General features: G+C 44.8%; 1 protein-coding gene across 1 annotated transcript; it reads right to left on the minus strand.

Annotated features, from left to right (window-relative positions):
* Positions 1-41059: 41059 nt before the first annotated feature.
* On the minus strand, positions 41060-41621 carry LOC127303879 (uncharacterized). The gene is made up of 2 exons (XM_051334592.2): positions 41308-41621; positions 41060-41221 (listed from the first exon to the last, which is right to left on the minus strand). The coding sequence occupies exons 1-2, from the start codon at positions 41572-41574 to the stop codon at positions 41075-41077; spliced, it is 414 nt and encodes a 137-aa protein (XP_051190552.2). The 5' UTR covers positions 41575-41621; the 3' UTR covers positions 41060-41074.
* Positions 41622-144179: the final 102558 nt, after the last annotated feature.

Below are 144179 nucleotides of genomic sequence, written 5' to 3' on the forward strand. Positions count from 1 at the left end.
TGTACATGCCACATAAAATGTTGTTTCTTCATGAAAACTTGTGCACTAACATAGAATGTCACGATGTACAACAAAAAAATTATGTCAAATTTTTTTGACATTTTTAAAATTGTTTTTTAATTATTTTGTATAATAGGAGCATTTGCTCCTATGAGCCAAAACGCCACCTCCACTTGGAAGGGCCTATTGATAAGTAGTTGGACCACCCTAAATAGATATTGGAAATTATGACTATATAGGCCCAATCCCAAACTATAATAACATTTAATAAACCAGGGGGTGTCATTATACATATATAATATTTTTACGATCTTATATGAAGTTAAATTAGTATCCTTATAAACTCCCAAAAAGGATCCACACATTCAAAATACTGCAAAACAGAATTGAATTAAAACAGAATTCAAAATAGAAAATTAAAACAGAAAAAGGAAAATAGAAAGAAGAAGAGATGGACTTACCTGGACCTCACCTGGATGTAACAGCCCAGCAAATAGCCCGGCAGCAGCCCAAACCGAAGCCCAACAACTCCAGTCCAGCCCGACCCACGTAACCATTCGTATAAAAAAGAAGAAAAACACCTTCTTCTTCTTCCCTGGGAACGACACGGCGGAGGAGCGCCCCGGCCACGTCCTGGACGCCGATAAGGACGATCTGGACGCCAAAATCATGTCCAGAGATCGATTCAAGTTGCTCCGCGTCCGTGGCTATCTCTAACGCGCCAAGATATGTGCCGAGACGTGCTCATCGACGTCGTCGCATCCCGGCCGTCTCCGACGACGTGCCTCCGTTGCCGACCGCCTCAAAGCCTATAAATACTTCCCAAGCATCACCAAAGAACCCTAATGTCGCTCCGCTCACGCAATTGCTCTCCAACCCTCCCCATTTGTCGCCACCACCTCACAGAGGTCGCCGGCGTCGAGGACGAACTCGACGATACAGGCCACCCCAGGGACCCTGAGGTAGTCCACAAGAAGCGCATGAACATGAGGATTGTTCTGGTAGAAGGAATCAAGAAATGGCATTCTCAATCAGATGAATTCGATCGATCCCTTTCGCTCGGGTTCGCCGGAAATCGCGACGCCGTGCTCAACTCCGTCCATCCCCGTCTTCCTCGTGCATCCTAACAACTTTGCGGTGAGTCTGCGCATCTTTTGCATTCCCTATTGCCCTAAATAGACGTCCCTAGCGTCCGATTGGAGTCCGTCGGACTCGCGCCGCCGTAGTAATGCTCGCCGGAGCTTTTTCCGGTGACCTTCTCGCGGGGAAGCCACCACCTTTAGGTTCAGAATCGTGTGGCGGTTCGTTTAGTACCATCTGTGCATCTGCGGGAGGGCCAGAACGTCGCCGCCGTAGCTCGCCGGCGTATCCTCCGGCGAGATAGCGTGGCTGGTCAACCCCAGAGACAACTTGACCAGTCTTTGTCCGCGTGGCGTTCCACGTGGACCTTAGCCCCACCAGTCAGCGAGTAGATCTAGAAACGAATCGGTACAAATAGTATTTCCATTTAATTTAAATTACAGAAAATTACTGCAACTTCAAATAATTATAGCAAATTCATTTTAACTCGGAAAAATATAAATAAGATATCAAAATTCTTAGAAAACTAAACTCTATCCAATAAAAATATAATATGAAATTTTTATTTTTAATAAAAATTCAATTATTAATATTTGTTAATTAAGTCTTTAATTTTAATTCCAAATTTAATTAAAATTCAATAATTAAGAAAAACTTCTAAAATTAATAAAAACCAGTAAGCAAATCAGGAAAATATTAAAACTAATTTTCCTTTGCTTATAATTTATTAAATCCTTAATAGGAGGATTTAAACCCTAATTAATAATTGTCTTAATTATTAAATTCTTTAAAAATAGGAAAATGTCAAATCCAAGATTATTTTCATTTCAAAGTTATTAATAACTTTAACTTTACTAATGAAGTTATTAATTCCAGAATTATAGGGTAACTAGTAAACCCTAGTTCCATATGGTTGAAAAACAGGAATTCATCATTTCATGTGACTCCTAAAACCCTAAATTAACTAGGAACCTAGTTCCATTATTAAATGTGAACTCTAATTTGTTTCTAACCTAAAACCAATGTTAGAACAGGTGATCATGGTACTTTAATTCAAATCATAGAGCCACCATTAGCAACTAAAAGACATACCTATGTCCACATAAAATGTAGAACCCTATCACTAGCAAATTAGTATTCCATGTATGCATATCACTAAACCTAGTTGATCAAGTAGGATCAACCAAATTTAAACCCTAGCTTCTACTGTCAAAACCATCATCCTTATCCATCCATGTTTAGCATCACACCATTGCGATGAACCCAAATAGCATCTAGGCCCAATATTTATCATTACATAACCATAGTCCACTGAACCCTACAAATACTTCATAATTATGAACCATCCTATTCAGGAGTCAATTACTCCTTACTTAATAGAACCAACAGTAAAACCTAGATCACTTCAACCCTAATTGATATACTTCTTATTATTTAAGAAGTATGTTCTTCAAAAGTTATTCTTATGAAGAAAATAGGGAATCATCACCAACCCTGCTTATAAGGACCTATAAACCCTAGCCAGCTATCACTAGCAAGCTAAACTAACCTTGACAACAACCATGTATAATGAATTGCTTAGGATACCTAGGCTCATCTCAACCTTACAAGCCCTTGGTGTTGATGAATCCAACTAGGTTGTGATCCATCCCATACTTACTCCAGAAACTAGATGAAACCATAGTCAACCATAGAACCCCACCAATCTAATTATCATGCTTGTTCTTTATTCAAGAACATGTTCTTCAAAAGTTATTCTTTTAAAAATATATAATAAGTAATCATCAACCATGCAATATTAGACTTAAAATTGACAACTGTTCTTTACATGTTACATTATGCCAATTACCATTCTTTGTGTGCTCAATTAGTTATTGTACTTTATAATCTAACTGTTCATGATACCATGTAACCACACCTGAATAAGAACCTTGTATATGAACCACTCTAAAAGTGCAAACACCCTAAACCAATCCTTACCATTCACTAATCTTAAATCATCGGGGTTACGTCACGCTTAGAGCGATTGCATCTCATTCTTATGCATTATTGCATCCTTGCCAATCTTTTAAACATCGTCCTTACCGGACGATGATGCTATTTCAGAATTTGGAGTTATTACGCATTGAAGACCTTGTCTGCATAATCTTGCAGCCAAGAAAGGCAAGTTCATCACTTGCTCATGTCATTTGAGTATTTCTATCAAATTACTTGCAAAGTATTATGGTTATCACTATTGCATAAAAATCAAAACCACTACTTTCATAACTATGAATATGACTATGTGGTGGGCAATGGAACCATGGATTGTGTTGATATGGTGGAGGTTCCATTGCACGGGCTTATATCCATCTAGGATTAAACAACAAATGTCGCCAGTGATTCTTGTGCCGTAATATCCGTGTTAACCATAAGATCCGGAGTGGGACGGAGTAGTCAAAAGTGTTTCCACCTCTCGTTCATCAACGGATGTGCTTTACCGTAGACACTTGTATCTGTCAGGGCAAGCGGTGGGCTGGGGAAGCCTAAAGTCCCCACGGCATAGTCCGTAGACACTTGTCGCTCGAAGTGCAAGCGGTGGGCTGGGGAAGCCTAAAGTCCCCACGGTATTGCGGTCTATGATGGGTTGCAGCTACCGGCGAAGGAGTTTGGTTCGATCCCAAACTGTCGTCGTGGTCGGGGTCCACCCCTGAGTGGGAATAATGGGACCGGCGAGGACCCAGGGTCGGGGCATGCAACAAAGGGTGGGTGTTCGAGGTAGCGGAGGAACATGATTGGCTAGACCTTATACCGGGCCTCACACCATAGGAAGTGTGGACGGGGAAATTGCCCGGTTGGCACCAAGGTTAAGATCTCTTATGGGTAAAGCAACACACCTCTGCAGAGTGTAAAGAACCGTGACCTGTCACTCCCTGTTCCGGGATATGGAACTGCGAACGCGGCCGGAAAGGAGCTCCATGAAGTTCTAGTAAACCGGTGAAGGCTGACGGACATAGTTCTTCTGAATAAAAGCAACCTTTTGAAGAAAAGATTATGAAAACCTGCATTGGTATTAGACTTTCTGGTCTAATGCCGTAGCTAGTGCATTAAACACCTCTTTCCTATAATGAACTTGTTGAGTACGCTCGTACTCATCCCACTCTTAAATCCCCTGCTTAGATATGGAAGCATCAAAGGAGGATCTACAGTGCAACTCGAAGAACGAGGAGTCAACAACTACTTCAAGATACAGGACCCTGTCAGAGGAGTCAGATACCACATCCATCAAGGAGAAACCCTAGTTTAACCATAGAAGGGAACTAGCTTCCTAAACCTAGCTCCTAATTAGCTAGAATCTATTCTTAGCCTCTGTAGCTAGTTAAATACTCTACAAATAGAGTTCGTGATAAGATTAGACTACGAGTCGTTCTTCTGGAGTTTATTTGCAGTTTTACCTCATTGTAAAGTAGGAGGCTGTGATGATCTTATGTAACAGAGTCGATGTTGTAATTCTATAGACATACCTTGGACCCGCATATGTTTCTGTTGTACCACTCTGAGCGATATAATACTAGTGGAACGGTGTTTCATTGGTGTTATATCAGACTTGCATACTACACCATGCAGTGGTATGCCGGGTCACCGCAGTTGGTATCAGAGCAAATGCTTTGACCTTAGGATTAAAACCCTTTAAAGGAGACCTATAGGATTGGTAGTGTCTATAGGGAGTTGTCCTAGGTAAACCAAATACTTGTTATGACTTGAGATGGATATTCACTTGAGAATAACCCTGACACACTTGAGTCAACATTTCTTACCTATCTTTACTAAGTAAAGTTAGCTAATCCAAAATATGTAGTATACCATTAAGTCCTTAGAACAATAGATGAGTAGATCACAGTTGGTATACAATACATGGTAGTCCAAAGAGAGGATACAACCATAAGGAAGATATCCTATTGGAAGATGTGTACCAACACATGTTATATTTAAATAAGAATTACTCAGACCTGCACTGGAAGTAATATCAAGTGCTAAAGATAAGTATAGTAGGAAGATAGCCTACTAGAAGGTGTAAACTGATACAAGTAATGGGTAAGTAAATTATCCAAGCTTGTATAACAACTGATAGTAAGGGATGAATATAAGTTATATGAGGTAGTAGAGACCATGATGAGTCAATCATGGGAGGTAAGAAAGAGAGATAGGAATAATATATGTCTACTTACAAGGTAGAGTTGTTACTCATATATGATTCACCTGGGAATCATTATGTGATGGAATAGGACATCTTAAGTATAGAAGAGGAGTACATTAAAAAGCCAGATGTGAAACAATAATGTAAGAATTGTGTTCCAAAACCATGGGAAGTGTGCCAGGCACATCAGAACCATAGCGTTATGGTACAATAACTTGGAAGTATAGTAGCTATAATCCAATAGTTATGTGTCTAGAATAATGATGTTAGAAACAGAAATATCATGTGAGGTAGTCCTCAACAAAATGGAAGTTAAGTAGTACTTCCAGAGAAAATTAGGTTAACTTTAAATATCCTAGACCACTATGTTTCAAGTTTATCTCATTGCAATTGTGCAATTAAGGTAAAGGGTGAGACAAATAGTAGAATCCCATAAACTCGTGTTAAGTATCACGAAATAAACCTATCTTATGTGGTGTTATATACTACACATCAGAGCCTGATGTTTAGAGATGTCTTACTCAAATACTATATTCAGGCTTATGATGATGTGTATTATAAGCACAAAGCTGAATCTTCTTGGATTTTCTTGGATTTTCATTGTTTGACTAGATCCATACATGAAGTTTGACTTTGATATGCAAATGCATGTTGCAGTATCAAGTCATTACTTGATGCTATCGATCTAGAGGGTAATGGTATTCGTGTGAGGAAGCGATGAATTCTGGAAGATTCCGAAGATAATATGAAGGTTCGTCAGAGAAAGGAAGTAAAATTGTGGGAAGCAACCACAATACACCGAAGGAAGTGACAATCAACATTCATGCTTTACCTCCACAGAGGAGTACTTTAGTACATAAGAAGCATGAAGGTGAGAAATCTGGTGATTATGGTGAAGCTCTAGCGGATCCATAGTCAACATAGAAGAGGGAATACATGGGAAATCACTGAGGATACTATAATCATAGTGTCAGTTAGTGGTTTTCTTGCAACAATAAACCCTGACAGAAGGAAGATGACCTATGAAACCATAGCAGATATAAAAAGACCATAGTTGATATCAGAAGATCACAATGGGTATAGGATCAATACTGCGAGATAAAGTAGAGGATGTCTCGTCCAGTTGATCAGAACCTATAACAGAATCCATTTTTAGATATCAAATAACCACAGTTGGTATAATAACCACAGCTGGTATCAGTTGGTATTACAAATAGTCCACGATTTAATTAGTTGTAACAAAGGTTTGTGAACAAATAAAAAATCCTGTCAGCCAAATAGCTAGATCTATAAACATTTAGTCAAAGGATTCACATTGGATGTCCACAATTGAGTGGATACACCACAAAGTTTCTTCGCAAAACCTTAGAGGAATATAAATCATAAACTAGACCTAGACCAACTATTCTAATCATAAGTTCAATAGTTGGAAGAAAAGGAGTTAAAGACCATAAGAAAACTCTAAGGGGTAGAGTAAAGATTGAGTTGGATGTACAATAACTCAATACTTTAAGCAAGATAGAAGAAGAAGGTCTAAACTGAGAGGAAGTTCGATCTTATTTTCATAAGATTATCAAACACTACTGTCAGAAGGATGTCAGACCAGAAGCCGAGGTTTATACCTCGAGGAAGTAAGAAGTGGACTATAACTTGAGAAAGTGAGTAGTATTTACTCAGAAGTACGAAAGCTCAAGTCAGCTAATGTTAAAGAAGTTGGACGAAGAAAATACCATAGACCAAATACAGCTCAAGAAGACCAAAGACCAAAGGAAATTGACTATACCAGAACCACAGACTAATAGAATAATTCCTTTCATGGAACCTAAATACCCCAAAACAGTTATAGGTATCAATTATAAACCATGATTGGATGGACTAAATTAGTCTAATCCATTCTTAGGAATAAACCATCACGACCATTTCCATGGTAAGTACCTTACTAAGTCCCATTATTGAAGTTTTGGTGGTAAGGGAAAAAAAACAAAGACCTATTTTATCAAATAGGAGAATGTTATCCAATTAGTCCTGAATAAAGACTGCCAGGACAAGAAGAAGTCCCAATCATTGAATCTTCAATGAGATAGGAAACAAGATTATAATAGTTGGAAGAAATCAATGAATCAAAGTAAGAGCCATGGTTCAGAGACAAGTATTATTAGATTCTAGAGAAAAATCATAGCACTGGAGTAAGAAACTAATGTTCAGAGACAGATACTATTGGATTCCAGGAAGAATCTGGACAAGGGATGTATTCAATTATATCCAAAAGGATCACCAGGGAGTTCGAGAAAAGTTGTAGTCTATATAAGTCAGATCCACACTCCGAAACGTGAGAGAGTTCAAACTTCGAGGACGAAGTTTAGTTTAAGGGGTAGAGACTGTAATATCCCAGGTAATGGGGTTACAAAAATAGAGGAAACAGATGTGTGCATTGCATTCATGCATAGAAAATCTGGGAAATTTTCGCGCTTTAAAGAAAAAAAGTCACAGTAACTGAAGTTTCACTGGATCTTGGTGGAATTGAAGTAGCTCATCAAGTCAAGTGCTATAAACCTCAAAGTGACTTTGCTAAAATCTTGTTTTTGGTAGAGATAAGTTGATCTAAGGGGTTATATCAAATGAAATTAAAACCAACACAAGAACATATGAATCAAGGATCAACTACTTGATCTTATTAAAGATCACAATATGGTATTCCTTGCCATAACATATGAACATCCATTTAAATGGAAATTAAGTAACAATAAATGAAGAAACCATTCTTCACTTATCTTCTCCATGTCTTAAACAAATCCATGATCCTACCATGAACCTCATGGTATTCATATTATTTCATTCTTGGAAACATAACAAGGAGATCCACTCTAGAAATATATATCTTTCTCTATTCCATATTATTGTACATCAAACCTAGAGAGGTGAGAGTTCTATTATAATTATTAGAGAAGCAATAACAAACCTTGAGCTAAACCTTGGATATACATCCAAGTATTCAAATTATCATCTTCAAGAGGAACCCTAGAGTATTATTCTAGTCCTTCCCAAATAAGAGAGACCATTCATATTAATCTTAGCTTTACCTACTTAAGAATAAGTGACAACCATTGAACTAAAGTATTAGATTTGTAAACCATTTTATCTTGGAAGTGGTGAGATAACCAAATATCAATAAGACTATACACATGAATTAATGAAATAAGGATAAGACTAATCCAACTAAGTTAGACAATTGAATCTTTAGCTTAGCTACCTAAATTAATATTAGGAGTACACCATAAACCCTAGAATAACTATTCCTATGAAAGAGAGCTCAAGCTATGGTGCTACACTCAAGTTAATTGAGGTAACACTTGGATTGGAGGGAAAGACCTATCCATATACCCAGATGATTATATCATCATTCCCTGGAAAGAACCCTAAGTAATATCTCAGGCATTCTCCTGGGATATAAGCTATTGTGACAACCATAGCCATGTCCACCCAAGAAACTATAAGAGAGAGATTTTACCCTAGTTGATCAAGACAATACTTGATCTTAGAAGTAAGAAAACTAGTTTATGAGAGATACTTTAGGAAGCCAAATCTTTGATCCTTATAAATTGGGTAATGATCATAAACCCTAAGGACTTGGGGTAGAAGACATTAATAACAAGTTGATCATGTCCAATCCATGATCATACCTTGACCATAAATAATTATAAGTTAAACCCTAGTGGGTTAAACAAATTATATCCAACACATAAAATCACAGGGGAACTATTGGAAACCTAAACCATTTCTCATATGATAATTAGAGAGACAATAGAATAGAAACAAACCTTGTATGGTTCAGCCCTATATCAATCCAAATGATCTTGGATTGAATCATCCTATGTGTGGTGAATAAGAGCAACCCTAGATAATTCAACAAGATGCCCACTTACAATTGGAACCAACGACCTATCCAAAACCTAACTTGTGTATCACATGGGGATCACCAGTATAATTCTAAAACCATGCCTAAGCTCAAATATGAATAAGGGGATTGTTTAAGCCAACCCTGAAATGAATCAAGATATCAACTTAAACTATTTTTCAATCTATGCCTATATAGGTGCAACAAACTATTGTTTCCAAATAAATAGAAGTCTCATGAGAGAAATAATATCCACCTTAACCATTTTAAAATAAAAGGTTTAGAAGATGAGATTAATACTGCAAAATAGCTCAAACAATTATCCAAATCCATAACCACCATGAGCACATGAAATGATGTCATGAGAGCATATGCTCAAATAAGAAACTAAATAATAAACCATGCATTGTAAAATCATTTCCTGCAAGGTAACAAAAACTTAACTATCAATAGGTACTTGGAAGGGCCTATTGATAAATAGTTGGACCACCCTAAATAGATATTGGAAATTATGACTATATAGGCCCAATCCCAAACTACAATAACATTTAATAAACCAGGGGGTGTCATTATACATATATAATATTTTTAAGATCTTATATGAAGTTAAATTAGTATCCTTATAAACTCCCAAAAAGGATCCACACATTCAAAATACTGCAAAACAGAATTGAATTAAAACAGAATTCAAAATAGAAAATTAAAACAGAAAAAGGAAAATAGAAAGAAGAAGAGATGGACTTACCTGGACCTCACCTGGATGTAACAGCCCAGCAAATAGCCCGGCAGCAGCCCAAACCGAAGCCCAACAACTCCAGTCCAGCCCGACCCACGTAACCATTCGTATAAAAAAGAAGAAAAACACCTTCTTCTTCTTCCCTGGGAACGACACGGCGGAGGAGCGCCCCGGCCACGTCCTGGACGCCGATAAGGACGATCTGGACGCCAAAATCATGTCCAGAGATCGATTCAAGTTGCTCCGCGTCCGTGGCTATCTCTAACGCGCCAAGATATGTGCCGAGACGTGCTCATCGACGTCGTCGCATCCCGGCCGTCTCCGACGACGTGCCGCCGTTGCCGACCGCCTCAAAGCCTATAAATACTTCCCAAGCATCACCAAAGAACCCTAATGTCGCTCCGCTCACGCAATTGCTCTCCAACCCTCCCCATTTGTCGCCACCACCTCACAGAGGTCGCCGGCGTCGAGGACGAACTCAACGATACAGGCCACCCCAGGGACCCTGAGGTAGTCCACAAGAAGCGCATGAACATGAGGATTGTTCTGGTAGAAGGAATCAAGAAATGGCATTCTCAATCAGATGAATTCGATCGATCCCTTTCGCTCGGGTTCGCCGGAAATCGCGACGCCGTGCTCAACTCCGTCCATCCCCGTCTTCCTCGTGCATCCTAACAACTTTGCGGTGAGTCTGCGCATCTTTTGCATTCCCTATTGCCCTAAATAGACGTCCCTAGCGTCCGATTGGAGTCCGTCGGACTCGCGCCGCCGTAGTAATGCTCGCCGGAGCTTTTTCCGGTGACCTTCTCGCGGGGAAGCCACCACCTTTAGGTTCAGAATCGTGTGGCGGTTCGTTTAGTACCATCTGTGCATCTGCGGGAGGGCCAGAACGTCGCCGCCGTAGCTCGCCGGCGTATCCTCCGGCGAGATAGCGTGGCTGGTCAACCCCAGAGACAACTTGACCAGTCTTTGTCCGCGTGGCGTTCCACGTGGACCTTAGCCCCACCAGACAGCGAGGAGATCTAGAAACGAATCGGTACAAATAGTATTTCCATTTAATTTAAATTACGTAAAATTACTGCAACTTCAAATAATTATAGCAAATTCATTTTAACTCGGAAAAATATAAATAAGATATCAAAATTCTTAGAAAACTAAACTCTATCCAATAAAAATATAATATGAAATTTTTAATTTTAATAAAAATTCAATTATTAATATTTGTTAATTAAGTCTTTAATTTTAATTCCAAATTTAATTAAAATTCAATAATTAAGAAAAACTTCTAAAATTAATAAAAACCAGTAAGCAAATCAGGAAAATATTAAAACTAATTTTCCTTTGCTTATAATTTATTAAATCCTTAATAGGAGGATTTAAACCCTAATTAATAATTGTCTTAATTATTAAATTCTTTAAAAATAGGAAAATGTCAAATCCAAGATTATTTTCATTTCAAAGTTATTAATAACTTTAACTTTACTAATGAAGTTATTAATTCCAGAATTATAGGGTAACTAGTAAACCCTAGTTCCATATGGTTGAAAAACAGGAATTCATCATTTCATGTGACTCCTAAAACCCTAAATTAACTAGGAACCTAGTTCCATTATTAAATGTGAACTCTAATTTGTTTCTAACCTAAAACCAATGTTAGAACAGGTGATCATGGTACTTTAATTCAAATCATAGAGCCACCATTAGCAACTAAAAGACATACCTATGTCCACATAAAATGTAGAACCCTATCACTAGCAAATTAGTATTCCATGTATGCATATCACTAAACCTAGTTGATCAAGTAGGATCAACCAAATTTAAACCCTAGCTTCTACTGTCAAAACCATCATCCTTATCCATCCATGTTTAGCATCACACCATTGCGATGAACCCAAATAGCATCTAGGCCCAATATTTATCATTACATAACCATAGTCCACTGAACCCTACAAATACTTCATAATTATGAACCATCCTATTCAGGAGTCAATTACTCCTTACTTAATAGAACCAACAGTAAAACCTAGATCACTTCAACCCTAATTGATATACTTCTTATTATTTAAGAAGTATGTTCTTCAAAAGTTATTCTTATGAAGAAAATAGGGAATCATCACCAACCCTGCTTATAAGGACCTATAAACCCTAGCCAGCTATCACTAGCAAGCTAAACTAACCTTGACAACAACCATGTATAATGAATTGCTTAGGATACCTAGGCTCATCTCAACCTTACAAGCCCTTGGTGTTGATGAATCCAACTAGGTTGTGATCCATCCCATACTTACTCCAGAAACTAGATGAAACCATAGTCAACCATAGAACCCCACCAATCTAATTATCATGCTTGTTCTTTATTCAAGAACATGTTCTTCAAAAGTTATTCTTTTAAAAATATATAATAAGTAATCATCAACCATGCAATATTAGACTTAAAATTGACAACTGTTCTTTACATGTTACATTATGCCAATTACCATTCTTTGTGTGCTCAATTAGTTATTGTACTTTATAATCTAACTGTTCATGATACCATGTAACCACACCTGAATAAGAACCTTGTATATGAACCACTCTAAAAGTGCAAACACCCTAAACCAATCCTTACCATTCACTAATCTTAAATCATCGGGGTTACGTCACGCTTAGAGCGATTGCATCTCATTCTTATGCATTATTGCATCCTTGCCAATCTTTTAAACATCGTCCTTACCGGACGATGATGCTATTTCAGAATTTGGAGTTATTACGCATTGAAGACCTTGTCTGCATAATCTTGCAGCCAAGAAAGGCAAGTTCATCACTTGCTCATGTCATTTGAGTATTTCTATCAAATTACTTGCAAAGTATTATGGTTATCACTATTGCATAAAAATCAAAACCACTACTTTCATAACTATGAATATGACTATGTGGTGGGCAATGGAACCATGGATTGTGTTGATATGGTGGAGGTTCCATTGCACGGGCTTATATCCATCTAGGATTAAACAACAAATGTCGCCAGTGATTCTTGTGCCGTAATATCCGTGTTAACCATAAGATCCGGAGTGGGACGGAGTAGTCAAAAGTGTTTCCACCTCTCGTTCATCAACGGATGCGCTTTACCGTAGACACTTGTATCTGTCAGGGCAAGCGGTGGGCTGGGGAAGCCTAAAGTCCCCACGGCATAGTCCGTAGACACTTGTCGCTCGAAGTGCAAGCGGTGGGCTGGGGAAGCCTAAAGTCCCCACGGTATTGCGGTCTATGATGGGTTGCAGCTACCGGCGAAGGAGTTTGGTTCGATCCCAAACTGTCGTCGTGGTCGGGGTCCACCCCTGAGTGGGAATAATGGGACCGGCGAGGACCCAGGGTCGGGGCATGCAACAAAGGGTGGGTGTTCGAGGTAGCGGAGGAACATGATTGGCTAGACCTTATACCGGGCCTCACACCATAGGAAGTGTGGACGGGAAATTGCCCGGTTGGCACCAAGGTTAAGATCTCTTATGGGTAAAGCAACACACCTCTGCAGAGTGTAAAGAACCGTGACCTGTCACTCCCTGTTCCGGGATATGGAACTGCGAACGCGGCCGGAAAGGAGCTCCATGAAGTTCTAGTAAACCGGTGAAGGCTGACGGACATAGTTCTTCTGAATAAAAGCAACCTTTTGAAGAAAAGATTATGAAAACCTGCATTGGTATTAGACTTTCTGGTCTAATGCCGTAGCTAGTGCATTAAACACCTCTTTCCTATAATGAACTTGTTGAGTACGCTCGTACTCATCCCACTCTTAAATCCCCTGCTTAGATATGGAAGCATCAAAGGAGGATCTACAGTGCAACTCGAAGAACGAGGAGTCAACAACTACTTCAAGATACAGGACCCTGTCAGAGGAGTCAGATACCACATCCATCAAGGAGAAACCCTAGTTTAACCATAGAAGGGAACTAGCTTCCTAAACCTAGCTCCTAATTAGCTAGAATCTATTCTTAGCCTCTGTAGCTAGTTAAATACTCTACAAATAGAGTTCGTGATAAGATTAGACTACGAGTCGTTCTTCTGGAGTTTATTTGCAGTTTTACCTCATTGTAAAGTAGGAGGCTGTGATGATCTTATGTAACAGAGTCGATGTTGTAATTCTATAGACATACCTTGAACCCGCATATGTTTCTGTTGTACCACTCTGAGCGATATAATACTAGTGGAACGGTGTTTCATTGGTGTTATATCAGACTTGCATACTACACCATGCAGTGGTATGCCGGGTCACCGCAGTTCCCCCTACGCTACTAACTCTGATGTCGGAGTTTAGGAATACCAAGAAGATTCGGGACTTGGTGCGAGCTCAGGTCTTTGCAGGGGCCAGGTTTACGCTTGCCCTTGTTCTTGCACGTTATCCTTCAGCGAGTTTGCTGTCTATTGCCAACGCAACTGGTGATTTGGAGACGCTGTATCCGAAGGTATTGCTGCCCGCCAATATGATTGTCGACAAGCTTGAGAAGGATTCAAAGGTACCTGAAGAAAGAGACACTCCACAAGGGTGATTTCAGGAGTTAAGATTATTTTTGTAAATAGATGTTTTGCTACTTGATCCAAGTGTTAGGATTGTTTAACCGAAGTCTGTTACTTGGTAGATACATGTATATGTATTTTTACCCTGTTGATGCCGTTGGCAAATTTTGAAGGAGCAAATCTTAATTGCTCGTTTAGTCGTATGTGTATTCGTTGGTCGGCAAATCGTTTGAGTGATCAGCTCGTGTTGCGGGTTTTGCTAATCCCGTTGTATGCGCAACTTTGCCTTCAACCGATGTATGCTTCGACAGTCACTCCCGAATATTTCGGATGTAATGACTGCCGATGAACCCGTTGTTCTTTGATATTTCCATAAGTAAAATATCGAACGTGGGTTGTGGTCATGTGTACTTTCGGACTCTTGCTATTTACGGCGCTCGTAGAGGCATCTATAGAAGAGGGAAGAGTTGATGTCCTTGTTTACTTTGCATCCTGTAGCACTCGTAGAGGCTTTTTTCGGAGCACGATCCTTTGCCGCGTACTGTGTCGTACCATCGTTCACGACGGGGCGTGGGCAAGGTTTACAAAGATGCGGTTTAAGTGCTCCGGTCAACTGCAATGCTTTTCAAGGAATAAAAACTTAGGTTCTTATTAATAAAAAAACACGGTTCTAAAGGGCGAAAAAAGGGGAGAGACCTTCTTGAAAAGGAAAGGGAAACTAAACACTAGTAGATTGCTTAAGTATTGAAGGGGTTCTTCTCATCTTCTGGCTTGGTCACCGTATTGGTGTTTTTTAAAGCGTCGTCGATTTCGCCAGAGGTCTGGGCAGCGATTGTCAGTGTCTTGCTGCCTCCTATGTCTTCTGCACCATCAACTGCCGAAGCTTTCGATGCCGAAGCTTGGGCTGCCGAAGTTTGTGCTGCCGAAGCTTCAAGGGCGAGGTCGGCTGACTTCTTCTTTGCTCCTCTGACACGTTCTTCTTCCCTGTTACTGCGTGACGATGTCTTCGACGGAAGGTCAGTAATTTCCTGCCTCAGGCCAAACTTAGCAGCAATCCTCTGAAAGTCCCGATCACAATTGTCCGAACGTGGGAAACTTCCATAGACTGTAATGTTTGTCCCGTTGCTCCTAGGCATTTTCAGCTTGAGGTATGCGTAGTGCGGTACAGCCATGAACTTGGCATAAGCTGGTCTCCCGAGTATAGCGTGATACTGCGACTCCCAGTTCACGACTTCGAACTCGATCTTTTCCTTCCTGAAATTGTCGGGTTTTCCAAAGACGACGTTCAGGTAAACTTTGCCAAGAGAGTACGCCGGTGAAGTGGGCAGGATCCCATGGAAGCGGGTATCTGATTCTTCTAGCATTCTCATGGTAATCCCCATACTCTTAATTGTGTCGAGGAATATCAGATTGAGTCCACTTCCACCATCCATGAAGACTTTGCTCATCTTGAATCCTCCGACCTGCGCCTCGATTACTAGGGCAATGTGTCCTGGTTTTGGTATAGTCATTGGGTGGTCCGCTCGGCTGAACGTGATGTTCTGACACGACCACTCGACATACTCAGGGATGTTCGCCATGATGCTTTCTGCCAGGTTGATTTCTCGAGTGAGCTTCTTCATTTCTCTTCTTGAAACACCTGTCCTGTGGATCATACTCATCTGCCCACGTGGTGGTGGAAATGCCTCGTTGGGTTGATGAAGTTGAGCCTGCTGGACCTGATGTTGTGGTGGAGGTGGTGGTGGTGGTGGTGGTAGCTGTTGCTGGCCTGCCTGCTGGATGAGTTTGTGCATGTCAATGAACTGCCGACAGTCCCTGAGCAGGTGGCTTGACTTCGTTTTGCCGTCCTTGGAATCGTTATACGAGTGCAGGTAACAGGGAGCGTTGATCTGCTCAGTGTAGGGTAGTTCGGGAGTCCTCTATTGTCGTGGTTTATAATTGCCACGGTTCCCAGAGTTGTTCCGATTACCGTCCTGTCGATCATCTCGTCTGTCGTCATACCGATCGTCCTGCCGATCAGAGTACCCTGCAGCTACCAGGTTGTTGTCGTCAGAGCTGCGGTTCTTCCTTCTCTTGTTGCGATCCCTTCGACCACCCGAGTCATGCTTCGGCTGGTCATCGTCTTCGTCATCACTGCGCTGTCGCAGCTTTCGAACGTTGTCCTCGCCATCGGCCCAGCTGTTGGCGATTTCCATTAACTTGGTTATTGTTTTCGGCTTCTTGCGTCCGAGTTCTTCTATGTAGCTTTCACGTCGGATGCCGTCACTGAAGGCGTCGATTGCTCTATCGACAGATACGTCTTCTGCAGCGTTCAGGAGTTTGGTGAATCTCCCGATGTATGAGCGCATCGATTCCTTCTGCTTTTGCTGGCAATGCCGTAATTCTTCGATCCCGACGGGCCTTTTGTACGTTGCTTGGAAGTTGGCAACGAAGGCCTCTACTAGGTCGTCCCATGATTTGATGGAACCCTTCGGCAGACCTCTTAACCAGGCTCGCGCTGAATCCTTTAGGTAAAGCTGTAAGCACTGCATTGCTGCTATCTGGTTCCCCTTTTGCAGAATCACGGTCTGCAGATAGTCGTCTATCCAGGACCTCGGCTCCTGCTGCCCATCGTATTTGGCAGCGTCAGTAGGGGTGGGCTTGAACTTCCTGGGTGGCATCGCCTCCCGAATTTCATAGCTTAAACAATTGGCTCCCCTAAGCTCGCCGTCGTTCTCCTGACTCTCATCCGAAGAATCACAGTCGTATTCCTCCCTGGCGGCGCATCGCCGCCTTGCTTTGTCGATCCTCCTCTGGGTGATCTCGTCCCGAGCACCTCTCGCATGGTGCTTTGAGCCACTAGCTTGCAACGTGGTCTTGTCCTTTCTTGGGACCAGATTGTCTCCCAATATCGCGAGACTTTCTAGGGCACCTCGGTGGGCTTGAGCCATGGAACCTTCAGGGCGCTGATTGATGAGGTATGCAGCGAGATTGGCGGTCGCTCCTGCGACGGTTTTTGGCCGTGGCATGCCCGCGGTGTCTGTGGTCATGAAGGACTTGGTCAGATTCGATGTTATTTCTCTAGCATCGTCTTCCGAGAGCCTGGACATTCTTGATCGATGTTTGCCTACCCCGTGAGTACTTCGAGAGGCGCTTCCTTGCGAGCCCCTTCGCCGCTCGCTGGATCGCTCTGCCGCAGATAGGCGTCTCTCGAGGGTGGCTTGTTCTTTGGATAGTCGCTCCCGATTCTTCTCCAATATGGATCGGTAAGCATTGAGAGTGCCAACCGTGGTTCCTGCCGGAAGTGGCGTGTTGTTAAGCACGGCTACCTTGGCTGCTGCCCACTCCTCCTCTACGATGGTGTGGTCCCTGTTGTTGTTGCTGGCGCTGTTCTCAAAACTAGCTCGCCTGCTGGAACGGGGGGTGCGATCTCCGTCTCCCCTGTTAGCAACATCAACTTGGTGGGGCGCCATTCTTCGGGTGACTCCTCGGGCGACGCTGTCGACGCTGTCCTCTCCCGATGAATACTGGGCATTACAGATGAATGGTGTGTCACTCGATCCCAGCCCGTGCCTGGTGTCACAGTTCAAACAGTAGTACAAGGTTAGCTCCGAAGACGCGGGATTGTCGGATCCAACTGACATGGAAGATGCCGAACGGGGAGTCGAGGGCGCGGGCAAACTCGGCGGGCTTGTCAGGCCAGCCGAAAGGTCGAGTGATGACGATGCGCTTGGGCTCGTCGATCTGGAGATGGGTGGTTCCAACAACCGAAGGATTCCTTCCGAGTTGACATTGTAGTGGATGCTCCCGAAGGTCATCTCCATGTTACCTTGCAGATCGGAGAAGGTCGAGCGAGACAAGTCGCTGTGCGGGGTAAATTCATAGGAGCCGAAACGAATCGGGCTTCCCAGATGAGGCGATGATGGTGTTGATGAAGCTGCTGATGACATGACGGGCTCCGCTGATGTCCGATCTTGTGCCTACAGGGTTCCCACAGACGGCGCCAATTGTCGAGAGTACTCCTCGGCAATGCCCTCCGATTGGGGCTTAGGGTTAGCGGAATCCTGCAAGCTGACACGAGACATCGGTTCACAGACAAGCGAGGAGAGCGATTTACCCAGGTTCGGGGCCCTCGATGAGGTAAAACCCTTACGTCCTGCCTGTCTGTTCTTGATTATGAAGATAATGGGTTACAATGGGGTGCTGAATAGTTCGGCTGAGATCTCGTCTAGAGGCTAAGTGATGCGGCGACCTAGCTCTAGACTTTTTTTGGTGGCTAAGGATGCTAAGATTGATTGTGTCCCTCGGCAGCCCCTCTCCTTGCCTTTATATAGGAGGCCAGGTCTCAAGAGATCTAACCGAGTACGACTAGGTTTACAGCAGTTTTGGATCTAATCTTTCCTTGTTCGGCCGCTTCCTTGTCTTGCCCGTCAAGGATTCCTCTGGTGCGCCCCCAGGTGGCCCATCTTACCTCCAGGTGTCTTCATGGGCCTCCAATTAGTCAATACAGGATAGGGCAATGTCGGTTACCCGAAGGGTAATGCCCACGTCAACAGTAATCAAGCCAGGAACAAGAATTTATGCACACAGATGATCATCTAGTAACAGCAGCAGCTGGAGCAACATGGCAAGCCATGAGCATCACAACATGCTCATGAGCATGTGCAAAAGCATCACAGCAACAACAATTACATGAACACGCAGCATAGCAACAGCTAGCACGCGCAGCATAGCAAGCAACAGCTAGCACACGCAGCATAGCAACAGCTAGCACACGTAGCACAGCAGCAGCAGCCATCACAACACCTCTGCAACGGCCGAGCATGGTAGAATCTCCGGGAGGAGGAGCAATCAGCATCCAGGGCTAGACGAAGAGGAGATGGAGAAGAAGAGAAGGAAGAAAATAAGAGGGGGGTGTACCTGGAGCAGAGCACCATGGTGTGCCATGGCGGCACAGCGGCACAGCCGGCCATGGGAGCACCCAGCCGCGGCTAGGCCAGGCATCGCCGAGATGTACACGCTCCAGCACGACCGTCAGATCGCCGCAACACCGTGCAACCCTAGTTGCAGTAGGGTTGGAGGAGAACGAACGCGATCTCCAATCACAAATCGACGCGGACCACGAGGTGCGCCGTCGAGGGGCAGTTCGACTGCGACCGACATCGTCACCGGAGACGGTTGGAGGAGGCAGGAACAAAGCGGCGATGGCGGCGGCGACCGCAGTGTCGCGGGAGAGCTAGGGATCATCGAGGAGGCGCGGGGGAGGAAGTGGCGAGCGACCGAGTGGGTCGGTCTGACCCGAACGGGTCTAGCCCAACCCACTGGGCTCCACTGACAGGTGGGCCCAAAGGAAATTTGGTCATTTTCAAATTCCCTTTAAACTGAAACTTTGACCAAATTTTGAAAATTGAATATACCTCTAAAAAATAGAGAAAAATATGCAAGCCACTTAAAATTTTATTCTCTATCCAAATAAAATATGAGATAGGAATTTAGAGGCAATCAACTCTAAATCATTATTTAATTCAAAGAAAAAGGAATAATAAAGAATCATTAAAAACAAGATTATATTTTTAATGATTAAATAAGTCTAAAAATTTAAAAAAAGGACTTCAAAATAACTTGGAAATATTCGAAGTTAATATTTTTACGCTTAAGGAGAAATCATAAAATTATTCTTATTCGACACCTCCGGCATGAAATTACAAAACACCAGGAAGGGGCGAACCAAACCCTAAAAATGGAAAGCATGCATATTTCATTTTTTAACCATTGCCCTTATCGGACAATGATGCTATCTTTCAGAAACAGAGGACAACAGTCAGTCCACACCATCCAACTGCAATACTTTGCAGTCTTCAGGAAAGTTCATCGCTTGCTCATGTTACTTTGAGTATTTTTACCAAATTACTTGCAAAGTACTATATTTATCTCTCTTGCATGAAAAGCAAAAGAATTAATTTCATAACCATGAATATGACTATGTGGTGGGCAATGGAACCATGGTATGAGTATGGTGGAGGTTCCATTGCAAGGGTTTGTATCCATCTAGGATTAAACAACAAATATCGTCCAGTGATTCTTGTGTCGTAAGACTCGTGTTAACCATAAGATCTGGAGTGGGATATTGTAGTCAATTGTACTTCTTCCAATCGTACATCAACGGATGCGCTTATCGTAGCAGTTGTATCTTGCGAGAACAATGTGAGGGTGGAGATCCCATTCTAATTCCCCACGGTAATGCGGTCTATGAGGGGTTGCAACGACCGGCGAAGGAATCAGGTCGAGAACTTGGTTCTTGTCGAGGTCGGAAGGTATCCATAGGGGTATGCTGACTAGCGAGGACCCAAGGTCGGAATTGCAACAAAGGGTGGGTGTGCGAGGTCGCGGAGGAGTATGATTTGGCTAGGACCTTATATCGGGCCTCACACCACGGAAGTGTGGACGGGAAAACTGCCCGGTTGGCACCAAGGTTAAGATCTCTTATGGGTAAAGCAACACACCTCTGCAGAGTGTAATGAATCATGACCTGCCACTCCTTGTTCCGGGATTTGGAACTGCGAACGCTGCCGGAAAGGAACTCCATGAAGTTCTAGTAAACCCGTGAAGGCTGACGGATATAGTTCTTCTGAATAAAAGCAACCTTTTGAAGAAATGATTATGAAAACCTGCATTGGTATTAGACTTTCTAATCTAATGCCGTAGCTAGTGCATTAAACACCTCTTTCCTAAAATAAACTTGTTGAGTACGCTCGTACTCATACCTCTTATAATCCCATGCTTAGATTGTCTGAATCACCTTGAGGAGGCCACCGAAGGACCATATGGAGCAGATGGGATCTGCTACGAAGAGCCAGGCCTCTCTGGAGGAATAGAGGGGGTCGACTACCTTATCGTCTATGGAACCGGGGAGGTTCCAGAAGGAGAAGAAGCGTGAACCACAAAGTAGTAGTAGTAACCGAACAACACGAACTCTTTAGCATTTAGCTGCCCGAGACCAATAATGTTTAACTTGTTAAGACTTATATTATGGAAGTAAAGTAGGGTTCAACTTGAACCGAGGAGTAAACCTCTATGGACCCAGGAGGAGCTCCGAGTTGATGTACATATATGGATTGTAATAATATGTGAATGAGTTTGAGACCAGCTATGTTTCTGTTGTACTACTCTGAGGGATGTAATATTTGCGGATTGGTACTTCGCGGATGTTATATCAACGACTGGCATACTACAACATGCAGTGGTATGCAGGGACACCACATAGACACACAACCGAAGTGAGGATTTGGCGGAGAGGATCTTATTCTTAATCCAAAATATAGTCGTCGCCTCATCATCTTAAAGAAAACGTTGAAAATAACCTAAACAAACAACGGTAACCCTCCCACAGGCAAGGGGTTGTGGTGCTCCACACCTCCAAAACCTCAATGCCACCAAAGACAAAGCGGACAAACAACGTGGCCAACGAGAGGGAAAGAACCCTGATGGGTTCAATGATCGTATCAGAATCGCTTGAATATATTGTATTAATCATTTTGGCATATAAAAGTACATATTTACACCCACTTTTTTTGGGAAAATACTATTTTAAAGCAATCTTGCCACTTTTTTTTTACTTTATGTTCGTGATTTGGGTAGAAAATAGTGAGCCCATGGTTGACTACGCCCAATGGCGAATCTTAAACTGACTTGTAGTTTCTTTTGACGATAGCGAACATATAGAATTTGTAGTATTTTTAGAAACTTGTATGATTAGATGGACCTTGTCTACAAAATGGCTGGCTACCATTGGTGGTACCTAGGCACCGCCGTTGGATCGGACAATAGAGTTGGCCTAATCCCGCACTGGAAGGAATCCCACAGCTACTTCCAACAATGAAACCACCAACAACATCACCCATTACCACTCCAGTCACTAAAAGTATTCAGCTAAGAAAGAGGCATCAACGTCCTAGATAGTGGTTTTTTTTTTTGACGGGTACGTCCTAGATAGTGGTTAACTTAGAGCATGTCTAGCAGGCCCCTTATATTTCTGCCCCGTATCTCGCCGCTTTTTCGCCCCGTATCGAAAAGTTGCCAACGGAAGAGCCATTCCGTCTAGCAGACTCCGTATTTCGCCCCGTATTTTCAAAAATAAAAACCCCGGAAAGTTCAATTTCATTGATCATACTACGGATCATACATACGGATCAACGATTCTACATCCAGAATGCGCGATCCTACTCGGGGAGGTCGACTAGGTACGAGTCCGCCTCCGCCTCCGCCTCCCGCAACTCCGCCACCTCTTCCTCCTCCGCCCTCTTCCTCTTGGCGTCGTCCTTGAGGAACTGTCGTAGCTCCTTCAACAAGTCGGGGTCCTCCTCGTCATCGCCGGCGAGCGGAGCTCCTCCAGCGCTGGTGCTCCCGCTGCTCCAAGCCTCCTTCGCCCAGCGGCGGCGCTCCCAGTCGGCGCGCCACTCGTCGAACTTGGGCCCGCTCATCGGCTTCATCGGCGGATCCTCGTTGTACCAGCGCCCGCCCGCCGCGAAGTCAACGAGCTTCGGCGGGACGTACGCGGCGCCGGCGTACCTGCAGGCCAAACGCCGGCTCCCGGCGGCGGATCTCTTGCATTGGCGCCGCCACGCATCCTCCACGTTGTCCGGCGAGCGGGATCGCTTCGATCCGCTCGCCGGCGAGGCGGTACTGCGGCGGCGGGCGTCCATGCCGGATCTGGGGTGGAATGCGGCGCGGGGGAGCGACTAATTGCTCGCCGGAGCAGGAGGAGGAGGCGGCGGCGCACGGCGGAGCTAGGGTTGCGAGTGAGGGGTTAACCCCTCACTCGCACCTACGCCCAGTATAAGTACGGGGCGACGGGGCCGATTTCCTGGGCCCCGTATTCCGCTGAAACGGGCAGGCCCGAATTCGGAGCCTGCTAGACGCCCAAAATCGTGCCTGCCCCGTATCCCGCCGGAATTTTACGGGGTGGGCGGGTTATACGGTGCATGTTAGACATGCTCTTAGTAGGGAAGTAGCTTTCTTTCTAGTAATAGGAGTAGTAGCAACATTAGTTGAAAAATGTGGCCTAGTAGGTAAGTTTGTACCTCTTTGAGTAGTGGGAGGCATCAGAACCTTCTTAGAAACATCCTTACCCTTTCCCAAATGAGAATAGATAAGTAAAAAGTAAATAATAACAAGTGATCTTTCCAATAAAGCTATGTTTTATGGCAACAGTGCCAAAAATGTCTTGATGCCCATAAGTATAGGGAATCGCTCAAATCTTCGATGGAAAGTATTTCCCAAATTTATAGTTCGAATCAAGGAAAACACAATAATATCAAGAAGACTTTAGAAATTGAGACGTCAATCTCAACCACACGTGTGTATCAATATTTTCAAAAAGGAAGTGGTGATTGCAGCAATTGAATCAAAGCAGTAAAACCAAACAGTAAACAATAGTAGCAAATTTTTTGTTTTCACCGGAAGTAGCGAACTTGTAACTTTACTAGCCAAAAGCGTAGACATGAAGTGATAGTGGGGTGTTGCATGAATACGATTTATCTTATAATGTAATACAAATAACATACTATTCATCTCTAACTCCATTAATTGTGTGTAGCTATGTGTTCCAAATATAGTCATATGTACTAACCAAGATAATTTGCACAACATCTATTGTCCTACCTAACCGTTTCACCAGGGCCACAATTGGGACTTCAGGTAATTAAGGTATACCCTTTTGAATATCCCAGTACAATGCATTAGCAATCCATGAACACACAATATCCTCAAACTACCTCATATTCCCCCTTTTTTCCTAACTGCCACTTTAGAGTTTGCAGGTTCAACAAAATAATAGGTAATATAATTTGTAGATACATACCAAACTCATATATACGATGGGGCAATAAAAGTCCAATGTTGAAATCATGTCACTCGGGTCCTAACAACAATAATTAAACATAGGAAAGGTGTATCAACGTCATACAAGAATATCCTCAACATAAACACATCAAAACTCGATACATATGCATGATTAGATGATAAATCTCATATAATCCTCATCCGCCTCACATGTCTACATAGAACTAATCACTCATGGTGATGGATAATGAGCACATGGTTAATGGAGACGGTGTTGATGACGATGGTGGTGAAGATGGCGTCGAAATCCCCCTTTCCGGCGTGGAGGGCAGGACCAATCTGACCCACGAAACAAAGATTGTGGTGGTGGCGGCGCTCTATTTCACGAAAAGCTCTGTCCTCCTAGGAGGATAGGTTTTGGCATTTATAAGGAGGAGACAGGACGATGTCCGAGGGTCGAAAGAACCCAGGTGGTGCAGCCTAGGGTGGGACCTGTTGGATATGTGCCCTAGTGCCAAATAAATAAAGATTTTTTCCTTTGTCATATTTGTGTTTGTTTATCATACGTTTTATCCCATGCTATAACTGTATTAAGTAGAAACATTAATGTAAGTGGGGTATGTAAACAAAACCCTGTCCCTATTGATATAGTCCATTGATTAATAAGATGATCAAGGTTTTCTGATCATGTGAATCATAGTCATTAATAGTGCAGTCATGTTGGTGAACATGATGGACTCACACTCATAAGGTATTGCAATATGATCAAGTCACAAAGTTCAGCACTGTGATACCGTCATGAAATGTTGTAACCTAATCCTTAGATGTTGCGGCCATATTTAATCACTATCACATGCGGCTACTCTGAAATCATCAATCTCTACACCGTGATAGGGTAGTCATAAATGTGATACTCAGGTATGCTAATGGGATGAGTTGAGGTGTATGTGTCAAGAGCGGAACTTGTACAACCATGTAAAGGATAGATACGACAATGAGCCCACTTGTTAATATCATATCAACACAGCTTGCAATCAAGTGATTAGGTCACAGGGGATATGATATTATGATGACGAGTTGAATTGTGTTTGTCAGTAACGAGATAGAACAAAGGTATAGAGGACACCAAAGATCAAGTCTTGGACAAACAAAGTTACCATGTTACAAAAGGAATAGGACTCGACATTGAGGTTCAAACGATAAACTTATTCGTGTTTGCGTAGGCACCATTATGGTTTTCCAGAAACCCCTGATGGTCATTTATCAGAGAGTCGTCTCGATCATGTCTACGCATTCCTGAACTCGCAAGGTGGCACACTTAAGGGTATACGACGTTTTAAGATTGATTCGGTATTGTTCGAGAATATGAAGAGAACACCATAATTGTTTCGGAGAGGAACGGGAATAAGTTCTGGGGTCAATGAATAGTTCGGAGACTTAAATATATATTTATTATTTAAATAGATGAATTAAATAATTAAATATAAAGTAAAAAAATAGGTACACCCTAAAAAGGCCACCATATGGTAGCCCAATAGGGGTCCAGCCGGGCCTAAGGGAAAGGGAGAGAGGGGGCCACCCTGGTGGGGCCGACGTGCCCCCCAAATCTTAACCCTAGTGGCCAACAATGCAAGGGAAGGAAGGGGCGGACGGCTGCCCCCTGGTGGCCCCACCTCTCCCCCTTGCCTCCTATATAAGGAGCCCCAAGGCCCCTCCCCCTCCTCATTCATCCCATTGAGTTTTTTCTCCCTCCCATCTCCTCTCCCTCACATGTGTTCCCGTGTTTGGAACATGCGCATGATTGGAGCATTCTCATCCAACTAAACGCTGTCGTGCAGTTAGGACACCGGTCTCAATCTTCTTCTTCTTCCGTTGCACCGCTGGACCAGAGCCCAGGAGACGTCTATAGACCGTACGTGTGTAGAACTACGAAGGCACGACACTTGGAGCGATTCATCGTGGGACTTCTTCATGACCTTGAGGTCAGCATCATCGTACAACTTCATCGGCAAACATTCATTGTGAATGTTAGAATTTTTGGTATTCAAGGGTATGAACACAAATCCCCTCTGTTACGTTACATCTCCATAGAATAGATCTTGGCTAAATCGTTCTATCGTAGGAATTTTTTGTAATTTGCAATGGAACCCAATAATGCCCACGCCACCTGCTCAATTTCCTAGCATGTTGATCTCCTGGTGGCGCGCTTCAGCTCATTTTGTTCTTTTCAGAAAAATTGAAGTGTGGCCTCGGACCTTTCTCTTTTTTGAGTCTCGTAGCTCGCCTAACTTCCCAAATACTGACAAAAGGTTTTTTTTGCCATACAGAGTTAAAACCAAAATAAAGAAACTTTATAGGAATGTTCTGTAAATCATCAAAAAATCCACAAATAATGATATATTATAATGGAAATAACAATCTAAACTAGTCTTATAAGTTGTTATTATGATGATACAAAATGCACATATCAGTGTGTAGAATTTCATGTAAATTTTGAGCCCATATTATGCCCGGATGTACATCTTTTCATTTCCAACAACTTTACAAACTAGGGTTTTTTCTCTTCCACACAAAAATAGATTTTCCATTTTATTAGAGCCTAAAAGGGCTAAAAATGTGTTTTTTTGCGTGAAGTGGCTACTAAATCTAATGTGCACACCGGTACCACTCCCTTTTTACACGGGAGGGACATGAAGTGTCTAACTAGCTTGCTAGAAATCAATTTATTTTTTAGCTAAATTTGTTTAAATTCAAATTTGAACTGCGAGTAAATAAAGTACATTTCAGGATTTTTGCATTGAAAATAGTAGGGGTGCTTTGAAGTTGTCGAACCACAAGATATTGGCCAAACATGTGCGATGCATCCATCAAACACACATGGCGGGCACCAGGAATTTAACCTAAATTTGAAATCAGACCAAAGGTGGTTAAGAAAAAGGCAACCTTGCTTACCAGGTCTTGATTTGTGATGTACTTGGTATGAAAAATACAAAACTTGGCATACCAATATTTGGGAGAAGAATCCTTCCCAAATTTGGCACCATGGAGGAGTTCGCTTGGATTTTACCCAAGTGAGATTGTTTACTTCAAGATCCATAGAAAGCTTACCAATATCGACCCCATCTTTTACATAAGTGTGCATATTTTTATTTCCAACAACTTTTCCAACTAGGGTCTTTTTTTTCTTTTCCACAAAATAAATAGATTTTCAAAATTTTATTCGCTGAAAGGGTCAAATTGGGTGATTTTTTTTGGTGAAGTGGCTACCAACGGTAGTGTGCAAACCGCCGCCACTCTACTTTTCATAGGTCAGTGAAATTGTAGGAAGACCAAATTCGGGATTTCAGAAATTATCTCGATTTGCATTAATGTTTGAGATAAATCCTTATATATTCATATTTGGACTACGTGTACATAAAGCACACTTTGTTTTCCGTGGAAACACAAAACAATAGCCATACATGTGTGTTGCATCCACCTAAATCACATGCATGGCGGACACCGCGAGTTTCATATAAAGTTGAAATCAGACAAAATATGGTTCAAAAAAAATGAAAAAACTATGCATGGAGTCATGATATGTCATATACTTTGTAGGAAAACCACACATATAAATACTATGGTTTCGGAGAAGAATCCTCAAAATTTGAGACCACGTAAAAGTTCACTTGGCTTTCTACCAAAGTGGGTTTGGTTACTTCAAGATCCATATCAAATTTGCGAATCTAACGACATATTTAATTTATAAAGATGTACATATTTTTATTTCCAACAACTTTTTCACGTACCTTTTTTTTTTTGTCTTTCCACAGAAAATTTGGAGTTTCCATTTTATTATTGGACAAAAGGTAAAATTGGGTGTATCTTTGTGGACTGGATACCAAGGCAACCACTCCACTTTTCATAGGTGGGGGACATAGTAGGAAGGCCAAATCCAGGGTATGAGGAATTATCTCGTGTGCATCCATTGACTGTATTACTTTTGAGTTAAATTTGTTTAAACGCGAGTTTGAACTTGTTATACATAGAGTCTACACTTCAATTTTTGTGAGGTTCCTTGAAGATGTGAACCCCAAAACGATGGCAAAACATGTGTGTTGTGTCCACCTTGCACACATTGCAGACCCACGAGTTTGACCTGAACTTAAAATCACATAGAAGGCGGTTCAACAAAAATCAAAAAGCAGAAACCATCATAACGAAGTCATGATTTGTGAGAATAACCACTTTGTTATTGCCTCTTGGGCATATCTCCAAAAGTAGAAACCATCAGAACGAAGTCACGAACTATCTAGGAAAAATAACCACCATTTAATATCAATATTTCAGAGAATAACCCTTCAGAAAACTTGGCACAATGTAGAAGTTCACTTGGCTTTCTACCCAAGCGAGCCTGTTTGCTCCAAGATTCAGAGAAAACTTGCAAATCACGACCCCATCTTTTGTAGAGATGTGGATACACTAAAAGAAAAACCTTCCATAGAGACATTTTACTAGATACACTTACTACTTTGCCTCATTAAAAATCACATTAAGACACTTTGCATATTGTAGTGGCACTTTTTGAGACACTTCAGAAATAGTCTCAAATTTAGGAACATTAGTTGAGACATTTTTGTAAGGTATTGCAATTTTCATTCTATAAACAACTTATGAGACACTCCAAAAGTGTCACAGATAAGTTATCAAGAGGCAATCCATGAGACACATGATTGTATGTCTTTACTTTTCCTCTAGAGGCAATATTTGAGGCATTTTGCTTGTTCCCTAGAGACATTTGTTCTATGTTTGGGCCATGGTGGGCAATACTAAGTAGAAATTTGTTCCAAGTATCAACATATATACTTGTGAAAGGGTGAGATGGTTAATGAATTAAGTCTTAATCATTAAGGTCATGAGTTCGAGTATTGCTTTTCACATGGTTTCTTCACATTTATTTACACTAGAGACACAATATAATGCCTATTTTATGTCTTCTAAAATGTAAAGACATTATTACTATTGTCCTTACCACGAGGTAGATATACTTTCCTTTTCATCCACTTTTCAAACTAGAGATTTTCTGTTTTCCACACGAAAGATGGATTTTCCATTTTATTTGTGGCCAAATGGGCCAAATTGAGTGTATTTTTGTGAAGTGGCTACCTAAGGTTGTGTGCACACTGCCACCACTTCACTTTTTACAGGTAAAGGACATAGTAGGAAGGCCAAATATAGGGTTTGAGTAATTCTATCGTTGTATATCCATATACTGAATTACTCCCTCTGTTCCTAGATATAAGCCATATATTTTCTAACACGGAAATTAAAGAAACACATTTTAAGGAAAATTTACACCATGTTTGGCTAGGTTTAGCCCTAAGCAATTGACGTGAGATAATAGATGACTTCGCATAACATAAGGAAACCTAATCAAATCACTAATAATATTGTCCATACAAGCGGGACGATGCAATACATCTTATATTATAGATTTTTTCTCAAAAAACTATATGACTTATATATAGGAATGGAGGGACTTCAAAAACAAATTTTGTAAAAATACAAGGGGAGTTGCCATGAAGGTGTGTAACCCCCAAAAAATGACCAAACAATATGCACTGCAGCTAGCACACATGGAGGCACCAAGAGTTTGACCTAAAACTGAAATAAGCCCCAATGAGGTTCAAAATATCAAGCAAAAAATTGTAAACCTGCGCCTGCAGTCATGATATATGATGTACTATGTAGGAAAAATACCAAAATGGCACGACAAGGTTTCAGAGAGGAATCCTTCTCGAAATTTGGCACCATGTAGGAGTCCACTTGGGTTTCTACCTAAGTGAGCTTGGTTTGTGCATGATCCTAGAAAAACTTGCAAATCTTAAGCCCATATTTTGCAGAGATGTGAATCTTCGAATTGCTAGAAACTTTGCATACAAGATTTTTTTTTTGCTTTTTCACACACGAAAAAGGATTTCCCATTTTAGTAGTGGCCAAAAGGGATAAATTTGGTGGTTTCTTGTGAATTGGTTATCGAGAGCAGTGTGTGCCACCACTTGACTTTTCACAGGTGGGGACCTTGTAGGAAGGCCAAAACTAGTGGTTGGGAAATTATCTCGTTGTGCAGCCATATGTGGAATTACTATTTTTATCTAAATCCATTAATATTTAAATTTGAACTATGTAAAAAATTGCACTTTAGTTTTTGGAAAAATACGGTGAGGTGCCCAAAAGATGCGGAACCTCAAAACAATAGCTAAACATGTGCGCTGCATCCATCTAGTACACATGGTGGACACCATGAGTTTGACCGGAATTTGAAATCTAACTAAAGACGGTTCAAACAAAACTAAACCTGCAATGCAAACGAAAAGGTATAGCACTAAAAAAATAAAGGGGCTAAATTTATAAGTATATGAGCATGAAAATTTTAATATAAATATACATTTTCATTAACTCCATAATTAAAGAAAAGTTTAATTTGATTTTATATTAATGGTCGCGTTGAATGTTGTTTAAAAATGCAAGAATTTTTCTTAATCGGGTAGTGGGGACTTTTCTGAAGATGTTGATATATTACACATAATTTATCGAGCTTATATGAACTAGTTATAAAATTTACAACTTTTTTTAAATATAGAAATAGGTTAGCGACACAAAAATTTATACTCTAGGGCCTGCTACTTACCTGACTAGTGGGGCCCGGCCCGATGTCTACACACCAGAGCTTAGTCCCTCCTGTTCTTTTATATATCCCTCTCCTCCCTGCCGGTTCAAAAAAATCCCCTCATAGGTGGGGTCAAGATGTCATCATCATCTCTCCCAAGGACTAGGCTCTCTCTCTCTCGCGCATCTCGCCATATAGGGGACTTTCCACCAGCTGAGGACGATGTGGAGGCCAAGGATGGGCCAATCACCTCCTAACCCCACACCTCCATGTTCGCTCGGGCCACCCCTAGACGCATTGTCCTCAGCCGGTAGTTTTATATATAAAAGATAGCTTAATTAACCCAATAGTTCACATCAAGGTGATAGAATCAACTGAGCTACACACAAACTGAGGTATCCGGGATGTGTTTTGTTCGTGCCATTTTGTGCCCTACCAATTTTTGCCAACAATTGCCTAGCCAAAATATTGGTTTAGTCCTTAGCCCCCAAGTTGACCAAAAAGTTGGCAAAGTTTTGAAGAGATTGTAAGGTAGGCGGGAAACTTCTCATAGGCAACCAACACTTTGGCTACCAACCAAATAAGGACCAAAATATCATATGCTGCCAAAATTTTGGCTAGGCACATTTGGACACAAACCAAACATACCCTAAGTCTCTACATAACAAAGATGCACACAGCCCACACTTATGAATATTTTTCGATAAGAGAAGCTTTATTACATAACAAGTTTTCTCCTATTAAAGATAGTTTCCCCTTGTTGACCATAGAAAGAATCTTTCTTAGACGTTTTGTTTTAAATGCGAGCATAGCCCTAGTTTCTGCATCTAAAGGATGCACCAAGCTTTTCTTTATTAGATTATTCACAAAGTCTTACAAGGAAGATACAAAGATCAACTCGAAGCCACCTTTTCAGCGACAACTCGCTATACCTACAAAAGTGATGAAGGGGGCGGCCATGAACAGGGTCATTACCCTGACAATACACCAAAACACATCATCTAAAACTGAGTGCCTTCCCAATCCCCATTTTTGCGGGTGAGAAGCACAACCAGTCAAGCAGACCATCAGCGCACGCAATTGCACATGCCGCAAAAATCGCTATCACCGTCTTCCTCGAACTCATCTCCAAGAGGGATCATCGCATTGACCTTGCTAGATCTGCCATCGATGCCGCCATGGTGCCAGACGACACCACCATCCTGCGCGTCCATCAGACTGCGTCCGTCTACGAGACACCACTGCACCTTGCTATCGAGACTCGACGACGTCGACACAGCAGAAACACACCGTTCCACCTCAGCACCACAACTATCCGTTGTCTACTCAAAAAACGATGCTTCCAATAGGTAGAACGACGTTACACGTCGCCATTGTCCGATCCGGGAGACCCGGGTTTGGGGTTTCCCCTGGAGTAGCCTAGGCGAGAAGAAAACATAGACTGCAGAGATAATGCCTTCACAAGGTAGCGACGAACAGGCGCTGCCATCGTCTGCCATGACCGAAATCAGGTCCGACTTTCACTGGCAGCCACGCCTCGCCGTCAGGGACTATTTGCCGGATCGCGAGACCCGCCAAAATAGCCACAAACTGACCGATCATCTCCGGCGAAAGAGGAGACCACCACCGCCATGGATTCCTCATGCTACAGGACCACCCAAGGAGCATCGTCGGTTGCCAACGTCGAGGTCGTCGAGGTGCGGATGGCCCGGCCAAACCCATTTGGGCCCAGATCGGGCCCTCTTGCCCCACGCCGCACGAAGACCCCTGGGATCCCAGGCCGCCTCCGTCGCCTGCAGATGGTCACAGATGGCCGGAGCGGGCGCCGCCGCTTTGCCTGCATGGGGACCGAGGACCTCCGCCGTCGCCACCACACCACACGGGCTTTGTCTCGTGACGCCTCCGGCAGGGGCGGCGGGAGGAGAGGCACCGAAGAGGAGAAGAGGAGGAGGGGCGGTGGGGGCACCCCGGTGCGGCGCGGGGCGCCGCCGCACGGGGTGGGAGACGTAGCTTTAGGAAACTTTCTTAGACGTAGCTTTAGGAAACTTGGCAAAGCCTACTCTAGCTAACTATAGTAGCAAAACAGATCTTCAAACAGTTGAACACCATTGCAGTTAGCCGCAGTTACGCCAAGGTCTGGTTGGTGGAGGGAAGCAGAATCCATCGTCCCCTATGGAATCTCTCGGAAGAGTTGGGCGCCAGTCGGCACTCGGCAGCCGGTCGTGCCCCGGGAAAGGGATATCAGGAATTCGAACCTAGCTTCCGCGACGAACCTAGCGGCCGGAGTTGGTACGCGCGCGCACATGATTAGGTGCGGATCGAAAAGAGGAAAGTCAAGTAGGCAACTAACTATGCACGTTAATCGGATCGGCACATGTTCCCCTCGTACGTGGAACGTGGTGCGCATGACCCCAGCAGAGGCAGCGCGCTCGCGGGCGGGCCCGACGGTGGCGACGGCGAAGCGCCCGCGGCCGGGACGAAACATGGGGCCGGCCGCCGGCGCGCGGCTAAACCAGCGCGCCGCCGGTTTATGGTAGCCCTGGTATACACGTACGCTGCTGCTGGCGCGCATGTTCGACGAGACGATCGAGTATTTATTCGAGTGATTAACCTTAACATCGTCGACTCTTGGTTCGTGCCATTGGTCGTCAATCTTTATTCCGTCAATTATTCAATTCATTCTCATTGTTGGTTTCTTCCGTTCTTGCATGGCTGGCTAGCTGTATCATGGCCCGCAGCGCATAGACGGCGGCGGAGCGGTTAGGAACCTTTGTTCACGTGCCCGCATGCTCCTTCCCGTGGCCGCCGGATGAACGAAGCTTGTGCCATACCATGCGTGCGTGCGTGTGGAATATCCACCAACGGACGGCCGGGGCAGAAGGAGAATCCGGCCGGGATAGATAGACGGATGGACGGCGACGTTCGGAGTACGTACGTGGCCTAGATCGATCGTTGTAACAAGAGCATTGGACACATACATCCCATGATCGATGCATGCATCGTGTGGCCAGTGGGTGGCTGCATCTGTCGTTGAGCTCGCACCAGGACACCTATATATGCTGCAGCCATCGGCGGAGAATATGTTCCCTAGGTCTCTTAGCTAGCCGACTCTTCGCTCCAGGATTGAGTTGCGATCGACGATCATCGTACTACCAGCTGAACGAGCAAAAGATCTCTCCATGCATGCGACAGTAGTACTCAATAATTGGATGTCTTCAAATAATGGCGCTAGCAGCTCGATCACTCGCAAGTTGCCTTCAAATAATGGTGCGTACCCTAGTATTAGCGCGGAGATTGATTTGATGGTTGAGCTTTGGACAGATTCAAAGCAACTTTGCGCAAAGAGGAGCATGCGCGCGCGCCCCTCACACAAGTTACTAGTGTAGATCAGGTGTAATTATGCTTTTCACATATTTCAATGTTCCAATCTACGGTTGTTATCATCGATGGTTACCAGTGTGGTCATTTGGGGTCTTAGCGCGGTTATTTTATGTTCGTCTACTAGAACAAGCTTTAATATGACAAGTTTTATCTGGCTCAAGTGATGGAGGGGCGAGAACAACGGCCTAAGTATCTATTTGTAATTTGTATTATCTTTTGGGCTGTTTGTACTTTTTTTATGCTTATTAATAGATCGGCGGATTTTTCACCAAAATAACGTAAATACAACACAAAGGGAATGCATACTTATCGCTGACGCTAAACATATTAGTATGTAATTTTCTATTGTGAATTAATACATAAATCAAAGTGACCATAAATGTGTAATTGCATATTAGTGCACAACTATGTGTAATAACATTTTCTTTGAAATTTATATGTAAACTTTTCCATGTTAACTCGTAGCTTGGTCTTGTAGCTGTTTCATTTTTAGCTTACTATTGGGCTTCTAAATGCCCATGGAAAAAATCATTAGCCCAAACAAGGGAAATAGAGGAGGCACCAATACCCCGAAAATAATTCTAGGTCAATCAAGTGCTAGGCGCAATATATATTTACAGTTTGTTTGGAGCTCGGTTTCTTCCGAAGAAACAAGTCCAAGAAAAACTGAATGGCCGAAGAGACAAATTATGTGGAAGCCAGCCATTCTTGAGAACAAAATTAATAGCTCGTTTAGCACCCATCATTTTATTTTATTTTAGTTGGCAGAAACAAAATATAATTAATGATATCATTTTATTTGGCAGATCCATACTTCTTATAAAACAAAATTCCACTAAGTGCAATTAATATTTTTCTATCTCAACATGTAAGCTATCCACATCACCTATTCCCTTAGCCAATCATTTATCCACCTCATCCCACTAATAGTTCTTATTTATTATCTATCTCTACATGCAAGATATTTATATTATCTATTTTTAACCATTAAAATAGCAATGTCATTTTGTTTTCCAATCAATTGATAATATCGCACCCTCCTATTATATCATTACATAGTTAAGTCATGTGCAACCGAAATAATTTGACAACGAAAAGAACTCTTTGCGAATTAAACTCAATGTTAATTATGCGCTCTTATATGTAACCACATATGACGTTTTTAAAAACATGCGGCAATGTGCATGCATTTTTCATGCAAGCCATCATCATTTGGTTTTTTACCTTATCTAAATCAATCACGTACACCTCTAGAATATAATGATTCTTAAATTTTCAAATACCTACCCATTTCATGGCTATTAAATTTAGTGTCCCAACTCCTATGGCCAACTAATTATTGCATACTCTATAAACCAAGTTTTATGTGTTTTATTAGATTTCTTAAAGATATATCCGCGGGGTATTGTTCTAGTTCACGTAAATAACATAGTACCAAGAAGAATTAAGGTTTAGACATAGGATGAAATCTATATAATACTCAATTGAATTTTCAGTATTAATGGTGGCAGCCAAACAAGTTACTATCAGAGTCACAGATGAATTTTTTGGTTCCATCTCAAATGATGGAAGCCAAACGAGACCTTGAAGAAATGAACACATCCACCTTGAGCAGCTCGTACTGATCGAATGATTCCTCGAACGCATAGGCACACACTCATCCATCGGGCACTTGATCGTTGTACACACATTGACGTGACTCGTGTGGACAAGAAAATGTACGGACCAGAGATGTTAATCTATGATTAATTGGTTCTGTTGGGAATAGTGGCGGTAGACCATTCTCTGCCGTACGTGTGCTGTCTCCCATCCAATCATTTTGTGTGCGCCGCAGGCAAAATCTGCTGTGTTTACGCTGCATAGGCTCACTCATATCAGCGAGCTTACTAGTCTATATGGCTATGATCGCCGTGGCTTCATTTTCTTGTAAGCTGTAAAAGCTCTCCAACGGCGGTTTCGATAGCGGTCCCGATAATGTTTTGGGGGTCGGCGTCGTTTTTGGCCTCGTACCGGTGCGTCCCAAACCGCGCCGGCTAGTTTACGAGCCCAATAGAATCGTCGGCATCCCCGTGCCGGCCCCTTCGCGTAGGGCGCGAATCGGACGCGCCGGTGCCTCGCTGCACGACGGTTTTCGTGGGTGGGGCCGCCTTGCGGGAAGGTTGGTCGTCGGTATTTAATGGTCTCTCGTGCGGAAACCGAGGCGGCCACGAGGGCAACGATTGGCCACGCGGCATCCAGTCGCCTACGCCGCCGTAAATGCGGGTAGTTACCACCGCTATATAGTACGTACGCCGTCCACCACCGCGGTGCTATCCTCTCATCTCCACCACCGCCGCTGATCCATTCTCTCCTCTCCACCTCAAAATGGCGCGCCGTCTGAAGATCACGTACTCCATGCTTGGCCACAACAGCCGCGCGCTGCCTCCACCACCATCGCAGCCGGAGCCGGAGCCGCAGCCCAATGCGGAGTACATCTCCGACGAGGACGAGGACCCACGGTTCGCGGCGTGGCACGAGGCCTACGTCGCAGACGCGGAAGCAGCGGCGGCGGAGGAGGCGACGGAGTGGGGCTAACCGCCGCAGGCCCCCGCCCACCCGGAGCAGGCGGCGATCCTCACGTCGTTGAACGCCCAACGCTACCAGCGGTTGAAGGAGGAGGAGAGAGAGTTCGTCAACGACGCGAACCTCGAGCACACCCTCGAGATATCGCGCCAGCGAGCGGCCACGAAGGAGGCGGGACGCCTCCTCATGGAGGCGGAGCGACAGAAGCTCGCAGAGCTCAACGCTCATCGCCACTACGAGGCGTTCAGCCGTTCACCCGCGAGCACGCGAGGCGCGCCAAGATCGAGGCTTCTCGGGAAAGGCTGGAAGCGCGGGGACAACGCCGCCGTCAAGCTCCTGCAACACCGGCCGCCATGCTCCACCGCTAGATGCGCGTAGCAAGGGACGAGAAGCGGGCACGGACGCAGGCGGCAAAGGTGAAGAACGACGACGAGGCAGGCCCGTCGAGCGCCCCAACCGACGGCCAGTAGATCAGGATTAAGTTTAAGTTTTAGTTATGTTTAAATTCGAGTTACTTTTGTATAAATTTCATATGAATTTCGGTTTTTAAATCTCATTCTAAATTTCAAAATCTATCGGGGATGGCGTATGGGGGCGCCGGCGTTGGAGCAGCATCCCCAAATAGAGTATGATGTGCTGGCGCCCCCCGTACGGCAGTGCCGGTGCCCCTGCCGGCGCCTATTTAGGTAGGGGCTGCCGGTGGAGATGCTCTAACCCATGAATGAATCAGTATTTTTTTTAACAAATCTAACCTTTCACAAAAGTCACAAAACTAATGCCTTAAGTTGTGCAGGTCGGCGTCAAGTCATATGGCATCAAAGGTTGGTCGTCACCAAATCCATTGACGTCAAACCAGTGCTGAAACTTAGCGCCGACCTGCATATTTTTGCCTCCAACCTCTATGGCGTCGAACTAAGGGGCTAGATTCCGAAAAAAAATCGTCAAGGGATCAAATGAGATATTAATTTTGTCAGATGGTCATATTTGTCACAAATCCACAGACAGTTAATTGTTTTGCCGAAGGCGTGTCGCTTGGTTGAGCTTATATTTGGCTTTTGGATTTGGCTTATAAGCCACAAAAACACCTAAATAAATGTTTTGGGCTTTAGATTTTGGCTTTTGACCAAACATTGTTGTGGGATGGTATAAGCCAAAAGGCTAAATCAAAAGCAACTATTAGGTACTTTCATGACTTATAAGCTAAAATTAAGCATGACCAAACAACCCAAGCTATCTAGAAATGAATCCTCGCTTTGTTCGTATAAGGGGCAGCACGAGCAAAACCCTATCGCCGCTTACATCAACTCCCCTCTCATTCTTCTAGTCTACCGCCACCAGAGGATCAAAGGTTAAAGCTTGTCCAGCAAACAGTTGGGGTGGGCTCTTGTCCCCTCCCACTTCGAGGACCTGTGCAGTAGATCTTTTTTTCTTCTTTTATTAGTCTTGCCATGACGATATACCACGGATGCTCGTGAAGTCGTGATATTGAGTCGTGTGGAGGTCGGGTGTACTATGACAACCATATATTACTTTTTTTGGTAAAAAGAATCTAGAATTGAAATGTGAGATCTGGTTGATGCTGTGCAGTGTATATAGTGGTCGTTAATACAGAACTGGTCCAGTGTTGGCGGCTGGTCGTTAAGACAGATGGGCGTGGGCAACAGGCGGACCGACACCGGAGGCAGACCGTTGTGCAGTGTGGTAGTTGCGACCATGGATCCGAGGCCGGCGCCGGCCCGACCGGCATCATGCGCGGCGCGCGCGAGCTAGCAACGACCGGCGCACATGAATGGATCCGGCGGCGGGACCAGCTTCATTGTGCACATATGGTTGGTTCCTGTTTCCTTGTCGAGAAACCACTGACCATGGCCGGCCGGCCGTCGAAGTTGTTCGATCCCTTTCCTTGGGCTACATCACGACGTAGAGAGCAGAGAGAGAGACTGCTGACAATGGTGTCGATCGGTACCTGACTGCATGCAGTTCATTACTGCTGCTAGGGAAACAGAGGTTGGTCGGTAGGTTGAAGATGAAGACCGCTGGGGACAGTGTAGAAGAAGCAGCAGACAGTGCATGTGTCCAAGGAAAGAGATCGAGCAACGGCTGAGCGGTCAAAATTTGTCACGTCGGCGCCGCCGCCGCCGCCTCTCCTGCGAGAGACGTGCGAACTCTGCAGTACGTTCTGCGAGAGATGACGAACAACAACAGCTCTTCAGATCTTGGTAGCAGTAGAAAAATTCAACGACAACGGCCGGTTAAAATGGACGGCTCACTCGCGCATGTCCAGGTCCGTCTCGCAGATAGTGTCCAATGTGCAGCCAGCGACAGTTGGGTGGATCCCTCGCTTTGCTAGCGACCGGCCGGGCCGTCATTCGGCCTCACCTACCTACCGGCCTCGTCGTCTCCCGCCACCCTGACGCCTCGCCGACATGGCGTCCTAGTCACACCTCTCCTTTAACAGCTCGACTAGCTTAAACTACACACGCCATTTTTTGTATCTTTGCATCCGATCGACGCTGATCATTAGCCAAAGTGCAGGAATCCTAACGATATCAGGGATAGCCCAAATGATTGCTGCATCCCTTTGTGATTTAGCGGTGGATCTTCAGATTTCCCTTTTTGTTCGTTTCAGTTGGCGCCGATATATTCTTCAACAGATTATCGGCCTTAAACAATGAGAGCGGGAGAGAAAAAAAAGAGGGGTGAAAGCAGCTTGCGTTACATAATTAATCCACCTAGCAACTGCAAGTGCAACTGATCCACTTGCAAAGTTGCAATAGTCCAACGATGATTTGGCTACCTATGCTTGTTTCATCAGATACATGGCACTACATCCTGCTCCGCAATAGAATCTAGTTCAGCTCCTAATATTCGTTCCGCTGCGACATAGATAGATATACCCTAAGATGAAAGAGGGAATCGTATCTTACCCACCGTTATAGCGTTGCATTCCTACTTCCGTATCGTATCATGTGTGCGAGCGAATATAGAAAATTCTCATGTCCTACTATGCTGTTCTAAGCTGTGTCTTTGGACTTCAATACAAAAAGCTGGACGTAAACCCCTCCCTGAATTTCTTTTTTTGTAATGGCTGCGAGTTTTCCACATTTCATGGTCCTTAATTACGAGGGATTAAAATACAAGAAAGAAACACTACGGGGACGACCAGCTACACCGACGGCCCCGCACCGTCGGCACAACAACGTTCACCGTCGGCACCGTCTCTGCCGACGGTCACCGTCGGCGTCTCCTCACGGCAAGACAAGGGCCGGGTTCTGGCACAAGGCACTGCCGATAACTTCATCACCGGCACAGCCAGACGCTGACGGCTGGACGGTGGCCGCTGTCGCTTCATCGTCGCACAGCCAATCCGCCACGACGGCGCCATTAACGCTCAACAGCCGACGGTGTAACCGTCGGCACAATTTTTTTTTTCCTGTAATGGCGTAAAACGGTGGCTGTTCAAACTGAAAACCGCCAAATCGGCTGTGCGACGGTGTCACCGTCGGCACGCACTCGCCATTTGGCACAAATTTACGGGCCTACCGTCGGCACAATGTGCCCAAGCTTTTTTCTGTTTTTGCCAATTTGGCCTCATTTGCCCAGAAAATCGCACAAAATGCACATATTATAGGATTGAATATGCAGTAACATATGTAGCACCATATAGCACAAAGATATCACCGTATAGCACCAAATCTCACAAATATAGCATCAAATCTCACAAATAGTACAAATATAGCATACAAGACCATGGTACATACACCGGATCCACTACAAAGATGGAGCGTGTCATCATGTGCTAGTACAATGTAGAAACTATGGTGGTGCACCACCCGAGTGACGATCTAGCTACAGTGACGAGCTAGCTCCGAGTCGGTGAAGTGAGGTCGTATCTCGACGGTGCTCGGGAGGTAGAACCACGACGAGAGCCACCGGAACCGTAAAAATGCCGAGGTTCGGCAGAAGCACCAGGAGAATGGCGACCGGGGTGCATCGGCGTACCACAAGGAGTGTCGTTCCCGGATTCTCCCAATCCCTACATGTTGGAGGGAGTTAGCAACTTAGCCATGTCACACCAAGTTAGCAACTTAGCCAAGTTAGCAACTTACCGGGGTCAACTGACGCTGACGCTTGTACATGATATAGAACTCCTCCTTGGACGGAACACCGGCGCCGGCCCCGGATGAGGTGGCTCGGGAGTGGTTCCTCTCGCACTCCAGTCATCATGAACCGAGTGAAACTCGCAAGAAACGGGAGAGATAGCTCAGATTCAAACATGGGGACTTATGATGTTTTGCAACCATAGAGATTGAAACTTACCGCCATCTGGTTGCTCGTCCACTGGACATAGGCATCTTTCACAAGGTCATGCTCCTTAACCTTCTCGAGATACTCCTCGTAAGCTACTGCATAGGCCTCCTCGAGCTGAGTCTACAATTTCAGAAATAATGCGTCTCATCAACATAGCCATTCAGGAACAAGAGTCAAAACAGAGGATGAAAGTGTGGATGACTTACATCAACCTCTACCCGAGAACGGCATGTAGTCCGCGAGGAGGTAGCGTAGCTGCCGGAGGGGAGGGTAGCCTTGATCTGCGTGAAGTTCCTCTGAGGCTTGAAACCCCCAGCAAGGCAGGCAGGACGTCCATGCGGCTGGCCGGACCCCGCCAGCATCATCGCCACCTCGTCGACCGGCTCGGTCATAGGGTCCTCCACCTCTGGATGGAGCTTGGCGTACTCCTCGCAGTATCTTTCCTTGTTCTCTTTGGCCTTGCCGTAGTACATCTCAGGCGCGGGCCGAGGCTCGTTCGGACCGGGCGTCACCAGCTTCATGTGCGTCCATGCTTCCATCTCACCAAGTTCCCTCCCGAGCTTCTTCCCCTGCATCACAAAACAAATGTTATGCATATCATCGAAAATCAAAAAAATGCAGCTTGTTCCATTTTTATATGTACCAGACGCTCCCGATAGCGATCGGTGCTGCTGCTCCCCGCAGTGTGTGTTCCCTGAGAACCACGGTTGGCCTTGTTCCGGTCGCTCACGGCCTTGAAATCGGGGTTTTCGCCGACCTAATTCTTGACCAACTCCATGAAGGCGGCCCTCTTATTATTATCAGCCCAATGTGGTACAAAATCAAAACTCATTTGAAGAACAAACAATATAGTTGCAAGTTAGCCGCGGTACATAGAATCGCATTGACAATTACTTACCGACATGAAGTCATCTATCGTCATAGCCGGGGCGAGTCCCTGCACAATCTCAGGCTTTGTGTACCTTACGCCCTGCTCAGCATAGAAGTGGCCGATGCACGTGATCATCTGGTTGTACCACTGCTGCCGTGTCAACTTCCGACACATGTTACGGAGCACCACGTCCGCCCTATCCTTATGCTCAGTCGCCACCCTATAATTGCGCTGCAATCAAGCATAACAGAAAGTGTGAGAGGCATGAGTTGTCACGGTGGGGTTATCAACTACATATGAACGAAACCCAAAGAGTATGCATTACGTACCCAAAACTTCTTGATCACGGCGTCGGCGGCGGAAGCAAAGCCAGGGTAAGGCGCTATCTCATAGTCTTCCCAAGTGTAGGCTAGCTTGGACTCGCCCCCAAGGACCGGAGTGTACATCCCCGGCCAGTACTTCCTAATAGCAGCTCCACGCCGCCTCCCGGGCACGCGGACCTGCTTCCCCGTGTATGTGAAATTCCTGCACAATTATCAAACATTAGAAAATGCTAAGTGTCATAACGAAAATGAAATCACCTTACTACTTACTCTATCTTTCCTGGGACAAGGAGCCACTTCTCATCCTCCGTAGCAGGTTCCTTACTCTCATCGGGAACCTGCGCTTCCCCACGAATCCGCAACTTCTTCGGAGCCATCTCCGTCGAAGCCTCCTCGTCCCTAGACTCCTCCTCCTCCTCCCTAGTGTCCTCCTCCTCCTCCCTAGTGTCCTCCTCCTCGTCCGGCCGATCGTGAAGCCACCGAGCCGAAGCGAGGGAATGTCGCTAGAAGGAGCTGTGCATTCCCCCCTCGTCCTCCAGCTCGTCCTCCCCCTCGTCCTCCAGCTCGTCCTCCCCCTCGTCCTCCAGCTCGTCCTCCCCCTCGTCCTCCCCGTCCTCCGTCTGCGTCTTCGTAACGCCGGGTGGGAATAATGGGTCTTGCACTCCGTCTGGAAGCACCCGGCCCTGGCTTCCGCTGATGCATCTGATCAAGCAAGGAGCTCGATGATGCCTTCCGTCCGCTCATATTGGGCAATTACCTGCATAAGAAAAAGAGAAAATAATTAATAAGCATGTTGAAAATTAATAAGCATAATGACAAATATAGGTACTAAGCATAATGAAAAATGTAGGTATTAAGCATAATGACAAATGTATGTATTAAGCATAATGCTAATGTAGGTACTAAGCATAATGACAAATGTATGTATTAAGCATAATGATAATGTAGGTACTAAGCATAATGACAAATGTATGTATTAAGCATAATGATAATGTAGGTACTAAGCATAAAAGACCCTCACCATTCATCACCACTCTCATCTCTAGGCATTGGGTTCTCAGCCTCACTATCAAAATCAGTATCATATGAGTATTCATGGTCGGCATTGGGTTCCGGTTATCGACGGCCGTAGAGATGCGCCGCAAGATCCGGGATCGTCACGCGGGATGCTCACTACGGGACCTGTTAGAATAATCAAAATTTGTCAATGCAAATTCATCAATTGATAAAACAAATGCATTTCTACAAAATTCTAATTTATTTCATTTCAATTTCCATTTCTATTCCTTCATTTCAATTTCTATTTACATTACAAAATTCTATTTTACTTCATTTCAATTTCCAAATTCTTTACATGTTTCTTTCAAATTCTTAACATTTCAAATTACCTAGCTAATTGCAAATACCTCCGAAGCACCGATACTTCAAAGTCTGCCGTGTCCGCGTATAATACTCCGCCGATACTCCGATACCCCGATACACGGGCGATACACGTATCCTAGGAGTATCGGCTTTTACGAATTTAAAAAGAAAGAAAGAAAATACCGATACACCACCGATACACCGCCAGGGACATCATCGACACGGCTATCTAGTGACTCTAATAGCCAGTGCGCTATCTATCTATTTGCTTGATTATTCTCTCCTCCGCCGCCTCAATTATTCTTTGACTTCACAAGTCATTGCATAGCATTTCATTAATTTTATATGTACATTCGCCGTATCGCCGTATTGTTGTTTCTAGAAATTGCCGTATCCCGTATCCCCGTATCCGTATCGCCGTATCTGTCTCGCCGTATCGGTGCTTTGTAGGCAAATACTAAAAAGCTAAAAAAATAAACAAAAGGTAAGAGTACCTTACCATATGGCCGGCGGCGGCGGGGTGCTGCGGGTGCCGGGGACGGCGCGGCGGCGGTGGTGTCACGCGCTGACGGCACGGCGGCCGGGAACGGGCCCGGCCCGGCCGCCGCGGGGGCGAGGAGGCTGCCGGCCGGGGGCGGGAGGCTGCGGCGGCGGGGTTGCCGCTGCGGCGGAGCAGCTCGGCCGCGCGGGGGCCGCGGCGTCGGCGGAGCAGCTCGTCCCGGGGGCGGCGGCGGGGTAGCTCGGCACGGGGAGCGGCGGAGCAGCTCGGAGCAGCGGTGGCGGTGGAGCAGGTGGCGGCGGGGTGGTGGCGGCAGTGGCGGCGGGGTGGTGGCGGCGGCGATGGGATCCGCGGCCGCGCGGGCAGTGGCGGCGGCGAGGCGGCCGGTGAGGGCGGCGGCGGCGCGGGGGCGGGTTGCGCGGGGGCGGGTGAGGTTGGGGGCAGCTGGTTGGTTCGTGGCCCCCGACCGTGTCGACCTGGCCGTTATGGCCACGGCACTGTGCCGACGGCCGCGTATGTGCCGACGGTGACCGTCGGCACAGGTAGGGTTTTTTTTTCTTTTTTTTTTTAATTTTTTTACTGCAAATAATAAGAATAGATTATCACACATGGCATGGAAAGCAAAGGTTGGGCCCACTTTACCATGAAATAGGAGCTGACAAACCCGCAGCGGGAGTTTCCACGTACAGATTCAGGATTACGCAAGTGTTCGTGTGGCACGCGTGTCGAATAAGGCCGTGCCCGGACCTATATATTGCATGCACCAAACCTACATCACACATATACACATATGATATGGACACATGCAAGGTTTCCAGGGCTTCCGACGCTCCGGTGGTCTCTATCCCAAGAAAAACCCTATACATGCATGCAGACCGCCTAAGTGTAGGAACCCCATGTCCGAGAAGCCGGGCACACCCGGAGGGGGTAGCATTGGATATAGAACCATCTCAAATCACTTTTTTGCATGCCATGTGGACACACACAACTTTTGGGGCCATTCCCTAGGTCCGATGCTCGATTTCTGACGAAACCCTAGTTCTCCGTTGGACCGCGCCGTCTACCCTTTGATCGCATCCCATCGGGGTCGCCCGGTGGTCGTATGCCTGCGTTTGAGCTTGGTTAGGTCATAGGTACATGTGGAAACAAGTACCATCCCCTATGATCCCAAGGTTCTCTCCGGTTCACCTCCGAGGGAGTTCCCCTATACATGCGTAATCCGCCTAAGTGTAGGAACCCCATGTCCGAGAAGCGGCACACCCGGAGGGGGTAGCATTGGATATAGAACCATCTCAAATCACTTTTGTGCATGCCATGTGGACACACACAAATTTTGGGGCCATTCCCTAGGTCCGATGCTCGATTTCTGACGAAACCCTAGTTCTGTTGACCGCGCCGTCTACCCCTTTGACTGCATCCCATCGGGGTTCCCCCGGTGGGCGTATGCCTACGTTTGAGCTTGGTTAGGTCATAGGTACATGTGGAAACAAGTACCATCCCCTATGATCCCAAGGTTCTCTCCGGTTCACCTCCGAGGGAGTTCCCCCCTATACATGCAGAATCTGCCTAAGTGTAGGAACCCCATGTCCGAGAAGCCGGCACACCCGGAGGGGGTAGCATTGGATATAAAACCATCTCAAATCACTTTTGTGCATGCCATGTGGACACACACAAATTTTGGGGCCATTCCCTAGGTCCGATGCTCGATTTCGACGAAACCCTAGTTCTCCGTTGGACCGCGCCGTCTACCCCTTTGATCGCATCCCATCGGGCTTCCAAGTGGGCGTATGCCTACGTTTGAGCTTGGTTAGGTCATAGGTACATGTGGAAACAAGTACCATCCCCTATGATCCCAAGGTTCTCTCCGGTTCACCTCCGAGGGAGTTCCCCCTATACATGCAGAATCCGCCTAAGTGTAGGAACCCCATGTCCGAGAAGTCGGCACACCCGGAGGGGGTAGCATTGGATATAGAACCATCTCAAATCACTTTTGTGCATGCCATGTGGACACACACAACTTTTGGGGCCATTCCCTAGGTCCGATGCTCGATTTCGACGAAACCCTAGTTCTCGTTGACCGCGCCGTCTACCCCTTTGATCGCATCCCATCGGGGTCCCCGGTGGGCGTATGCCTACGTTTGAGCTTGCTTAGGTCATAGGTACATGTGGAAACAAGTACCATCCCCTATGATCCCAAGGTTCTCTCGGTTCACCTCCGAGGAGTTCCCCCTATACATGCAGACCGCCTAAGTGTAGGAACCCCATGTCCGAGAAGCCGGCACACCCGGAGGGGTAGCATTGGATATAGAACCATCTCAAATCACTTTTGTGCATGCCATGTGGACACACACAAATTTTGGGGCCATTCCCTAGGTCCGATGCTCGATTTCGACGAAACCCTAGTTCTCCGTTGGACCGCGCCGTCTACCCCTTTGATCGCATCCCATCGGGGTTCCCCGGTGGGCGTATGCCTGCGTTTGAGCTTGGTTAGGTCATAGGTACATGTGGAAACAAGTACCATCCCCTATGATCCCAAGGTTCTCTCCGGTTCACCTCCGAGGAGTTCCCCCTATACATGCAGACCGCCTAAGTGTAGGAACCCCATGTCCGAGAAGCCGGCACACCCGGAGGGGGTAGCATTGGATATAGAACCATCTCAAATCACTTTTGTGCATGCCATGTGGACACACACAAATTTTGGGGCCATTCCCTAGGTCCGATGCTCGATTTCCGACGAAACCCTAGTTCCGTTGGACCGCGTCGTCTACCCCTTTGACTGCATCCCATCGGGGTTCCCCCGGTGGGCGTATGCCTACGTTTGAGCTTGCTTAGGTCATAGGTACATGTGGAAACAAGTATCATCCCATATGATCCCAAGGTTCTCTACGGTTCACCTCCGAGGGAGTTCCCCCCTATACATGCAGAATCTGCCTAAGTGTAGGAACCCCATGTCCGAGAAGCCGGCACAACCGGAGGGGGTAGCATTGGATATAGAACCATCTCAAATCACTTTTGTGCATGCCATGTGGACACACACAAATTTTGGGGCCATTCCCTAGGTCCGATGCTCGATTTCTGACGAAACCCTAGTTCTGTTGACCGCGCCGTCTACCCTTTGATCGCATCCCATCGGGGTCCCCGGTGGGCGTATGCCTACGTTTGAGCTTTGGTTAGGTCATAGGTACATGTGGAAACAAGTACCATCCCCTATGATCCCAAGGTTCTCTCCGGTTCACCTCCGAGGGAGTTCCCCCTATACATGCAGACCGCCTAAGTGTAGGAACCCCATGTCCGAGAAGCCGGGCACACCCGGAGGGGGTAGCATTGGATATAGAACCATCTCAAATCACTTTTGTGCATGCCATGTGGACACACACAACTTTTGGGGCCATTCCCTAGGTCCGATGCTCGATTTCTGACGAAACCCTAGTTCTGTTGACCGCGCCGTCTACCCTTTGACTGCATCCCATCGGGGTTCCCCGGTGGGCGTATGCCTACGTTTGAGCTTGGTTAGGTCATAGGTACATGTGGAAACAAGTACCATCCCCTATGATCCCAAGGTTCTCTCCGGTTCACCTCCGAGGGAGTTCCCCCTATACATGCAGACCGCCTAAGTGTAGGAACCCCATGTCCGAGAAGCCGGGCACACCCGAGGGGGTAGCATTGGATATAGAACCATCTCAAATCACTTTTGTGCATGCCATGTGGACACACACAACTTTTGGGGCCATTCCCTAGGACCGATGCTCGATTTCGACGAAACCCTAGTTCTCGTTGACCGCGCCGTCTACCCCTTTGATCGCGTCCCATCGGGTTCCCCGGTGGGCGTATGCCTACGTTTGAGCTTGGTTAGGTCATAGGTACATGTGGAAACAAGTACCATCCCCTATGATCCCAAGGTTCTCTACGGTTCACCTCCGAGGGAGTTCCCCCTATACATGCAGACCGCCTAAGTGTAGGAACCCCATGTCCGAGAAGCCGGCACACCCGGAGGGGGTAGCATTGGATATAAAACCATCTCAAATCACTTTTGTGCATGCCATGTGGACACACACAACTTTTGGGGCCATTCCCTAGGTCCGATGCTCGATTTCTGACGAAACCCTAGTTCTGTTGACCGCGCCGTCTACCCCTTTGACTGCATCCCATCGGGGGTCCCCCGGTGGGCTTATGCCTACGTTTGAGCTTTGGTTAGGTCATAGGTACATGTGGAAACAAGTACCATCCCCTATGATCCCAAGGTTCTCTCCGGTTCACCTCCGAGGGAGTTCCCCCCTATACATGCAGAATCTGCCTAAGTGTAGGAACCCCATGTCCGAGAAGCCGGGCACACCCGGAGGGGGTAGCATTGGATATAGAACCATCTCAAATCACTTTTGTGCATGCCATGTGGACACACACAAATTTTGGGGCCATTCCCTAGGTCCGATGCTCGATTTCTGACGAAACCCTAGTTCTCGTTGGACCGCGTCGTCTACCCCTTTGATCGCATCCCATCGGGGTCCCCGGTGGGCGTATGCCTACGTTTGAGCTTGCTTAGGTCATAGGTACATGTGGAAACAAGTATCATCCCATATGATCCCAAGGTTCTCTACGGTTCACCTCCGAGGGAGTTCCCCCCTATACATGCAGAATCTGCCTAAGTGTAGGAACCCCATGTCCGAGAAGCCGGGCACACCTGGAGGGGGTAGCATTGGATATAGAACCATCTCAAATCACTTTTGTGCATGCCATGTGGACACACACAAATTTTGGGGCCATTCCCTAGGTCCGATGCTCGATTTCTGACGAAACCCTAGTTCTGTTGACCGCACCGTCTACCCCTTTGACTGCATCCCATCGGGGGTCCCCCGGTGGGCGTATGCCTACGTTTGAGCTTGGTTAGGTCAGAGGTACATGTGGAAACAAGTACCATCCCATATGATCCCAAGGTTCTCTCCGGTTCACCTCCGAGGGAGTTCCCCCCTATACATGCAGAATCTGCCTAAGTGTAGGAACCCCATGTCCGAGAAGCCGGCACACCCGGAGGGGTAGCATTGGATATAGAACCATCTCAAATCACTTTTGTGCATGCCATGTGGACACACACAACTTTTGGGGCCATTCCCTAGGTCCGATGCTCGATTTCTGACGAAACCCTAGTTCTGTTGACCGCGCCGTCTACCCCTTTGACTGCATCCCATCGGGGTCCTCGGTGGGCGTATGCCTACGTTTGAGCTTGCTTAGGTCATAGGTACATGTGGAAACAAGTATCATCCCATATGATCCCAAGGTTCTCTACGGTTCACCTCCGAGGGAGTTCCCCCCTATACATGCGTAATCTCTCCGCCTTTTTTCCCGCCCACCCTTTTCCCGCTGCTTCTCTCCCGCCCTTTTTTCCCGCCCACCCTTTCCCGCTCCTTCTCTCCCGCCCTTTTTTCCCGCCCACCCTTTCCCGCTGCTTCTCTCCCGCCCTTTTTTCCCGCCCACCCTTTCCCGCCCATTCTCTCCCGCCATGTTTTCCCGCCGTTTCAGCCCCTCGTCGGCCTATATATAGCCATGGCTTCTCCACTAACAGCACCAGCAACATTTCTCCCTTCATCACTTCTCTCATCCAATAGAACCACAAAATCCTCTGAGCTGAGCTGCCGCTGAGATGGCTCCTCGTCGCCGTAGCAACACGGGCTTCATCGGCGTTCGCCTGCGGCCTGCGGGACATTTCGCGGCTGAAATCACCGCCGGTGGTACGCGTGTGTGGCTCGGCACCTTCTACACGAAGGAGGCTGCTGCCCGCGCATACGACGTTGCGGCTTGGAGGTTTGGCCGGCCGCGCCACGAAATGAACTTCCCGGAGGTCAGGTCTCTGACGGAAGCTCAGAGTCTCTCTACTGAGCCACTACTTCGCTCACAGGGTGAAGCGCGGCGGTACAGGGCTGGCCAGCGGCGGATTGATACCACCGAGGCGGACGAGCAGTTCATGGCACAGTGGCGCAGAGACCATCCCGGAGACGTCGAGGCAACGCGCGCATTCTGGAAGGAGAAGCAGACGTACAGGAGAGAGAGGAGGGCGGGAAAGCGGCAGAGGAAGGCCGAGGTTGAAGCAGAGTACGCCAAAGGAGAGGCGTCGACATGGGGGGAGAATGATGAACGGTGGTTGTGGAACCTCACAACCACCGCTTCAGAGGACACCCCCAGCGAGGATGAAGATTTCGACTTCTCTGATTAATATGTGTGTGTCGAGTCCGTGTGTCTAGCGGGTCATGTGTCGACCCAGTGTTCTTTAAAAGCTTTGGTTTGTGTGTGGGTCTAGTTCTTTAAGTGTTTTGGTTCATGTGTGTGGGTGTAGTTTCTTTAAGTGTTTTGCTTCCTCTGTGTGGGTGTAGTTCTTTAACTGTTTCGGTTCGTGTGTGGGTCTAGTTCTGTAAGCGCTTTGGTATGTGTGTGAGTCTAGTTATTTAAATATTTTGTATCGTGTGTGGGTCTTAAGTATTTTGTATCGTGTGTGGGCCATTCACCCCCTCCGAGGTTCGATTTCTGGCGAAGGGGTTCTATACCGCCCTTATACATATATATAGGTTTCTCGCAAAGGGGTTCGCCAAAATAGCAGTGAGAAATAAATAAATAAAAAAATGATATGGATTAATAATTATATGGGTAATAATTATCTCTTTGATGCAAAAAAAACAGGAAAAACCAAAAAATGTGCATAATTGGCTGTGCCGACGGCCGCCGTTGTGCCGTGGGTCACCGTCGGCACAGCACTGTGCCGACGGCCGCCGTTGCGCCGTGGGCTACCGTCGGCACAGTGCAGACGGCGCCGTGACAGGTTAACGGCTCGGCCCTCCTGTCAGATCGTGTACCGACGGTTCCAGATGTGCCGACGGTGACCTTCGGGCTCCACCTAGCTGTGCCGACGGCCGCGGTTGCGCCGAGGGTGGCCGTCGGTGTACCGTGCGTTGTGCCGACGGCCGTGCTGTGCCGACGGTCAGCTCCGTCGCCGGTCGACGAGGGCCGCTGTGCCGACGGCCCCGACATTTGGCCGTCGGCACATGGGCTGGCCGTCGGCACATGGAGTTTCTCCCGTAGTGAAACCGGCTTACATTTAGTTCATTTTTTAAAAATCTCGGCTTACGTCCTCGATTGTGGGTCAATGCACTTCCGGGCTTAGAATGTCAAGTTGAACCATGGTCAAAAGTACCACTTCGCGGTTTTCAAATGTTCTGCAAATTGGTAGATACATCGTTGGAGTATTCATCAACTAGTAGCATATTTGACCAACACGCAAAATACTTGCGTGTCATTCTCGTTAAGATCGGAAGAGGTTAAATGTATACAAGAGTTTGAAGAAAAAATGCAAAGCAACCGCCATCAGCATAACCTGTAATAGGTTGCTCCTCTCTCGTGCTCACCTCGGCTTGCCTGCTTGATCAAGAGACTGAAAGATTGCTGCACTGATTAATTCAACCATATCAAAACTATAATAATGATGCATAACTCTAACCGGGCTGCCTGAGGTTTATATTTATATGGACAGATTATATACGGTTACAATACAGTATACATCTCGTATACAATATAGACTCAATATACGAGTCCTATACACAGCTAGACTATATCATCTAACACTCCCCTCAATCATAACTTATATAAGATGCTAGCTGTGCTGTAGACAGTGACTTAGTAAAACCATCAGCCACTTGATCCCTTGAGGGAATAAACCGTATGTCTAAAAGCTTCTTAGCAACTCTTTCACGAACAAAGTGATAATCTACCTCAATGTGCTTAGTCCTAGCATGGAACACTGGGTTAGCAGACAAATATGCGGCACCAATATTATCACACCACAAACGTGTTGCACGGGACTGAGGTACTCCAGTTCCTGCAAGCAAGGTTTGTACCCAAATAATTTCAGTTGTACCATTTGCCAAAGCTTTATACTTTGCTTCTGTACTAGAGCGAGAAACCGTTGTCTGCTTTCTTGCACTCCATGAGATCAAATTGAAGGAGATATGCCCTAGAAGCAATAATAAAGTGGTTATTATTTATATCTCTATGTTTATGATAAATGTTTATATGTCATGCTATAATTGTATTAACCGAAACATTAGTACATGTGTGATATATAGACAAACAAAGAAGTCCCTAGTATGCCTCTTAACTAGCTTGTTGATTAATGGATGATTAGTTTCATAATCATGAACATTGGATGTTATTAATAACAAGGTTATATCATTATATGAATGATGTAATGGACACACCCAATTAAGCGTAGCATAACATCTCGTCATTAAGTTATTTGCTATATGCTTTCGATACATAGTTACCTAGTCCTTATGACCATGAGATCATGTAAATCACTTATACCGGAAAGGTACTTTGATTACACCAAACGCCACTGCGTAAATGGGTGGTTATAAAGGTGGGATTAAGTATCCGGAAAGTATGAGTTGAGGCATATGGATCAACAGTGGGATTTGTCCATCCCGATGACGGATAGATATACTCTGGGCCCTCTCGGTGGAATGTCATCTAATGTCTTGCAAGCATATGAATAAGTTCATAAGAGACCACATACCACGGTACGAGTAAAGAGTACTTGTCAGGAGACGAGGTTGAACAAGGTATAGAGTGATACCGAAGATCAAACCTCGGACAAGTAAAATATCGCGTGACAAAGGGAATTGGTATCGTATGTGAATGGTTCATTCGATCACTAAAGTCATCGTTGAATATGTGGGAGCCATTATGGATCTCCAGATCCCGCTATTGGTTATTGGTCGGAGTGAGTACTCAACCATGTCCGCATAGTTCACGAACCGTAGGGTGACACACTTAAAGTTGGATGTTGAAATGGTAGAACTTGAATATGGAATGGAGTTCGAATATTTGTTCGGAGTCCCGGATGAGATCCCGGACATCACGAGGAGTTCCGGAATGGTCCGGAGAATAAGATTCATATATAGGATGTCATTTTATGTGAATTAAAATGATGCGGAAGGTTCTATGGAAGGTTCTAGAAGGTTCTAGAAAAGTCCGGAAGAAACCACCAAGGAAGGTGGAGTCCTGGTGGGACTCCACCACCATGGCCGGCCAACCCTAGGTGGGGAGGAGTCCCAAGTGGACTCCCCCATAGGGGGCCGGCCACCCCCTCCATGGAAGGTGGAACTCCCACCTCAAGTGGGAGTCCTAGCTTGGGTAGGTTCCCCTATTCTATGGAAGGTTTTGGGTTCGGGTTTTATTCGAAGACTTGGAGTCCAACACTTGGGGTTCCACCTATATAATGAGGGGCCAAGGGAGGGGGCCGGCCACCCCAAGACCACAAGCTGGCCGCCCCCTTGAAGTGGCCGGCCACCCCCTCCCAAACCCTAGCCGCCCCCCTCTCCTCCATATCTCCCGCGTAGCTTTAGCGAAGCTCCGCCGGAGTTCTCCACCGCCACCGACACCACGCCGTCGTGCTGTCGGATTCAAGAGGAGCTACTACTTCCGCTGCCCGCTGGAACGGGAGGTGGACGTCGTCTTCATCAACAACCGAACGTGTGACCGAGTACGGAGGTGCTGCCCGTTCGTGGCGCCGGAGCGATCGTGATCAAGATCTTCTACGCGCTTTTGCAAGCGGCAAGTGAACGTCTACCGCAGCAACAAGAGCCTCATCTTGTAGGCTTTGGCTCTTCAAGGGTGAGACTCGATACCCCCTCGTTGCTACCGTCTTCTAGATTGCATCTTGGCTTGGATTGCGTGTTCGCGGTAGGAAAATTTTTGTTTTCTATGCAACGTTATCCTACAGTGGTATCAGAGCCGTGTCTATGCATAGATGGCTGCACGAGTAGAACACAATGGTTTTGTGGGCGTTGATGCTCTTGTTATCTTTAGTTTGAGTACTTTGCATCTTTGTGGCATAGTGGGATGAAGCGGCTCGGACTAACTTTACATGACCGCGTTCATGAGACTTGTTCCTCGTTCGACATGCAACTTGTATTGCATAAGAGGCTTTGCGGGTGTCTGTCTCTCCTACTATAGTGAAGATTCAATTTACTCTTCTATTGAAAACATTAGTATCAACGTTGTGGTTCATGTTCGTAGGTAGATTAGATCTCTCTCGAAAACCCTAAACCACGTAAAATATGCAAACCAAATTAGAGACGTCTAACTTGTTTTTGCAGGGTTTGGTGATGTGATATGGCCATAATGTGATGATGAATATGTATGAGATGATCATTATTGTATTGTGGCAACCGGCAGGAGCCTTATGGTTGTCTTTAAATTTCATGTTGAGTAGTATTTCAAAGTAGTTGTAATAGTTGCTACATGGAGGACAATCATGAAGACGGCGCCATTGACCTTGACGCTACGCCGATGATGATGGAGATCATGTCCGAAGATGATGAAGATCATGTCCGTGCTTTGGAGATGAAGATCAAAGGCGCAAAGACAAAAGGGCCATATCATATCACATATGAACTGCATGTGATGTTAATCCTTTTATGCATCTTATTTTGCTTAGATCGCGACGGTAGCATTATAAGATGATACCTCACTAAAATCTCAAGATAATAAAGTGTTCATCCTTAGTAGCACCGTTGCCAAGACTTGTCGTTTCGAAGCATCTCGTGATGATCGGGTGTGATAGAATCAACAAGTGCATACAACGGGTGCAAGACAGTTTTGCACATGCGGATACTAAGGTGGCCTTGACGAGCCTAGCATGTACAGACATGGTCTCGGAACACGTGATACCGAAAGGTAGAGCATGAATCATATGGTTGATATGATGAACACTTTGAGTGTTCGCCATTGAAATCACACCTTGTCTCGTGATGATCGAACATAGGTGCGGTGGATTTGGTTCGTGTGATCACTAAGACAATGCGAGGGATATTGTTTTGAGTGGGAGTTCATCTAGATTTTTAATTATGTTGAATTAAAATTTGAACTCAATTTGTCATAAACTTAGTCTAAAATTTTGCAAATATATGTTGTAGAGATGGCGTCCCCAATCAATTTTAACCAGTTCCTAGAGAAAGAAAAACTTAAGAGCAACGGTAGCAACTTCACCGACTGGTTCCGTCATCTGAGGATCTTCCTCTCTGGCGGAAATCTGCAATATGTGCTTGATGCACCGCTAGGTGACCCTCCTGCAGAAACTGAAACCGATGAAGTAAAAGCTGTTTACGAGACTCGGAAAACTCGGTACTCTCAAGTTCAGTGTGCCATCCTGTGCAGTCTGGAATCCGATCTTCAAAAACGTTTTGAGCACCACGATCCTCATGAGTTGATGAATGAGCTGAAAGCTATTTTTGAGACTCATGCGGCCGTGGAATGCTATGAAGCATCGAAACAATTCTTCAGCTACATGATGGAAGAAGGCAGCTCCGTTAGTGAGCACATGCTCGCCATGACCGGGCATGCGAAGAAACTCAGTGACTTGGAAATAGTGATTCCTAACAGACTGGGGATTAATCGTGTCCTTCAATCACTGCCACCAAGTTACAAGAACTTTGTGATGAACTACAATATGCAGAACATGAACAAGGAGTTACCTGAACGTTTTGGCATGCTAAAAGCTGCTGAGATTGAGATCAAGAAAGAGCACCAAGTGTTGATGGTCAACAAGACCACCAGTTTCAAGAAACAGGGCAAGTCTAAGGGAAAATTCAAGAAGGGTGGCAAGAAAGCTGCCACGCCTCCTATGAAACCTAAGAACGGCCCTAAGCCTGATGCTGAGTGCTATTACTGCAAGGAGAAGGGACACTGGAAGCGTAATTGCTCCAAGTATCTGGCTGATCTGAAGAGTGGCCTTGTCAAGAAGAAGAAAGAAGGTATATCTGATATACATGTTATAGATGTTTATCTCACTGGTTCTCGTTCTAGTACCTGGGTATTTGATACTGGTTCGGTTGCTCATATTTGTAACTCGAAACAGGAACTAAAGAATAAACGAAGACTACTGAAAGATGAAGTGACGATGCGCGTTGGAAATGGATCCAAAGTCGATGTGATCGCTGTCGGCACACTTCCTCTACATCTACCTTCGGGATTAGTTTTAAGCCTAAATAATTGTTATTTTGTACCCGCGTTGAGCATGAACATTGTATCTGGATCTTGTTTAATGCAAGACGGTTATTCATTCAAGTCTGAGAATAATGGTTGTTCTATTTTTATGAATAATATCTTTTATGGTCGAGCACCACAAAAGAATGGCTTATTTCTGTTAGATCTCTATAGTAGTGATACGCATATACATAACATTGATGCTAAGCGAATTAAATTGAATGATAATTCTACTTATATGTGGCAATCGCTGCCTTGGTCATATTGGAGTGCAACGCATGAAGAAACTCCATACTGATGGATTACTTGAATCACTTGACTTTGAGTCACTTGATAGATGCGAAGCATGTCTAATGGGAAAAATGACTAAGACTCCATTTTCTGGTATGATGGAGCGAGCTACTGACTTATTGGAAATCATACATACCGATGTGTGCGGACCAATGAGCGTAGCATCGCGCGGTGGTTATCGTTATGTTCTAACCTTCACAGATGATCTGAGTAGATATGGATATATCTATTTCATGAAACATAAATCTGAAACTTTCGAGAAGTTTAAGGAATTTCAAAGTGAAGTAGAAAATCAACGTAACAAGAAGATTAAATTTCTACGATCTGATCGTGGAGGTGAATATCTGAGTTATGAGTTTGGCATGCATTTAAAGGAATGTGGAATACTTTCACAATTGACACCGCCGGGAACACCTCAACGAAACGGTGTGTCCGAACGTCGTAATCGAACTCTCTTAGATATGGCTCGTTCTATGATGTCTCTTACTGATTTGCCGTTATCATTTTGGAGTTATGCATTAGAGACAGCCGCATTCACTTTAAATAGAGCACCATCAAAATCCGTAGAAACGACACCGTATGAATTATGGTTTAATAAGAAACCTAAGCTGTCGTTCCTGAAAGTTTGGGGTTGCGAAGCCTATGTAAAGAACTTACAACCGGACAAGCTAGAACCCAAAGCGGAGAAATGCGTCTTCATAGGATACCCTAAGGAAACTATAGGGTACACTTTCTATCACAAGTCCAAAGGCAAAATCTTTGTTGCTAAGAACGGAACCTTTCTTGAGAAAGAATTTCTCACTAAAGAAGTGACTGGAAGAAAAGTAGAACTCGATGAGATTGATGAATCTATACTCGTTGATCAGAGTAGCGCAAGATCGAAGTTGTACACTGTACCGCTTACACCGGCAACAGAGGAAGCTAATGATAATGATCATGAAACTTCGAACGAGGAAACCATCGAACCTCGCAGATCGACAAGGGAGCGTACCACTCCTGATTGGTATGATCCTTGTCTAAATGTCATGATTGTGGATAACAATGATGAGGACCCTGCGACGTATGAAGAAGCGATGATGAGCCCAGATTCCAACAAATGGCAAGAAGCCATGAAATCCGAAATGGGATCCATGTATGATAACAAAGTATGGACTTTGGTAGACTTACCTGATAGCCGAAAGGCTGTCGAGAATAAATGGATCTTCAAGAGAAAAACAGATGCTGATGGTAATATTACTGTCTATAAAGCTCGACTTGTCGCAAAGGGTTTCCGACAAATTCAAGGAGTTGACTACGATGAGACTTTCTCACCTGTAGCGAAGCTAAAATATGTGAGGATTTTGTTAGCAATAGCTGCATTTTTCGATTATGAGATTTGGCAGATGGATGTCAAAACGGCGTTCCTTAATGGAGACATTGAGGAAGAGTTGTATATGGTACAACCCAAAGGTTTTGTCAATCCTAAAAATGCTGACAAAGTATGCAAACTTCAGCGTTCAATCTATGGACTGGAGCAAGCATCAAGAAGTTGGAACCGACGCTTTGATAAGGTGATCAAAGACTTCGGGTTTATACAGTGTCATGGAGAGGCCTGTATTTACAAGAAAGTGAGTGGGAGCTCTGTAGCATTCCTGATATTATATGTAGATGACATATTATTGATCGGGAATGATATAGAACTATTAAGCAGTGTTAAAGGTTATTTGAATAATAGTTTTTCAATGAAAGACCTTGGTGAAGCATCGTACATATTAGGCATCAAGATTTATAGAGATAGATCAAGACGCCTAATAGGGCTATCACAGAATACATATCTGGACAAGATTCTAAAGAAGTTTAGAATGGACGAAAGTAAGAAAGGGTTCTTACCTATGTTACCAGGCAAGGTCTTGAGTAAGACTCAAGGACCGGCTACGGCAGAAGAAAGAGAAAGGATGAGTAATATCCCCTATGCCTCGGCAGTGGGATCTATCATGTATGCCATGCTATGTACTAGACCGGATATAGCACATGCTGTTAGTTTGACTAGCAGATATCAAAGTGATCCAGGAATGGAACACTGGACAGCGGTCAAGAATATCCTGAAGTACTTGAAAAGAACTAAGGATATATTTCTTTGTTATGGAGGTGACCAAGAGCTCGTTGTAAGTGGTTACACCGATGCAAGTTGGAACACTGATCCTGATGACTCTAAGTCACAGTCTAGGTACGTGTTTATATTGAATGGTGTTGCAGTAAGCTGGGCAAGCTCGAAGCAGTGCACGGTGGCAAAGTCTTCAACAGAATCAGAGTACATAGCGGCTTCAGAGGCTTCATCAGAAGCGGTATGGATGAAGAGGTTCATTGTAGAGCTCGGTGTGGTTCCTAATGCATTGGACCCATTAATCATTTACTGTGATAACATGGGTGCCATCGCCAATGCACAAGAGCCAAGGTCACACAAGAGGCTGAAGCATATCAAGCTGCGTTACCACTCGATTCGCGAGTACATCGAAGATGGAGAAGTAAAGATTTGCAAAGTACACACTGATCTGAATGTAGCAGATCCGTTGACTAAAGCTCTCCCTAGGGCAAAGCATGACCAACACCAGAATGCCATGGGTGTTAGGTATATTACAATGTCATCTAGATTATTGACTCTAGTGCAAGTGGGAGACTGAAGGAGATATGCCCTAGAAGCAATAATAAAGTGGTTATTATTTATATCTCTATGTTTATGATAAATGTTTATATGTCATGCTATAATTGTATTAACCTAAACATTAGTACATGTGTGATATATAGACAAACAAAGAAGTCCCTAGTATGCCTCTTAACTAGCTTGTTGATTAATGGACGATTAGTTTCATAATCATGAACATTGGATGTTATTAATAACAAGGTTATATCATTATATGAATGATGTAATGGACACACCCAATTAAGCGTAGCATAAGATCTCGTCATTAAGTTATTTGCTATATGCTTTCGATACATAGTTACCTAGTCCTTATGACCATGAGATCATGTAAATCACTTATACCGGAAAGGTACTTTGATTACACCAAACGCCACTGCGTAAATGGGTGGTTATAAAGGTGGGATTAAGTATCCGGAAAGTATGAGTTGAGGCATATGGATCAACAGTGGGATTTGTCCATCCCGATGACGGATAGATATACTCTGGGCCCTCTCGGTGGAATGTCGTCTAATGTCTTGCAAGCATATGAATAAGTTCATAAGAGACCACATACCACGGTACAAGTAAAGAGTACTTGTCAGGAGACGAGGTTGAACAAGGTATAGAGTGATACCGAAGATCAAACCTCGGACAAGTAAAATATCGCGTGACAAAGGGAATTGGTATCGTATGTGAATGGTTCATTCGATCACTGAAGTCATCGTTGAATATGTGGGAGCCATTATGGATCTCCAGATCCCGCTATTGGTTATTGGTCGGAGTGAGTACTCAACCATGTCCGCATAGTTCACGAACCGTAGGGTGACACACTGTAACAACCCAAAAATTTCAAAACAAACAAAATGAATTTCCCTAGTTCCAAATTTTGGAACCAACAAAAACTTTTATTAAAATGAGATTTATACATATAGATCTTGTTCAAATCTTGTGTTTTACCATGATGAGTGTTATTATGCTGATGTGCTAAACCCTAAAACCCCAAAGTGATCAAGTGAAGATCACCAACCCAATAAAACAAAAGAGAAAGAAATCAACTAAGAAAAAAACTTAAACCCTAATCTTCTCCAAAAATCATTTGGATCTATTTTGAGAAACCCAAAATAAAATAAAAGACATATGGCGGCATATAACCCCAATAGGTAAATCTTGAACCCTACCTTTATTAATTATGCTAAATGGTGGTGAACCCCACTAAACCCTAACCCTCACCCCTCTTTTCACCACTACTAGTTAAAATGAAATAAAAAGAAATTAAATAGGAAGGAGGCATATGTGCCTATGGCTTTTTTTTATAAAACTTTACCCTAAGCCTTTATACTTTGCTTAGAGGTTTGGAAAACCTTCATACACCTTACCTAGTACCTACCAAACCAATTCCAAGTGGTTTCCAAAAAAAAAAAAAAAAAAAACTAAAAATGCCATAGAGGCATGTGTGAGAAAAGTGCAAATTTGTGAATTTGAGAAGATTGACCCTAGGACTTGTTGTGAATGGATGGATCACTTCCATATACCATTTCAACCCTCAACAACACCCTTTGGGCCAAGAACACTCAAATCAAAAATCAAATGCAACATATGCATAGAGGCATATGAGACACATAGCCATTTCACCAAACTTTGACCTATGGCTTTAAACCTTGACCAAATGATGGGAAACCATCTCTCAACCTATTATAACACCAAATTGACCCTAACCCATGCCCAAGTGAAGCAAGGGGAACAATTTACAAAAATAATAAAACTTAACACATCACCTCTTATGTGTTATAGCCATTTTTGCAAATCTACAAGCAAGGCCACCATGGCTTGATCTATTGTTTGTAAAACTCTTATATATGATAAACAAACACAATTGCATCAAAGAAACAAGAATCCAATCAAAGGAAATCTCAAATTCAATTCACATATGATAATGGTCATATGTCACTTTTATATTTTCTTCCCCACTTTGCACCCCTGGTTTGGACTTTTCCTAAACCAAACTTGACCAACTCTCTCCATGTAATCCAAGACCATGTCAAGGTCAACAACTTCCATGTTGACCATCCCTGCTGAAGTTGACCAGGTTGACCAGTAGAGAATTGCCAAGTGATGACATTGAAATAAAGAGAAGATCATCTCACTTTTGCCTTTTTGCAATTCTTCACCAAATTGAACCCCACCACCACCATTCTATCTCTATGGATATATAAATGAGATCCACCAAAGGATTTTCCAAAATTTGACAAAAACTTTCTTTCGGGCATTCCCACAAACACCTTGTGGGCAGAGTGAAATTTGAAGCCCATGCTGCATTTTTGGTTTGGACCAAGTCCAATCCTGACCATCTCTGAGGCCCTGGAGCTCCATCACCCCTCCCATCATCAGTCCAAGCCACTGCACTTCTCTCTCTTGGTCACCATGACCCAAAATCCAAACCATGCCGGCCCCCATGCCATCACCTTGTCACTTCCCCCTCTGGTCTTCTCAACGCTGCACCTCCATGTCCTGGACTTCCCTCTACCTCTCCTGGACCAGCCCTTGCCATCCCGTGGTCAAACCGACGCTTGCACACGCCAGCAGCCGCGCGCCCAGACCACGCCCAGAGACGTCCACGCGCGCCAGGACGTGCACGCTGGCAACCCTGGACGCGACCGGACGCCGCCCTGCCCCATCGCCTCACTCGCCCCCTCGCTCTACCCATGCGCACGTCAACTCACCACGGTCCCCTCAACCTCACGGACACCGCCAGTTGGCCGCGGACGAGCTGCAGACGACGCCCACGACGCCGACTGTCTGCCACCATGCGCGGGTACATGGTGATGACGCCGACGCTCCAGTGCTCCATTTTCAACGCCAGGACGCCTGTCGTGTCCGCGGTGACATCGCCAACACGTCCGAACCTTCGCCGATGACGCTAGCCCACCGTAGCCATCCCCACACCGTCGACCTGCCCCGCACCCCTCGGCCTCGACCGCCCGCTATAAAAGGAGGGCGCCCTTGCCTCAAATTCTCACACCACCTCGCTCCACTACCTCCCCTGAATCTCCCTGACTCCTTCCCCTCTCCACCAAGCCCGAGGCCGCCGGAATTTGGACGGAGTCCGCCGCCACGGAAGCTCAGCGCCGCCGTTGATTTCCTCCACCCCAAGCTCTGCCGCGACCACCCTCTGCCTCCTCGTCCTCGACAACACCACCGCAGCGCCTCGCCGAGCCTCGCCAGAGCTCCGGTAAGCCGCCAGCCCCAAACCCTTGCCGTGCCTGTGCCGCCGCTCGTCGACGTCGACGACGACCCTGCGTCGTTAGATCCTCTTTTAATCCTACGGTCCACAACACAGCTTACCGCTTCGGCGTTTTAAACGCCCTGACAGTGGACCCCACTGTCAGGCGGCCCGCGAGCAGCGCCAGCGTAGCTGGGCCGGCCCACTTAGCTTCCCGCCCCCGTTTGAATTCAAACTAGTTTATTTTCTTTTTCATTTAAATTGTAATCTGATGCTAGTTTCAAACTTAAATAGGGACAAATCTACAGAGCCAGATTTTATAAATTTTATATTTTTAGAAAGCTCATGAAAGGCCCCATCCAACCACACTGGATTCAAACCAATATCTGTTGTAGAATTAAAGTGGGAAAATAAACAAAACAGGGACTTTCTTACCTTAGAAAAATTATTAAAAATCAACCCTTTTGAATTTTTAGGTGATTCCACCTCTCATTTTTCACTTTCAACAAACTCTAATTTATTTTGTAAAATTATGATATGGGTACTGTATATGATCATGGGTTAGAATCAAATAATGGCTATGTAGCCATTACTAGCCCATTTAATTTTTTTCCCAAATTTAAGATTTTTAAATCTATGAGGTGTAGCACCTCATTTAAATCATCTTCTCAAGTTGTATGAAGTAGTGTGATGACCCTGGTTGCTTGGTCTCATTTTTTTTTGCTCACTTAAGAATATTAAATGTTTGCCATAGTAGCTTTTTAAATTGTTCCAACAAATTATTAAATCTTATGGGAGTGTTTCTCTCATTTAAATCTTGTCATGAACAATTCAAAATGAGGTAGAGACTCTGGTCATTTAGGTCTCATATGAATTGTTGATGATATTAAATCATTACTATGTTAGGATTAAAAGGTATGAGGTGTTCACCTCATTTAAATCATTTTCTCAAATGATAAGTATGAAGAGGTTGACTTTGGTCAACCTAGGTCATATATTGTTCATGAGAGAAATTAAATCTTAATAAGATAATGAGAGGAAATTATTTCTCTAAGTAATTAAAAGCAACACCTTATTTAGTATGAGAGGAAATTATTTTTCCTAAATAAGATAACAACACACTTACCCACTTAATAGTAAGGTGTGATGCTAGTTCAACTTGTGTAAATTATATGAGGTGTTTCACTTCATTTAAATCTTGTCCCAAGTACTTTCATATGAAGTTTGAACCCCTGGTCAAATACTCTCACATGAAATACTTGGAGATCTTAAATCATAATAGGCATTATTAAATGGTATGAGGTACCCCTACCTCATTTAAATCATTTTCTCAAATGATGATGATGAATGGTTGACTTGGGTCAACATAAATTCATGTGTGATGATTTGAGAAATTAAATCTTAAAGAAGATTCAATGAGAGGAAATTATTCCTCAAGAACTATATGGAAACTATCATTTACATATAAAATGAGAGGAAATTATTCTTCCTCAAAGCAATACCACCAATGCACCAAATTGTATTAGTTGTGTGAATAGAATAGTTTATGTGAATATATGTGATGTTTGGAATAGCCAATGAATTGTTTGGTGATTGTATCCTCGTATTCGTATTTTAGACGCTAGTACCGAGGAGTATCAAGAGGAGGAGGAGATCTACTTCCAAGGAGAAGAAGACCACTTTGATCACCTCAACAACCAAGGCAAGCTAACACCTTGCAAGCTATTACCAATGCAAGCTAGACTAATGCAAGCTATATTATTGAAAGCTATTACCAATGCAAGCTAACACCCTTGCCAGCTAATATTCTTGCAAAGTGCAAAGCTCTACTAGAGCAAGGCACACTCACCACTACTTTTTACTTTATGCTTATGATCCTATTTTCCCAGCTTTTACTCTTACAAGCTTTTGTCTTTGATTATTTATATTTTGCTTTTATAGTTAACTTTGGTCTAGAGATAGAATACTACAAGAGTATCAAACTTAGCCTAGAAGGCTATAAGCTAGTTAGCACCCCTCAGGATTAGTTGCTAGTGCTCAATATCAAAAGTGGCTACTCTGGTTGGGAGCTTGTGAATTGAAATGACTTTGAAAACCTTGGAATGATGAGTCATTCTGTTGAAAGATTTTGAAGGTGAATATGACTGGTGAATGACTTGGTGAATTTTTACAAAAACTGATGGTTGGGTTCGGATGCGATACCATTCCAATTTTTGCAAGTACCCCCACAATACCTGATATGGGTAGGGCTTAACTAGAAGTTTATGTATCTTAGTATGGGTTCCCTCTAAACAAGCGTCATCGGGGTTATGCTGGAGGCTGCCTCTACAAAAGTGAAGTGATATGAAATGACGTGAAATGAGGTGAATGTCCGGCCCAAGCCTCGTGCAGTTCCTGTGCCGACAGCTTTGTCTTCACTGGGAGGCCAAGCTCATGGGGAGAGATGCCTATACTAGGATATGTAAGTGAAAGGTTATGGTTGGTAGTCCGCACACGGAGTGTGGTAAATCAGGGCCAGTTAACCCTGACGGATTATTGCAAATGTTGTGGCGCAAGTGTACGACCTCTGCAGAGTGTAGATCTATTCGAATAGCCGCGTCCACGGTTATGGACGGTTGGAAAGGCCATACAGTTCCGTCATCAGACTTTTTTCAAAAATGTGACATGTGAAGGGTGACTTGTGATTTGAACTTGAGATGGTGAATTTGATTTTTAATCACAACAGAGTTGTGGGAATGACACTAATGTTCCCACTTGAGTAAGTTAGGCAAATGAAGAGGCTTTTACTAAATGTTTTTGAAATAAAACTAGCTTTATGCAAATGAAACTAGAGCTTAGCATCCCCTTCCCTAATTGATAATACTTACCTTAGTATTAGTTTGCGAGTACTTTAAAGTACTCATGGCTTTGTCCCTGGCTATTCAAATGGCCAGACTATGAAGAGGAGTACCAGAACCCGGAAGAAGGACAGCAGGACGTCTACGACAACTAGGATCACTCCTGACGTCAACAGTTGCCTGTGGAACAGATGGACCATGACCGCTACTACTACGCTACTTCGCTTCCGCTATGTGTTTTGTAATTGATCAATAGATCATCTACTATTGTAATGAGACTGGATCATGTGATCCTTTGTTGTAAGACAATTATGCATTGTAATGAATGATGTGTTGTGATATTAATCTATTATGTCTCGCAAACACAATATTCATGGGATTGCGATGAATGGCATAATAGGCATCTGGACCTAAAAATCCGGGTGTTGACAAGTTGGTATCAGAGCCATTGTTTGACCTTAGGAGACCCTAGTTAGAATGGACGTCTGCAAAACTTAGCTTCAAAAACCAAAGAAGTGAATAATTGTGAAAAACTTATTCTCACTCTTATCCTTGAAATCTTTTTCAAAATGAGAAATTCATACTCTACTTTCTTTGCAAGCCTACATAAAATTTTGCACACTTGACTACTTCTTAACTTACTTATCCTAATTGCTCACAGATGAAGTACCAATGGGAGTCCTATCAGCTTGGTCCCGGAAGCAACCAAGGGTTCGAAAAGGAATTGAAGCAACTAGTGGACTATCTAGGACATCCGTATCCCGAGTTCTTCGGAATACCCCTCAAGGCTCAGTTAGGAGAATTACCTCAGTGGGACGTTTCTACTGATCTACGAAGGAAGCTTGATGCCCCGGTATGGGAAACCATATGGTTTTCTGTAACGGGAAACACTTGGAAGGAAGGACTAGACAAAGCTATGCAAGAAGCAATTTCCCGTCTGTGTGGACAAAATGAGGACAAGATCAAGAACACTCGTTTCATCTACTACCCAAGACGTGACTCCATGGGAAGACCGATGACCATGCCCCCACCACAACCCAAGATGAACCCCTATGAAGCACCTCAGGACTTCAGGCAGTACAAAACCCGCAGAGATTTGGACAACGCCCTCGCCTCTCGCCAAGCACCTCACCCGTGAAGACGAAGAAATCCCCCCCCCCTGAAGAGTAGTATCATTTAAGCACTTAAGTAGGTGTGAGTTGTATCAGGATCCCCCTTGTATCGTAGAACGATGAATGGTTCTTCAAACCAACGGTGTGTTAGCTTGGTAATGTATGATGCTTGGTATGAATGAAAAAGTGTTGTTGGTTTTTACCCCCGCAACACTACTCAAATTTTCAATATGTGAACTTTTAGAAATTTAACAAAAACAAACCCTAGAAATTTCCCTCTTATCTTATCATCTACTCCAATGTTCAGATGGCCCCACCAACCCGCAACACCACCCCAGATGCCATGATGCAACTGCTGCAAACCCTGCTTGCCGACCGAGAAGTCGAGAGAGCTGAGCGCCAAGCAAACATTGCTGCACTGCAACAAATAGCTCAGAACAACCAAGGCCATGGAAACCACGATCACCCAGGATCAAAGCTAAAGAACTTTCAGAACACCAACCCACCTATTTTCAACAAGACTGAAGAACCCCTAGATGCTGATGACTGGCTCCAGACAATGGAGAACAACCTCGAAGTTGCGCAAGTTGAAGCCACAGAAAAAGTACTGTTTGCCACGCACTACTTAGCAGGACCAGCCAGAGCTTGGTGGACAAGTGCCCGTGCAATGAATGCGGGACAGATGATGACCTGGGAAGACTTCAAGCTAAAGTTTAGCAAGTACCATGTGCCCCAAGGACTGATCAAGAAAATGAGAGACGAGTTCCGTGAACTCAAGCAAGGAAGAATGTCCGTGGTGGAATACCGCGACAGGTTTCTTACTCTGTCAAGGTACGCCCCGGATGAGACCGACACCAACGAGAAAAGAAAGGAAAGATTTCTGAACGGACTGCATGACGAGATGCAGACTGTGTTAGTGAACATTCCGTTCGCTGACTTAGAAGCCCTCGTGGACTCAGCCATACAGATGGAAGGAAAGCTACATCAAGCCAATGAGAACCGCAAACGCAGAATGATGAACCAGAGTGGACCCCACCATAGCCAGAAGTATCGCAATAACTCCTCTGGAGGATTCACCCCAAGATACAACAAGCCCCCTGCCCAGAATTATCGCCCCAACTACACCAACAACAACGGAGGACCCCCGAAGCCCGGAGGGAACAACAACAACAACAACAACCGCCCCAACAACAACAACAACAATGGAAACAACAACAACCCCAATACTGCCCCAAGGACTGGAAGCAACGCTGTTCCCGTCAACCCCAAAGACAAGTCCACCGTCAACTGCTACGAATGTGGAGTTGTGGGTCACTTCTCCAATGAGTGCCCCAAGAAGCTTGCCAGGATTGCCGCCAATACCGCCGCACCTGCTCAGCAACAGCGCCGCTTTGCTGGAAGAAAGAATCAGAACAACAACAACGGCCGTCTCTACCACATGACTGCCACTGAAGCTCAGGAAGCACCCCAGACCATGCCAAGTATGTCCTCCTGTTAATAAAATGCTCAATCTCTCTTAGGAACCTAACTTTTCTTAAAATCTCGGGACGAGATTTGTTTAATGGGGAAGGGTTTGTAACAACCCAAAAATTTCAAAACAAACAAAATGAATTTCCCTAGTTCCAAATTTTGGAACCAACAAAAACTTTTATTAAAATGAGATTTATACATATAGATCTTGTTCAAATCTTGTGTTTTACCATGATGAGTGTTATTATGCTGATGTGCTAAACCCTAAAACCCCAACGTGATCAAGTGAAGATCACCAACCCAATAAAACAAAAGAGAAAGAAATCAACTAAGAAAAAAACTTAAACCCTAATCTTCTCCAAAAATCATTTGGATCTATTTTGAGAAACCCAAAATAAAATAAAAGACATATGGGGGCATATAACCCCAATAGGTAAATCTTGAACCCTACCTTTATTAATTATGCTAAATGGTGGTGAACCATGGTGAACCCCACTAAACCCTAACCCTCACCCCTCTTTTCACCACTACTAGTTAAAATGAAATAAAAAGAAATTAAATAGGAAGGAGGCATATGTGCCTATGGCTTTTTTTTTATAAAACTTTACCCTAAGCCTTTATACTTTGCTTAGAGGTTTGGAAAACCTTCATACACCTTACCTAGTACCTACCAAACCAATTCCAAGTGGTTTCCAAAAAAAAAAAAAAAAAAAAACTAAAAATGCCATAGAGGCATGTGTGAGAAAAGTGCAAATTTGTGAATTTGAGAAGATTGACCCTAGGACTTGTTGTGAATGGATGGATCACTTCCATATACCATTTCAACCCTCAACAACACCCTTTGGGCCAAGAACACTCAAATCCAAAAATCAAATGCAACATATGCATAGAGGCATATGAGACACATAGCCATTTCACCAAACTTTGACCTATGGCTTTAAACCTTGACCAAATGATGGGAAACCATCTCTCAACCTATTATAACACCAAATTGACCCTAACCCATGCCCAAGTGAAGCAAGGGGAACAATTTACAAAAATAATAAAACTTAACACATCACCTCTTATGTGTTATAGCCATTTTTGCAAATCTACAAGCAAGGCCACCATGGCTTGATCTATTGTTTGTAAAACTCTTATATATGATAAACAAACACAATTGCATCAAAGAAACAAGAATCCAATCAAAGGAAATCTCAAATTCAATTCACATATGATAATGGTCATATGTCACTTTTATATTTTCTTCCCCACTTTGCACCCCTGGTTTGGACTTTTCCTAAACCAAACTTGACCAACTCTCTCCATGTCATCCAAGACCATGTCAAGGTCAACAACTTCCATGTTGACCATCCCTGCTGAAGTTGACCAGGTTGACCAGTAGAGAATTTCCAAGTGATGACATTGAAATAAAGAGAAGATCATCTCACTTTTGCCTTTTTGCAATTCTTCACCAAATTGAACCCCACCACCACCATTCTATCTCTATGGATATATAAATGAGATCCACCAAAGGATTTTCCAAAATTTGACAAAAACTTTCTTTCGGGCATTCCCACAAACACCTTGTGGGCAGAGTGAAATTTGAAGCCCATGCTGCATTTTTGGTTTGGACCAAGTCCAATCCTGACCATCTCTGAGGCCCTGGAGCTCCATCACCCCTCCCATCATCAGTCCAAGCCACTGCACTTCTCTCTCTTGGTCACCATGACCCAAAATCCAAACCATGCCGGCCCCCATGCCATCACCTTGTCACTTCCCCCTCTGGTCTTCTCAACGCTGCACCTCCATGTCCTGGACTTCCCTCTACCTCTCCTGGACCAGCCCTTGCCATCCCGTGGTCAAACCGACGCTTGCACACGCTAGCAGCCGCGCGCCCAGACCACGCCCAGAGACGTCCACGCGCGCCAGGACGTGCACGCTGGCAACCCTGGACGCGACCGGACGCCGCCCTGCCCCATCGCCTCACTCGCCCCCTCGCTCTACCCATGCGCACGTCGACTCACCACGGTCCCCTCAACCTCACGGACACCGCCAGTTGGCCGCGGACGAGCTGCAGACGACGCCCACGACGCCGACTGTCCACCACCATGCGCGGGTACATGGTGATGACGCCGACGCTCCAGTGCTCCATTTTCAACGCCAGGACGCCTGTCGTGTCCGCGGTGACATCGCCAACACGTCTGAACCTTCGCCGATGACGCTAGCCCACCGTAGCCATCCCCACACCGTCGACCTGCCCCGCACCCCTCGGCCTCGACCGCCCGCTATAAAAGGAGGGCGCCCTTGCCTCAAATTCTCACACCACCTCGCTCCACTACCTCCCCTGAATCTCCCTGACTCCTTCCCCTCTCCAATTAAGCCCGAGGCCGCCGGAATTTGGACGGAGTCCGCCGCCACGGAAGCTCAGCGCCGCCGTTGATTTCCTCCACCCCAAGCTCTGCCGCGACCACCCTCTGCCTCCTCGTCCTCGACAACACCACCGCAGCGCCTCGCCGAGCCTCGCCGGAGCTCCGGTAAGCCGCCAGCCCCAAACCCTTGCCGTGCCTGTGCCGCCGCTCGTCGACGTCGACGACGACCCTGCGTCGTTAGATCCTCTTTTAATCCTACGGTCCACAACACAGCTTACCGCTTCGGCGTTTTAAACGCCCTGACAGTGGACCCCACTGTCAGGCGGCCCGCGAGCAGCGCCAGCGTAGCTGGGCCGGCCCACTTAGCTTCCCGCCCCCGTTTGAATTCAAACTAGTTTATTTTCTTTTTCATTTAAATTGTAATCTGATGCTAGTTTCAAACTTAAATAGGGACAAATCTACAGAGCCAGATTTTATAAATTTTATATTTTTAGAAAGCTCATGAAAGGCCCCATCCAACCACACTGGATTCAAACCAATATCTGTTGTAGAATTAAAGTGGGAAAATAAACAAAACAGGGACTTTCTTATCTTAGAAAAATTATTAAAAATCAACCCTTTTGAATTTTTAGGTGATTCCACCTCTCATTTTTCACTTTCAACAAACTCTAATTTATTTTGTAAAATTATGATATGGGTACTGTATATGATCATGGGTTAGAATCAAATAATGGCTATGTAGCCATTACTAGCCCATTTAATTTTTTTTCCAAATTTAAGATTTTTAAATCTATGAGGTGTAGCACCTCATTTAAATCATCTTCTCAAGTTGTATGAAGTAGTGTGATGACCCTGGTTGCTTGGTCTCATTTTTTTTTGCTCACTTAAGAATATTAAATGTTTGCCATAGTAGCTTTTTAAATTGTTCCAACAAATTATTAAATCTTATGGGAGTGTTTCTCTCATTTAAATCTTGTCATGAACAATTCAAAATGAGGTACTCTGGTCATTTAGGTCTCATATGAATTGTTGATGATATTAAATCATTACTATGTTAGGATTAAAAGGTATGAGGTGTTCACCTCATTTAAATCATTTTCTCAAATGATAAGTATGAAGAGGTTGACTTTGGTCAACCTAGGTCATATATTGTTCATGAGAGAAATTAAATCTTAATAAGATAATGAGAGGAAATTATTTCTCTAAGTAATTAAAAGCAACACCTTATTTAGTATGAGAGGAAATTATTTTTCCTAAATAAGATAACAACACACTTACCCACTTAATAGTAAGGTGTGATGCTAGTTCAACTTGTGTAAATTATATGAGGTGTTTCACTTCATTTAAATCTTGTCCCAAGTACTTTCATATGAAGTTTGAACCCCTGGTCAAATACTCTCACATGAAATACTTGGAGATCTTAAATCATAATAGGCATTATTAAATGGTATGAGGTACCCCTACCTCATTTAAATCATTTTCTCAAATGATGATGATGAATGGTTGACTTGGGTCAACATAAATTCATGTGTGATGATTTGAGAAATTAAATCTTAAAGAAGATTCAATGAGAGGAAATTATTCCTCAAGAACTATATGGAAACTATCATTTACATATAAAATGAGAGGAAATTATTCTTCCTCAAAGCAATACCACCAATGCACCAAATTGTATTAGTTGTGTGAATAGAATAGTTTATGTGAATATATGTGATGTTTGGAATAGCCAATGAATTGTTTGGTGATTGTATCCTCGTATTCGTATTTTAGACGCTAGTACCGAGGAGTATCAAGAGGAGGAGGAGATCTACTTCCAAGGAGAAGAAGACCACTTTGATCACCTCAACAACCAAGGCAAGCTAACACCTTGCAAGCTATTACCAATGCAAGCTAGACTAATGCAAGCTATATTATTTAAAGCTATTACCAATGCAAGCTAACACCCTTGCCAGCTAATATTCTTGCAAAGTGCAAAGCTCTACTAGAGCAAGGCACACTCACCACTACTTTTTACTTTATGCTTATGATCCTATTTTCCCAGTTTTACTCTTACAAGCTTTTGTCTTTGATTATTTATATTTTGCTTTTATAGTTAACTTTGGTCTAGAGATAGAATACTACAAGAGTATCAAACTTAGCCTAGAAGGCTATAAGCTAGTTAGCACCCCTCAGGATTAGTTGCTAGTGCTCAATATCAAAAGTGGCTACTCTGGTTGGGAGCTTGTGAATTGAAATGACTTTGAAAACCTTGGAATGATGAGTCATTCTGTTGAAAGATTTTGAAGGTGAATATGACTGGTGAATGACTTGGTGAATTTTTACAAAAACTGATGGTTGGGTTCGGATGCGATACCATTCCAATTTTTGCAAGTACCCCCACAATACCTGATATGGGTAGGGCTTAACTAGAAGTTTATGTATCTTAGTATGGGTTCCCTCTAAACAAGCGTCATCGGGGTTATGCTGGAGGCTGCCTCTACAAAAGTGAAGTGATATGAAATGACGTGAAATGAGGTGAATGTCCGGCCCAAGCCCTGTGCAGTTCCCAGCCGACAGCTTGTCTTCACCGGGAGGCCAAGCTCATGGGGAGAGATGCCTATACTAGGATATGTAAGTGAAAGGTTATGGTTGGTAGTCCGCACACGGAGTGTGGTAAATCAGTGGCCGCTTAACCCTGACGGATTATTGCAAATGTTGTGGCACAAGTGTACGACCTCTGCAGAGTGTAGATCTATTCGAATAGCCGCGTCCACGGTTATGGACGGTTGGAAAGGCCATACAGTTCCGTCATCAGACTTTTTTCAAAAATGTGACATGTGAAGGGTGACTTGTGATTTGAACTTGAGATGGTGAATTTGATTTTTAATCACAACAGAGTTGTGGGAATGACACTAATGTTCCCACTTGAGTAAGTTAGGCAAATGAAGAGGCTTTTACTAAATGTTTTTGAAATAAAACTAGCTTTATGCAAATGAAACTAGAGCTTAGCATCCCCTTCCCTAATTGATAATACTTACCTTAGTATTAGTTTGCGAGTACTTTAAAGTACTCATGGCTTTGTCCCTGGCTATTCAAATGGCCAGACTATGAAGAGGAGTACCAGAACCCGGAAGAAGGACAGCAGGACGTCTACGACAACTAGGATCACTCCTGACGTCAACAGTTGCCTGTGGAACAGATGGACCATGACCGCTACTACTACGCTACTTCGCTTCCGCTATGTGTTTTGTAATTGATCAATAGATCATCTACTATTGTAATGAGACTGGATCATGTGATCCTTTGTTGTAAGACAATTATGCGTTGTAATGAATGATGTGTTGTGATATTAATCTATTATGTCTCGCAAAAACAATATTCCTGGGATTGCGATGAATGGCATAATAGGCATCTGGACCTAAAAATCCGGGTGTTGACACACACTTAAAGTTGGATGTTGAAATGGTAGAACTTGAATATGGAATGGAGTTCGAATATTTGTTCGGAGTCCCGGATGAGATCCCGGACATCACGAGGAGTTCCGGAATGGTCCGGAGAATAAGATTCATATATAGGATGTCATTTTATGTGAATTAAAATGATGCGGAAGGTTCTATGGAAGGTTCTAGAAGGTTCTAGAAAAGTCCGGAAGAAACCACCAAGGAAGGTGGAGTCCCGGTGGGACTCCACCACCATGGCCGGCCAACCCTAGGTGGGGAGGAGTCCCAAGTGGACTCCCCCATAGGGGGCCGGCCACCCCCTCCATGGAAGGTGGAACTCCCACCTCAAGTGGGAGTCCTAGCTTGGGTAGGTTCCCCTATTCTATGGAAGGTTTTGGGTTCGGGTCTTATTCGAAGACTTGGAGTCCAACACTTGGGGTTCCACCTATATAATGAGGGGCCAAGGGAGGGGGCCGGCCACCCTAAGACCACAAGCTGGCCGCCACCCTTGAAGTGGCCGGCCACCCCCTCCCAAACCCTAGCCGCCCCCTCTCCTCCATATCTCCCGCGTAGCTTTAGCGAAGCTCCGCCGGAGTTCTCCACCGCCACCGACACCACGCCGTCGTGCTGTCGGATTCAAGAGGAGCTACTACTTCCGCTGCCCGCTGGAACGGGAGGTGGACGTCGTCTTCATCAACAACCGAACGTGTGACCGAGTACGGAGGTGCTGCCCGTTCGTGGCGCCGGAGCGATCGTGATAAAGATCTTCTACGCGCTTTTGCAAGCGGCAAGTGAACGTCTACCGCAGCAACAAGAGCCTCATCTTGTAGGCTTTGGAATCTCTTCAAGGGTGAGACTCGATACCCCCTCATTTCTACCGTCTTCTAGATTGCATCTTGGCTTGGATTGCGTGTTCGCGGTAGGAAAATTTTTGTTTTCTATGCAACGTTATCCTACACAAATTAGATCCAAAAATACAGCAAATCCACCAGTGGATCTTCGATCATCCGGACAACCAGCCCAGTCAGTATCAGAAAATGCACTGACCAAAACAGAGGAGAACTTGCTCAATTTTAACCCAAGAGAGATTGTACCTTGCAAGTAACGCAAGATACGCTTCACAGCTGACCAATGCACTGTTGTAGGTGAATGCAGGAACTGGCACACCTTATTCACAGAGAATGAAATATCCAGCCTAGTTAGAGTAATATACTGCAATGCTCCAACAATACTCCTATAGCGAGTAGAATCCTCACTACTTAAGAGCTCACCATCAACTACTGACAGTTTTTCAGAAACCGAAAGAGGAATATCAACAGGCTTGCATATTGCCATATTTACCCGTTTCAGCGGATCATTGGCATATTTTTCCTGAGAGAGTATGATACCATCATGTACCTTCTTTACCTCAATCCCAAGAAAATAATGCAAGTCACCCAGATCCTTGAGAGCAAAGTCAAGACCAAGATCATGAAGCAAAGCATCAATAGCCTTCTCTGACGAACTACCAACAACAATGTCATCAACATAAATGAGAATAAATATAGTTACTCCCCCTTTGTTGCAGAAGAACAGAGAAGCATCAGCTTTGGATGCAGAAAAACCAATAGCCTGTAGTACTAAGATGAGAATACCATGCCCGGGGTGCTTGTTTGAGACCATATAGAGCTTTCTGCGGTTTGCAAATATAATTCCTATGAGTGGGCTCCTTATATCCAGGAGGCTGACGCATATAGACCTCTTCTTCCAGAACACCATGCAAAAACGCGTTCTTCACATCTAGTTGACGAAGATGCCATCCTCGAGAGACAGCAAGAAACACAACCAAACTGATAGTTGTTGCATTGACAACAGGACTGAAAGTGTCCTCATATTCAATACTATAACGATGTTTGAACCCCTTAGCCGCCAAACGAGCTTTGTAGCGATCAACAGTACCATCTGCTTTCCTTTTGAATTTATACACCCATTTGCAGTCAATAAAATTTCTGCCATGAGAGCTAGGCACAAGATTCCAGGTATTGTTCCTGAGCAAAGCAGAGTACTCTTCATCCATAGCAACCTTCCACTGAGGATCCGAGAGTGCTTCACTGACAGTAGTAGGCTCCCACGTACTGCAAAAATTGCCAAACCGAAGTCGGTCATACCTGACGCGGCCATCTGTAATAATCTTAGGTTGAACAATGCAGTGTTGGGACCGTGTACACGGACGCGCGGGAATTGGTGTAGCAGAAGCTACAGGAGCAGAAGATGCAGAAGATCTTGAAGATGCTGACACATCTGACGAGGCAGCCACAGAAGATCATGTGGCCTGACGAGAACCTGCGCTGGAGGCCGCAGAGGATCCTTGTCCCGCGTCAGGAGAATTTGGCACTGCAGCAGCAGCAGACGCCCCACTCCCGCCCACCTGCGACGGAGAGAGTGAATCAGAGGGCGCCACGGGGGGAAGATACGGGTCCATGCCGACAACACGCTGTCCCAAGGCGGATCAGGCCACCGATCCCAATGGAGATTGCCTAGGAGAGCCTGTCGCCAATGATTAGGAAGAATCATCCCCGGTTTCCGTGCTAGAGGCGGTAGACTCGGTCAATTCACCATTTGGAGCAGAAATTTCACATGTTTCCTGAACAAAAGACTCAGCTAGAACAGTATTAGTAGGATTAGCGTCAGGGTTCACTTGTAAATCGTGCCCTGCATGACCATGCACATGGAGAGGTTGCAAAGTGAGAGGAAGTAGACTAATTTCTTCGCGAAGACGAGCACCCACATTGGAATGAAGGGAGGCAAAGGGAAATATTGTTTCATCAAAAACAACATCGCGCAAAATATAAATGCGACCAGTGGAGATATCAAGGCATTTATACCCGTTGTGAAGACCACTATACCCAAGGAAAGCACATTGCTTAGAACGGAACTGCAACTTGTGTTCATTGTAAGGATGAAGGTTGGGCCAACAGACACAACCAAAATTCCGAAGTAGAGAATAGTCGCCTCTATTTTCAAAGAGACGTTGCATGGGAGTTTGAGACTGAATAGCTTTACTAGGGAGGCAGTTAATCAAGTAGACAGCAATAAGAAAGGCTTCATCCAAAAACTTAAGAGGCATGGAGGCAAAAGCAAGAAGAGACAAACCAATTTCTACAATATGCCTATGTTTGCGCTCAGCAGGGCCATTTTGTTGGTGAGCATGGGGCAAGACACAAGGTGAGACATGCCAACATGTTGGAAAAAGGAATGAAGTTTCTGATATTCACCTCCCCAATCAGTTTGCATAGCAATGATTTCCTTATAACAAAGTCTTTCAACATGATGGTGACAATCATGAAATTTCTGAAACACGTCAGATTTGTTTTTCAAAAGATACACCCAAGTAAACTTGCTATAATCATCAATAAAACTAACATAGTATTTATATCTCCCAAAAGATTCAGAGGCAGGGCCCCAAACATCAGAAAACACAAGTTCAAGTGGAGAAGTAGACACACTAGTAGACTTGGGGTAGGGAAGTTGATGGCTCTTGGCCATTTGACATGCATCACATACAGACTCTTTATTGGACTCATTAAACGAAATTTTATTGTCTTGAAGAACTTGATGAACCACAACCGAAGACGGATGACCTAGACGCCTATGCCAAAGCGAAGGGGAAGACTTGATCACACCATGAGCTTGATGATGGGAGGGAGAGGCCAAGGATGATGGAATACGGTAGAGGCCTCCCACACATCTACCTTGAAGAAGAACCTCCCTCGTGTCCTGATCCTTAATAAAGAAAGAGTTAGGCCAATACTCAACAAAGGCATGATGACCTTGGGCTAGGAGACTAGTGGATAAAAGACTTTTAGTGGCTTTAGGAACATGCAAGACATTATTAAGATGCAGGTCATGACTAGGGGTACAAATAACAGAGTGACCAACATGACGAATATCCATACCTACACCATTAGCTGTGTGAATTTGTTCGTTTCCATTGTAGCGATCCCTCACATGCAACTTGTCAAGCTCTCTTGTGATGTGATTCGTTGCTCCAAAGTCGGAGTACCAGTTTGTATCAACTCCATATGATCCAACAGCTCCACCTGTTGTTTTCTTCGAACCATGGTAGTTCTTCTGGAACCTCTTCCAGCAATTCAGCGCGGTGTGTCCTTCATTGCCGCAGACTTGACAGACCAGTCTCGGACCTTGATTTCCGCCGCCATAATATTGCTGACGGTATCCTCCACGGCCACCATTGTCGCGGTCGTTCCCACGATGATCGTTGCTGCGGTCATATCCACCTCGCTGATCGTAACCACGTTGCTCGAAGTGACGCTGATCCTGGTAGTTTCCACGGCCACCATTGCGCCCTCCACGGTATCCACCACCACGACCGCCCCGAGTAGCGGCGTTCACCGACATATCACCGCTGGTTGGACTCTGATCTTCAAGTCAAGCTTCATAGGACAGTAGCTGGGCATATAGGTCACTCATACTGATGGTTTTCTCAGCTTTGATTAGGGCAGTAATGGCGGCGACAAAACCATTGTAGGTCTCATCGTTCAGCCCAGCAAAGACATACGATATGACATCCTCATTGTCCAAAGGTTTCCCTGCGGTAGCCATCTCATCTGCCAAGGATTTGATCTCATTGAAGTATACCGCAACTGTCTTGTTCTCCTTCCTGGCCTTGTTCAACTGTGTGCGGAGCTGCACCACACAAGCCTTCGATTGCGAGGAGAACATCTCCATGATCGCTACCCAGGCGCCGGTAGCACTTGTATGCCCAACCATCTGGGTCAACACTTCCCTAGACATATTCCGAAGGAGGTACCCCAGCACCGACTGATCGTTGGTGATCCGTCGTTCGTACTTTGGATTCGGGATTGAAATTTCCTTCCCGTCCGCATCCTTGCTGGTCAGAGTCTTCTCGCCGGTGATGATCCGTCCAGGAACCCGTACATCTGGGCACCACGAATATCCGGCAAAACTTGTGCTTGCCAGAGAAGAAAGTTATCCCTTGTCAGCTTTTCAGAAACCGACGCAGAGAGCGACGGCTTGTCCATCATCGAGGAAGACGATCCCAGCGACATATCGCTGCAGATCAGACGAGGAGGAGGCGATCGCTGCAGATCGAACGAGGGGGCGGCGGCTGCACTTTTTCGGGAGCTAGATGCGTCTCGGAAGAACCCGCTCTGATACCATATCAAAACTATAATGATGCGTAACCCTAACCGGGCCACCTGAGGTTTATATTTATATGGACAGATTACATACGGTTACAATACAATATACACCTCGTATACAATACAGACTCAATATACGAGTCCTATACACAGCTAGAATATATCATCTAACAGACCAAAAGACTGAACTAATGAAAAATAACTAGGCAGAGTATTCATATTCAACACTCCCCCTTACGTTTAGGCTACTTTTAGTTCTTAGTCCTTGGCGTGGGTTCGGTGCATACTAATCTTTTTTGGTTTTTTAAACTGCAAGCAGGGCTTGAACTTGAGATCTTTTGGCTCTGCTTCCATGAAAGATTGTTGCACTATTCAATTCAACTAGAAGTCCAAATTAATGAAAAGACCAAATTAATAAAAAGAGATTAAGCAGTGTATTTATATTCAACATTTGGCGTGAGGTAACGTGATCTATTAATTATTTTGTCTACTTTTGCAAAGTTGGCGTAGCTCACGGTTTGAACAATCCCAATGCAAAGATGGTCTACCCAACCCTATTCTGGGTGATAAACCATGCAAAAAAAAGCACCCTAGTATTCAGGAGATCTATAGAAGTCCTTAGAGGAAAAGAGGCATGTGAATGCTAGTAGAAGCTTTTGAAGACATTCAAAGGCAAGCTAAATCTTCTCTTCCATGGTGATTAGTCTTTTTTTACGGGGAAATACTTGAGATTTTATTACTCAGACACAGGATTACAGTCAGCTAGCACTAGGTGTGGTGCAGCATGTGGAGTGTGACGTACCAAACATTCAGTAAGCCCTCCAGTTCTACCCAAATTTGTTAGACTATGAGGTACCATATTCTGATGTCGAGTAACCTTGACGAAACTCACTTCACGGAGGCTAATCAGAAGGTTTACTTCCTCTATGAGATGGCCATACACTGATCTATGGATTTCGTATGTTCACAGTTCACACTCACAGCTGCATTAACATTTACATAGCCAGTTCTCATGACCCTCTAACCATTGGTGAGATAGAGTCAACCCTTCCATCACTGCACTAACTTCCACTTCCAGATCATCATTGACAGTTGTACAGACACCGATAGACCGAGAAAATGACCGACCCATCTGAATTTCTGAGTACCATTCCTGTGCATGCCCTTCCTTCCTCGTCGAAGGACCCATTAGTTGATAGAGCGTTCCAGCCGTAACTAGGTTTTGGCCAAGGCGCCCTAGCGGTTTTAGGAATCAAAACGCTAAGTTGTACATTAGTCAGACATGGCCTTTTTTTTCCTTTGATCACCTCCGTCACCGTAAGTTGTCGGATTTGGAACAGTGACTCAAAGTAGCTAGGAAGGTACCACTTAAACTCAGTAGGAGAGATCAGTTTACCATGCGATCAATTCATTCCGTAGCTGGTAGATCCTCCATGTCAGCATAATAATCATATTTCTGATCTCCTCCGCTATAGAATATAGGAGATCGAAGATCCATCCCTGCCTAGAATTCTGAATGTTGTCATCGAAGATCTCCCGTGGATGCAAAGGCAAAGAAAAAAATTGTAACGTTGCGTCCTGTCGATGCCGAGGCTTTGATGATTAATTAATCAAAGTGCAGAAATCCTAACGGCTGCCCAAATGATTGCTGCCTTCGTGATTTAGCGGTGGACCTTCAGATTTTCCTTTTGTTCCTTCCCTTGGCGTTGATATATTCTTCTAGATTATCAATCGTAAACAACGAGAGCGAGAAAAAGGAGAGCTGAGGGGAAAAGCAGCTTGCGTGCATAATTAATCCAGCTAGCAACCGATCCACTTGCAAAGTTGCAATAGTCCAATGATGATTTCGATACCTACGTTTGTTGCATCAGATACATGGAACTACATCCTACTCCAGTCTAGTCTCTAGTTCAGCTCCTAATATTCGCTCCACTGCGACATATATTGATATACCCTAAGATGAAAGAGGGAATCGTATCTTACCCACCGTTATAGCTTTGCATTCCTATTTCCCGAACGTTCGTGTGCGCGAGCCAACATAGAAGGTTCTCATGTCGTACTATGTTGTTCGGTACTAATCCTCGGCTTGTAATAAATATAAAACGTTTTATCCAGGTTCTAGATATCTAGGAGAGACTGGAAAATATTACTTTGAATCGGGATATTCATAACTCCTGGACTTGGTCATGGGAAGCTAATGGGGTTTACTCGGCAAAGTCTTTTTATCAAGCGTTCTTTGCAGGAGCTACAACCAGCGATGCAATTTGGCAGTCCCGGGCTCCCCTTCGCTGCACATTCACTTTTTTTTTTTGAAACGAGGCAAAATCTTTACCTTTCATTAATATAGGAGAAAAGAGTTGGCCCGTATATGAGAAAAACTGGCCGAAAAATCGTTACAACACGACACCACACGCCAGCCCGAGGCTGCGCTCCACACGGGTCGATGACCAACCAGGTCGACACCACACATCAACGCAACAGGCGGAGGCGAAAAAGACCGGAGCCACCGCTCCAACTACCACACCGACCCTGAGGCCGCGTCCCACCTGGCCGAAGACGAACCCGCCTCCACCGAACCGCCAAAACACTCCACAAACCCCTCTGACCAGAGGACGTCCAAAGCGAGGCCCCAAGAGGCAAAGCGACACAAGAGCGCCGCCCTCGCCCGATCCCGTGAGGGGTCTAGGGTTTCCCCCGGAGAGCCCGGGCGGAGATCAAGAGACACCCGCTTCGACGACGCCTTCAAGAAGGAAGTGGCGTCCACGGGCGTCACCGTCGTCGGTCCTGGCCGGCCGCCAAGACAATGCTTTCGCCCAGCGAAGAGTCCCAAGAAACTCGCGCCCACCGAAAAGAGGACCGGCACAGACTACCACCTGTCCCAAATTCGCTGCACATTCACAGCATGGTTGTTCATCAGAAGCAGGACAGCAGGCTGTGTGTTTTCTGCAACTCTGCCAGTGAAGATGCTAAACTTCTGTTCGTTGGCTGCAGTGTGGTAAGGATAATCATGAGGAATGGTGCTTAGATGGGCTGGACTCCTTCAGGTCATGCCAGTCAATAATCAAAACCTCCAAAAGTGGTGGTCATGGGCAAGATAAAACTTACATTCACCCGAGAAGAAAAGATTGAAGACAATGTGTTGGTTGATCTGTCAGGTTCGATAGTCAAGTTCAGTTAATAGGAAAGGGTTAAACGTTAATGACATTAAGATAAAAATAGGGACCCACAGGACCAACGTCACGTGACTTTTTCCCTATGCGCCCTGATCGGGGCACCAAAACCAACTCGATGGTTTGGTCCCCTGCCTGCGCTATATAAAAGGGGGAGCCTGGCTGCGATCGAAACATGCGTTTCACGATCAGCTCTCTGTTCTCCCCACAACCCCATAAGTTCTACCGACGTAGGGAAGCGCAGAAGCGACGGGAAGACCAGCCTACACCCCGGCGGTGTCCGCTGGAAACCTGAGGGGATCAGGAGGATCCTCAGATCATCCACAACATCTCTGCTTCACGCCTGCACCAAGAGGTGACGATGACAACTCCGACAATGCGTAATACATCCATAAATCTCTGTTTTCATATCCAATAGGTGTTCTAGGCTGCTGCTTTTCACGATCTAGTGTCACCCCTAATGTTTTTTTATCTAACAAGGTGATCTGGCAAGAGAGGAATGGTAGTGTTTTTTTTAGAAAAGAGTTTAAGACCATCCAACAAATTATTGATAAGATCAAAACTGACGTGAAACTTTGGGCTAAAGCCAGCAAGGGTGGTTTCTTAATTTCTTCATGCTGAGTGACAGCACGTACTTTTCGGTCGTGTACTTTGGCTCCTTGGGGGCTGCTTCTTCTTAATAGATCACATGCAGCTCTTCTGCATGGTTCAAAAGAAAAAAAACGTTTTGGTTGGTGCCAAGACGTCTTGTATTTAGACCATCTTCAACCGTGTCCCCAAAGCGGTCTCCAAACGACGTTGGATTAAACGTTTGGAGGACGTGTTTTCCTTCGTGTCGTGTTTGGGGGACGTCATTTTCCAGCCGTGTTCCCCAAACGTGCCCCCAAAACTTTAAAATAACGCTATATTTTTATTTTAGTAGATAGAAGAAATTTATAGGTACGGTGAACAAATAACGCTATACCAATTTTCAAAGCGGTGCAATATAAACAAATTACATATGATAACTTTGAAAAAATATAAAAAAATACATATAAAAATTATGAAAAAATGAACTAATTTTTAACTACTTCTTTTTTGATGGCCCCGCCTCGTCGTCCTCACGGTGGCGCTTCCTGCTCGTCACCTCTTCCGAAGAGCCGGTGTCGTTCGACGTGTCGAAGGACTTGTGTCCCCCTCGTCATCGACAGTCCTCGCCAGCTGCGCTTTCGCCTCCGCCTTCTTCCGGGCCATTGCCTCCTTCTTTGTCACCACCGCCTCCTCAACCTCTTCATCCTCCTTCTCGTCGGCCTCCCAATCCTCCTCGTTGTCCGTCGACGGGGAACCAAAGCTGCTAGCCATTGCAACTCTGTCCCACCAATGGATCCATCCATGCGGCTTTCCCTCGCTGTCGGTGTCCGATGGCAGAGAGAGGTTGCTCATTGTGAGAGAGGAGATGACAGATGAATGGCGTCGGCCAGTTGTAGATCGGAAAGTGCATATGTAGGGGTCTTATTGAGCACAGATGAATGGTGGCGCAGATATCGAAGACAGCTGCGGTTGCTCTTCCGCGGAGTTCGTGCTCCATTCCGGTGGTTCGCGCGTTGATCGACGCGGTTGCCTCGTTAGGTAGGCGGCGGTTGAGCGTCCATTCGTGAGTCGCTGACGCATCGGTCACGCCACTCCTCGCCTCGCTTCTCGCTGTGTCCGGCGTGTCCGGAGCGTCCCCTGTGGACCGGGGACGGGCTCGGGACACTGGATACCGTATTGGGCCACGCCGGATAGAAAGGGCCTTCAGGGCGCACGGCTGGAAACGAATTTTTTTTCGGCGCCCTAAATCTCTTTGGGGACCGCTTTGGAGGACGCTCAGCCGCAAATCCCTCCCAACAAAAAATGTACATCAGAAGGAATATAGCGTATGGCTGCGGTAAAATGGTAATTAGTGCGAGTTTTTGGATAGGTGTAAGTACACCAATTAGGAAAAATATTTTTCTAATCCAATTCGAACTATTTAAAAAATTGAAAAAAAATCCTCTGTATACATCTGAACATCTTATGTTAGCTCACTAAAGTTTTGCAGAAACAAACACTTTTTGTGGCCTATATAAATAAGACAAAACAATATATCTCATGGAAAACTATTTTGGAGCACTGAAAAGTGTCTTTTTTGCGGAGGCCATGAAACCTAAGATTTTTTCGTGACACTTATCGTGCAGGCATAGCATATCTGGAAGTACACTCCGATATCTTTTTTTGGATTTTTATAGATGTTGAAATATGTTTTTCCTAGGGTGGGTGCATCTACACCTATGAGCCAAAATGGATTTGCGAGAGTTTTTAGTACTTAGATGTCATTTGCAGCGATTGAAACACAACAAACTCTTTATGACAACATGTTATCAAGTGGAGCAGAAAGCTAAGGGAGTTTTCACCCAACATGACTACGTATTGGCCCTCGTTTCAAAAAAAAAAAAAAAACTACGTATTGGCCCTCGGTCGGCCAAGCCTGATATTTTTCCATTGTGTTGCATGCTAAGAGCCTATGCCAAACCTTTACATTTCCTTGATTGTCGAGTGTGTGCATTTTGCTATGCCGAGACCGGATAACTTTGTTGAGTTTGTCCCCTTGAGACGAACTATCGAGTTAATAAAAAAACTTTATTTATTAAAAAGTATATTGTTTTGATTCGAAGGATTGGAGCAAAATAAGGCAAAGAAATTTTTTCTTCGATATCAGTTTCAAATTTGAAAAGGCTAGAAGCTTAAAATCTACTTATAACTCCACTTAGAATTTGTAAGCAAGACCAAGGTCTCTAGCAGCATAATAACATCATAATTATACCACATCATGTGCTTTGTCTTTTTTAAAATTTTGATCGAATTCATCAGGATTTTTGTGTTCCTATTCACGCGAACTAAATACTTACAAAATTTATGTGCAAATTAACTCTTGTTTTGTGTATGCATTCCCATCATACTTATGTGTTCTCATCTAACATTTCCGAATCATGTGAACCAAAAGGGACCAACGAGTATGGATGTTCTCTTGTAGCTGCTGCAACTCTGAAGTTGGAAAACAAAGATCAAATTCCCTGCAGGCACTGGTCCGTTGTAATCTGGACTCGGGAGTAACAGAATAATCTTGGCGATTTCCACTTTTAGCAGCAATGGCCATACTATTAAATTCCTAGGCAAGAAAAGCTTCTTGGTGTGGAAGCAGCTGGATTCAGATAAGATACATTATCCCTGGATGAATTGGGCCACAAAACTACAAATCGTAGAGCAAATCCTTTTTCGTTTCCGAGAATAGATAACAAAAACAACAAGGGTTTGCATGCCAGGTGCACTTCAGCTTATTATAAATAACCTAAGCACCTAAGCTAGTTAGCTTGATGTAGGCATATCCCAAAGGAGCATTTTCAGTGGTGTCTTAAAAAATTCGACAGATAATGAAGTGAACATGCAAGCCAAGGCTCGATCTACTTATCAAGATTGAGCGCACAAACGGGACGATATGGTCAAGTGACCTGACCCCAGGCCAAGCCTACAAGCGGCCTCTCGTGGTCGTGGATGCCAGTTTCTACTAATCAAAGGTTGTGTATGTCCTCTGCATACGCAGATAATGATCCACTGCCTGCACGTACGGGTTGCCGTGGGCGAAAGTATCTGAATTTTAAGTGAGTGCGCAAGTCTTATCCCTGACGACTCAACGCGTATCTGTTGCTAACTTAGAAATTTTGCCCGCGTACTCGTGGAGGTGATGTTGCACGGCCTCGCTTCTTAATCAGCGGTGATCCAGGCTTACTAACAAAGGCTACCTGATCTATACCTTACTGAAAGTTAAAGCACACCCATTTCTATCTTCCTCGTGCAATCCTCTCACGAGCTAGCTAGCTATAGCAAGTGCATGGTAAAGCAATGGTGATGTTTCTTTTATGATGGGGATATCATCTAAGCTTATCATGGGGGCGTTGCCAAACAACTGGCTGGTGTGCGCTAGGGACGGGGAAAGAGGTTTACGCGGGATACAAGAATTGCTGTACCTCAGTTGATGTCGTTGTGGAGCTAAAAACACAATGACTGATAAAATGGTGCACAGCTATTCAGAAGTTTTACTCGGCTGGGATGTGTGGGTGCACTTCCAACGTCTAGGAGTCGGTCACATTGTTTCTTTTTTTCCAGTAGTTTTGTTACTGCTGATGTTTCCTTGCAGCCCTCGTCGTCTTTCTAATGGACAACTCCACACTAGGCTTGAGGACGTCCAGTTCCTTCATCCAATAAACTCTGACTTACTGTGACCTGGTAGTGGATTAATCAGCCCCATCAGGCCACTGCCTTTCAGGATATCATTCTTGCAAACTTGCCTTCCTTTTCTTTTTTTCTTTTTTTTGAGAAACACTTGCCTTCCTTTTCCTAGAACATCCGCACGATCAGTCGATCACACAAGGCCTTGAATTTGATATGCAAATCTGCAGCTCAGTCCAAATATTTTGGGCTACGTATTGGCAGGGTTAGGGCCTGGCCCATGTAATCAGCGTACCATCGGGTTCGTTTAAACCGGCCCGGCAGGAAAAGGGATTGGCAGTCCATCACTCGAGCCCAGTAGCCAAAATCAGGAGAGAAAAGGCGCTCCATCGGGCTTGCTAGACTTGTTTAGGCTAGTAAAAGGAAAGCATTGTTTACGCGCTCTGTAGTCTCCCCTAAAAAAAAAGGCGCTCAGTAGTCACTAGTTCGAATAAGGGGAGCCTCGAAGGGCCTGGAAGCTTATATTAAAACACAAACAGTGGAGGTGTACAATATTACAGAAGACCCCATGAAATCAAGAAAATTATACATAGGTCCCCAGTTTATGTGGAGAAGACCTCTCTGAAAGATCTGAAAAGCAACCAGGTCCCTTCCTATCTCCTCTGCCGAGCCAGAGATCAGCTGCACCGCCATCGAGCACCGCCGCGGGGACGAAACCACTTGCTTCAGTACCAGCGTTGGGCGCGGCCGCTGACCTTGAAGAAGGCCTCCGATGGAGGTTTAAAGGGTGCCGGAACTCACCGGCTTTAATAGACAACACTGAGTCTTCAAAGAGAAGCTCGCCGATGTTGCTTCCATGTTTCGGAAATCCCGGACATATTGGCTACAGAAGCCAACACCATCGTCGTCGTGTTCATCTTCCTCCTCGTCGCCACGGCCGGCCAGGTTGATGTCGAGGACGTCGAGGACGCAGTGTTGTAGCCAACGGTGCTTATTTCCGTAGGCCTCAGCAGGAAGAACAGACGAGATCCACCCCCACCTCGGGGGCTTGACGCGCACATTCTTCGGCCGCCCACTGGTGCTGCACCGAATCACCAGGGGATGGAGGCCCTTGTTCACCTCTGGAGCACAACCGCCCGAGCCAGATCTTCCCCACCCCTCACCACCTCGGTCAGCCGGCGGGAGAAGAATCGAAGGAGAGGTTGTGCATAGCAAAGAAAAGGAACAAACAAGGGGCTTATTGATGGAGATTTCCGGGAGGGAACGGAGCTGAAAGATCATATCTCATTTTATATGTGTTTTGGTGTTGATGACAATGATAATATATGAATATTTCGGTTTATAAGATTTGTAGGTTATTACATTCTCTAGATGCTTAAAGAGTGAAGAGTATACAAGATATTGGAAGAAAAAGGAAAGAGAAGAAGAAAGAAAGAAAAGAGAAGGAGAAGAGAAAGAGAAAAGCAAAGGAGAGAAGAAGGAGCGGGGGTCCTGGGCGGTACCGCCGGCCTGGCCGCGGCCGGAGGCTCCGGCCTTGGTACCGCCCATGGTACCGGGCGGGCGGCGAGCAACACTGGAGGTTTCCAGGGGGGTTGGGGCACCCGGCGGTACCACGGCCGGTACCCCGGGCCGGAGGCTCCGGCCTCCCCCCCCGGACCGGGCCCTCCTGGCCACGTGGCCGCCCCCGGCTGGCTCGCGCGCGCGCCTAAGTCCGGTAGTACCGGCCCAAGCTCGCCGGTACTACCGGCCACCCTTCCCCAGGTCTCCAACGGCCGGATAGCTGCCCCTTTTTAAGGGTTTCTTCTCCATGGAGCTAGGGTTGCTCATTCCCCTTCTAAAAAAGAGATACACCATTGTTGAGCCACCAAGAACATCAAATCCATCGGATCTCCTTCCTCAACCATCCAAATCCCTTGTGCTTTGGAGAATCGACGGAGAAGACCCCGATCTACATCCTCACCGAAGCGTTTTTCATTTCCCCCTCTTATGCTTGAGGGCCCCCTTGCTAGTGTTCCTCTTTGGATCCCTAGTGATTGTTGTTGATGTATGCTTGTTGATTTGTTGCGTTGTAACAGATTTGGGAGCCTCCAATTTGGTTGTGGATGTGTGCCCCAAGAACCTTGTAAAGGCCCGGTTTCTGCCTCGAGGAAATCCCTTAGTGGAAGTGGGCTAGGCCTTCGTGGCGTTGCTCACCGGAGATCTGAGTGAAGCCTTCGTGGCTGTTGGTTTGGCTTTCGTAGCAACCACACTCCTCCAAACGTAGACGTACCTTCTTGCAAAGGAAGGGAACTACGGGAATCATCTCCGTGTCATCGCGTGCTCCACTCTCGGTTACCTCTATCCCACTCTATCTCTTATATATTGCGGAGCTATATCTTGCCTAGTTGATAACCTTGTCATATAGGTAAATTCACTTAGTTGCATATCTAGAGAATTTACCTTTTGTGTCAAGCCTAAATTGAAAAAGAACTAAAAATTGGTTAGCACCTATTCACCCCCCCCCTCTAGGTGCGGCATACGATCCTTTCAATTGGTATCAGAGCCTCGGCTCTTATTTCGGGCTTAACCGCCTAAGAGTATGCCGGACGAGGAGTCCTCGGAAGGGGCCGCCAAGATGGTCTCCGTGGAAGACTTCAATTCGTTGAAGTCCTCCGTGGAAGCCCAAATGGAAAGCATGAAAAAGATGATTGCCGAGCTTTTGGCTCCGGCCCTTCCCAAGGCTCCTAGTGTAGAGGTTAAAGACACGGGTGTGTTACATGAGGGAGAGGCTTCGGACTTACCCTCATCTACCAAACCCGTGGAAGGTGATAACTTAAACACTATCAAATCCCCCATTGCATCTCCCAAGGGAACTAGTGAAAGGGAGAGCTACAATCGAGTACCTCCACCTTTCCAATCACCCGATATACCGGTTCCCATGCCTCATTTGAACATTAGGGGCGACCCACCTAAGTTTTCTATTGAGGATTTCGATACTTGGCAATTTGAGTTCCGCTCTCATGTTTGTAGTGCCTCCAATGAATTATGGAGAATCATCAAGGTGGGCTTCAAGCCATACAACCCCGACAATTTGACTAGAAGAGAAGCCATTGAGAGTCAACTCAACAACACCGCCTTGCACATGATTCAATCAAGTGTAGGGACAAAGGAATTGCATCGTGTCCGGAACTACACCACCGCCAAGGAAGCTTGGGAGGGTTTGACCGCGAGTTGCATTGGAAGTGAGAGCACAAGGAGGAACAAGTATAATGCTCTCAAGAATAAAGCCGAAGGGTTCATGAGGCTTCCGGATGAAGATCATGAAGATATGTATGGAAGACTTCTCACCGTTGCCGATGCCTTCCGGCTCGTTGGTGCCACCCACATCAATGATTCTTGGATCAAGGAGAAGTACATTGAATGCATGATGCCATTTGTACCCATTGATGTCAAGACTCTTGTGGGAAGGGAATGCTATTCCTCTCTCACCTCTCAACAAGTTGTGCACGAATTGCAAGCTCTCAAGGTGCTTGAGGAAACCTCTCATGATTCTCGCAATCGTGCTATTGGGATGGCAAAAGGTTCCAACCTTGCCTTGGTGGTCAACTCCGTTGAAGAAGTGGTTCCTCAAGAATCTTATAGAGCATCTTGGAGTATGACTTATCCGGAAGATTTGCAATGCCACTTCCATGATCACATGGCCTTCCATGCAAAATCCTTTTGGGTTGATCCCTCCAAGGCCAAGGAAGACAACATCAAGAGGAACAACAAAAATGGGTTCACAAGCTTTGGTCCAAAGACAAGATCATGCTACAATTGTGATGACAAGCGCCACTTCATTGCCGAATGCCCCTATGAGAATAGAGAGCTTCACAATGGGAGGCTCATTCCCAAGGACAAGAGCAAAGACTCAAAGGGCAAATATTCAAAGCCACCCAACAAGAAGTTCTACAACAACAAGACCAAGAAGGGCAAGAGGCCCTCAAGAGTTGTGCTAGTAACAAGGGAAGAATATTCTACCGATGAAGTTGAAAGTTCTAGTGGCGATGAAGATGAAGAAAGCTCAAAGGAATTGGCCGCCATCGCCACCACCAACACACCCTCTTCATCTCTCTTTGAATCTCCCAATGAGAACCCTCAAATCAAGAATGCACATTGCTTCATGGCAAGGTCCTCCTTGGACACACCTATTGTGCTATCAACTCAAGAAGAGTATACCTCCGGAGATGATGATGTTGATGATGAAGAAGATGCCACCTCTAATGGATTGGTCGCTCTTGCCTCCCTTTCCACCAACTCTTCATCACCAAGTGAATCCCCCAATGAGGTCATTCATGTGGAGGAAGAAAGTTGCCTTATGGCTAAATCCTCCGAGGTATCATCCCCTAACCCCTCTATGCCTAACTTATCTAGCGATCTAGGGGTTGATGATGCTAGTCTAAAAGTGAAACAAGAAATGCTAGATTTTGATGATTTCATTCTTAACCTACAAGGTAACACTAAGAAGCATGTTTCTAGCCTCATGGTTCGTTTAGCTCAACAAAGTGATATGCTTGAGAAAAAGGGTCAAATAGAGAGAGAAGACTCTCTTGAAATCCATGCTCTTAAAAATGCTCTTGAGGAAAGTCAAGAAACTATAGCTTCTCTTGAGGAGAGGCTAGAAACTCTTGAAGAGCCTCAAGATAAAATTAACAAGCTCACTAAAGCTAGAGATCTTGCTAGGGCTAAGTTTAAAGTGCTTAAAAAGGAAAAGGCCCAATTTGAGGTTGATCATGAGAAACTTGTGAAAGATCTAGATGAACTAGACAAAGCTCACAAAGCTTTGAAGAGTGAATACACTCTCTTATCCAAGTCTTATGAGCAACTTCAAATTAGGCTTGCCTCATATGATGTGCCTAGCTCCTCTACTCCTTCATGTGATCATGCAAATGTTATTGAGGAAAATGCTAGGTTGAAAGATGAACTTGCTAGGACCTCCTCTCCCCAAAGTAAACTTTCGTTGGATGATCTTTTGAGTAAGCAAAGATCAAACAATGGGAAGGAGGGACTTGGTTTTAATTCCAAGGCTAAAAAGGCAAACAAGAAAAAGACCAAGCCCGCACATGAGAAAGCTAATGGTGAACCCCGAAAGGGCAACACCATTAATGATGATGGTGCGGGAATAGACAATCCTCACTATGTTCTCTTTAAAGATTATTATGGTGATGTTTATGCTAAGTATGTTGGTCCATATGATGGTTATGTTGCTTGGTCTATTTGGGTCCCAAAGACCCTTGTTGCTAACAAAAGAGGACCCATTGAAAAATGGGTACCTAAATCCAAGAATTGATCTCATGTAGGACTATGCCGCCGGAGGTTCAAAATGGGTACTTGATAGTGGATGTACAAGTCATATGACCGGCGGCAAGAACCTCGTCAAGGAGTTGAGGCCTAACGTAAATGATATCACCGTCTCCTTTGGCGATAATTCTACATCCGAGGTATTGGGTTTTGGCAAGGTTGTGGTTGCACACAACATTACTCTTGTGGATGTCATGCTTGTCAAAACCCTTGGTTACAATTTGCTTTCCGTTTCCGCCCTTGGCAAGATGGGTTTCGCCGTCTTTATTGATAATGATATTGTGGTCCTCTTGTGGAGCAAGACTCTAAAAGTCGCATTCGTTGGGTATCGCGAACACAACTTGTATGTGGTGGACTTTTCGGGGACCACCACGTCAAGTGCGATGTGCCTATTCGGAAAGGCGGACGTGGGTTGGTTGTGGCATCGCCGCCTAGCCCATGTCAACATGAGAACTTTGCAAAGTCTTCACAAGGGGAACCATATTGTGGGACTAATGGAAAATGTGTCTTTTGCCAAAGATCGTGTTTGTAGGGCTTGTGTTGAAGGCAAAATGCATGACTCTCCGCATCCAAGCAAGACCATCATCTCTTCCAAGAGGATCTTGGAGCTCCTTCATGTGGATCTCTTTGGTCCCGTTACTCATGCAAGTCTTGGTGCGAAGAAACATTGCTTGGTGATTGTTGATGATTACTCAAGATACACTTGGGTCTACTTTCTCAAGACGAAAGATGAGACTCCACAAATATTCATTGACTTTGCTACCGAGGTGCAACGCCAACACAACCTCCTCATTATGGCAATAAGAAGTGACAACGGCTCCGAGTTCAAGAACTATACACTCAATGATTTTCTTAGTGATGAGGGGATTCGTCATCAATATTCCGCTGCTTACACCCCTCAACAAAATGGTGTTGCGGAGAGGAAGAACCGGACTCTTATGGATATGGCAAGGTCTATGATGGCGGAGTATAAATCCCGCTATAACTTTTGGGCCGAAGCCATCTCCACCGCATGTCACTCCTCCAACCGGCTCTATCTCCGCAAGGGCTTGAACAAGACTCCATATGAAATACTCACCGGCAACAAGCCCAACATCTCATACTTCAAGGTGTTCGGTTGTAAGTGTTTCTACAAAATCAAAGGAGTTCGTTTGTCTAAATTTGCTCCTAAAGCTTTGGAGGGTATATTTGTTGGTTACGGTGCCGAATCTCACACTTATAGAATCTTTGATGTATCCTCCGGGATTATCATTGAATCTTGTAGTGTGAAGTTCGAAGAAAATGATGGCTCCCAAGTGGGGCAAGTTGATGTTTGTGCAGGTGATGAAATACCTCAAGATGCCATAGTAAGAATGGGTGTGGGATTTTTCCGCCCCATTGAGGGACACGGTGTGGCGTCTCGGGAAGGACTATGCTCTACCACGGTGGAGCCCTCATCTTCTCAACATCAACAAACCCCATCAAGTGAAGCAAATGATGCACCAACCCAAGAACAAGAACAAAACCCTTCCTCTAGTGTGCAAGATCAAGGACAAGATCAAGGACAAGATCAAGGACAAGATCAAGAACAAGATCAAGGTCATGATCAACCAAGAATTCATGATGGTTCCGACGAGTATCCATTTGATATTTGCTCCGCACCAAATGATGTCCAAGATCAAGCACATGATGTTGAGCACCCACAAGAGATTGTAGTTGCTCAAGTTGAAGGTCAAGACGGGGACCCAAATGGTCAAGATGATCAAGTGACACCTCCAAGGCCAAGAAGAACCAAGGAGGAGATCGAGGCCCGTCGTTTAGCAAGAAGAGATAGAACCCTTGAAATTCGTGGACACACTCATGATAAGGTCCTCGGTGATGTTCGAGCAAAAGTCTCCACAAGAAGGCAATTGGCTAACTTTAGCAATCATCATGCCTATATCTCCGTAGTGGAACCCAAGAAAGTATTTGAAGCTCTTGAAGATTCGGATTGGGTGGAAGCTATGCATGAGGAACTCAACAACTTCAAGCGCAACAAAGTGTGGACCTTAGTAGAGAAGCCAAAGGAGTGCCGCAATGTTATAGGCACTAAATGGATATTCAAGAACAAGCAAGATGAGTTTGGAAATATTGTGAGGAACAAGGCAAGATTGGTGGCTCAAGGTTTCTCTCAAGTTGAAGGAATTGACTTTGGAGAGACCTATGCTCTCGTGGCTCGTCTTGAGTCCATCCGTATCCTTCTTGCTTATGCATCGCATCATAACTTTAAGCTTCAACAAATGGATGTGAAAAGTGCTTTTCTTAATGGTCCTTTGCATGAAGAGGTGTATGTTAAGCAACCCCCGGGGTTCGAGGATCTCAACTTTCCTAACCATGTCTACAAGCTTGATAAAGCACTTTATGGTCTCAAGCAAGCTCCTAGAGCTTGGTATGAGCACCTTAAGGAATTGTTGGTAGACCGTGGGTTTGATGTTGGGCTAATCGACCCCACTCTTTTTACTAAGAGGGTCAATGGGGAGCTTTTCGTTTGCCAATTATATGTTGATGATATTATTTTTGGCTCAACTAACAAAGCTTTCAATGATGAATTCTCAAAGCTTATGACCGATAGGTTCGAGATGTCTATGATGGGAGAGATGAAGTTTTTCCTTGGTTTTGAGATCAAGCAATTGAGAGAAGGAACCTTCATCAACCAAGCAAAATATCTCCAAGACATGCTCAAGAGGTTCAAGATGACCGAGTTGAAGGGTGTGGCCACTCCTATGGTTACCAAATGTCATCTTGCACTTGATCCCAATGGTAAAGAAGTGGATCAAAAGGTATATCGCTCCATGATTGGATCCTTGCTTTACCTTTGCGCATCTAGACCGGACATAGTGTTGAGTGTTGGTGTGTGTGCAAGGTATCAAGCTTCTCCTAAGGAGAGCCACATGATGGCTCTCAAAAGAATCTTTCGATATTTGGTTGATACCCCAAGATATGGTATTTGGTACCCCAAAGGCTCAAGTTTTATTCTCAATGGATATACCGATGCGGATTGGGCGGGTGACAAGGATGATAGGAAATCAACTTCCGGGGCTTGCCAATTCCTTGGTAGGTCCTTGGTGTGTTGGTCTTCTAAGAAGCAAAATTGCATATCTCTCTCCACCGCCGAAGCCGAATATGTTGCCGCCGCAAGTGGATGCACTCAATTGTTATGGATGAGGCAAACTTTAAAGGAATACGGTGTCATTTGTGACAAAGTGCCTCTATTATGTGACAATGAAAGTGCTATCAAGATTGCCTATAATCCGGTGCAACATTCAAGAACGAAGCATATTGAGATCCGGAATCATTTCATTAGGGATCATGTTGCCCGGGGTGATATTGAGCTTATCTATGTTCCTACCAAGGATCAACTTGCCGATATATTCACGAAGCCTCTTGATGAAGCAAGGTTCACTTTTTTGAGGAATGAGCTAAATATCATCGATTCAAGGAGTATAGCTTGACCATCTTGCAAACACACCTTCGTCTCAAAACTTTATTTGGTTTAGATGTGGGCATGGAAATAGGGGGAGTGCGGTTTAAATTATTGAGCTATCCCTCCCCCCATAATGCCAACATTAAGAAATCATTCTCTTTATATCATATGATGATATGTGAGCTTCAATGATGAGTAGTGGTTTTTGGGCCCAAGATATATCTTCGCGGTGCCATGCCATAACACTCATATATGGTGGCCTAGGCCACCACACTCTTCTCTATGAAGAGTTGGAGTAATTTGGATCTTTATTGGACTTCATTTGCCTATCTTTTGTTTTTATGGGAATTGGCTCAATGTTTGGCTTCTATTGATTTGCTCCTTGCAAACTTGAGTTCATATTACCATCCTCTCTTTGAGTCCATCCTAAGCCATTCTCTCACCTCTAAACATTCTATATCTTGCACAAGCTCGTCTCAAAAAATTGCATATCAAAATTGTTTGTTTTAAAGAGAGTGTCTTTATAAAAAAAAAGGGAGGGGGGATTTTGTTTAAAACAGCCTAAAAAAAAAAGGGGAGGATTTTGTTTAAAACAGCCTATAAAAAAAAAAAAAAAAAAAAACAAGGGGCGGGGGGCTGGCCGACCCGGGCCTGACCAGGCCGGTAGTACCGCCTGGGGCCTGGCCGGTACTACCGCCGGCCTCGGGCCGGTGCCCCCAAGGGAGGGCGAGTCGAGCCCCTGGCTCCCCTTCTCCACTTCCCCAATCGCCCCTCCTCTCCAAACTGCTCAGCCGCCCGGCCGCCCCTGCCGGCTCCTTGCTCCCCCGGCCACTCTCCGGCCATCTCCGGCCGGATCGGCTCCGTGGGAGCCTTCCCCCACCCCTTCTCCGCCATGGCTCCCGGTATTAGCCTCTCCCCCCATGTATTTTGCTCGCATTTTTGGCTCACATGTGTAATGGTTAGTGGTACTACATGCTTAGATTTTTGGCTAAATCTTACTCTTAGAGGTTGTATCTATTGCTGATCTATGCCCTCTAGTATGTAGCACCGTTAACCTCTACTTTGTAGCATTTTTTTTCTACTCATTGTGTGTGGCCTTATTTTTTTTCTTTTCTTATTCATGCATGTTTTTTTTTTGGGTCAAAATTTTGTTAAGTTGAGATGAGCTTGTGCCCTTATCCCATATGTCCCTCGGCTCTGTTCGTCTATTTCACAGGTTCTAGTCGGAAGAGGAGAGGGGATCCGCCCCTTGAGGATGATTTTGTTGAACAAGATGAAGTGCTACCCCGTGCCACTACTGCGCGTGGTGCTTCTTTGGCAAATAAAAAGAAAGGGAAGAAGGCTATTGTGTCCTATGGCAGCGTCCGCCTTCATGCATACATGGCTATTCGCACCGCTAATCCCTATTTGGGGCCTCGGTCTTCTCGCACCCACAACCGCCACTTCTACACCGAGGTTCAAGAACGCATATTCAATGAAGTCTATCCTCCCAACAAGGTGAAGGTGGTTGATCAACGGTATCTCAACATTGACCATTTGCAGAAGGATGCCTACTTTCATGAAGCTCTTGGTATTTGCGAGGAGTTTGGGTTACTTCCCATTATGACTTTCCAATGCAACTATGATCCTTATCTTGTGACTCAGTTCTTTGCCACAGTTTATTTTCATGAGGATGATGCTCGCTCCATCACTTGGATGACTCGTGATGTGGTACTCACTACCACTTGGAGCACATTTGGACAGATTCTTGGCTATCCTATTCCGGAAGATTGTGAACATGACACTGATAGTGGTTGGAGGTTTCATGGGCAGACTAATGCAAGCACCAAGGATGTTCTTGAGCCGCTCTATATGCCCGGTCGATGCAAGCTTGGATTCACTTCCGGTCTCCAACCCGTCTATGATATTATGCTTCGCATCTACCGTGAGACTGTTGCCGTCAAAGTGGGTAATGTTGATGAGATCCATTCTTTTGTCATTGACTTGATGCTCCAAACTCATCTCCGAAAGGGCAAGGGTGTGAAGATGGATGTCATGGATTGCCTGTGGAACCAGATCTTCCTGCGTATGGTTGAGAAGAGGTCTCCTGCCTTTGGTCCCTTCATCATGAAGCTTATTTACGAGGTGTGGCGTCGAAGTTTGAGGGTGCCATTCTGGAACCATTTTCTACTCTCACTGTCCATAAACGCAAGAACCTTCTTATCAAAGATCATGAGCTCCTAGCTTCTACCTCAGCCCCAGCAGCTCCTTCTGCCTCAGCAGCACCTTCTGCCTCAGCACCTCCTCCAGCTGGTCCTGCAGACCCTCGGGCTGATCGCCGGTTTGCTCACACTAGACTCATTGATGGTTTTACTCCTCATATGGCCCTTGGGGGGCCTCCGGCTCACTCCGCATATGATCCCATGCTCGAGCCCTCTTGGTACACCAAACTCAAGATCAAGGTAAAGAAGACCTTCTGTCTCCAGCTGGATATTCAGGAGCGCATGTATGACGCCTATGTGGCAGAGAAGAAAGCTCGACGCCGTCAGAAGAGCATCATGGCAAAGCTTGGTGTGGAAGTGTCTCCTCCAGGATCTGAAGAGAATATCCTTCCGAAGCCTCAGTGGATTTCTGCTCATAGCCAGTGGTCTGATGGCGAGGATGGTCCCTCCTATGATGTCGACTCCGATGTTGCCGGGGACTTCCTTGATGGCTAGGGACGGTAGCATCGCTCTTCCACCTTTTTGGCATCTTGATGTCAAAGGGGGAGAAGAGTTCTATTAGGTTCGGGATTTGCATGGGAAGTCACAAGCTTGCGTTTTCTTTGACTTTTTATGCTTGTGACTTATGGTTATCTATTGTTGAGAACTACTTATCTTGTTTTATGCACCTTATCTATGTGTGTGAGACATAGGGGCTATCTATTTATGTATGAGACATTATCTATCTATGGTAAAGACTAAGTGAACTTCATGTGGTATGTTCTCTAAACTCAACACTTGTCTTTACTCACATATGGTTGTCTCTCCTCTATACAAGTGATGAATTTATTTGCTTACTAAGCTTCTTTGCACTTGTTGGTGATTCATATTTTCTTGAGTAGTTTGATCCTAGATTATGTGCCTATCATTCATATGATTAATTCTATTAGATGCACATGTCTAGGGGGAGTCTTTTATGCAAATCTTATATTCTCTCTGCTCAAATACTCTCATCTTTTGCAAATCTTATATTGTCATCAAGAAACCAAAAAGGGGGAGATTGAAAGATCATATCTCATTTTATATGTGTTTTGGTGTTGATGACAATGATAATATATGAATATTTCGGTTTATAAGATTTGTAGGTTATTACATTCTCTAGATGCTTAAAGAGTGAAGAGTATACAAGATATTGGAAGAAAAAGGAAAGAGAAGAAGAAAGAAAGAAAAGAGAAGGAGAAGAGAAAGAGAAAAGCAAAGGAGAGAAGAAGGAGCGGGGGTCCTGGGCGGTACCGCCGGCCTGGCCGCGGCCGGAGGCTCCGGCCTTGGTACCGCCCATGGTACCGGGCGGGCGGCGAGCAACACTGGAGGTTTCCAGGGGGGTTGGGGCACCCGGCGGTACCACGGCCGGTACCCCGGGCCGGAGGCTCCGGCCTCCCCCCCCGGACCGGGCCCTCCTGGCCACGTGGCCGCCCCGGCTGGCTCGCGCGCGCTAAGTCCGGTAGTACCGGCCCAAGCTCGCCGGTACTACCGGCCACCCTTCCCAGGTCTCCAACGGCCGGATAGCTGCCCCTTTTTAAGGGTTTCTTCTCCATGGAGCTAGGGTTGCTCATTCCCCTTCTAAAAAAGAGATACACCATTGTTGAGCCACCAAGAACATCAAATCCATCGGATCTCCTTCCTCAACCATCCAAATCCCTTGTGCTTTGGAGAATCGACGGAGAAGACCCCGATCTACATCCTCACCGAAGCGTTTTTCATTTCCCCCTCTTATGCTTGAGGGCCCCCTTGCTAGTGTTCCTCTTTGGATCCCTAGTGATTGTTGTTGATGTATGCTTGTTGATTTGTTGCGTTGTAACAGATTTGGGAGCCTCCAATTTGGTTGTGGATGTGTGCCCCAAGAACCTTGTAAAGGCCCGGTTTCCGCCTCGAGGAAATCCCTTAGTGGAAGTGGGCTAGGCCTTCGTGGCGTTGCTCACCGGAGATCTGAGTGAAGCCTTCGTGGCTGTTGGTTTGGCTTTCGTAGCAACCACACTCCTCCAAACGTAGACGTACCTTCTTGCAAAGGAAGGGAACTACGGGAATCATCTCCGTGTCATCGCGTGCTCCACTCTCGGTTACCTCTATCCCACTCTATCTCTTATATATTGCGGAGCTATATCTTGCCTAGTTGATAACCTTGTCATATAGGTAAATTCACTTAGTTGCATATCTAGAGAATTTACCTTTTGTGTCAAGCCTAAATTGAAAAAGAACTAAAAATTGGTTAGCACCTATTCACCCCCCCCCCCTCTAGGTGCGGCATACGATCCTTTCAGGAGCGCCGCCGTCTCCGACCGCCTGAGCTCTGTGCCGCGCCGCCACCACCACCTCCCGCACCAGATCTCGCCCGGAAGAGCTGGCACACTACTCCAAGACCATGGCATCTTGCCGAGAACCCTAGATATACACCTAATATCTACTCCGATGCGTCCCCCTCCCCATCTCCGGCTGGCAGGGCCGCCAAAGACGGGTCTGGTTCGGCCAGGCCTTCCTCGGTCAACAAGCAGGAGAGGAGAGGTGGAGAGAGAGGGGGGTCGGGGGCAAATGAGCCCGTCGTTCTGGAGTACGTCAGTTGTGCTTTAAAATTGACATGAGGAGGACGATCTTCTGGGGTGGGACTATCTCGAAGCCATCATGAAAAATCTTGGCTTCTCTCTCCCAAGTTATGTAGACACAATTATGAGGGGAGTTCGATTGTTTTCTTTCATAGTTTTTTTTTGGTGCAAAAATTAAGGGTTTTTTTAACATGAAATATATTATTATTAGCTCATAGTACAAGATATCTCGTCCACAAAGCGTCAAGCCGAGGATAAAGGTGTCTAAACACACAATATGAAGGAAAGATGATCTAAACACTTGTAGTTGATACCAAAGATTGTCTATGAAGCCAAACAGCGATCGTTGATCTGTCGACAGCACAGACTCGATATTGCTGCATCTGCAATCTTCAAGGGCCTCCATCGTGCTCCATACCAGTCGATGCCCCGCGGGTGGCTCTCCCAACGGTCTATCCGGCGTATGCACTTGAAGCTGAGGAGAATTGAGCTGAAGATTTCGAGGAACCATCACCGAGTTCAAATTGAGGGTTTCAAGCCAAGCATACCAATACGACAAGGGATCCTCTTCCTCCTCACCATCTACCACATCACGCAAAGTCTTGAGATTGCCAATCGTCATGGGCTACTTCAGAAGCTGCCGGGTGTAGTGGCTCCATTTTGAGGACCTCCCTATATGCGGAACATGTGAAAAAAACCGTGGTCTAGATCAAAGATGACAAACAAAACCTCTCCAACGTTCTTGAGGGCATTGGGAAGGTGGAAGTCCTTTAGACAAATTTTCGAGCGAGCTCTATTGTTTCAATTCGATGCGGTCATATCAAACTAGACGACAATTTTGAGGACCTCCTTCTTATTTAATACTCTCTTCATAGAACTGAGTTCCAGCTCAATGACAAGGCAAGGCAAGTGCGCAGCCATCCCACCCGGATTCGAATCCCCATCTCGCGGTAATTTCGCGGGAGGGACGAACTTTAATCGTGTTATCATCCTAGCGTCTATCCACGGGGAGAGTCTCATTTCTACCTAACAACGTATAGCCAAGGGAGGGATCATTCCCCCGTTGGTCAACGTTTTTAATAATCTCTTCAATCTTGCCAATTGTCGGTGATATAAATGTATGTAGACACATTTTACCATTAAATACATTCATAGTACAGATGAATTAGAGAGACTACTAGATTGTAGCAAATCTTTTGGCTTCGTTTGAAGAAGACAAGCCCTAAAGTAGAAGTGGTGCTCAGTGTGTAGACCATGGCCAGTGAAGTCTGTGGGCCGGCACCGGGCATATAATGCAGGCTCGCTCGCACGTTCCGCTTGTCTTAGGCAGCTATAGTGCTAGTATTATGCATATTGGTTCCACAAAAATGCTGATGTGGCAGCTAATTAAGGATAAGAGAGAAGATTAAAATAACATAGGTAGATACCATATCATAACGCAAACAATGAGAAAAGTTAATGCTAAACAAATCTTATACACAAATTTGCATTGAGATTCTAAAAAATAATAAATATAGCATGACTATAATACTACCCACTGTAGAGATAATATCATGTAGTAGTATCATAGTAGTATCATATGCATGATACTACTACATGATACTTACTACTATGACTAGCCTTACAGGGTGTGCCGGCAGTATTATTATATTTTTTACCATTGCGGGATCGATTTCCATTATGGGACATAATGGAAACAACAAAAGCATGCAGCTGCAAAGAAGAAGAGAAAACACCCCTTACTGGTAGTGTCTTACGTGCAGACTTAGATAAAATTTTGGGACGACAGATAAGGGCTAGAGTTAATCAGAGAGATGACAGAGCAGCCCCAAAAAAGAACAAGCTGGGAAGCTCCAGGCTACAGCCAGAGACACATGCATAGGGTAGAGCTCATTCCCCCCCCCCCCTCCCCCCCCCCCCCGCCCCCCTCCTCTCTCCTCTTCCTCTCTCGTTCTCTCCACCCAGTTGAGAGTCGCCTATAGGGCGGCCCCGGCCCGCTCCTCTCTCTTCTCCGACGGCGATGCCAGTCGGCGACGAGGTGGATGCGTGGTGCGGGCTGTACAAAGTAGAACTAGTTTTAGGCTTAGATCTAGGTTCGTTTTACCCTTGTGGAGTTTCGGAGTTCTTCCACTTCTGAGCTTACTCCTGGCGCCGGCGAGCAGCGCTGGGACACGGTGGATTCGGTTCTTTCTCTGGCGTCCGTGGTGGATGAAGGGAGGGATCGAATCTGGCCGAGGCTCTTCTCTCAATAAGCCCACTTCTATGTTTCGGGTGGATCTTCTCAGATCTATGGCTCTAGCCTCTTCTTCTCGCCATCAAGGAGATGGAGGAGGAAGGGGATGGACGGCAGCTGCAGGAAGGTCTACGCTATGGGGAATTTCGGCTGCTTCTATCCTTTGGAGCTCATCCTCGGCGGCGCTTCATCGACGACTTCTGGCCGTCCTGCCGTCGACTCCTATGGCCGAAAGGCAACTGCTCCAAGCACTGGCGTTTCCAGCTGATCTTCGGATCGTTTGCTGGCGTCAACTCATCAACAACCTCCTGGCCGGCATGCCAAAGTGGAGGCCCTTCAACTCCAGAAGTGCGGCGCTCTTCGGTGGTTGCATCCCAAGTGGTTTCGTCCCCGGCGATGCAGCTGCTGGCTGCAACTGGAGGAATCGACGCGAGGAAGGTGGCAAGGGACCTGATTGCTTTTTTGTCTTTTTTCTGAGGGTCTTGGTTCTAAAAGTTGAGGACTTGTCTATTACTTCATATCTCCTACAGGTCCTCTTTGTAAAATGTGTTGCCACCGATGATATTTAATGCAGCTTCTGGGTCCTTCGGGGCCCTTTCCTGTTCAAAAAGAGAGAGAGAAAGAGAGAGAGAGACATGCATAGAACCATCCTTAAAGGAATCTCACCTGTTTCCCCGGTAATGTAGACAACAAAGCTTTCACATCAGGGCTTGATGTGGAGGTACCAGCTCCCAGAAGATGATTAGTCGCACAAGAGGGATTAGCAGCATGCGTCGCCATAGTCATAGCAAAAAGATTGTCAACTCCACGGCGAAGAGCTTCCTGATTGCATTATTGTTCAAATATGCCCAATATTTTGTAAACACGGTAGAGTAATAAATTCGATCCATGGGGGAGTTGATAGGTTTGACATCAAAACAAGCTCTGTTGCGTAGTTTTCAGATTGCCCAACAATCATGTCGGCATTGCCCAACAATCATAGCCTTTTAGGAGACCTTAAGCGTTTCAAATGCATTGGCTCTTAGCACATTATCCTAGATAAGATTCACCGCTACTCTAATGCATTGTTTCTTAAGTATTGTATTTACATTTAGTGATTTTTGGTACAAGTATGCATATGATTAGGCTAGCACTACAAGAAATGTGTTAATATATGACCCTTCATTTTCATCACGGAACCGTCATAGTGGTTCATCTATGATGATCTTATGACGAAAATGACATCGTCAAAAGCTGACCGGCAGTATGGACTATAATGTCATTCTCAGCAAAATAGTCATAACCAATTACGATGATACTAGATGGTCATAACCTCTATGACTATACTAGGATTGTATTTTGCCTATGGTTTCGTACAAGTGTTGTTATTTACTAACTCTGTTTCAATGAATAAGGACGAATTTTGATCCAAAAAAATTGAGCAACTGAATTTTATTTATAATGTACGTAATTAGTAGCATTAGATTCGTATTGAAAAGCACTTTCAAATGATAATAATTATATACAAACAATCTTTATATAATTATAGAAATTTTTGTCAAAGAAAAACATAAAAAATGAGGACACCTTATTCATTGAAACAGATGGAGTAGCTAAGATGCAGCACTCTTCATTAACTATAATGTCAGATAGGCACCACTAACTCTCTTCATTAACTATAATGTCAGATAGGCATTTTACCTATGATCCCATTCTAAGAGACACCCATTGTAAAAGGTGTTAGAGCATCTGCACATACATCCCACAAAGTGATGTTGGGGAGAGATGGATGTTTGACCGTTGCAGCCATAGTACTTTTTCATCCGGCGCGCCCTAAACGGTGTCCAGTGCCCCAAGGTCATCCCCTCTACATAGGGTATGCTACGCAATGAAAAAGAGTGTCGCGAGTCGCAGCTTAGCCGTGTCAGCGACACAATGGTTAGGATGTCGGGTTTAAACCCATTTTCTACCTCTGGTCAGATGGCGTAATGGCCACGCATCCTTCCCAACGAGCCGCGAAGTTTCCCGAGGCAGCGAAGCGTCTCGTCAGGCGTGACCACGTGGCCCTGCGCGTCGGCGTTATTGCACCCTACACCCCCTCCTAGTGCTTCACTTGCCACAGCTATTATCGGCGATTCCACACCATTCACGACCACCTCGGAACCTAGATTGCTCCCACCTCTCAACCATGACTAGCTGCCGGAGCATTCTCGCCACCAACGGGTTTGGCCGCATTAGCCTCACCGCTGCGGAGGCGTGGGTGTTGTGCGGGGCGCGGTACCCCATGCCACGGACATGCGCCTACCAAGTAGCGGTGGGTGGAAGATGGTTGTCAACGGGATCAGCATCCCGCTGGTGCCCACCGGGGACGGGTCGCTGACGCGACGAAATCAAGGCCCAGCAACGCTGACTAAGGCCGGAAGAGCGCGGCGATCCCACCTAGACCGCCACCGACACCGACAACTGGTGGGTCAATTTTTTCAAGGTGCGTTGTGACGATGAGCTGTGGAGCACCGCCTCATCGGGCCGCTCACGTCATGGAACAAGGACGCTTGCACCCTGTCGTTGCCTATTCGACGGTGCCTCAAAGGTGGGATCCTCACGAGGGGGAGAAGAAGTAGGGGCCATAGGGCGGAGTGCACTCGGGACGGTGGTACGCGATTTACCCAGCTTCGGAACACCTGCACGATAATAGGGCCTACTGCTGCTTGTCTGGAATTATCTGGGCGCTTTCGTGTTGTTACAATGAGTTGTGGTTGTGCCTCTAGGGCTCCCAGGATCCGGCTTATAAAGGCGCACAGATCTAGGGTTTACATGGAGAGTCCTAGCCGGATTACAGATTGTCTAACTACAGTACAATGTCTTGCCGTGTACGTCAAGGATCCGCCTTCCATCTACGTTGTACTGGATCCGGGTTCCCTATGGGCCTCCACAGATCCGGCTTCCTCCGAAGGTCGGTTAGGATTCGGCTTCCCTATCCTGGGCTGGACTTCATCCTTCAGGATCAACATAAACTGGGCCGCCCGATGGGCCACATGCCACATCACCGTCTATGGGCCACCCGGGCTTGCCGGATCTAGGCACTGTCGATGGTACACCCATGAAGTATACCCACAATAGTAGCCCCCAGAGTTCTTCGAGATTCACCTCTTGTTTTCCGCCTTGCTGAAACCTTATGTCTTCCGGCAATCTTGGTAAGACGGAGAAACTTGAAGAACTCCAACTTCACATTTTTTCTTTCCCAACTCTTGGTCGGAAAATACCCTTACCCCGCGGGACTTCATCCATCGACAGTATATTTGCAACTCGTCTCCGGATTACTCCCCTGCTTGGACAAGAGTTCACAGTTTTCACGACTGCTATCCGGAACCTTGAAAAGTTCAAACAGCTCCGCCAATCTTGGCGCCATTTTTGGGCGATTCGTGCGGTAACTTATCCTTAGCCATTTTTACCGCTTTAGGGTTTCTGACAAGTGGCGTTCATCCAATGGTGCGACGCTTGCGTTCCGACCACAGGATGCGGAGCACGAATCTCCTCCCTTCGGCCTATAAATATCCGTCGTTCACCCTATTCACCCCATTCGCCTCCCTTTTCATCTTTCGCTCAGCGCCGCCTCCGAGCTCCCTCTACGCCGTACCGGAGTTCACCGGAAGTTCGCCGGAGTTGCTTCGCCGCCGTGCGCTGTTCATCGTGTTCTTAAGTTCAGCGAGCCACCGCAGCTAAACCTCGCCGCCGGCGACTCCGACCACCGCGGAAGCCATTCCGGTAAGCCCTCAAGCTTCGTCTTCGCACCGTAGTTGGTAGGGATGAATTAGGGTTTCAACGTTGGATCCGGCTAAGTTAGCTTATCCGCCACTGTTTTCTCTTCAGATGTCTTCTTCGACTCCGCCTCCTGCCTCCGAGCCGATCATGGCAACACCCATCTCCTCCGCCCCTCCCCCTTTCTTCCCAGTTCAGCTAACCCGGAGGGAGTATCTGCTAACCCGGAGGAAACCGCCGGAGCAGAACAAACGGAAAAGAAGGCGGAAGAAGCTGCCGCCAAAAAATCTAAGGCTCGCCCGCGAGACAGCGAAGCCAAGGGGAAGTGGTGGCCCTGCACCACCACCGAAATTGAGCTCAACAACCTCGAGGCGGAGGGCTTTCTAAGACCCGGGTCCTGGCGGACACTTCCGGGTGCACTGGCTCTAGCTCCCGAAGCCGGAGAAATGGTGGTGACCAAGGCACTCGTGGAGCGTGGCTTCTCCTTTCCGCCAAGCGACTTCTTCTCCGAAGTTCTGAAGGCGTATGGTGTCCAGCCTCACAACATATCTCCAAATAGCGTCTTGGCCATCAGCAACCACGTAACTCTATGTGAAGGCCACCTCCGGGTACCCCCAGAACTTTCCCTTTTTCATTATTTCTTCTCCGTCAAAAAGAAGAAGATTCCTCAAACTTCCGAGCTGGCCACCTGCGGGTCAATCACATTCATGCTCCGCCCCGGCCGCGTCTATCCTCCCACCGACCGCCACGAATCCGCGCGATACTGGTCCGGAGGCTTCTTCTATTTGAAGGACGTTTCCGACCCGGTGAGCGAGAGGGTGCTACCAACCTTCAAGAACGGCCCCGCCAGTGAGACTCCGGCCTGGACACAATGTCCTCATCTCTCCGAGTAACCTCTACTGACTCGCGCAGTTAGGCGGATCTGCAAACTGACGGAAGATGGTTTGTCTGGGAAGGACCTAACAATGTCCTAGTTCACAAAGCGGATCCAACCACTTCAGCATCGGGACCGCCTGATGTTCCAGTACACGGGGCGCGACGATCCTATGCGCGCCTCCAAGGAAAACCTTTCCGCCGACGCCATTGACAAGCGGATCCGACTTCTGATCAAGATTCCGCGTGATCTTCGGATTCACGTGTGCAATATAGATATTCACACTAACGGCTCCGGGACCGCGGTATGTTTCCTTAAATCAACTGGTGATTCCTTTTTCAATCTTTTGCTAAATTCGTCTAAGTGTTGGCTGGATTACTTAGCTTGAAGCCCTCGAGGAAAATGATCTCGGAACTCTCCTCCGAGTCCCTCACGCGAGCAACACCGACCCGGAAGTTCCAGAGGCTCCGCGTCCTTCCAAGAGGAAGAGGGTTGCTTCCTCCAGCCCATCCGCTAAACGTGCCCGCGAAGTGGTTAGCACTGCGGCTGCCCGAAAAGCGGAGGTGGAGAAGAAACGCCTCAAGCTCATCAACACCAGCAACTGAGCCCAACCCGACATGCACCATTTTTTCAAACCATCTAGGTAAGTGCTTGATTTCCGTCTTAAAATTCCTTTGTCACTACGAATCAGCATGTGCTAATTGTTATGCCTTTCTTATTGTGCAACAAAAGCTCCGGAAGCCAGCCCCCCAAGATCCCCAGGAAGAAAACAAAGCCATCTCCGGCTTCTATACCCGTCACACCGGAAGTGGAGGTTCCGCCCAAGGCCTCTTCTACCGCCAAGTCGGATCCTAAGGACGTCATCAACCTTGATGACCTCCCTGAAGAACCAACTGCCAAGACCGGCCACGGTGAATCCGGCAAGGGTGCATCCTCATCGCACCTCCGCCTGAGCAACCAACCGTCACCTCAGCTGAAGCTCCGGGCTCCGGCTGATGAAGTTGAGAAAAAGTTATCACTAAGTGGTGCCACCGGCACGCCCCAGACACATCCTCACCTCTTTCCGACTCTGCAAAAGGTCCCCCTCTCACAGCGCCATGCGGAGATCTCCGCCATGATGGACAAAGTGTGGGGGCCTGCGAACACGGAAATGCAGGAGCTGACTGCGGTGACCCAGCGTACCACTGCATGGTGTAGTACACAAGTCGTTGACATAACACAAGTGAAACACCGTTCCACCCATATTACATCTCTCAGAGTGGTACAACAGAAACATATGCGAGTCCAAGGTATGTCTATAGAAGTACACACGAACTGTTTACATAAGATCAACACAACCTCCTACTTTACAGTGAGGTAAAACTTCAAATAAAGCTCCAGAAGAACGACTCGTAGTCTATCTTATTTTGCTAACTCAAGTTTAAGAGCTACTTGGCTTGCTATAGAATTCTAGTTACTTAGGTGCTAGGATTAGGGAAAGGTTCCCTTCTATTACTAGTCTAGGTTTCCATTATAGCTGATGCAGAAGTTGACTCCATTGACTCCTTTGATTGGATTCTTCATCTTGTTGCAGTTGACTCCTTTTTCTTCGAGTTCCACGGTAGTTTCTCCTTCGGTGCCTTGATCTAAGAAGGGGGTTCAAACGAGATAGAATGAGTACGAGCGTACTCAGCAAGTTCATATTAGGAAATATGTGTATCATGTACTAGCTACAGCCATAGACCAGAAAGTCATAGGCCAATGCAAGTTTTTGTAATCATTTCTTCCAAAGGTTTATTTTATTCTGAAAACTATGCCCGTCAGTCTTCACAGGTTGACTAGAACTTCGTGGAGTTCCTTTCCTGCCGCGTTCGCGATTCCTTCCGGAACGAGGGAGTGACGATCCACAATTCTTGATACCCTCTGCGGAGGTGCGTTACTTTACCCCACAAGAGATCTTAACCATGTTGCCGGCCGAGAGTATGTCCCCGTCCACACTTCCTTTGGTGTGAGGCCCGGTATAAGATCCAAGCCAATCACCGCCTTCTCCGCGACCACCAAACCCACCCTTTTTTCCAACCGTACACCTCCAGTAGACTTCCCCCGATAATACGGCTTTACTCATGGTGTACTCCGGACAATCCATCATAGATCGTAGAGCTTATCATCACTAATGGATGGGGATTTAAAAGGATTTCCCAACCTATTGCGGTAGTGCCTCCAACACCCCACCGGCTCTCCGATCCGTTGGCGTGCAGAAGGGAAAAGATACGGTGACTTCCCAGGCCATTATAGATCTTATGGATAACGCGATATGTACGGCGCTAGAATCACTGGACGGCATTGGTAATTAATCCTAGGGTGATATAACCCATGCAATGGAACCTCCACCATATCAACACATACCATGGTTCCATTGCCCACCACATAGTCATATTCATAATTGTAAAATAATACTTTGCTTTTCAATGCATGAGTGATAAGTATAGTACTTTGCATATAGTTTGATACAAATAATCAAATGACATGAGCAAGCGATGAACTTGCCTTTCTTGACTGCAAGATTATGCAGGCAAAAGCTTCGATACGTGATAACTCCAAATGCTGAAATACCATCATCGTCCGGTAAGGACAATGTTTAAAGAACTAGCAAAGATGCTATAATGCATAGTATGAGATGCAATCGTCCCGAGCGTAATCTAACCTCGATGATTTAGGATGTATGAGTTGTAAAGATTTCTTTAGGGTTGGTTGCACTTTTAGAATGGTTCTCAAACAAGGTTCTTATTAGGGTTTGGTTATATTATCATCATACCAAGTGATATAAGACATCATAACAATCATACACATAAAAAGTAGTGGTGGAATAATATAAAGAACATTTGTCAATTTTAGGTTCTACATAACATAGTGGATGATTACTTATACTATACTTCAAAAGAATAACTTTTGAAGAACATGTTGTTTAAGAAATATTTAGTATTTCAAAGAAAGATTAGGGCTTCTAAGGTTTGATTGTCATTTGTACTTCAAAAGAATAACTTTTGAAGAATAGGTTAAAATAAGAATATGAACTACTATATATAGGTGCTATGGCTTCTAGGGTTTACTATTGGATTCATTTAGTTTCACTAATAGGAACTAGTTGGGTTCTTAAGTAGAATTGGTCTATATGTAGCAAGTATTAGCAGGTTTATTACTAAGGTTGATTAAGGGTATCATATCAAAGGATGATTATTAAGATGGTTCCATAGGTTTGCTATTAAGTTTACTATGGCTTCACATTTGCTTTACTAAATAATTTCTAATGGTTTATAAGCTAAGTGGCTTATCATTTCCTAGGTAGGGTTTAGTGGACTAGGAGCATGTGATGTGCATTACTACATAAGGTTGGTACTAAGGTTCATCATTATAGTTCTACTAGGGTTTGATGGTTGAGGTTGATCCTAATGGTGTGGTATATAGGATTGATGATCAATGGTGCTAACATGTGGTAACAAGCTAGGGTTTATACCTAGGTGATACTAGTGAATCATATAGGTTTTAATTAAGAATAGGAACATGAAATGATAATCTCATGTGACTTGGTTTTATGCTAGTGGATCATATAGGTGTTAACCAAAAATAAAGACATGAGATGATAGTCTCCTGTGAATTGTACCTAGTTTTATTTTAGTGGATCATGAGTATGTATTCATTGGTTGTTTATTAAGTTTCTACATATAAAGGTGAAGTGGAGATGATCACATGGGCTAAACCCCTAGGGTTTTAGGGTTTCACTATTTTCAAATGATCACATAAAATAATGGAATCAAAGTCTTACTCAATTGAAACTAGGGTTTCTAAATTATGGTGCAACTCCTAAAATGATGACTGGTAATTGAGTTGTGGTTACTAATTACTTTGAATCAAAATTAGTGATGGTTTGACATTTTATTAATCTTCACAAGAATTAATAATTAGGGTAATTCTTATTTAGGTTTAATTAAGAATCAGGGTTTAATAATTGTTAACTTGTTAACTAAAGATGTTTAAGTAAATAAGTTTTGATTTACCAAAATAATATTGGCTTATAATATTTTCTTGATTTATTATTATTTATGAAGATAGTAACTTAGAATTTTCAAATTAGGGTTTATGAATTACCACTAATAATTAAGTTAATGCAACTATGATAAAGAAAATTAATTCTAACATTTTATTTAGTTACTGAATAGTTAAAATTTAATTTTTGGAACTTAATTATTTATTGAATTCAATTTGCATTTTAAATAAATGAAAAGGCATAATTAAAGAAGTTAAAAATAAATGGATTTTTATTTTGTCACACATTTTTGTTTTATATTTTATTTGAATAGAGTTTATTTTTGTGAGCATTTTGATATATTATTTATCTTTTTCTGAGTTGAAATGAAATTTCTATGATTTTACAAAGTTTCTGCAATTTTCTGGAATTTGAAATAAACCTAAATGCTAAAGATACCGATTCGTTCCTAGTCTGAGAGGCTGACTGGTGGGGCCGTTGACTAGGTCACTTGCCACGCGGGCAAAGACCACTCAACACGACCAGCGGGTCCACCTCCACGTCGACACCACCGGCGGCTTGACGCCGGCGGGTCAGGACGCGACGGCGACGCCGATTTCGGGCCTCCCGGGATGCGCGCGTATACTTTTCTGGACCCTCTCGACCTACTGAGTACGATGGTAGCGGTGGATTACCGAAAAGCTCACCGGAGCATCACCGGCCACCATGTCCTGCGGCGGCGCACTCCGGCCAAATGGCTAACTCAAGCTACGGTGGATGAAACAACACAAATAGGGGCTCCAGAGATGCGCAAGCTCACCCTCGATGCGTGGAGATGCTCGCCGGTGAAGATGGTGCACGGAAATGAGCTCCAGCTCGCCGATACCTCCGCAGTACACCGAAAGGGAAGTTTAAAATTAGCTCGATTCCGAGCTCCCCTTGAACGATTGGCTCCACCCCGAGGATCCCTGAGTCCATGTGCTTCTTCTGGACTAACTAATTAAACTTGGGGTGACCTCCTCCGCCGTCTTCGTGCTCAGCTCCGGCGATGTACTATGGATGATATCGAGAGATTGAGAGATGGAGAAAGACAAAGAGTTGGCGGCGAAGCATTAGGGTTTCCTGGCGAAGCTCTGTGCATATTTATAGGGCAATTGGTGGTCGGCAACGCCGACTTGACATCGGAGATGGCCGGGATGCACAGCGAGGTCGAAGCTTGTTCTGAGCGCGAATCTTGATGAGAAGTGGATGAGACGGACGCGAGAAGATTTGGTGAGGCTCTGAGATGGTCTCTGGCGTCCGGCGGCGTTCTTATCCTCGTCGAGGACGTGGCCGAAGCTCCTCCACCGCGCTGTCGTTGCCGGGAAGGAAGACGAAGCCTCTTTTCTTCTCTGTGCTAAAACGGTAAGGTGGGTCGAATTGGTTCGTGGGCTGGGCTGTTCCTGGTCTCCTACTGGGCCAACAACGTGGGCTGTTACTGGGTTGCACGGCCAGGTAAGGTAAGTTTCCCTCCACTTTTTATTTCAAATTTTCATTTCCTTTTTCTGTTTTTATTTACTGGTTTGAATTCAAATTGAATTCTGTTTTGTTTTTTGCAGGTTCTAAAACATTTGAATATTAATATAATTTGATAATCATGTTTACTGCATTGTTTTGTTGTTAAACAACCATTTTATAATTGATTAATTTTAGTTCTTATGAGGCACAAGTTAAAAGTGCAAATAGATATGAATTTTAGGGTTCAATTCCATTACTTTAAATTTAGGAATCAATTCTGTTTTAAAAGATCTGAAATTGATAACATGTGAATGGTGAACATATTATATTTTGCAAGTGTTTAACCATATTGATTATTCACATATAAATTAATTATGGCTAGGGTTCAACAAATGGTAAAGGAAATGGAATTGGTTCATGATTTTATGTGAATGATAGTTCTTAAGATTTAAGAAGGTGATTTGGATATTGGTTTCACTCAACTCACCAAATGATATTTAGTCCTAAGTCTTAGTTTATACTTGTGATCCATGATGCACAAGTTAGAACATATTATTTTATGTGGATTGGATCATATGTGAAAAGGTTTAGAGCTTTAGTGATGCTTTACTAATTGAAGTATAAAATAGGCATGAGGCATGGCAGGGTTTTAATTATAATCCAAAGTAATCCATGAGTTGGAATTCACATGTAGTTTAGGGTTTAAGTAGTGATCACCAATATGATACACAACTAGAATTAGGATATGGGCATAAGCTTTGGTTATGTTTCACTAATGGAACATGGCTCTCATCTACAAGATTAAAGGTTGGTTTAAACAAGTAAGATGTAATACTACTCTAAAATTCTCTAGGATAGACATGGCTATGGTTAGCATCTATAATCTCTCTCACTTCTAAATGTCTTGTAATAGCCTAAGGTCCTACTCAAGATATGATGATATGATCCTCTAAATATATGGTTTGCCTAGGGATTCTACCTTGGTATCTTCTGAAGCTTGTTCTTCCGGAAATCTGATAAACCTGCATCTTGTGGTATGCCTCCACCTCCTAGCTTCTTCATCTTGATCCTAGCTAATTCACATGGAGTGGCTCTATGTGTTTGTTCCCATGTATCATGGTACTTGATGAGCAAATGGATGAAGGGTGTGGCTCTATTTATAGGCTTGGGCAAGCTCTAGTATCATGACACATAGATGGTGACTCTTGTGTTGGTTTGATGAGTAAGGTGCTTGGGTGTCATGCCCTCATCCATAGCAATCCATTGAGCATGAGGTGGCATAGCTTGGAAAGCAAGTCATGTAGATATTTTCATCCTATGTGGCAAGATCATTATCCTCTCATATGATTTATTTTTGGATAGCCAAGTGGCATTTGCTACTAAATATCTTGTGGATGGTTTTATTATTGTGGATGAGTCACTATATCATATTGGATTGGATTTATATTATAATATTGATCAAAAGATCAAGGTTGAAGGTTATTCCTCAAATTTGGATAGTTGGTGTTTGATTTCACCAAGGCATGATCATAAGTGTTTCAAAATACTCATAGTCAGTTTGATTCAAATAGTTTGAACTATAAATCGTAATGTAAATGGATTTAGTTTTATGATATTTCATATACTTAATAAGTTATGATTTAAATAAGAAGGTGTGGCTTTTATGCACTTTAGACCCTGTGGTTTACCTTAGTTGGTAATAAGTTTAGAAATGAATTAATTTACACACAAAGGTAGTTGCTAACTTTTAAGTGTTAATAAGTTAGGCTTCGATTCTTAAAGAATGTGTTGTTGTAAATATAATTCCATTTGATCTAATCCATAGATCAAATCATCTCTACCCAAAACAAGGTTTTAACAAAGATCACAGTGAAGTTTATAGCGCTTGACTTGATGATCTACTTCAGTTCCAGCAAGTCAAGTGAAACTTCAGTGAATGTGGTAAGTTTTATTTGGAAGCGCGAAAATTCCCCGGATTTTCTATGCATGAATGCAATGCACACTTTGGTGTTCTCTTATTTTATAGCCTCTAAACCTGGGATATTACAGCCTCTCCCCCTTAAACTGAACTTCGTCCCGAAGTTCGAACGCTCTCATGTTTCGGAATTGTTGAAATGTCTTGAACAGATCACCATCCTTCAACTCCATGGTGATCACACTAGATATAGTGAAATATATCCCTGGTCCAGATCCTTCCTGGAGTCTTCTGATGTCTGGCACTGATACTTTCTTCTATTCTAGGATTTCCTTGTAACATTTGAAACTTCTAGTCTTATTCTTCAAAGATTCTTGGATTAAGACATCTTCTTGTGTTAATGGCTTTTACTAATGGTTGTGGTGACATCTTCCTATTTGGGTACTCAAATCTTGGTTGTACCAGCTGCGATGTAATATGGCACTATGGTACACCAGCGGCGGTGTCCAAACCTTAATTCTAAAAGATTTATTTAAGGTAGGGTATTGTTTTTCCTTACTACCATAACGAAAGTAACGGTACTTGGTAAGGTATTTACAGTAGGCATGGTCCTGCTTGTTTAGTCCTACGAATGGATTAGACTCATTTAGTCCATCCAATCATGGCTTCTAGTTTATACTAATTATCCTCCCTTTGGTTTCTTTAGGTTCCATGAAAGCAATCTTTCTACTAGGCTTATGTTTTAGTATGGTCAAACTTCTTCGTATAGTATCTTCTTTAAGCTTTGCATGTCCTTCGACATCTTCTTCATCCAACTTCATTATCTTAGACTTACTTGAGCTCTCTTGGTTTCGAGTAATTACAATTACCCACTCAAGTTAAGGTCTAACCCTTACTTCCTCGAGATATGAACCTCGGCTTATGGTCGGACAACCTCCTAAGAGTACTGTTATATGGATACTTCCCAACAACCTTATAAAAATAAGATCGGACTTCCTTTCAGTTCAGACCTTTTTCTCCATCTATCACACTACCAATAATATCTTGATACTTCTCCTTCAGCTTTCCTCTCCCCCTTGGAGTTTACTAAGGATCTTCAAACTTCCTTTCTTCTAATCATTAAACTCCAAGGTTAGGTAGTTGGTTTAAGTCTGGTTTATATTTTGTGCCTTTCTAAAGTCTCGCGAAGAATTCTTTGCGGTGTATCCACACAGTTGTGGGTATCCATTATGAATCCTCCGACTAAATATTTACCAACTACGAGATACCAGCTGTGAAATACTAGCTGCAGAATCCCCCTTTCTTTTAGGGTAAAGAAATGTTCAGGCTGTGGGCTATCTGGTACCAGCTGCAGACTACCTAGTACCAGATGTGGCTTATTGGATACCAGCTGTGGCTATGTTATGGTTTTAGGCAATATCTACCTACCAGCTGTGGCTACTTACATAGTTTTGGTTAAGATATACCTCACTTTACATTCTTTCTCTTCATGGTTATCCTATATCAGCTGCGGTCTTATGATACCAGCTGCGACTCCACTTGTCTATTTTCCTTCTTCCAGGGTTTGTTTTGCAAGAAAACCACTTGTTGACACTATAAAAATAGTATTGTAAGTGACTTCACTTGCATTCCTTTCTTCCATAAGGAATATGGCTCCACTTCTACTGCTCCATATTCACTATTTTTCTCACTTCCATGGTACTTCCATGTTGAAGTACTCCTTGATTAAGGATAAAAGTGAGTTTGATTGGTCCTTCCTTTAGAGTATTGTGGTTTCTTCCCACAACTTGACTTACTTCTTCTAGTGAACCTTCATCTTATTTTTAAAATCTTCAGAATTCGTCACTTCCTCACACGAATACCTTTACCCTCTAGACCTATAACACCAAGTAAGAGCTTGATATTGCAACATGCATTTGCATATCAAAGTCAAACTTCATGTATGGATCTAGTCAATCAATGAAGATTCAAGAAAATCCAAGAAGATCCAGCGTTGTGCTTATAATACACATCCTTATATGCCTGAATATAAAAATTGGGTAAGACATCCCTAAACATCAGGATCAGATGTGTAGTATATAACACCACATAAGATAGGTTTAGGTTGTGATACTTAGCACAATACGTGAATTTCTACTATTTGTCTCAACATTTATCTTAATTGCACATTTGCAATGAGACAAACTTGAAACAAAATGGCCTGGGGTAGTTGAAGTTAACCTAGTTTTCTTTGGAAGTACTAACAAAATAGTATACCCGATACATGTTCTATTGAGGACTACTTCCTATGTTACAATTATTTCTAACATGTCTACTCTAAACACATGATTGTTTAGAATATACCACCTATAACTCCTGGATTTCTCTAGGTGATATGCTCTAAATAAGCTTCTTTTTTTAAATTAAGTACTATGGTTCTAACATACTTGGTATAGTTATTAGGATTTTAAGGCCTAAGCTTTCGAACTATTCCCTAAATCCTACTCCTTATCAGACTTCTGTTATCATACTTATGATGTTCTACTTCCTCACATCATGATTCTCAAGTGAATCATATATGGTTACCAACTTTACCATCAAAAGTAGAGTTGTATAACTCTTATCACTCTTCCTTACCTCCTATGATTGACTCATCATAGACATATACTACCTCATATGACTTATCTCCCTTACTTAACATCAGTCATTTGGTATTTTAAATAACTCTTACTTAACCATAACTTGCATTGGTATACTTCTTCCAATAGGATATCTTCCTTATGGTTGTATCCTCTCTTTGGACTACCATGTATTGTATACCAACTGTGGTCTACTACCACCCATTATCTTAAGCTTCAATGGTGTTCTAATTAGTTGGAATGAAGCCAGATAACTAACTAACTTTACTTAAGAAAGATAGATAAGAAAGATTGACTCAAGTGTGTCAGGATTATTCTCAAGTGAATACCCATCTCAAGTCAAAAGAATAGTTGGTTTAGCTTAGTTGGCTTAGTTAAAACACTTCCTATAGACACTACCAAACCTATAGGTCTCCTTTAAAGGGTTTTAATCCTAGGGTCAAAGCATTTGCTCTGATACCAGCTGCGGTGACCCAGCGTACCACTGCATGGTGTAGTACACAAGTCGTTGACATAACACAAGTGAAACACCGTTCCACCCATATTACATCTCTCAGAGTGGTACAACAGAAACATATGCGAGTCCAAGGTATGTCTATAGAAGTACACACGAACTGTTTACATAAGATCAACACAACCTCCTACTTTACAGTGAGGTAAAACTTCAAATAAAGCTCCAGAAGAACGACTCGCAGTCTATCTTATTTTGCTAACTCAAGTTTAAGAGCTACTTGGCTTGCTATAGAATTCTAGTTACTTAGGTGCTAGGATTAGGGAAAGGTTCCCTTCTATTACTAGTCTAGGTTTCCATTATAGCTGATGCAGAAGTTGACTCCATTGACTCCTTTGATTGGATTCTTCATCTTGTTGCAGTTGACTCCTTTGTCTTCGAGTTCCACGGTAGTTTCTCCTTCGGTGCCTTGATCTAAGAAGGGGGTTCAAACGAGATAGAATGAGTACGAGCGTACTCAGCAAGTTCATATTAGGAAATATGTGTATCATGCACTAGCTACAGCCATAGACCAGAAAGTCATAGGCCAATGCAAGTTTTTGTAATCATTTCTTCCAAAGGTTTATTTTATTCTGAAAACTATGTCCGTCAGTCTTCACAGGTTGACTAGAACTTCGTGGAGTTCCTTTCCTGCCGCGTTCGCAGTTCCCTTCCCGGAACAGGGAGTGACAGTCACAATTCTTGATACCCTCTGCAGAGGTGCGTTACTTTACCCCACAAGAGATCTTAACCATGTTGCCGGCCGAGAGTATGTCCCCGTCCACACTTCCTTTGGTGTGAGGCCCAGTATAAGATCCAAGCCAATCACTGCCTTCTCCGCGACCCTGCAAACCCACCCTTTTGTCCAACCGTACACCTCCAGTAGACTTCCCCCGATAATATGGCTTTACTCATGGTGTACTCCGGACAATCCATCATAGATCGTAGAGCTTATCATCACTAATGGATGGGGATTTAAAAGGATTCCCCAACCTATTGCGGTAGTGCCTCCAACACCCCACCGGCTCTCCGATCCGTTGGCGTGCAGAAGGGAAAAGATACAGCTGACTTCCCCAGAGCCATTATAGATCTTATGGATAACGCGATATGTACGGCGCTAGAATCACTGGACGGCATTGGTAATTAATCCTAGGGTGATATAACCCATGCAATGGAACCTCCACCATATCAACACATACCATGGTTCCATTGCTCACCACATAGTCATATTCATAATTGTAAAATAATACTTTGCTTTTCAATGCATGAGTGATAAGTATAGTACTTTGCATATAGTTTGATACAAATAATCAAATGACATGAGCAAGCGATGAACTTGCCTTTCTTGTCTGCAAGATTATGCAGGCAAAAGCTTCGATACGTGATAACTCCAAATGCTGAAATACCATCATCGTCCGGTAAGGACAATGTTTAAAGAACTAGCAAAGATGCTATAATGCATAGTATGAGATGCAATCGTCCCGAGCGTAATCTAACCTCGATGATTTAGGATGTATGAGTTGTAAAGATTTCTTTAGGGTTGGTTGCACTTTTAGAATGGTTCTCACACAAGGTTCTTATTAGGGTTTGGTTATATTATCATCATACCAAGTGATATAAGACATCATAACAATCATACACATAAAAAGTAGTGGTGGAATAATATAAAGAACATTTGTCAATTTTAGGTTCTACATAACATAGTGGATGATTACTTATACTATACTTCAAAAGAATAACTTTTGAAGAACATGTTGTTTAAGAAATATTTAGTATTTCAAAGAAAGATTAGGGCTTCTAAGGTTTGATTGTCATTTGTACTTCAAAAGAATAACTTTTGAAGAATAGGTTAAAATAAGAATATGAACTACTATATATAGGTGCTATGGCTTCTAGGGTTTACTATTGGATTCATTTAGTTTCACTAATAGGAACTAGTTGGGTTCTTAAGTAGAATTGGTCTATATGTAGCAAGTATTAGCAGGTTTATTACTAAGGTTGATTAAGGGTATCATATCAAAGGATGATTATTAAGATGGTTCCATAGGTTTGCTATTAAGTTTACTATGGCTTCACATTTGCTTTACTAAATAATTTCTAATGGTTTATAAGCTAAGTGGCTTATCATTTCCTAGGTAGGGTTTAGTGGACTAGGAGCATGTGATGTGCATTACTACATAAGGTTGGTACTAAGGTTCATCATTATAGTTCTACTAGGGTTTGATGGTTGAGGTTGATCCTAATGGTGTGGTATATAGGATTGATGATCAATGGTGCTAACATGTGGTAACAAGCTAGGGTTTATACCTAGGTGATACTAGTGAATCATATAGGTTTTAATTAAGAATAGGAACATGAAATGATAATCTCATGTGACTTGGTTTTATGCTAGTGGATCATATAGGTGTTAACCAAAAATAAAGACATGAGATGATAGTCTCCTGTGAATTGTACCTAGTTTTATTTTAGTGGATCATGAGTATGTATTCATTGGTTGTTTATTAAGTTTCTACATATAAAGGTGAAGTGGAGATGATCACATGGGCTAAACCCCTAGGGTTTTAGGGTTTCACTATTTTCAAATGATCACATAAAATAATGGAATCAAAGTCTTACTCAATTGAAACTAGGGTTTCTAAATTATGGTGCAACTCCTAAAATGATGATTGGTAATTGAGTTGTGGTTACTAATTACTTTGAATCAAAATTAGTGATGGTTTGACATTTTATTAATCTTCACAAGAATTAATAATTAGGGTAATTCTTATTTAGGTTTAATTAAGAATCAGGGTTTAATAATTGTTATTAGGGTTTAAAATAAATAACTTGTTAACTAAATATGTTAAAGTAAATAAGTTTTGATTTACCAAAATAATATTGGCTTATAATATTTTCTTGATTTATTATTATTTATGAAGATAGTAACTTAGAATTTTCAAATTAGGGTTTATGAATTACCACTAATAATTAAGTTAATGCAACTATGATAAAGAAAATTAATTCTAACATTTTATTTAGTTACTGAATAGTTAAAATTTAATATTTGGAACTTAATTATTTATTGAATTCAATTTGCATTTTAAATAAATGAAAAGGCATAATTAAAGAAGTTAAAAATAAATGGATTTTTATTTTGTCACACATTTTTGTTTTATATTTTATTTGAATAGAGTTTATTTTTGTGAGCATTTTGATATATTATTTATCTTTTTCTGAGTTGAAATGAAATTTCTATGATTTTACAAAGTTTCTGCAATTTTCTGGAATTTGAAATAAACCTAAATGCTAAAGATACCGATTCGTTCCTAGTCTGAGAGGCTGACTGGTGGGGCCGTTGACTAGGTCACTTGCCACGCGGGCAAAGACCAGTCAACATGACCAGCGGGTCCACCTCCACGTCGACACCACCGGCGGCTTGACGCCGGCGGGTCAGGAGGCGACGGCGACGCCGATTTCGGGCCTCCCGGGATGCGCGCGTATACTTTTCTGGACCCTCTCGACCTACTGAGTACGATGGTAGCGGTGGATTACCGAAAAGCTCACCGGAGCATCACCGGCCACCATGTCCTGCGGCGGCGCACTCCGGCCAAATGGCTAACTCAAGCTACGGTGGATGAAACAACACAAATAGGGGCTCCAGAGATGCGCAAGCTCACCCTCGATGCGTGGAGATGCTCACCGGTGAAGATGGTGCACGGAAACGAGCTCCAGCTCGCCGATACCTTCGCAGTACACCGAAAGGGAAGTTTAAAATTAGCTCGATTCCGAGCTCCCCTTGAACGATTGGCTCCACCCCGAGGATCCCTGAGTCCATGTGCTTCTTCTGGACTAACTAATTAAACTTGGGGTGACCTCCTCCGCCGTCTTCGTGCTCAGCTCCGGCGATGTACTGTGGATGATATCGAGAGATTGAGAGATGGAGAAAGACAAAGAGTTGGCGGCGAAGCATTAGGGTTTCCTGGCGAAGCTCTGTGCATATTTATAGGGCAATTGGTGGTCGGCAACGCCGACTTGACATCGGAGATGGCCGGGATGCACAGCGAGGTCGAAGCTTGTTCTGAGCGCGAATCTTGATGAGAAGTGGATGAGACGGACGCGAGAAGATTTGGCGAGGCTCTGAGATGGTCTCTGGCGTCCGGCGGCGTTCTTATCCTCGTCGAGGACGTGGCCGAAGCTCCTCCACCGCGCTGTCGTTGCCGGGAAGGAAGACGAAGCCCCTTTTCTTCTCTGTGCCGAAACGATAAGGTGGGTCGAATTGGTTCGTGGGCTGGGCTGTTCCTGGTCTCCTGCTGGGCCAACAACGTGGGCTGTTACTGGGTTGCACGGCCAGGTAAGGTAAGTTTCCCTCCACTTTTTATTTCAAATTTTCATTTCCTTTTTCTGTTTTTATTTACTGGTTTGAATTCAAATTGAATTCTGTTTTGTTTTTTGCAGGTTCTAAAACATTTGAATATTAATATAATTTGATAATCATGTTTACTGCATTGTTTTGTTGTTAAACAACCATTTTATAATTGATTAATTTTAGTTCTTATGAGGCACAAGTTAAAAGTGCAAATAGATATGAATTTTAGGGTTCAATTCCATTACTTTAAATTTAGGAATCAATTCTGTTTTAAAAGATCTGAAATTGATAACATGTGAATGGTGAACATATTATATTTTGCAAGTGTTTAACCATATTGATTATTCACATATAAATTAATTATGGCTAGGGTTCAACAAATGGTAAAGGAAATGGAATTGGTTCATGATTTTATGTGAATGATAGTTCTTAAGATTTAAGAAGGTGATTTGGATATTGGTTTCACTCAACTCGCCAAATTATATTTAGTCCTAAGTCTTAGTTTATAATTGTGATCCATGATGCACAAGTTAGAACATATTATTTTATGTGGATTGGATCATATGTGAAAAGGTTTAGAGCTTTAGTGATGCTTTACTAATTGAAGTATAAAATAGGCATGAGGCATGGCAGGGTTTTAATTATAATCCAAAGTAATCCATGAGTTGGAATTCACATGTAGTTTAGGGTTTAAGTAGTGATCACCAATATGATACACAACTAGAATTAGGATATGGGCATAAGCTTTGGTTATGTTTCACTAATGGAACATGGCTCTCATCTACAAGATTAAAGGTTGGTTTAAACAAGTAAGATGTAATACTACTCTAAAATTCTCTAGGATAGACATGGCTATGGTTAGCATCTATAATCTCTCTCACTTCTAAATGTCTTGTAATAGCCTAAGGTCCTACTCAAGATATGATGATATGATCCTCTAAATATATGGTTTGCCTAGGGATTCTACCTTGGTATCTTCTGAAGCTTGTTCTTCCGGAAATCTGATAAACCTGCATCTTGTGGTATGCCTCCACCTCCTAGCTTCTTCATCTTGATCCTAGCTAATTCACATGGAGTGGCTCTATGTGTTTGTTCCCATGTATCATGGTACTTGATGAGCAAATGGATGAAGGGTGTGGCTCTATTTATAGGCTTGGGCAAGCTCTAATATCATGACACATAGATGGTGACTCTTGTGTTGGTTTGATGAGTAAGGTGCTTGGGTGTCATGCCCTCATCCATAGCAATCCATTGAGCATGAGGTGGCATAGCTTGGAAAGCAAGTCATGTAGATATTTTCATCCTATGTGGCAAGATCATTATCCTCTCATATGATTTATTTTTGGATAGCCAAGTGGCATTTGCTACTAAATATCTTGTGGATGGTTTTATTATTGTGGATGAGTCACTATATCATATTGGATTGGATTTATATTATAATATTGATCAAAAGATCAAGGTTGAAGGTTATTCCTCAAATTTGGATAGTTGGTGTTTGATTTCACCAAGGCATGATCATAAGTGTTTCAAAATACTCATAGTCAGTTTGATTCAAATAGTTTGAACTATAAATCGTAATGTAAATGGATTTAGTTTTATGATATTTCATATACTTAATAAGTTATGATTTAAATAAGAAGGTGTGGCTTTTATGCACTTTAGACCCTGTGGTTTACCTTAGTTGGTAATAAGTTTAGAAATGAATTAATTTACACACAAAGGTAGTTGCTAACTTTTAAGTGTTAATAAGTTAGGCTTCGATTCTTAAAGAATGTGTTGTTGTAAATATAATTCCATTTGATCTAATCCATAGATCAAATCATCTCTACCCAAAACAAGGTTTTAACAAAGATCACAGTGAAGTTTATAGCGCTTGACTTGATGATCTACTTCAGTTCCAGCAAGTCAAGTGAAACTTCAGTGAATGTGGTAAGTTTTATTTGGAAGCGCGAAAATTCCCCGGATTTTCTATGCATGAATGCAATGCACACTTTGGTGTTCTCTTATTTTATAGCCTCTAAACCTGGGATATTACACTGACTGACCTCGAAAACGATCTCAAGATTTACTTTGCTCAGCACAAGAACGTGCGCCAGGTAACTCTAGCCCCCAAGCATTGGGTTGGACATTTTTCCGGGTAACATGTGTGAGCCGATGCTTTTTAGATGTGCACCTTAGCAGAAATTTAAAATTTTCTCAATCTAAGGATTTAAACTTCTCGCCAGCCCCCTTGAATTTCCGGCTAACTTCTGCCTGCTTCTCAGAACACGCGGAAGCTGCACGAAGACCTGCGCGTCCATGTGCTGGAGCAGATGACAGAGATTGAAGGGCTGCGCCAGAACACCGAGAATAGCCGAAAGGCTTTATCGCTCTTGGAGACCCGCCTGAACGGTAAGAACTCCGGGTTGCTCGCGTATCTTGTCATGAACAATTATAATGTATAACCTGTGTGATTTTCCGCCTACAGAAGAAATTGCCAAGCGCCCCACCGTTGATGCCATGTCCGCAAAGATCCGAGTGCTAGACGCGGAGAATGAATCTCTCAAGATCTTCCTCAAAGAATCCTCCGAGAAGGAGACTTTGGAGAAGAAGGAGCTCTTGGAGAAGCATGTGTGCGACATGGCGGAACTTGTGGACAAACTCAAAAAGATCCAGCAAAGGGTGTCAACTTTAGCGGCTAAAAATAAGAGTCAAGAGGCGGAGGCGGAGGCTATCGACAAAATGATTTTTCGTAAGAACCTTTCCTGTTTAACTCCGACTTCGTCATACTTTGCTTTGTCCGCAGAAGAACTGATCATCATTTTCGCAGCGAGTCTTGGCTTTGAATGGACCAAGGTTCAACCCTCAAGAGGACTGAAGCATATGATGAAGCGCGGAGTTCGATTGACGACCTCTTCGAAGCATGTCGCGGAGTCGCCAAGTCATTGTCCCTGAAGAGAGCCAAGACCACAGTGATCGACACCATGTCCAAGCTCATGAAGCAGGTGCCGGGGCTCATCAAGGATTGGCAAGAATCTTCTGCCCGCGGAGTCGCTTCCCTCGTTCTAGCCACCTGCAAAGCGCATTTCCCAACCATGAGGTTTGCAGATGTTGCGTGCGAAACTCCCGAGGGCACCAACATGAGAGCTATTCTCGCTGAGACCCAAGGATACGATCGACTCTTTGTTGGACGAGTTAACCACTCGTTCTGGTACAACAAACACGATCTCCCCAAGGGCTTCTCCGATGCGGAAGATGGAGAAGAAGGTGATGAGGAGGGCGATGAGGAGAGCTCCGGATCGAGCGCTGATCAAATCGAAGAAGGCTCCGATGACAACTCCGGCGAAGACTCCGGCGTGGGCTCTGGCGACGGCTCTGCCTATGTAGCTTCTGATGAGGATCAATCCTCTGAGTGAAAACCTGTTAAACAGTCAAACTGATGTATCATTTTGGCCCCAGAGTGGGTTTGTAATATAACTTAAATTCTTAAGTAGCTAGGGACGAAACACTTATGCGTGGGCAGAAATACTTATCCTGCTATCCGTTTGAATATTATTTGCATGTTTCGTTTATTGAAAGCAAGTGCTGGTTTTATATTTTCCGGCTTGCTCATTTAACCTTCCACGAGCTGGAGGACCATTAGCCGGAAACGCTAGCCAGCGGCGATGAAGCCCAATGGCGTCCGTTAATAACCGCGGAAACAAGCCCCCAGCGTAGGTGCCGGAAATCGCTACCAGGAATCCATGAGTTTGCAATAGAAAATATTTCCACCAGAAAACTTAAGCTTACGTCCAAAAAAGGACGATTTTGAAAATCACAACTTTTATACACGCCTAGGCGGAAATATCCAGCTCTGCGGTTTTAGTCGGAAAACATACATGATCTAAAAATGAACAAGTAAAGGAGGTAAAAGACTCAAAGAGTGAACCAGAAGCTTTATTTCATTGATCATGCATAACTATTACAAGTTATGTAATTCTAAAATTTTGCTAAGTGTGGAAAGGACGTAGCTGTGCAATGTTCTAGAGACGTTCTGTTTCATCGTATATGTCATCCGGGTCCTCTTGTTTGCGTTTCCGGTACCACCGTACCAGTTAGCAGGCCTATCCTTTAGCTCCCGGAAATCGACAAGGTAGTATGATCCATTGTGAAGCACTTTGCTAACGATGAAGGGTCCTTCCCATGGAGATTGCAACTTGTGATCTTTCACCTAGCGAAAGCGGAGGACCAGGTCTCCAGCCATGAACGAGAAGTTCCGAACTCGACGGCTGTGGTAGCGTCAGAGTTTCTGCTGGTAGATGGTAGAACGTTGGTCAGCTAAATTCCAAGCTTCTTCAATCAGGTCCACAGATAGCTATCTGGCCTCGTCAGCAGTTTCTTCATTGTAGGCGGAGACTCGCGGTGAATCATGGATGATGTCGGAGGGGAGCACGGCTTCGGATCCGTATACCAGGAAGAACGGAGTAAATCCGGTTGATCTGTTAGGGGTAGTTCGTAAACTCCACAAGACATAATCTAACTCATCAGCCCAAGCTCCAGCTGCGCGTCGCAGCAGTTCTTCAAGGCGTGGCTTAATCCCTGATAATATGAGACCATTGGCCCTTTCAACCTGACCATTGGATTGTGGATGAGCCACAGAAGCAAGGTCAAGCCGTATCCCTACGTCCTCACAATAATCCTTTAATTCTCCTTGCGCGAAGTTTGTGCCCTTATCTGTGATTATGCTGTGTGGGATGTCGTATCTCACCACGAGGCTGCAGACAAATTTTAGTGCCGTAGCACCGTCGGCTTTTCTTACTGGCTTTGCCTCGATCCACTTACTGAACTTATCAACAGCGACCAGAAGGTATTCAAAACCGCCATGGGATGATTTCTTTAATTTACCAACCATATCTAGCCCCCAGACCGCAAATGGCCAGGTGATAGGGATGGTCTTCAGCTCTTGGGCTGGAGCGTTTGGTTGAGTAGCGTAGTACTGGCAACCTCGGCAGGTTTTTACCAGCTTGTCAGCATATTCTTTAGCTGTGAGCCAGTAAAACCCAAGCCGAAAAGCTTTTGCAACGAGTGACCTGGGGGCGGCATGATGCCCGCAGTCCCCTGCGTGGATCTCTCTGAGGATTTCAATGCCGACTTCATTGGAGACGCATTTGAGAAATACTCCTGTTGCGCTTCGTTTGTAGAGCTGTCCGTCAACGATTGTGTAGGATCTTGCTCGTCTGATGATCTGTCGTGCGAGGACCTCGTCCTCTGGCAACTTTTGATCAATGAGGTAGTCCAGGAAAGGCTGTGTCCAGGCCGGAGTGATGACCATCACTTCCCTAGCCGGAGATACTGCAACATCTGGATTTTCCGGGTTAGCGCCCTTCACCGAGGATATCCGTAGATGCTCCAGGAAAATACCAGGCGGAATTGGTTTTCTTCCAGATCCGAGCTTGGATAGCATGTCTGCCGCTGCGTTATCGTCTCTCCTAACGTATTTGACTTCGTATCCGAGGAAGCATTTGGCGATCTCGTCAACTTCGTCTCTGTAAACCGCCATAACGGAGTTTCTGGCGTTCCAGATTACGGCTACTTGTTGTGCCACCAAGTCGGAATCTCCGCAGCAAATGATGTGCTTGATCCCTATTTCCTTAGCGATGCGCAGACCGTGTAGTAGAGCCTCGTATTCCGCCATGCTGTTTGTAGCTTCGAAGTGGATCTGCAGAACGTACTGCAGTTCTTCTCCGGTACGGGACTTCGGGGTGACTCCGGCTCCCGAGCCTTGATGCTGCTTGGATCCATCGAAGTGCATAACCCATGTCTCTGGTTCCGGCTCCAAATTTGTATCCGGAGCTTCTGTCCAATCTGCGATAAAATCTGCCAAGATCTGGGACTTGATCGCAGTCCTGGCTTTGTAGTTGATGTAGAAGGCGGATAATTCAATGCCCCATTTTGCTGTGCGTCCTGTTGCGTCAGCGATATTGAGAATTGTTGACAGCGGAGCTTTGCTCACGACTGTTACTGGATGCTCTTGGAAGTAGAGCCTCAGCTTCCTGCTACCTAGGAATACGTCATAGGCTAGCTTTTGAAAGTGAGGATATCTTTGTTTGGATTCCGTTAGTACTTCGCTAGTGTAGTAGACTGGCCTTTGGACTCCATACTCGTGCGCTTCTGATGGCGTGTATTTCACACGTTCGTTGGGCAACCCCAAGAGGAAGGTATGATGCGCACAGCAGCAAGTTTTCCCTCAGAAAGAAACCAAGGTTTATCGAACCAGGAGGAGCCAAGAAGCACGTTGAAGGTTGATGGCGGCGAGATGTAGTGCGGCGCAACACCAGGGATTCCGGCGCCAACGTGGAACCTGCACAACACAACCAAAGTACTTTGCCCCAACGAAACAGTGAGGTTGTCAATCTCACCGGCTTGCTGTAACAAAGAGTTAACCGTATTGTGTGGAAGATGATTGTTTGCAGAAAACAGTAGAACAGTATTGGCAAGAGATTGTATTTCAGTAAAGAGAATTGGACCGGGGTCCACAGTTCACTAGAGGTGTCTCTCCCATAAGACGAACAGCATGTTGGGTGAACAAATTACAGTTGGGCAATTGACAAATAAAGAGAGCATGACCATGCACATACATATCATGATGAGTATAGTGAGATTTAATTGGGCATTACGACAAAGTACATAGACCGCCATCCAACTGCATCTATGCCTAAAAAGTCCACCTTCAGGTTATCATCCGAACCCCCTCCAGTATTAAGTTGCAAACAACAGACAATTGCATTAAGTATGGTGCGTAATGTAACTAGTGACTACATCCTTGAACATAGCACTAATGTTTTATCCCTAGTGGCAACAGCACAACACAACCTTAGAACTTTACATCCTTTGTCCCGGTGTCAATGCAGGCATGAACCCACTATCGAGCATAAGTACTCCCTCTTGGAGTTACAAGCATCTACTTGGCCAGAGCATCTACTAGTAACGGAGAGCATGCAAGATCATAAACAACACATAGCATAACTTTGATAATCAACATAACAAGTATTCTCTATTCATCGGATCCCAACAAACGCAACATATAGAATTACAGATAGATGATCTTGATCATGTTAGGCAGCTCACAAGATCCGACAATGATAGCACAATGGGGAGAAGACAACCATCTAGCTACTGCTATGGACCCATAGTCCAGGGGTAGACTACTCACACATCACACCGGAGGCGACCATGGCGGCGTAGAGTCCTCCGGGAGATGATTCCCCTCTCCGGCAGGGTGCCGGAGGCGATCTCCTGGATCCCCGAGATGGGATCGGCGGCGGCGGCGTCTCGGAAGGTTTTCCGTATCGTGGCTCTCGATGCGGGGGTTTCGTCACGGAGACTTTTTATAGGCGGAAGGGCAGGTCAAGAGGCGGCACGGGGGCCCCACACTACAGGCCGGCGCGGCCAAGGGGGCCGCGCCGCCTATGGTGTGGCCCCTCCGTGGCCCCTCTTCGTCTCTCCTTCGGACTTGGAAGCTTCGTGAGAAAATAGGCCCCTGGGCTTTGATTTCGTCCAATTCCGAGAATATTTCCTTACTAGGATTTCTGAAACCAAAAACAATGAAACAAAGAATCGGCACTTCGGCATCTTGTTAATAGGTTAGTTCCAGAAAATGCACGAATATGACATAAAGTGTGCATAAAACATGTAGATAACATCAATAATGTGGCATGGAACATAAGAAATTATCGATACGTCGGAGACGTATCAGCATCCCCAAGCTTAGTTCTGCTCGTCCCGAGCAGGTAAAACGATAACACGAGATAATTTACGGAGTGACATGCCATCATAATCTTGATCATACTATTTGTAAAGCATGTGTAGTGAATGCAGCGATCGAAACAATGTATATGACATGAGTAAACAAGTGAATCATAAAGCAAAGACTTTTCATGAATAGCACTTCAAGACAAGCATCAATAAGTCTTGCATAAGAGTTAACTCATAAAGCAATAATTCAAAGTAAAGGCATTGAAGCAACAAAAAAGAAGATTAAGTTTCAGCGGTTGCTTTCAACTTGTAACATGTATATCTCATGGATATTGTCAACATAGAGTAATATAATAGATGCAATAAGCAAGTATGTAGGAATCAATGCACAGTTCACACAAGTGTTTGCTTCTTGAGGTGGAGAGAGATAGGTGAACTGACTCAACATTGAAAGTAAAAGAATGGTCCTCCATAGAGGAAAAGCATCGATTGCTATATTTGTGCTAGAGCTTTGATTTTGAAAACATGAAACAATTTTGTAAACGGTAGTAATAAAGCATATGCATCATGTAAATTATATCTTATAAGTTGCAAGCCTCATGCATAGTGTACTAATAGTGCCCGCACCTTGTCCTAATTAGCTTGGACTACCGGGTCATCACAATGCATTGTTTTTACCAAGTGTCACAAAGGGGTACCTCTATGCCGCTTTGTACAAAGGTCTAAGGAGAAAGCTCGCATTGGATTTCTGCTATTGATTATTCTTCAACTTAGACATCCATACCGGGACAACATAGACAGAGATAATGGACTCCTCTTTTATGCATAAGCATATACCAACAATTAATAATTTTCTCATTTGAGATTTGAGGATTGTTGTCCAAAAGCTGAAACTTCCACCATGGAGCATGGCTTTAGTTAGCGGCCCAATGTTTCTTCTCTAACATATGCATGCTTAACCATATGGTGGTAGATCTCTCTTACTTCAGACAAGACGAACATGCATAGCAACTCACATGAAATTCAACAATGAAAAGTTGATGGCGTCCCCAGTGAACATGGTTATCGCACAACAAGCAACTTAATAAGAGATAAAGTGCATAATTACATATTCAATACCACAATAGTTTTTAAGCTATTTGTCCCATGAGCTATATATTGCAAAGGTGAATGATGGAATTTTAAAGGTAGCACTCAAGCAATTTACTTTGGAATGGCGGGAAAATACCATGTAGTATAGGTAGGTATGGTGGACACAAATGGCATAGTGGTTGGCTCAAGTATTTTGGATGCATGAGAAGTATTCCCTCTCGATACAAGGTTTAGGCTAGCAAGGCTTATTTGAAACAAACACAAGGATGAACCGGTGCAGCAAAACTCACATAAAAGACATATTGAAAACATTATAAGACTCTACACCGTCTTCCTTGTTGTTCAAACTCAAAACTAGAAATTATCTAGACCTTAGAGAAACCAAATATGCAAACCAAATTTTAGCATGCTCTATGTATTTCTTCATTAATGGGTGCAAAGCATATGATGCAAGAGCTTAATCATGAGCACAACAATTGCCAAGTATCACATTACCCAAGACATTTATAGCAATTACTACATGTATCATTTTCCAATTCCAACCATATAACAATTTAACGAAGGAGAAACTTCGCCATGAATACTATGAGTAGAAACCAAGGACATACTTGTCCATATGCTACAGCGGAGCGTGTCTCTCTCCCATAAAGTGAATGCTAGGATCCATTTTATTCAAACAAAACAAAAAACAAAAACAAACCGACGCTCCAAGAAAAAGCACATAAGATGTGATGGAATAAAAATATAGTTTCGGGGAGGAACCTGATAATGTTGTCGATGAAGAAGGGGATGCCTTGGGCATCCCCAAGCAAACGCTTGAGTCTTCTTGATATATGCAGGGGTGAACCACCGGGTGCATCCCCAAGCTTAGAGCTTTCACTCTCCTTGATCATGTTGCATCATACTCCTCTCTTGATCCTTGAAAACTTCCTCCACACCAAACTCGAAACAACTCATTAGAGGGTTAGTGTACAATATAAATTGACATATTCAGAGGTGACACAATCATTCTTAACACTTCTGGACATTGCATAATGCTACTGGACATTAGTGGATCAAAGAAATTCATCCAACATAGCGAAAGAGGCAATGCGAAATAAAAGGCAGAATCTGTCAAAACAGAACAGTTCGTATTGACGAATTTTAAAATGGCACCAGACTTGCTCAAATGAAAATGCTCAAATTGAATGAAAGTTGCGTACATATCTGAGGATCATGCACGTAAATTGGCTTAATTTTCTGAGCTACCTACAGTGAGGTGGACCCAGATTCGTGACAGCAAAGAAATCTGGAACTGTGCAGTAATCCAAATCTAGTACTTACTTTTCTATCAACGGCTTAACTTGGCACAACAAAACACAAAACTAAGATAAGGAGAGGTTGCTACAGTAGTAAACAACTTCCAAGACACAAAATAAAAACAAAGTACTGTAGGTAAAAACATGGGTTGTCTCCCATAAGCGCTTTTCTTTAACGCCTTTCAGCTAGGCGCGAAAGTGTGTATCAAGTATTATCAAGAGACGAAGTGTCAACATCATAATTTGTTCTCATAATAGAGTCAAAAGGTACCTTCATTCTCTTTCTAGGGAAGTGTTCCATACCTTTCTTGAGAGGAAATTGATATTTTATATTACCTTCCTTCATATCAATAACAGCACCAACAGTTCGAAGAAAAGGTCTTCCCAATATAATGGGACAAGATGCATTGCATTCAATATCCAAGACAATAAAATCAACGGGAACAAGGTTATTGTTAACGGTAATGCGAACATTATCAACTTTCCCAAAAGGTTTCTTTGTAGAATGATCAGCAAGATTAACATCCAAATAACAATTTTTCAGCGGTGGCAAGTCAAGCATATTATAAATTTTCTTAGGCATAACGAAATACTTGCACCAAGATCACATAAAGCATTACAATCAAAATCTTTAACCTTCATCTTAATGATGGGCTCCCAACCATCCTCTAGCTTTTTAGGAATAGAGGCTTCGCTCTAGTTTCTCTTCTCTAGCTTTTATAAGAGCATTTGTAATATGATGCGTGAAAGCCAAATTTATAGCACTAGCATTAGGACTTTTAGCAAGTTTTTGCAAGAACTTTATAACTTCAGAGATGTGGCAATCATCAAAATTCAAACCATTATAATCTAAAGCAATGGGATCATCATCCCCAATGTTGGAAAAAATTTCAGCGACTTTATCACAGGCGATTTCAGCGATTTTAGCGATTTCGAGTGATTTTTCGCGCTTTGCATTAGAAGTGGAAACATTGCTAACACCAATTCTTTTATTAGTATGAGTAGGAGGTGCAGCAACATGTGTAGCATTAGCATTACTAGTGGTGGTAATAGTCCAAACTTTAACTATATTCTTTTCTTTAGCTAGTTTTTCATTTTCTTCTCTATCCCACCTAGCACGCAGTTCAGCCATTAATCTTATATTCTCATTAATTCTAACTTGAATGGCATTTGCTGTAGTAGTAATTTTATTATGATGATTCTCATTAGGCAAAACTTTTGATTTCAAAAGATCAACATCTGCTACAAGACTATCGACGTGAGAAGCACGTAGATCAATTTTCCCAAGCTTTTCTTCAACAGATTTGTTAAAAGCAGTTTGTGTACTAATAAATTCTTTAAGCATGGCTTCAAGTCCAGGGGTGAACTCCTATTATTGTTGTAAGAATTCCCATAAGAATTACCATAGCCGTTGCCATTATTATAAGGATATGGCCTATAGTTGTTACTAGAATTGTTAGGTAAGCATTGTTGTTGAAATTATTATTTTTAATGAAGTTTACATCAACATGTTCTTCTCGTGCAACCAATGAAGCTAATGGAACATTATTAGGATCAATATTAGTCCTATCATTCACAAGCATAGACATAATAGCATCAATCTTATCACTCAAGGAAGAGGTTTCTTCGACAGAATTTACCTTCTTACCTTGTGGAGCTCTTTCCGTGTGCCATTCAGAGTAGTTGATCATCATATTATCAAGAAGCTTTGTTGCTTCACCAAGAGTGATGGACATAAAGGTACCTCCAGCAGCTGAATCCAATAAATTCCGTGAAGAAAAATTTAGTCCTGCATAGAAGGTTTGGATGATCATCCAAGTAGTCAGTCCATGGGTTGGGCAATTTTTAACCAGAGATTTCATTCTTTCCCAAGCTTGAGCAACATGTTCAGTATCTAATTGTTTAAAATTCATTATGCTACTCCTCAAAGATATAATTTTAGCAGGGGGATAATATCTACCAATAAAAGCATCCTTGCATTTAGTCCATGAATCAATACTATTCTTAGGCAGAGATAGCAACCAATCTTTAGCTCTTCCTCTTAATGAGAGAGGGAACAATTTTAGTTTAATAATATCACCATCTACATCTTTATATTTTTGCATTTCACATAATTCAACAAAATTATTAAGATGGGCATGACATCATCAGAACTAACACGAGAAAATTGCTCTCGCATAACAAGATTGATAAAGCAGGTTTAATTTCAAAGAATTCTGCTGTAGTAGCAGGTGGAGCAATAGGTGTGCATAAGAAATCATTATTATTTGTGGTTGTGAAGTCACACAACTTAGTATTTTCAGCGTTGGCCATTTTAGCAACAGTAAATAAAGCAAACTAGATAAAGTAAATGCAAGTAAACTAATTTTTTTGTGTTTTTGATATAGCAAACAAGATAGCAAGTAAAGTAAAACTAGCAACTAATTTTTTTGTATTTTGATTTAGTGCAGCAAACAAAGTAGTAAATAAAACTAAGCAAGACAAAAACAAAGTAAAGAGATTGAGAAGTGGAGACTCCCCTTGCAGCGTGTCTTAATCTCCCGACAACGGCGCCGAAATTTAGCTTGATGGCGTGTATTTCACACGTTCGTTGGGCAACCCCAAGAGGAAGGTATGATGCGCACAGCGGCAAGTTTTCCTCAGAAAGAAACCAAGGTTTATCGAACCAGGAGGAGCCAAGAAGCACGTTGAAGGTTGATGGCGGCGAGATGTAGTGCGGCGCAACACCAGGGATTTCGGCGCCAACGTGGAACCTGCACAACACAAGCAAAGTACTTTGCCCCAACGAAACAGTGAGGTTGTCAATCTCACCGGCTTGCTGTAACAAAGAGTTAACCGTATTGTGTGGAAGATGATTGTTTGCAGAAAACAGTAGAACAGTATTGCGAGATTGTATTTGATAAAGAGAATTGGACCAGGGTCCACAGTTCACTAGAGGTGTCTCTCCCATAAGACGAACAGCATGTTGGGTGAACAAATTACAGTTGGGCAATTGACAAATAAAGAGAGCATGACCATGCACATACATATCATGATGAGTATAGTGAGATTTAATTGGGCATTACGACAAAGTACATAGACCGCCATCCAACTGCATCTATGCCTAAAAAGTCCACCTTCAGGTTATCATCCGAACCCCCTCCAGTATTAAGTTGCAAACAACAGATAATTGCATTAAGTATGGTGCGTAATGTAACTAGTGACTACATCCTTGAACATAGCACTAATGTTTTATCCCTAGTGGCAACAGCACAACACAACCTGAGAACTTTACATCCTTTGTCCCCGGTGTCAATGCGGGCATGAACCCACTATCGAGCATAAGTACTCCCTCTTGGAGTTACAAGCATCTACTTGGCCAGAGCATCTACTAGTAACGGAGAGCATGCAAGATCATAAACAACACATAGCATAACTTTGATAATCAACATAACAAGTATTCTCTATTCATCGGATCCCAACAAACGCAACATATAGAATTACAGATAGATGATCTTGATCATGTTAGGCAGCTCACAAGATCCGACAATGATAGCACAATGGGGAGAAGACAACCATCTAGCTACTGCTATGGACCCATAGTCCAGGGGTAGACTACTCACACATCACACCGGAGGCGACCATGGCGGCGTAGAGTCCTCCGGGAGATGATTCCCCTCTCCGGCAGGGTGCCGGAGGCGATCTCCTGGATCCCCCGAGATGGGATCGGCGGCGGCGTCTCTGGAAGGTTTTCCGTATCGTGGCTCTCGATGCTGGGGTTTCGTCACGGAGACTTTTTATAGGCGGAAGGGCAGGTCAAGAGGCGGCACGGGGGCCCCACACTACAGGCCGGCGCGGCCACGGGGGGGGCCGCGCCGCCCTATGGTGTGGCCCCTCCGTGGCCCCTCTTCGTCTCTCCTTCGGACTTCTGGAAGCTTCGTGAGAAAATAGGCCCCTGGGCTTTGATTTCGTCCAATTCCGAGAATATTTCCTTACTAGGATTTCTGAAACCAAAAACAGCAGAAAACAGCAACTGGCACTTCGGCATCTTGATAATAGGTTAGTTCCAGAAAATGCACGAATATGACATAAAGTGTGCATAAAACATGTAGATAACATCAATAATGTGGCATGGAACATAAGAAATTATCGATACGTCGGAGACGTATCAGCTTCTTCCTGTCGCTCCACCACGATGACGAGACTGATGACTCTGTTGGTAGCTGCCAGATAAAGGAGCATGGGCTCTGATTCTTCTGGCGCTGCTAGGATGGGTGGGGAGGTGAGTATTTCCTTCAACCCTTGAAGTGCTGCATCCGTTGCGTCGTCCCAGACAAATTTGTCTGTCTTCTTTAGCAGCTTGTACAGGGGTAGCGCCTTCTCGCCAAGACGGTAACGAACCGACTGATTGCTGCAACACAACCAGTTAGTCGTTGCACATCTTTGAGACAAGTTGGCCTTTTGATGCACATGATTGCCTTGATTTTCTCCGGGTTAACCTCAATGCCCCTATTAGAGACGATGAAGCCAAGGAGTTTTCCAGCTGGAACGCCAAAGACGCACTTCTGCGGATTCAACATCATCTTGTACCGTCGGAGGTTCTCAAAGGTTTCTGTGAGGTCGCTGATCAAGTCGGATCCTTTCCGGGTCATGACCGCGATGTCGTCGACGTAAGCGTGCACGTTCCGGCCAATTTGGTCTTTCAGGCACCGCTGCATCGTACGTTGGTAGGTGGCACCTGCGTTTTTCAAACCAAAAGGCATGGTAACGTAATAGTAAGTGCCAAACGGGGTGATGAACGAGGTCGCCTTTTGGTCGGACTTCTTCATCCGGATCTGGTGATACCCGGAAAATGCGTCAAGAAAACACATAAGTTCCGCCCCTGCCGTCGAATCAATGACCTGGTCAATGCGCGGCAGGGGAAACGGATCCTTCGGACAATGCTTATTCAAGCAGGAGTAATCGATGCACATTCTTAGTATTTCAGAATTCTTTCTGGGTACAAGGACGGGATTTGCGACCCAATCAGTATGGATAACTTCTACTACAAAACCTGCCTCTAGTAACTTTTCTAATTCCATTCCTATGGCGCGGTGCTTCTTATCTCCAAAGCGTCGCATAGCTTGCTTCACCGGTTTAGCCCCCGGATTTATGTTGAGGTAGTGCTCGGCGAGGTCCCTAGGTACTCCGGACATGTCAGAAGGCTGCCATGCGAAGATGTCCATGTTAGCGTGGAGGAACTCGATGAGCGTGTCTTCCTATTTGGGGTCCATGTTGGCTCCGACCGAGACCTGCTTGGTAGCATCTCCTTCCTTGAAGTCGATCTTTTTGGTCTCTATCGCGGCCTTGAACGAAGTTTTCTGTTCGGAGATCTGCTTCTTGGTGGTATGCATCTCTGTCGGATCCACCGCGGCTCTGTAGCCTTGCAGCTCCTCTCCAGATATCACCGACTCTACGAAGGCGGCTTCGCCCAACTCGCACTCATGAGCCTTCTTGTAGTCTCCGGATACGGTAATCATACCATTGGGACCCGGAATCTTGAGCTTGTTGTAGATGTAGCACGCTCTTGCGTGGAACTTGTGGTAGGTGGGCCTGCCGAAGATGACGTGGTAGGAACTCTTGAAAGGCACGACCTCAAACGTGATCATTTCTTCGCGTAAATTATTGACATCGTCGAAGGCCACGGGAAGTCTGATGCTACCAAGGGAATTCGCCTTTTTACCCGGAACTACACCATGAAACTCAGTGGTGCTGTGTTTGAGCTGTTCCTTGGTAAGGTTCATCCGTTCTAGAGTCTCCAGGTACATAATGTTCAGGCTGGCTCCGCCATCCATGAGGCACTTGGAGAAGTCATAGCCGTCGATGCGGGGACTTACAACCAAGGCATAGCACTTTTTTGGCACAATGGTAGGATGATCTTGCCTATCAAATGTGCACGGAATTTCCGACCACCTGACATACTGCGGCACAGCCGGAACTGTGGCGTTCAGGATCCGGAAAGCTGACTTGCTAGCGCGGACTGTTGGGGTTCCGAGGAAGGTGTGGTACGCGCTTGCACTCTTTTTGCCGAAGGGGTTGGTTTTAGCTGTGGATCCTTCCTTGGGATCCGGTGAAGCATCATCCTCATCCATTGCCTCGGAACTGTCTTCTTCTTTGTCCTTGTTCTTGCCCTTGCCTCCTTTGCCGCGTGGGCGGTGCTTCCGGGCTCGCTTGTACCCTGCTTCCGGGTCGTTTTTTAGATCATTGACCCATTTGCAGTTGCGGTTAGTGTGAGTGAACTTTCCCGTAGTCGGATCCAAATGGGCCAGGTAGGGCATGTCTCTGTACTCCTCATAGGTTTGGGGGGTACGGGTTCCGGCGGCGGTGACTTCATCACCACGCTGCTGGCCTCTGCCGGCGCCGCCTCCGCGACCGCGGCCTCTTCCGCATCCTTGACCTCCGCGTTGGAAAGCCATGGCGACCATCTCGGATCCGCCACTCTTCTGGTCATCAGGGGGATTTTTCCGCTTAGTGCCGCTATTGTTACCGTTATCACGGTTCTTCTTCTGCTGATGCAGGGGAATTGCTGTAGCTGCGAGATCTCCGCATGCGTCGTCATCGGCGGCAGTGTGATCGCTGGCAATGGTGATCATGTCATCCAAAGTCAGTTTATTTGCGTTGACCAAGCAAGTGAGCTTGTGCCGCAGCAGTCCTCCTCTCTGCAATCCACCTATGAAGGTGTGCATGGCTGTGCGATTGTCAACGTTTTCGCACTCGTTCCTGGTTGCCAACCATCGTGTGAGGAAGTTTCTTGATGTTTCTCCCTTCTTCTGGATACATGCATGTAGGTCGCTTGTAGTGGCAGGTCTCTTGTAGGTGCCCCTGAAGTGCTTTTCGAAGGCTGTCTTCAGGTCAAACCAGCAAAATATGGAGTTCTTCTCGAGGTCGCTGAGCCAGATCCGGGCTGGACCTACAAGGTACAGCTGAAGCATGCGGCAGGCGATATTAGGGGTTCCTTCGGCAAAGGTTACTGCATTATAGTAATCCTCGATCCAGGTATCCGGCCTTTCCGTGCCATCATAGTTCTTCAGGTTTCCGGATAGCTTGAGGTTCATCCTTGGCTTTGGTTCCTCTCGAATCATCCTGCCAAAGCACTTTGGGCCAATGTAGTCAGTTTTGTATTCATTGAGACGTTCCCGCGCATCACACGAGCCGTTGCGGGGGGATTTTGAGCGTGAGCGAGATCTCCGGCCACCGCCTCCACCTCCACCTCCTCCTCCACCGCTAGGTGGTTGTGAGGGAGACCTGCGAGGGGGCCGATGCGACCTTTTGCTTCCGCCTTCTGATTCTCCTCGCCCTTCGCGATGCTAACTCCGGCTTCCATGGCTGCCTTCACATTGGTGCTGGCTACCTTCGCCGTTCCGGCTTCTGCAAGGCTCCGGGTCGCGTTCTTCGTTCTGACTCCTCCTGGTCCCAGGCTCACGATCATTGATCTGGCTCCGGCGAGGTTCCGGCGTTCGCTCCCTGTTTCTGTTCCTTGGGGGTGGCACGTTGTCGTGGATATTGATTCCACCAGGCCCATGGGGTCTGGTGTTTTCGGCTGAACTACGGCGGCGAGGAGGTGGAGGACGCGGGTATCCGTTAGGCGGAGGTGAGGGATTACGGTACTTGTCCTTACCAGTGTACATTGCATCCTTTCCTTTTTTCGGATCTGACGGAGGCGTCTTTGATGGTACAGGGATTGGATTTGGGTGTTCTCTGGTTTTCCTTCTGCGTTCCGAGGATCCGGTTCGCGATTCATCATCGCGATGGCGATTGTCGTAGGCGTCCTTTTGCGCGGTAGAGATGCAATGATCCGGGTTGGATTCCAACCTGCGCGAAGTATCTGCCTTGCTCTGCTGTTTCATTGCTGAAGCCACGAGCGTACGGACATAGTCGATGTCGATCTCCTCGTCTTTTTTCTTCAAGATCTCCGCAGCCTTCTTCATATTATCCTTTGGAGTGGCGAACGGTTGTTGCTCGGTCGGAGTTGCGAAGGTGATCTTACGGGGAACTATAGTTTCTCGCCTGATCTTATCGACCTCTTGTTGAGCCTCAGTGATCTTGTCCTCCCAATGCTTCCGGAGTTGTTTGACTTTCGCCAGTGATTCGTCCATCTCACGCTCTCGCTGGAGAAAATTGCCCACGAAGTTCACGGCCTCTTTCCTCTCGTCAATCATTGTGGCTGCGGTGGTGGCAAACTTTTTGGATGTGGCCAGCATCTCCTGACTTTTGGCTTCTAGGGCTTCCGCATTTGCTGTGTCTTCGGGAGTAATGGGTTTGTTGAGGATATCCGAGTGTGCAATTGCATCCATGCCCGCTTGCTCAACCAGTTCTTCTGGGGACAAGACTTCCTTATGCGGTCGTTCCCGCGAGAGCGGAGATCCTGCATGGGATGGCTGTGGGTCGGAGTGGGTATTTTCATCCTCTGATTCCCGTTGATCCAGCGCCGCCAAGGTTGCGAGGACCTGCTTGGGCGGGGCAGATTCCGCCTCAGCTGCCTCCTCGTCCTCCAATTCCTTCGTGAGGCGGTTATACTCTTCTGTATCCATAGAGGAGGCGTCATCGGAGACTGGGCTGAGGTTGCCTGATACGTCTCAAACGTATCTATAATTTCTTATGTTCCATGCTACTTTTATGATGATACTCATATGTTTTATACACACTTTATGTCATTATTATGCATTTTCCGGCACTAACCTATTGACGAGATGCCGAAGAGCCAGTTGCTGTTTTCTGCTGTTTTTGGTTTCAGAAATCCTACAAAGGAAATATTCTCGGAATTGGACGAAATCAACACCCAGTGTCTTATTTTTCCACGGAGCTTCCAGAAGACCGAAGAGGATACGAAGTGGGGCCACGAGGTGGCGACACACCAAGGCGGCGCGGCCAAGGAGGGGCCCGCACCGCCTCCAACCCTGCCCCTCCGCCTACTTATAGCCTCCGTCGCGAAAACCCCTGTACCGAGAGCCACGATACGGAAATACTTCCAGAGACGCAACCGCCGCCAATCCCATCTCGGGGGATTCAGGAAATCGCCTCCGGCACCCTACCGGAGAGGGGAATCATCTCCCGGAGGACTCTTCCTCACCATGATCGCCTCCGGATTGATGTGTGAGTAGTTCATCCTTGGACTATGGGTCCATAGCAGTAGCTAGATGGTTGTCTTCTCCTAATTGTGCTATCATGTTAGATCTTGTGAGCTGCCTATCATGATCAAGATCATCTATTTGTAATGCTACATGTTGTGTTTGTTGGGATCCGATGAACATGGAATGCTATGTCAAGTTGATTATCAATCTATCATATATGTGTTGTTTATGTTCTTGCATGCTCTCCGTTCCTAGTAGAGGCTCTGGCCAAGTTGATACTTGTAACTCTAAGAGGGAGTATTTATGCTCGATAGTGGGTTCATGCCTCCATTGAATGCAGGACGGTGAGAAAGTTCTAAGGTTGTGGATGTGTTGTTGCCACTAGGGATAAAACATCAATGCTTTGTCTAAGGATATTTGTGTTGATTACATTACGCACCATACTTAATGCAATTGTCTGTTGTTTGCAACTTAATACTGGAAGGGGTGCGGATGCTAACCCAAAGGTGGACTTTTTAGGCATAGATGCATGCTGGATAGCGGTCTATGTACTTTGTCGTAATGCCCTGATTAAATCTCATAGTAGTCATCCTGATATGTATGTGCATTGTTATGCCCTCTCTATTTGCCAATTGCCCAACTGTAATTTGTTCACCCAACATGCTATTTCTTATTGGAGAGACACCACTAGTGAACTGTGGACCCCGGTCCATTCTTTTACATCTGAATACAATCTACTGCAAACATTGTTCTTTACTGTTCTTCGCAAACAAACATCATCTTCCACACTATACATTTAATCCTTTGTTTACAGCAGGCCGGTGAGATTGGCAACCTCACTGTTACGTTGGGGCAAAGTATCTTGATTGTGTTGTGCAGGTTCCATGTTGGCGCCGGAATCCCTGGTGTTGCGTCGCACTACACTCCGCCACCAACAACCTTCACGTGGGCCTTGACTCCTACTGGTTCGATAACCTTGGTTTCTTACTGAGGGAAAACTTGCTGCTATACGCATCACACCTTCCTCTTGGGGTTCCCAACGGACGTGTGCTTCACGCGTATCATTGCCCAAGATTGATTCTTCTCCGGCATCATCCTGCTGATCCGGTGCGCTGCTATCTCCGGCAGCCTCGTGTTGTTCCGGGGCGTCGTCGGTTCCGGTATCGTCAACCTGCATGGGCCCTGCGTCTTCCGGAGGAGGAGCGGTTCCAGCGGTATGTGCGAGGTAATGCACGAAGTGACACCTTTGCTTTTCTAACACCTGGGAAACCCAGGTGGTTCTGCATCGGTCTTCCACCTTGGTTTCCTGCTCAAAGGCGGATTGGGTGGGTTTTGTTTTTTCCAGATCTAAGGTGGAATCTTCCTTGGGAAGCTCCTGCATCTCAGATCGGATCTTCGCGACTGCGTCCTTCTCAGCGGCGATCGCGTCAGCGTTACTTACCAGAGCGTTTCCGTCGGAATCGAAGGTTTCGCCGATGAAGATGTGTATGCCGCCGACTGGGACGATGGAGAGCTTGACGGGGTTTGTCTTGGCTGGAATCCAGCACTCGTCCGGAGGGACGATCGGAAGGTTTCCGGCGTAAAGGATGCGCCCCACAGCAATGGTGTCGTCGTAGCTTCCCATGGCGGAACCCTCCCGGTTCGAGCCTCCAGACGCCGCTGGCCCCACGGTGGGCGCCAACTGTCGTTGCCTATTCGACGGTGCCTCGGAGGTGGGATCCTCACGAGGGGGAGAAGAAGTAGGGGCCATAGGGCGGAGTGCACTCGGGACGGTGGTACGCGATTTACCCAGCTTCGGAACACCTGCACGATGATAGGGCCTACTGATGCTTGTCTGGAATTATCTGGGCGCTTTCGCGTTGTTACAAAGAGTTGTGGTTGTACCTCTAGGGCTCCCAGGATCCGGCTTATAAAGGCGCACGGATCTAGGGTTTACATGGAGAGTCCTAGCCGGATTACAGGTTGCCTAACTACGGTACAATGTCTTGCCGTGTACGTCAAGGATCCACCTTCCATGTACGTCGAACGGGATCCAGGTTCCCTATGGGCCTCCATGGATCCGGCTTCCTCCGAAGGTCGGTTAGGATCCGGCTTCCCTATCCTGGGCTGGACTTCATCCTTCAGGATCAACAACAACTGGGCCGCCCGATGGGCCACATGCCACATCACCGTCTATGGGCCACCCGGGCTTGCCGGATCTAGGCACTATCGATGGTACACCCATGAAGTATACCCACAACACACCCGTTTCCGGGGCGTGCTAGGACGATGGACGCACACTCTTCACCGTCGTCAACGGCCTCCGCAATGGCTCCCCAAGGATTTAGATGACGCTTTCCCCGTTGGTGTCGCCATCGCATGGGCTTCTCGTCACACCAGTGACCGACACGTAGGTTGGGACGCTACTCTACCGATAGTGCCTCGTCGCAAGCAGCAACGACCCCGACGACACGCCGGGATTCAACGACGTGTTCATGTCGTCGTTGAACGGCCACTGCGTCTGGGCGGGGAACATCGATCAGGACGTGATCTCCATGTCCATCCGCGAGAACGGCAAGTCTCTCGTCAACCTTACACGCAACGACGGTGAAGGTGGACCCAACGGCGCGGTGAAGGAGGAACCCTACCGACCTTCTTGTCAAGCACGACGTCATGCATGACGACGACTGCATCTTCTACTATTATTATGACCGCTCAGGCCACCGCAGGCGCCGTTAGTATATTTTACGTTAAAACTTAGTCAGATTTCATTGAAATTCTGTAATATAAAAAAATTTAAATGAATTCAAGTATTTCTGATTATATTGATTTTTTAAAAAAATATACATTTGAAAAACACGGCTGAAAATAGAGGTGCCACAAAAACGGCAACTAGCGGTGGCCTCCCCAAACGGTGCTTAGGGGAGATGCTCTCCACCATTTTTTCTTGAAGAACACACCATGGGTTCTCTCGATGGGCATCTTCTCTTTTTTGTAAATAATGGCGCGAATAGAATGTGTGAGCAGCGAGGAGGGGACAGCAGAAATTCAGAATGGCCGTGATAGGCGGGGCCTAGCTACAAGCAGAGGGGGCAGCGATGTACGGCAGTTTGGTGGAGTGGGTTGGTGTGCCCGCCTACTCCTCTTTGCATTTACAGCAAGGATAGGATGACACACTACACTATTGTAGGCTAGGAGCAGGAGCGTGTGTGTGCATTCAAAGTGCCAGTTACCACATGCCAAAGCAACGCAACATATCCACACACACACACACACACACAAAGGGTGGCGGCAGTGATCCGCACTGTTTCGGGGCATCCCGTTTCCTTTTTTGACCGGAGACGAGACGAGATGAGGCAGGCGTGCACAGCCAGATGAGATGAGACCGGGCATTGCCGCTGGGCCCCACGTCTCCAGACGATTCCTTTCTTCCTTCTCCACTCCGGTGATGGCTACTGGTGGGGCCCGCCACGTCACGTCACGGGGCCCACCTTTGCGTTCACGCGGACGCGGAGCCTACGCGGATTCGTTCTCCATTCAATTGCGCGAGGGTAGGAGGAATAGGAAGAGTGCGCGGGCGCCGATTTCCGGCGGGAAAATATACTGCTTTCGCGCCCCTCGTTTCAACGCTCCCGGATACTCTGCTGATCTGCCCTCCG

This window comes from Lolium perenne, chromosome 5, assembly GCF_019359855.2.
Source record: "Lolium perenne isolate Kyuss_39 chromosome 5, Kyuss_2.0, whole genome shotgun sequence".
NCBI lineage: Eukaryota > Viridiplantae > Streptophyta > Magnoliopsida > Poales > Poaceae > Lolium > Lolium perenne.

Bases quoted from the DNA above. Each gene is read 5' to 3' on its own strand.
- LOC127303879 (XM_051334592.2), bottom strand. From the start codon at position 41,574: ATGTACTACGGCAAGGCCAAAGAGAACAAGGAAAGATACTGCGAGGAG. The intron at 41,222-41,307 runs GTAAGTCATCCA...CTGAAATTGTAG, and splicing joins GTTCTCGGGTAGAGGTTGAT to ACTCAGCTCGAGGAGGCCTA.